This window comes from Paramacrobiotus metropolitanus, unplaced genomic scaffold (genome assembly GCF_019649055.1).
Source record: "Paramacrobiotus metropolitanus isolate TYO unplaced genomic scaffold, Prichtersi_v1.0 Parri_scaffold0000008, whole genome shotgun sequence".
Lineage (NCBI taxonomy): Eukaryota > Metazoa > Tardigrada > Eutardigrada > Parachela > Macrobiotidae > Paramacrobiotus > Paramacrobiotus metropolitanus.
Window position 1 is genome coordinate 979,880 of NW_026570228.1, and position 123,796 is coordinate 1,103,675.

Sequence of the window (123,796 nt, forward strand, 5' to 3'; positions counted from 1 at the left end):
AAAAAAATGCGATGAGGAAGCCACACGCGTTTTCATGGATGGAACAAGATTGCTTCATAAGACTAACAATTGCCCACAATGTGCGCATGCTGTTCTGCAGCAGGATTTTATAATTTGTAATCGTAAATTTTATTAACAGAAGTGGTGCTCACGAAAACTAATACATCAGTACAATAACTTAAGAGGTATCTGCGAAAATTTGTGTGTAAAACATGGCTTTGTCCCGCTTTGTTCAGCGCATGTGTTGTCTTGACGACAGACCACAGTAAATATCTCGAAGCGCAACCTCTTATGTATCAGTCGACTTAAAACTTGATTAATTAGGTTACTCTACACAAAGCATGTCCAGTATGACTTGAGAACAAAACCATAATATTATTAAAATGTACTTGTGCAAACCCAGTAATTTTCATAAAGCGGTGTAAGTTGTAACAACGAAATCCGTAACACTCGCGGTATTGGCAACATTACAGAACGCTAAATCATTTAAATAAAGTAACGGTGACACGAGCATGAGCGCAAATGGCACCAGTGCACCAGGATGCCCAAAAACTCTACTCTGTATTTCGTTCTTACTTCGTGCTATCTCAGCCTAGTGCGGACGTCTCGCCGGAGTTCCGTATTTTTAGTGACAAAATAAAGCTTTAGCCCAAACCCTGTACTACATGTACACTACCGGAGAGGAAGTAAGCTAATAACACATTTACATTGTAGGACGATTCGCTTTACCGGGAATTACAGTCTACAGATAAGCCACATAATTATTGCTGTTAAAAAATTTGATAACCTGCCTTGTTTAAGGAGGCTGTCAATGGCGGAGGCAAGCAATCCCTGTACGTCCTACCGTCACCAGACTGAGCCAACCTGGGAAACGGAATGCGAGGTCACCTGGCTTATGGGCGTTGCCTTGGTTGTAACAACCGCCGACCGACATAAATTTATTGATAAGTATTCGTTCATCAGCCAAACGCAAAGCCATGGATGTCTCTCGTGACCCATTGGGGAACAGCACTCGCAAAATTATGTGGTGCATACAATCGTAATGGTCCGCCTCCTAAGGGCCTAAAATGCGGCTATCTCTGCAATAAACCAGCCGGTCGTCTTGTTAAAGGTGCATGCTTTGATAAATGCCAAAAAATTGTTTGCTGTCTACTTTAAATCTGGTTCTGGCTTCGAGCAAGGGAACCACTACCAAACGCTAGGCGCCGCCGTCTCAAAATTACTTAAGTTGAGGGAGACATGATACGTAGCAGGATTGTGCCGACCGGCTTCCCGTTTTTCTTGGATCGGCAAGGAATTTTGTTACGTTTTGTGGAGTTTTCATTGCAACGAATCTAATGTCAGGCTTTAGTATGTGTGAACTGAAAAAGCGGATGCTGCCATCGCCGGGCAAAACGCTAAAAACTTCTACGTAATTCGGCATGTGTTCACAACACTACTGATTTCTGGAAGAATGCTTGTGTCTTGTGCATCGCTTATTTCAAGATCCCGTTTAGACGTGTGCCCATAAACAGAGCGCAAAGGCGCTTTCTCGAATGTCAGCAACCGGCGGTAACTTCTGATTTTGTAGTTACTCGTTATTCGTGAATACTTTTTTAGCAAGACAAATCAGCACCGTGCCTAAAAACAACGAGGAATCTGTGACAGCAGTTCAACTTATTCATTGAATCTGCTCACAGGACAGCAACTAACGTTTAGGGTATGGTCGTGAAGCTGTACGCCAATAAACGGAGCAATACTGCCACAAATATAGCCGCATCTTGATTTTCACTGCAATGAGCCATGCATGCAAAAACAAGTTTGAATCGTTTAATTGCGCTTACATATTAATGCCGGCTGACTGTACGATGTGCTTGATAATGCCATTAAATTCTGCACTTCGGGTGTTATTGCAGCAGAAAATGTGAGAGCATGTGCTCATTGCTAACCATCTCAACACGGGCGCCGAAGCAAGCAGTGCTATCCATTAAATTTTTAGGATTACGGAGAAACCGGTTAGTTCAACAGGACTAGTAAAAGATCCTCCAGCTAGAGAGAATAACAAGCTTTTTCTAGATAAAGATATCACACAAAAATCATCAAGGAACTGCCGAACCTACCAAGAAAAATCACATTTATTATTAATGCACAATATGAGTAGCGCTTTCATTATAGAATCAGCCAGCAGCGAAACCAGTATCAGTGATTAGTCGTGCTGCGCGTATAATGTGCATGAAGTGAGTTGAAATTAGAGGATTCAATTATTTGTTAGCTGGGAAAGTTCCAAACTACTTCCGCAATGCATCCATCCATAATTCAAACATTTTCCTTCTCACTTCTTTCGGTTTTTGCTGTCGTCAGATGTGTGTACGGACGGACGGACGTAGCGTTGGTGCAGTTTTATTTGTGGGGCGATAAGACGCCCACGAGTCTGACATTCGTCGGTCCTGTGATGACAAAGGGCGAGGAAGATCTGGCACCGTACAAGGATGTTCTCAATATAACAAGAGTCCTTCTCTACAGCCGCAATGTAACGACCTGCGACGAGATGAGCCTAAAAGCAACATTCTGGGCTACGCGCTACTATTACCGTGAGGCGAATGGAAATCCAGTGATGGGAATATTCGGCCCCGGTAATATTCAGAAATAATGATTCTACTGCTTGTGAAAATTGATATTCTTAATCAAAAAATTGTTTTTCGTATAGGATGCCCATCTGTAGCATTATCTATAGCTCCTTTGGCAAGAGGTACGCTGAAACAAGCTGATTTTGCTTTGTGACTTCGGCTGGCATAATTACGCACGAAAAGCGAAATTTATACGGTTTTGAATAACTAACAGGTTTTCCTTTTGCAGCGTGGAATAAACAGATGCTAGCTACGTGAGTACTCGTGAGAAAGATGCAGACAAATCTTTATTTCGGTTATTTATGTAAAAACCATGCTAGATTTGGCGGATAATTCGAAATTACTTTGAACTACTTCCTTCTTTTTAGCACACGGGGCACTGATTACACATTTTCCAACAAGAAGCGTTTCCCTACGCTAACTAACTTCTCTCCCTTTATTGACTGGGGCCTGGAAGTTTTCATGCACAGATTGCTAGATCACTTTAGCTACAGCACTGTGGGAATATTGTGCGATGATGCCAACGACTATTTGTCAATTTACATCCCAATGTGCTCAAATTTGTTCGATACGATGCGGCTGACGTATAATTTCAGCGCCAGTAGGTTTTACGTGAATGCCACAGACGAAAACAATGTGAAACATTATCTTGAAGAGATTAGATCTGCAGCTCGGGGTGAGGAAAATAAGCTTATGGCAGCACCTGCTTCTATGACTTCTTAACAGTTTTTAATGTTTTACAGTTGTCATCATTATTGCCCACGGCGACCGAATTCGTCCCATCATGGTAAAACCATCGCCGATTGTGACCGATCAATTATGCAAATTAAGGTATTAATTACGTGCATTTTCAGCTGGCAGCATTCGATAAGCAGATGACGGAGGGTGATTATGTGAGTATAATGGGCTGCATTTATCTGCATTACAAGAACTGTTGCAGGGAGATCATTGCAAGCTGCTTAGCCCAATTTCTCCTCACAAGTTCTTGTACGCATTGAATTGCAGGTCTATTTCACAGTTGAGCTATTTCCAAGCGCAAGGTATTTCGGTAGCATTGCCTGGGACACCGGAAACATTGATAAGCGTGATGCGGTAAGGACGCATTGGTCGAATGTCACGAACTGTTCCGTTTCCTAACATTGTTGTTGCAAAATGGTTGTGCAATAAATTCAATCTAATTTGACCTTTGGTTGTTCTTCAGGATGCCCGAATCGCCTTCCGTTCCCTCTTCAAAATATCTCTCCGCAGTCCGGATGCCACGCCCGAGTACCTTAATGTTACCGATGAAATAAAACGACGGTCAAAAATAACGTTTGACTATACATACGCCGCTGGGGAAGAAGTAAGCCGAACTAAAAGGAAGAAAAATGCGACAATCCTCACCAATTAAATAAATGCAAATCCTCACCAATTAAATACAAGCAAAAATTTAATAACGTATGTGTTTTGTTGCTTGAAAGGTCAATCCATTTGCAATGGCTTACTACTACGCCCTCGCCATATACGGGCAGGTAAAGGTCATGGTGTCGATACCAGCCAGTCAGTGTTCAATTATCCCGTCATTCCCGTGCTGTTTTATTAAAAAACTATGCTTGCTGAATCGGTAACTGCCACAGTCAAAGCAGGGGAAATGAGTCGAAGATCCTGTTCTTCAGGCTATTATACTGACTTTTTTGCTAAATTGCACACGTGCTATCTAGGTGCTAAACCAAGCCATAGCGTTTGGAATGAATCCCAATGACGGAGTTTCGATGAGCAGACTGATATGGAATCGCACATTCACAGTATTAGGTCAAGATATCACTCTTAACGCTAATGGCGATCGCGATATGGATTGGGCCCTAAACCAAATGGACATTGAAACAGGAATATTTATGGTATATTAGTGACTGTTTTGAAACCATTGTTTAAACGGGGGTTTGTCTGAATGAAACAGGTGAAACCCAATTTGTAGGAATTGCTTTGTTCTTCAGTTTTTCTCTGTTTAGCCTGTATTGGAGTTTTCTGCCAAGCGCAATGCCCTGGAAGTTTCTCGTGACCCAGAAAGCCACAGTTTCCGCAAAATTGTTTGGTACAAGAGTGATAGTCCGCCTCCTAACGAACCAAAATGCGGCTACCGTGGAATTAAACCGGAATGCGAGACAGGTAGGCGCACCGATCAATTTCGAAGTAAAATCAAAGCGGATTTCTCAGTCCCCTACAGAATTTTTGTTCTGGATTTCAGAGCAGCGTAACCAATATCAACAGCTGGTAGCCGCTGTCGTGAACTTGTTTGAAGTGATCAAAGGAATGATAGCATAATTTCACTTAGCGGCTTCTAACCTTCCTCGGACCCACAAGAAATTTCTCCAATTCATCATGATTTATATGTATCAGCTTGAATGTAGATGCTTTGCTATGAGCTGGCAAGGTACGAAATGTGATGGTACCAGCCAATTCTTTCAAAGTTTAGTTTTGTGGAATTAGGCGTATGCTAAAGAAAACTGCTATTTGCCAAGCGCAGAGGCGCTTCCTCGAGTGCCAGCAACCAACGGATGCCTACTGGCAGTTATTCGTAATTTCGTAAATACATGTTTTGGCAAAAACAAAGCACCACAATCCGGTGAGGATCTGCGCTAGCAAATCAAGTTATTTATTGAATCTGTCCACAGGCCATCAACTAACAATTAGCTGTTGTTAGCACATGATCGTAAAGCTGCAAAGTGTAAACTATGTAATAAATGGAAAATATTGCCACAAATAAAGCAGTATTTTAATTGTCACTTCAATGAGCCATGCAGAAACACGTTTATTTCCTTTATTTGCGTTTAAATGTCGGCTGAATTTGTGATGTTGTTGGATAATGCCATCAAATTTCGCACTTCCTTCTTCTCTTGTTTATTGCATCCGCAAACCAACCGGTGTTACTGTGGCAGTAAACGTGAGAACGTACGCTCACCATCTCCACACGAGCTTCGAAACGATTCGATGCTATCGATCAAAATTATTAGGATAATGCAGAAACCGGTTAATTCAACAAGACCAGCAAATGACCCTCCAGCTATAAGAGGAATAACAAGTTTCTAAACAAAGACATTATACAAAAATTATCAAAGAACTGCCGAACCTACCAGGGATTATTACATTTATTACCGAAGGGTGATATGAGTAGCGCTTTGCTTTGATGTTTCCTTTGTAAAGACAGCCAAAAGAGATCAGCAGTCAATCGTTCTTAACATACATGTTTAAATTTTGTTGAAATTAGAGAATTCAGTTTTCAGTTTGCCGCAAAACTGCTTCCGCAATGCATCCATCCCCAGTTAAATTGACTTCTTTCCTACTTCTTTCGGTTTTTGCTTTTGTCAGAGGTGCAAACGTAACGGACGTAGCGTTGGTACAATTTTATCTATGGGGCGCTAAGACACCAACCAGTCTGCAGTTCGCAGCCCCCGTTATGGCTAAGGGAGAGAACGATCTGGCACCGTACAAGGGTGTTTTAAATATAACACGAGTCCTCATCTACGACCGCAATGTGACGACGTGCTACGAGATTGACAAAAAAGCAACATTTTGGGCTACGCGCTACTATTACCGTGAGGCTGTTGGAAATCCCGTTACTGGAATATTCGGCCCCGGTAACATTCGCTGCCTGTGAACCTTAATATCCCTGTCAATGACTGTTATTTGTTACTATTATTATTGTTATTTCGTACAGGATGCCCATCTGCAGCGTTATCTGTGGCTCCTTTGGCAAGAGGTAAGCGACGCTAACAAGTACATCATTAAATGAATGTAGCGCTGGATCCCGAAAAAACCAAATGTTCGTTTGAAACCAAAATTTCAACCGCTCATGCTAAATAACTGATTTTGTTTTTGACTGCAGGACGAGTACCATAAGTCAAACTGGTGCAGTTTTGAACAATTAACAAGTGTGTGTTTTGCAGCATGGAATAGACCGATGCTAGCCACGTAAGTATCCGTAAAAAAGGATTCAGAGAAATCTTTATTTTGGACCTATATGTGTCCTATGTTTGAATTAACGGACGTTGATTCGCAATAACTCTTAACTGTTTTCTATATTTTTAGGACATGGGGAGATTACGCTTTTTCCAACAAGAGGCGTTTCCCAACACTGACCAACTTCTCTCCCTATATTGACTACAATCTGAACATGTTCATATTCAGATTGCTGAATTATTTCAGCTACAACACTGTGGGAATATTGTGTGATGATGCCAACGACAATTTGTCCCTTTATGTTCCAGTGTGCACAAATATGTTTGATACACTTCGTCTGACGTATAATTTTAGCGCGAGCCGGTTTTACGTGAATGCGACTGACGAAAACAATGTGAAACATTACCTCGAAGAGATTAGATCTATAGCTCGGGGTGAGGAAAATAGCTTGTGTCAGCACATTCTCCTATGCTTTAATAACCGTTATTAATGGTTTTGCAGTTGTCATCATCATTGCCCACGGTGACCGGATCCGTCCAATCATGGTAAAACCATCGCCGCAACACTATGTCTAATTACTGATGGGATAAAGATGTTTTACGTCTTTTTAGCTAGCAGCCTTCGATAAGCAGATGACGGGGGGCGATTATGTAAGTACAATGTGCTGGTTTTATATGCGTAATAAAAAATGTCCCAAGCATGCAGATAGGTACTCTAGCAGTCCATTCAAATTTCTGCTGTCCGGTTTAAAGCGCGTTGAATTACAGGTCTATTTCACAATTGAGCTATTTCAAAGCACAAAGTTTTTCGGTAGTATTGCGTGGAATACCGGGGATGGCGACAAGCGTGATGCGGTAAGAATGAGTTGGAAGATAGCTCATCTGCAGTTGTTGATTATTCGGTTTTTCAAAGATTGCCGCAGCAAACTGATTGCGAAATATCTCGTTTAATTGAACCCATTCTTGGCTCTTCAGGATGCCCAAACCGCCTTCCGTTCCCTCTTCAAAATATCTCTCCGTAGCCCGGAGGCCACGCCCGAATACCATAATGTTACGGATGAAATAAAACGACTGTCAAAAACAAGATTTGACTACACATACGCAACTGGAGAAGACGTAAGCATCATTGAAACAAATCAACAAAATGAAGTTATTTATGTGATCTTACCGGCAAATCAACTGCAAGCAAAACTTTAGTAACTTATGTGCTCTGTTGCTTTAAAGGTCAATCCATTCGCCATGGCGAACTATTACGCCCTTGCTGCTTACGCGCAGGTAACGGTCATTGTGCCAGCAAGCCAGTCTGTTTCCAGTATTTCGGTTTTATTTTTATTGATTAAAGACGCTTGTGGGAGTTGACGAGTGACAGTTACGGCAGGGGCACCGATCTGTAGATCTTGTTTTTCTGGCGATTATAATTATTGTCTTTTCTGCAAAATCAAACACATGCCTTCTAGGTGCTAAACGAAACCATAGCGTACGGAGGAAATCCCAATGACGGGGCTAATACGAGCAGAGTGATGTGGAATCGCACCTTCACCATATTAGGGCAAGATATCCCCATTAACGATAATGGCGATCGCGAGGCGGATTGGACACTCCACCAAATGAATGCTGAAACGGGAACGTTTATGGTAAATTTAAGCTTGTCCTGATACCATTGTTTGAACGGCATGCTGCCGGAATCTTACTGGAGCCGCAGAAATTATAAAAAAGAATACGCTGCTCGCTCAGCGGACTGTAATATTTTATCGCTAATCTTACTTCTTGTCAAGGGAAGCCAAATTCGAGTACATGCACGATAACTTTTCACTCTTGCGCACTCCCAAACACTTTTTTGCTTTGTTTTATGTTATTGTAAAGCCAGATGATTTGTATATATAGCCACGAAAACCATTTGTCCGCGCAACATCCAGTTCGGATTTATAGCTGAAAGAGAATTCCAAAAAGTTTGGATACCAAATACATGCGCTCACATGCGACTTTCACACATATGTATGCAGAATCACCTGCGTACAAAATGCCATAAAAAAACGAATCGGTGTTTGGGATTGCGCAACAGTAAATTTTCGTGCATGCATACGAATTTGGTACCATGTACCGTGTCACTTCCCTTAACTGTGCTAGCAACTGAATTTTTAGCCTGTGTTGGAGTATTCTGCCAAGCGTAAAGTTTTGGAACCTTCTCGTGAACCAGAGAATCACAGCATCCGCCAAATTGTTTGGTACAAGCGTGACAGTCCGCCTCCAAACGAACCGAAATGCGGCTATCGTGGAATCAAACGGGCGTGCGAAGCTACCAGTGCGTACACCAAAAAATTCTAGAGTAATATCAATCTGGCGGTGCGGTACTTTGAATTTTTTTTTGGCTTTCAGAGGAGCATAATCAATATCAGCAGCTGGTGGCCGCTGTCGTGAACTTGTTTGAAGTGATCAAAGGAATGTTAGCATAATTGCACTTTCCTCGGACCCACAAAAAACCAATTTTTCCATTTAAAACAATCCATTTGAAATGGACTCAGTGTGGGTCCACTGTGGGAGCTGTGCAATTAGCTGGCAAAAAAGAAGTAATTTTACCAGCCAGAAGTCTTTCAAAGGTTAATTTTGTGGACTGCTGCGCATGTTGCAGAGAACTCTGTTCCTTCTACAGACACCTGTTCATGTTTTGCACGTCATTGTAGTTTTAGTAACGACACCTCATTACGTAACATCTGTACTGCAAAACTTTTGCAGAGCAACCTATACAGGAAGACTTAATAATAATTATTATCTCTGGTCCAGGGATACCGAAATTGAAAATATTTCCCACACGGTTCGAACAAAACCTTTAGGAGTTTAGGTTTCCGTTTGTTAACTAATGTTTACGTTGAATCAATCGCTTTGTGCTGACTCCTCAGCATGACACACCACTGGGTGGAAAAATCATTTTGCTCACTAAAGTTGGACAGAATTTCGTAACAAATTAATATGCCCAACAATAAAATTATTGCGTTATAGTTAACACGGTCTGTTACCTTTCTGCTTCAATTATTGCTATTTTGTTAGGCACTTAAAGCAAGTCATCAGCGTATCTCAAAAAAAAATTGGAGTACGGCAAACGGGAGATTTTTAGCGCAGCTGCGACGGGATTTACGAATGTTTTGTCTTCGATCACGGAGTCCCATAATAGAACGCCATAGACCCATTGCAGCCATTCGAACACCGTCCGCGGGTGGGCGTGGAGGCTAGAAAACTTTAATCAGCCCGAGCCGGTTGTCCGCGAACCATCTCACGCTGCAGACCGCACTGCGTCAGCTTGCTCAAACCAGCCAACCTATATTTTCGCAGTACTTCCAGCGTCCCGTCCCCCAAAGTTATACTGTCGTCCGGATAAAAATCCCGAATATCGTGCCAACTCTGGCAGTCTTCCAGAACCTATAGACGGCAAAAAAGTTGCACATGTCTGTCATTTTGCTGATCAGGGCCGTGGCAAGGTTTAAGGGAAGATGGCGCAAGAAGTCGCGCCCGTTTGAAAAGGGCAGTTACTTTGCCGCAGTATTCGCCACAGCGTCTAAAACAAACATACCTCCTGCTATTATGCCGCAGTTATGATGGCTGAATAAATAGGTAGCCGTTAACTATTTTACCGCATTGTAAGTTTTACAAAATCCAGGAATCGCATACTGCGGCCAATTAGCCACCCTAACCGTGATAAAATAGCACAAGCTAGTTTGTCGCAGCGCGCGGCTAAACAGCAAAGGCTATTTTCCCGACCCGAGTACTTCGCATGGGGCCTCTAGTTTTCACCTCACACAGTAAGGGAAATCTTGTTTTCCCCCGCACAGCTGCCGCTTACACGCTTAAAGCTGACTACAGTTTAAAGCCGCGTGCGCTGCAGCAACAAGTTTGTCGGAGAGATTAGACTCTAATCACTCCGCTCTTTCATTCAGCTGCGTGACCGATATGCCGAGTTGGCTAGAAACCGGCTTTAAACTGCAGTCAGCTTTAAGCGTGCAAGCGGCAGCTGTGCGGGTGAAAACAAGATTTCCCTTACTGTGTGAGGTGGAAACTAGAGTCCCCATGCGAAGTACGGCAAATAGCCGAAGGGTCCGCGCTGTCGCCAACACTGCGGCAAAATAACTACCTCAAAATCTACGAGAAGCGCAGAAAAACGGTTCATCAAATCCCTATCTCAACAACGCTTGCCAACTGAATTTTTCAGTGCGTGGGCACTCAGTTCAGTATTTGCTCAGCTTTTTTAATCTAGACCCTATGACGGAGGTTTCTCGCAACGGCCCTGATAACCCTATTCTAGGTCCGCGCTTCCATCAGACCTGAAAAATGCGCTCGCGATGCCCAGGATCGGCTCCTTCGCAGTCCGCATCCGCTATCCAGTTCCACACCCGCGCGGCATCTTCCCCAAGTTCCGGCAGACTGGCCTCCACCACGCCAAACAGGCCCACGTCGCGCCCGCTCCGTGTCGCGTCACGCGTGCGGCTGACACCGTATACAATGGGCTGCCATTGGAAGTGCTCGCCGGGACCGGAGAACGTGCAGTCCCTCCAGATGACTCTCACCATAGGCACCAGACAATCCAGACCACTGTTCCGCCAATTGCGGACATTCCAGTGGAATTTGTGCACGATGAGTGTCAGCGTCGTCCCGCTAGGCGGCAGTTCCATGTGGATGTACTCGATTAGCCGCAGACAGTCAGCCAGGCCTTCATTGACATCGCTCTGGTACGTCGCATTACTAATGACAATCCGCTCCGTTCTGGCAGTTACACAGCGCCACAAACTCAGCCCCACCATGTACGCAGAGCGCTGCCACTCGGCCTCGTGGGGAGTGATGGCTTTGCCGCGCTCATCAACGCAGCGCTGATGAGAAAATCCCACGATGACTTCCTTGTTCGGATGCTCAAGTAGACCGTTCCACAGCGAACACACCCGCCGACAGCGGGCACGCTGGGCGCTGTCCAGTAGGTGAAAAATGTGGTCTACGACGGCAGCCGGCAGCACTGGCAAGGGTTCATACTGAGGCGGGGCGCAGGACGGCTGGGGTGGTGTCATCGCTGCGACTGACTGCTGAGCTACCCGCCTCTTGGCTTCGGACAGTAACTGGTCCTGATAACAAAGAATACAACGGATTAATGCCAATGGCGAATGCTACTACAGTCCTATTTAATCCCGGTGTGGGTTGCTTGTGTAAAAACTTGCATCAAAATATTTGTAAAATGAACTGACTCCACTTTATAAGAATAAATTATTGCATGCAGCCTATAGAGTACGTGCGTAGCCAGAAACTGTGACGCAAAAATAACATTAATTTCCCCTATGCTGTATCCAGTACTTCAGTCATTATTCCAAGTACCGGTGAATTTTCTATAAATATTAAGGAAAGAACTGCAATGGTTATTACAGATGAAAGCTGCAATTCTGCACTTAACTCACCAAGTCTGTGGTTTGCAACGTGAGCGGGCAGCCGATTAAACAGTGCAGGAACACCACCATGCCCCCGATGACGCACACTGGCCATACGGCATGCTGGGACGCCTCGACAGCCTCCTTCCAAGCATCCCACAGCGGCGCGGCAACGGGCTCGCCGCCCCAGTAGTCAGCGGGCAACGGCAGGCCGCACGCAACGAACATGTAGGGCTCGATGACGCATGCCTTCTCGGAGGGGATGGGGTGCACAAGGCGCCAGCGCACGGAATGCGCCCGTATCATCTGCCGCACCACGCGCCCCTCGCCCAAGCGGATTTCCACAAAAAGGTAGCGCTGCCAGAATAATCGCGGGTAGATCAATTCGACGGGGTACCACGTCCAGGGGTGGTTGGCATCTACACGGGCCAACACCTGCAGTTCCACATTCTGTGGGTCGGCTTCTTGGTAGCGCTCAACGGCAATATAGTGCTGCAGTGCGCAGGCGTTGTCATCGGTGAGGGTGATGTACACGTTGCGAAGACAACGGAATGCGGTACTGTACTCCACCAGATCGGCCCGTCGTCCGGGGCAGGCGAAATCTACGATTAGGCCGTTACTCACCACGTTGATGATTCTGCCGTGATGCATTACACCACTGCTGTCGCGCACGTCCACCGCGTTCCACGCGTAGATCTCCTCAGGACGGTTGTAGATGGTGCACATACTGGCCAACTATGGAGCAGCGCTTCTGTTCACAAAATTTTCAAATTTGAACAGAGTGCTCAAGGAGGCGTAGTCAGAGAAACTGCAAAAAATCGTAACTATTCTAGTTTTTACTTTTTAGGATCAGCTCATCTAGCTTGACAGTACACGCACGGTTAGTCAGTGCTGTAGCCACCCGGGCGGCGGTGGTGGCTAATAAAATTTTTTGAAAAGTGATTACCTACTAAGTACTAACAGAGCTATGTAAGGATGGTAATATCCAAGGGAAAGCCTCTGGATATGGGATATATCCAAAATTGATATGGATATATCCACAAATATCTTGGATATATCATTTCCTATCCAGATATATCCATTTAAACGTTTATTTCTGAAAAGTCTTGAAAAGTCTGAATATTTTATCAAAAAACTTCATAAAGCACATTAACCATCAACACCTAATTCCGAAAGTTAGGAAATAAGTTGAGCTGTGATAAAATAGTGCGTGATTAACAGATAACAAAATTAATCAAAATAATTCAAAATGCAAGATTTATAAAACAAGTCAGCCAAAGTCACAAAGTCTCCCAGGTCATCCAGAAGCTCCTCCTCTGTTGCGTTCTCAACATAACTTTGTTCAAACAGGAATTCCGCAAGTTCATCCTCGTTTTCCACTTCGTTGTCGGCTACTTCGATGGCAGTGGTTGAACTGACCACAACGATATCGGGATCATCAATTTCGGATAATGTATGCGCTTGTTTTGCAGTCGTCGCGCGCGGTCAGCTTAATTTTCACGGTCTTCTTTCTGAAACTGCATGCGCATTGACGTCAACGCAGAAGCTGTGCGCAAACCCATGCGTGAGCGGCCTTTTGTATGCACGTATCCCATCTGGCTCCAGCCTCTCTCAATGGCAGCCGCATGCACCACGCATGAAAACAAATGGACTGCTAGTGCTAGCCGTGCTAATTCCTCATGTTGATACTTCACTAGCTTCCAGTACCGAACTGTTGTGCTAACTTGTGAAAGAGTTACTTTTTATAGGCGCGAAGATTTAAAAATATTTCAACGATGATCGTTGAACGATCCTCAGTAATCAAGCATAACTGGTTTAGGCTCGATTAAAAACAACTACAGCGTCTTCACTTCTAAAACTCACAAGAAATGACAAGAGATTGTACAAACAACATAGACTTGTGCACGGTTGCCTTGCCGGTAGTGCATCCGGTTGAAGTTCGTGCTGTGCCATTGTAAATTTTGTTATTCAGTTCCTCTCCAGCCTGTTGCATGCGTTTTCTCTGTTGTTTCTACAAGTAATTTATTTGCAAACGTCCATATCCTGTTGTATCCTTGTATATCCACCAGTATCCGTCAACATCCAAAATATCCGTATCTTTCGGACAGCTCGGGATATGGATATGATATTGGATATTTGAGCTCTGATTACACTTTTGATATTGGATATTACCATCCTTAGAGCTATGTATCTGTAATCCTCTTCATAAGAAAAACTTGACAATAAAAAAATTAATAGCTTCGGAAACAGTCGCTCATTCACAAGTTACTAAATAAAACTTAGTACCTACCCGGTACGACTCAAAAGTCAGTTTTAATAATTTTGCTATACGAGTAGTTTATGCGAACCTACGACTCACGAGTATAAAAAATGCAACACTGTTGCATTCTTCGAAAACTAAAGAAAGGCCTTTCTATTTAAACTGGAAAAGTGCTGTTGCTGCAGCAGTACCTTTTCAATTTAAAAAGACTTATTGATCATTTAACCGACAAAACTCAGTGTAATTTATTCTAAGGCTCTAGATGACTGACAAATTTTAGTTCGGAGTCTAGGAAAAACTTTTTCACAGCCCGTAACTCATAAGTATTTTAGTATTCCTTTGCCGCTGTCGTATAATGAAAAGTAGGTACGGTTTCCTCGTAATTGTTGTGATACCGTTGTGAAACATCACTGAGGCCTGGGGGAGTGCAGAAACGATTGTCTGACATGGGCCAATACGCGCAGAACCTTCGCCGCGAGTATTCCAGCAAAAACTGTTGTATTAGAATACTGCATTCAGGAAAACTACAGCTTCGAAAAATCTTCTGCCGGGTAATTCGGAGTTAGGCAAATCGTCTGAGCGGAAATCCGGATACACCTCATAATACTAAAAAATGCAAGAAACCTGCCGCAGAATCTTACGGCGGACCTATTTTTAAGCAGAGGGCGGTTTTTCTGATCACATATAGAAGTATGCGTATAATGCGTATACTGTATTTCGTAACACCTGTTTTCCAATTTCATTACCTTTTTGTAGAAAGACAATAATAATCGCATTATAGAATTAGCCAACAACCTACGCTAACTGCGCAATCCTGCTACGTTTCGGTCATAATACATATGTGATAATACAATACATAAGTTCACACATTGTGATAATACATATGTGTGAACCTTTGCCAAATTAAATGCTAATGTGAATTGTTGATATTTGTTTAAAATTTAAGTGATCGCGTATTATATCGCTGCCTTTTCAGGATCCGCAAGTGCTAGACAAGGTTGTGGTTACTGAAAAATGGATATGATGAGTAGGCGATTACAATGGAAAGGTGGTTTTGTAGGTGGTAGTGCGTCAATCAGCAAGAACGATATCGTGCTTTGCAGTCGCATGTTGTCCTAACGCCGTCGTACTTTTTCCGGTTGTGTTCCAAATAGTCGTCTTATTTTAAATTTCTGCTTACCGCATAACCACTCAACTCATGGCGTTTAATAACACTTCCACTATAAGAATGGATCCATTTACAATGGACACCAGAAATCACATCATTATGGTGCACATTGCAGCGATTATAGCTCCTTTCCATCTGCTGTACACATTGTTCGTTGTATCGGTGTTTTTATCCGTGAAAACACTAATCACCCCTTTCAACATCTGTATTATCAACATTCTGCTGCTATACGTCATCAATGCAGGTCTTCATTGCGCAACACACTGGCACATGATCATAATTGGACAGTACGTTGATTCATATATAACGTGGTGCGCTATTAGCGATCTCTCCAGATGGATCGTTGCACCCGCTGCCGGCGCCGGGCACATTCTGCTGGCGATTAACCGCATCTGGGCGGTGACCTTTCCACAGTCCTACCGCCTCAAATATAACCGGATCCTGGCCATGCTGTCGTGTGTGCTGATGCACATCATCGTGGATGGTACGCGATTACCGAATTTTATCGTCAGTGTGATAAAGCCATCTCAACACGGCACCGCTTGCCGATTATTAGAAGACATCTTTCCTGTTCTGCTCCTTACAGTGCGCTACCTGTCCACGGCCATCTTGGCGGTTATATTCGGATCGCTGCCATATGTCATGATAATGCGCCGGATCCAAGTCCGTCGTATCGTCTCCGTAACATCGCGTACGTACAAATTAGAAAAATAATACAATTATAAAAAGTATGTAAATGCTCGTTTTAGCGTGTATTGCGCGGAAAAATGCATGTAAGCGAACTGAATATGCTCCTGTTGTACACTGCCTGTTGATTTTATTATAAATTTTTAAACCGCAACCGACCGACATGCTGATGTCCGATTCTGAAAATGCTTTGATAGGTAACAGCCATAAAAAAACAAGTGCGAGCGCGGGCAGTCTATTGTTCAATAGTTACTCGTGGTTAGCATATTTTAATAAATTCCAGGAACGAAATGGTAACCGCAGTAGAGTAAGTAACAAGACCGATTGCAAAATAAAACTTATTTGACTTCTAGATTCCTCATCTACGTCCAGACAACTGGCCAAAGGGACCCACCGGATTTACATTGCATCCACCGTTGCGTTGTTCCTTGGATGGTCGCCGGCAGCGATCGATACAGTGTTGTATCCAACTTGGACTGTTGCCCAGGAGGCCACTACATACACAAATTAGCAACCTGTCCAACTTTATTGACGCAACAATTTTTCTTCTGTTCGCCACTAACACGAGAAGCGTTATGTGTTTAACTGCGAAAATGCGTTCCGTCTTTTTAAGACCGAAGACCATTAATCCTGTGCGATCAATTTAAAACACAAAATAATACAATTCGGTCTCTGTGGCTGAACGTTTTTTATAGCTGCCGTAAAATTGTAATCCGCGGAACACTAGCGGTGCTTCGAAATAACGGTTGTTTTACGGTCTAATGGAAAATAACGTTTTATTTGCAAAATGAAAAATCGTGCAGATCTGTTGTTTAAGGTTGTAAGGGAAGTTGTAAGGTGCGAGTTGTATTACTTCGTTGCTGCAGAGTCCGATTTTAATTTTTCACCACCGCTATAACGATGTCGATACGTTTTCCACCTGTCCGATACGATTCCCATACCACTGCGATTATGTTTAAATTTCCGATACGTTAATCCGATGCTCCGATAAAAAGCAGAAAATTTTGTGTGGATTTTTGTGCGGTCTTTCTTTAGTGCGAGCATTCCCGGAAATTGAACTAGAATTTCAAAGCGAGCGGATGTCGGATCGGGAGAGCGAGCGGCCGGGTAGATTTCAAAACAGGTGTCGAAAGCAAAAAAGTTAACAGCCAGCGTTCATCGCTTTTTTTGTTATGTACTCTGTATTTACATAAGTGCAAAAATGCAGAACTGCAAAACTACGTCGTATAAAGAAAAGTTCAATGGCTGCTAGCCTGCTACCGCGCGTCCACGTGCGCCTCTACCTGAGCAACGGAGCTCAATGGTAACCACGTCTACCGGCGCTGCCTCGATTACTCGACCATCATAAACTCGCTGGTAATTCGTAATTAAGAAGATATAAATTTAAAAGAAACGGAACGGCAGCTGATGGCAATGAATGCAAACGCAAACCTCTCCAAATAAATTAACGCACTCAAAACAACCCGTTCCTTTTAGCATCTCGCGACATTACAAATACAACAAAACTGCATCAGTAAATCTTAAGCTGTTAACGATATACCGTTAAATGGTATGTATCCGCCCGAATACATAAAGCAGTATCATTCTTGTTATTGTCACAGCATGCACGAATACGATGGACAACTCGTATAAATTGCCGGCTGAGTTTGCGATGCTTTGTATTATAATTGTACAGAGTCATCTTCGGCTTCGCCTCAGATGCTCTTGTGGTCTACAGAAAATTCTTTGAAAAATAATTCTTGTTCATTTATTTTTGAAGCCTGGTTTGTGTGTATGTTTTTACGTTGTATGATTAAGCGCTGTTCATAGCTTCAGTTAGCTTGCTCTAATCAGGAAACAGCATTATTTAGCTTAATAGCTGATCGGTTCATTTTATGTGAAACAAAATAGTTAATAGCACGACTGATAATCGGAGAGCGGTCAGCGGTGCTAGGTTGCCAATAATTCGGCTTCGCTACTTTTTAATAACTGGTACGTGGAAACCAATTTTGATCGAGGACAATAATATCCTTTGTTCAGTAATCAGTAGGCTTAGTCAGTAGATGCAGTAGTGTGATTTTTTGATTTTTTGATAATTTTTTTATTTTTGATTCAGTCGGGAGCGGGTGTAGTGATAACGAGCAACAGAGATCACGTTGTCCTAGTCACCGAACGTTAGTAACAGCAATAACGGGTCCTGTAATTTGCGTTTACAGCAGCCCTGATTAGTGATACCTAAACACTGGTATGACCTGCGGGTTGGCTCTTTCTGAATTTCGATTGTTTCCGGATAACTGTGTGCAAAAAATTTTTTGACAGAGATTTCAAGCATCTAATGGTGTTTGCATTTACAAGGGATGTCGTTCTACCCGGTGTTAGGTAGTTAACATTTTTTGTTTATTGGCTATAGCCACCAACAAAATAAAAACTAGCCCTCGCGGTCACACTGTTTGTGGTAAGGGGTGGTAAGGCCGGTGGTAAATTGGGGATTTCGGACCATGGCGACCGTTCCCTTTATTTAGTACGGGATTGGTCGGTGGATAGACATGCCAGCTTTTGCGCAGTTCCGTTCGTTTGACAGCTGGAGCATTAGCGTTGTGCTGGACAATGATAACGGTTCTGCTGTTATCTGGTCTAAGCCACTAACACTAAAATAATATCCCTTCCCTAAAACTTGAGCTTCCGTTCACTCTACAGGCCTGATCGACGGTCAGTACAGGTCTGTATGTTTCCTGTAACTCGGTACGTCTGGTTAGTGGATAGTGTAGCCTTTGTGCGGTTCTGTTCATTCGGCAGCTCAAGAACTTTGTTAGCATCGAACAGTGGGTACTGGGCAAGGGTTCCGTTGGGCTCCGTTCTCATATGCCGGTCTGGTTAGTGAGCTTTTCATTGCATAGGAAAACTCACGGTCAGTAAACTTTCGCTTGCAAACTATGGTTAGACACTGCCTGTTTTCTCACTACCACCGAGTGGACGAAGGGCGATTTCGCCTTCTACCTAATATGTAAAGGAACTACCTCTGTATGCAGGTAAATAGGAATACGTTCGCAAACGTTCGCTTTCGCACCCTCAAACACTTTTTTCGTTTCATAGCTTTCATAATGATCACCCTATGGCCAAATGATTTTTTCTTTATACATCTGTGTGAAAATTGTTTACGAGATATAAGGAGAATAAAATTTTAAAATGTTTATTCATGTAGCAAACGCATTCACGTGGCATTCAAAAGCCTCATTATGAATCCCAAAGCCTCATTATGAATCCCATTATTCTTATCCCAAATTTGCTTGTAAACGCGCGAGTCTAGCGTAGTATGAGTATTAAGATCGTTCTACACCGAACCAGACAACGTCTTTGGTATTTAAGTTATTTTTAAAATTTCTGTTTATTGTAGATCTAAGTTTTTTGTAATGTATAAGAACAATGTTTAAGAACGCGGAAAAGCTAAAACGTTCTAGTGCAAACGCGCTTTCCGGTTCCGAAAACCAAAAGAAAATTTCTTCGCTTTAGAGCGTTTTGTTGAAACGTGACAAAGCTGAAAATTTTTTCAAAGTTTATTTGAAAAAATTACAGTTTTTTTAATTACACTACATACTCTGCATTTGAATATTAGCTGCTCCACGCAACAGTGTTTTATGCAAAAGGTTTTTCAAGGTCACCTTGAACTGATACCTGTACCGGTACCGGCGTCCGAGCGATGGTCCAGGGCAGATATTTTCGAAAACAAAATGCATGTGGGACCCTTTTGGGACATGCTGAGTTTAATGGTGAAATCGGTTTTTTAATTTACTTAGCGGTTTTTTCTAGCCAAGTTCCACGGGGCGGCCGATCATAATATAGATCTATTTCCTTGATACGTATCGTAAGTGCAACCCGCTTTAGTAAGTACGAGTACTTACTAGCGCAATTACTCTGTAAGTGCTAATCGAATAATTATAATGTTAAGAAATATGCCGAAACCGGTTACTGCGGCAATGCCAGCAGAGGTCCTCCAGCTAAAAAATTATACCCAGTTCATCGACAAAGGCAGTTAATAGAGATAACAAGGAACTGCCGAATCTACCAAGAAATATCACATCCGGTTCTTCAGCACAATTTTGAGGTGCGCATTAGGATTCCGTTGTTTCCTATAAAAACGGTCAGCAGGCAAACCAGTACGGTGCACCGGCAATCCATCTTTCTGCATTTTCCATAGCATTTAAGTTCTAACGTTGGTGAAAATTCAAAGATCAAGTTACCGGTTAATCGCGTGACTGCAGCAGCAATGTACCCATCCGAAATTCGAAAGTCAGCTTTCCTACTTGTTTCGATTGTTGCTGTCATCAGCTGTATAACGGCATCCACCGTGGATGTCGCCTTGGTACAGTTTCATCTCTGGGGCGATAAGACACCGACGAGTGTACAGTTTGTTGGACCCGTGAGGGCGAAGGCCGTGGAAGACTTGGCACCGTACAAGGATGTTTTGAATATCACCACCGTCTTCGTCTACGAACGCAACGTGACGACGTGCGACGCGATGGATGAACGAGTAACATACTGGTTTGCGAGCTATTATTATCGGTTCAGGATGGGAAATCCTATTATGGGAGTGTTTGGTCCTGGTAATACATATATTGTGGAACTTAATTCGATTGTTTTTAGTGACACCAAAAACTTCTTGTGGTAATCATAAACTGTTAATTTTTCCTAGGGTGCCCAACAGCAGCAGCATCTGTGGCTCAACTGGCCGGAAGTAAGACATAATGAATGCGGCAGTAACCCAAGTGCTGAAGGATCCAAGCCTTATATCTATATAGTATATACCGTATACATACATCATCTAGATTCCCTGAAAGTAGAAGTTGCTTTGTTTTTTCTAAAGCTGAGTTGGCTCCACCTTTGTCAGCAGTATCTGCTCAGTTACATTGTATATATGCGCACGCTGAGCCAAATTAATACCGTTCTTAATGCACGACATGTGCGTGTTTTCTAGGATGGAATTATCAGATGCTAGCTACGTAAGTACTGTACTACCATATGTATTCGTAGCAGCCAAAGGGTACTGGCTGTCAGCTAGCTGGTAAAGTGCCTTAAAGGAGTTTTGACAGGAACCAGATCTATCTGGAATTATTTTTTAAGTTTGCAGTTACTATCAGCTTCCTTATGCTTTTTTAGTTCATGGGGAGATCGAGAGAATGATCTTTCCAACAAAAGGCGCTATCCCACGTTAACCTCGTTGTCTCCCTTCAACCATTACGATCTGAGTATGATGGTGCACAAAATATTAGCTGAGTTCCGCTACAACAATGTGGCAATGCTGTGTGACGATGCCAGCGACAGTTTGGGACTGTATGCTTCGGTGTGTTCATTCGTATTCGACATTATTCTTCTGAAGTATAATGTCAGGATCAGCCGGTATTACGTAAATGCCACAGACGAGAACAATGTGAAACGTTATCTGGACGAGATGAAAACGATAGCTCGGGGTCAGTAAAGGGAATGTGTGTTAACAGCTTAATTGAAGCTTTCTATATTTGTTGACTGAATAATTTTTACACGCTTGATTTGTTCAGCGAGCACCACCCAGTAAAACCAATCATCTCATTTGTGTTCACTGAGTGGTGCTCGCTGATTTGCATAATGTAAATAAAGTATTGTACTACTATCTTACACGTATATATGTCATAGTTTCAGAATCACACTTCTATTGATTTTGTCCACTTTTACATCTAGCAAGCAAACATTGCCGTTTTTCAAGAGCGAATTTTAATTCCGCTGATTTTAGTATTTTAGATATGAAATTTTTATTGCTGCCGTAACGGCTAAGTTATAAGGTAGTTATAACGGTTTTTCAGTTGCCATCATCATTGCCCACGGTGATCGGATTCGTCCAATTATGGTAAAAGCTTGCCGGAATCGTTTGTAGCAGCCTGACTACTAGTCATATCATCATAAAGACTTTGTTTTTGTGTTTTTACACGTAGCTGGCAGCGTCTGACAAGAAGATGACGGAAGGGGATTATGTGAGTATGCCTATCTGTATTATGAAAGCTGTCAGAGACCGCTCACTCGAGGCGGTAGACACCTCTTGTGGCTTTGCTCTGTCGCCCGCCCGCACATGGCTACTCCATTCGTGCCGCGCTATTACGCTGCTTACTCAGCGTATACTTTGTCTACGCTGACCAATCAGCGCATTTCTCTGCACTCTTGGGGGTGGAGCCCTGCGCCTACGGGCGATTCCATGCTTTGCCGCATCAGCTGTTGCATACCCGCAGCACGCGGAATCATTAATCACGATTCCTCACCAGCGCACTGCAGGCACTTTTTCCAGCTTTTCCCACATTGGGTTTTCTGTTGGTTTTGTGTGTTGTTGCTTTATTGTTATCACAATAAAGGCTGTATTTGCCCCATTTCTTCCTGCTTCTGTGTCAGATCTGACATGGTAGCAGATCACGGAGACGTTCGTGTGTTGCACAGCGGGCTTGCCCCGCTCACGGGCCACCTCTGAGTTGTGGACCAGATCGCGTGATCGCGCCCTGTGCCACCCCCGGGTACGGAGCTCACCCGCTCCTCCGGATTTCCCGTCAGTCGCCGGAGCTGTGCCGTCACTCCCGCAGAACGCGGAGGAAACTGCCTCTCCCAGAAGGGGATGGAGATGTCGCCAAGCCAGAAGTGCAGCGATGGACGGACAAACCCACAGCCACACCGTACCGATGACGGATGCCGACGGTGGACGCAACCCGGACCAGCAGGAGACCTGCGGACCCTTCACCACCACCAACAGCCATGCCAACCCCGATCCCCACGGCCGGATCGACCACCATCACCACGCCGAGAAATTTCCCCCCAACAAAACCCTGCCCGTCCTACCTGGGACAACCTTTCCCGCGGCGGAGCAGCTGATTTTCCCTACCCGGAGCAGCGTATTTTTGTGTTTGCAGGGTCATGGCCGTACCTGTGCCCCAAACCCCTGCGCGATTTTCCCCAGACCGTGACCTTTTTCCAGACGGATAAAATGCGGAATCTACCGATTTCCGCATCCGACCCTGGATTCTGGCGCGACAGTGCGTTGACCCAAGCACTGGACCGCCCGTGGCCGAACCCGAGCCAAACCGACCCAGAACCATTCCTAAACCGAACCAGATCCGAGCCGACCAAACCGGGACCGAGCCGGACCAAACCTGACCGAACTGGATCCCATACCGGACCACGTGAGCCGACCGAACTGGAACCGAGCCACCCGGTAGTACAGTCTATTAGACATAGTACAGGGACCGTACCGGTCCCTGTATCCACTGTTCTTTACGGCGCATCACGCCATTTACCTGCACTTCGCAGGAGCTCAGTGTTAGACCGTACAGGGATGTCAGGGCGGGCTTATGATTCAGCCCTTCTGTCATTGGTTGGTTTTGGGTTTTTCCTGTCTGGGCATTTGCATGCTTTCTCACGGCCTGCAGCACAGCTGTGCTGGCTGCAGGATCCGTTATCTTGGCAGTTGGTTTTTTGGCTCGCGCGCAAAGCGCGGTGTGTGTTAGATTTCGGCATTAAAGCCTTCATCCGGGTTTGCTTTGTTCCGCCGTCGATGGTCGGTGCGCGCCTAGCCAGCGCCACTTGACAATTAATATTTTCTTCGGAATTGTTTGATTTATTCATAATTATCGTTTATTTATTTTTAATAAATATTTAATTTTTTTGATTTTTTATTAGTAATACTTACTAGGATTATTTATAACGTGTTTAATTTTATTCACATTTTATTCATTAAATATTTTCTTCGCTAATATTTTCATTTATTTAATATTTTTGTTTTCATTTTTCTTTTTATTTTTTTTATGAAGTACAGTATAACTACATTGCTCCTTTTGCTTTATTCATTTTTTTATTTGGTAAAATACGCGTATATATGACCCGTTTGGAATTTTTATGTGTTGAAGCATACTGTCACTTGGGTTTGTTAACGCTGATCGTATGGAGGAGGTTGCATGTAGTAATCTGATCGCACTATAAGCGAAGTACATAATACATATTATGATACTGGAATACAGTGGCTTCCGGTTGCTTTCAGGGCGGACCAGGCACCGGTAAGACCGTCACCGCGGCAACCCTGGTGTACCATCTGGTAAAAGCCACCCGTGCCAAGTTGCTAGTCTGCGCGCCCAGTAATATCGCGTTGGACCAGCTGACGGAGGAGATCTGGAAGACCGGCCTGAAAGTGGTGCGCGTCTACGCCCAGAGCCGCGAGGGGGTGGAATCGCCCATGCACTTGCTGTCGCTGCATCGGCAGATGCTGACCAATCCCCAACTGAAGACGCTACAGTTGATCAAGGACACCGGGGTGTTGTCGGATAAGGATGAGCGTCGGTATCGCTCGTTGCGTATGCGGGTCGAGCAGGAGCTGCTCAGCGGAGCGGATGTAGTATGTACGACGTGCGTGGTAAGTAGACATTGATGTATAATTGTTTATATTATTATTATTAATTATAAATAACTGTACTATACTTAAGCATACGTGTTATCGTATGAATAATAATTTAATTAATGATAATAACTTACTCGTAAATAATAAAAGTACTCAATAAATAACCATTTTGATTCATAATTAATTTATATTATTATTGTTTACAATTTGAATTCCATTGAATCTGCTTTATGTTGTTCTGTATATTTCTGTAGAGTGCTGGAGATTCGCGCCTTCACCGGATGACGTTCAAAGTGGTGCTTATCGATGGGAGCACACAGGCGATTGAGCCGGAATGCTTGATTCCCATTGCCATGGGCTGTAAACAGGTACGCATCTGCGCTTTACAAGAATACGTTCGGCGTTTTTATGATTTTTAATTCTAATTTGATTTGGGTTAAATTTTTATTATGATTATGCGATTATTAAGTTTTATAATCAATAAATTATTACTATAAACGATGCGTTCTAACAAGATTGACCATAAAACGGAAAGAAAACTTTGACTGTTAATTTTCGACTTTAAATTTTGATTTTGACTGTTAATTTTCGACTTTTGATTCGTGGAGATTTAAATTTAAATTTAAATTTTGACTGTTAATTTTCGACTTTTGATTCGTGGAGATTTAACCAAAAGTTCTCTTGTCGCGAAAACGGTTTTATGGTTTTCAACTTTTTTATTGTTGCATATACAATTTCCAGTTGATATTTTTTGTTGTGCTTGTCAGCTGGTACTGGTGGGCGATCCTTGCCAGCTGGGTCCGGTAGTGATGTCGAAGCAGGCCGCCGCCGTCGGCTTGAGTTCTTCCGTGTTCGAGCGGTTGATCGCGTTGGGTCTGCGACCGCACCGTCTGCAGGTGCAATACCGGATGAACCCCATCCTTTCGGACTTCCCCTCCAACGTTTTCTACGAAGGCTCCCTGGTGAACGGTGTGTCCACGCCTCCACGGTGGACCGACTGATATCCGACATGAACTTTCCTTGGCCAAGTGTGGAAAAACCCATGTTCTTCCTCAACATCTGCGGCGCGGAGGAGTTGGTCGGTGTGGGGATGTCGTTTTTCAATCGAGCGGAAGCCACCATGGTGGAGAAGATCACCACCCAGAATCCTTTGCGAATCGGGATTGTAACCCCGTATGAGGGACAGCGGGCGTTTGTGGTGCAGCATATGCCGTCGTCGAATGCCGGTTTGCCCATTAAATTGTACCAGGTACGGGCATCAGATCATCAACGATGCAGTAATTACAGATATTACAGTAATTTGTATTTTATCAATTTATTTGTATTTTATCAATGTTATTTCCTTTTTTGTTGAATTTGAACTGAAGTAATATCTCAGTGTGGCTCAGTGCGTGATCCTGACGGGCAGCCAAATGTACTGTGTACATTTATAACTGTTTGGTTCTGGTTCCCTTAATCTTTCGTTTTCACACTGATATAATTTTCTGGAAAGCAAAGTTGGTAGAAAGGAACTATCGAACACACCAGATTTATTTTAATTTCAAGGCTTTGGATGGCGAAACTACCCGTGTTTGCGTTCATTTTCTTAGAAATAAAATCTAAATTTGTTGTTGCGCATGTGTAGACAGCTGAAGTGGCCAGCGTGGACGCCTTCCAGGGCCGTGAGAAAGACCTGATTATCTTGTCATGCGTGCGTTCCAACGCCCACCAGGGCATCGGTTTCCTGAAAGATCCGCGGCGTCTGAACGTAGCCCTCACTCGCGCCAGATACGGCCTCATCATCGTCGGCAACGCCGGGATCCTGTCCAAGCAACCCTTGTGGAATCGTCTCCTGCACCATTTTGCCGCGTCCGGTCTGCTGGTGGACGGACCGCTCAGTCGCCTGCATCCCTCCACCGTCGAGCTGCCCCCACTTACGCTTTTGCGAAGCCCCACCCCCGTTTCCGGTCGCGATCTGGAATCCACGCTGCTGGAAGTGCGTTCCGCTCGGATGCCGGGCGTGGAGAACCGCCCGCATCTGCCGCCGAAGTATGCCCGCCGCAAGGACCCCATGGCGCTGCAGGACCCGGTGCACGCCGTCAGTCCGCAGGCCGTCCGACGTGCAGCGGCCAGTGCCAACGTGCAGATGCCTACATGTCTGTTGGTCCCCGATATGTTGAGGCAGGAGCAGTATCTGCCCTGGATGATGGTACCAGAGGCACAACGGCCGAACCGCGACTATTCGCAAGCCATGACCATGTCGCAGGGGATGTCGCCGGGCATGATCCAGGGATCCAGCTATAACCTGAGCCAGAATTCCGGGTTCATGGGCAATCTGTCGCAGAGTACTTATTCCAACACCCAGTTGAACCAAGGTAAGCGGCGGTTTTCGGGTTGAAATTAAGCGATGAATTGAAATAATGGTTAGCCTTTTTCGGGTATTAGACTGGCATTGCATTATGTTGGTTACATTAAATTTTCGATTGTTTAATTATTTGTTTTTAACTTGTGTGCAGTTGTTCGTCTTTTATCGCATTTTACGTCTTTTTAATTTTTTGCGTCTATTTAATTTTTTTGCATTATGTGCAATTTTAATTTCGCTTTCAATGGCTGTCTTAGTCTTTATTTTTTTTCTCACTAATTTTCGATTAGGTGCAGGTGACTACGTTTAAGCAGCCTGGACAAGCCGTGGCTGTGCGGTGCGCGGCTATTCGGAGGCCATGATCATGTCGCAAGGGAATGTCGCAAAACGTATCGTGGTGAGCCAAGCCAACCGGTGATTACGTATAACTTAATACAATTTTACATGTGTTTTTTCTCCTAATTTGTTGTGATCTGTTTTATTTATCTACGGGTTTTTTGCGTTAAGTTAATTTAATTTTGTTTTTAATAGGACTTCTTTTGCCTACTAAATAATCTTCTCATTTTAGATTTAATAATTTTCCGATCGTTGCGCAGTTGGTTTGTTGAAAGCGCATCATTTTGTCTTAAAAACTTACTGAAGAGCGTAATGCAATTTTGTAATAAAATTATGCGTCCTTAAAATGGAAAACGATTTGGTAACAAACTGAATGATCTGCATCAGCCGAAAAAAAATGGAAACTCAAGAAGAAATCGCTCCGTAAAATACGAAGAATAGCAAAAACAAATTGGTATTCCGACACCGGTTGTTTGTCAACCGCACACACACTGCACAATTTGGCTCATATTTAAAACGTTATTAAAGCGATCGCTTCCCGCAGACAGCTCCGTTGAAACGAAAGTGATAGTGACAATGAGAGCAAAGACCTGCAAGAAGAACGGATGTCTTTTTTTATTGATGCTCAACTTAAACGCCGAAAGGAACGCCACAACCAAAACACTTAATTGATTTTCCACGATTCATACCTTCAAGATGTGCATGTGGTTCAGATCCATCACGCCACCGGCTTGAATGCTCATCTTCAGGTGCTTCTCATTAAGCAGCAACGCGTCAAAATAAACCGAAATTTCATTACCCTGTAATGCAAACGTTTCCTATCTGATATCTTCAGAATGATATTTGCAACAAGACCACTGAAACGAACAGAAGCTAAAGCAGTTCTTTAGCATACCTCTTTCCTTTTCGAGCACGAGAGTACTTCATTGAGAAGCGTCGTAATTATCTCGCTAATTCGTTGGTTCTGCACATTCACAAGCATTTCACTTTTATTCAGTGAATGTTTTGAATATCCGGTAATTCACTGCCACCGACCTTTTCTTCGATTCCAAGCACCGGGACGCAAAATATCACCAAGAAGCAACCGTATATCAGATTCAGCACCCCACCTAAATTATAATATACTGGTTCGTGCGGCAGGATGTTGGAGGCGGCCATATATCCCAGCATCGTCCCGGTATCAGCGACAAAAGCGAATAGAAAAATCCATTGAAAGGCAGAACTCATTTGCTGAGCGAAAGTGTGCAGGCCTCGGCGTAATGGCAAAAGCTCTTTGATGTTTCTAACATTATGTGGCTGAAGCATATCGGTCGGTGTCATGGCACTAAGCTCTGCAAGTTCATACTCGTAAAGGTCAATGCTGATTTCCAAGATATATCCATATCCTAGAAAGAGAATTTGCGGCAGCATGGAAATACTTATGGGAATGATTCCACAAGTCAGCCATATCAAGTAGAATTTCCAGCGCACTATAACCAGACCGAAATTGACCAAGGTTTTGCTGGACTCCAGCAACTGGTTGACCGTGAAGTTGTCTAGTGCGTAGTTCCGCGTCCAGTTTTTCAGATCCCATGCAACGTAAACAATCACGGTGCCGAATAAACAGCCCAGCAACAAGCGAATCTTTTTGATGGTTGTCGTTGGCTGGAAATGCCGGTGATGGCTTATCTTGTAGATGAGATCTTTCGCCAATGGCCGCAAGAGTTTTATGGCCTCCTTCTGTTTGCCAAATGCTAAAAGGACCAGTACCGCTCTGGCTGGCCGCACAACGTCCAAAAAGCGGATGAGAAGGTCTGACAGCTGTTCTTGGCATTTTTGTTCTCAGCTGACCGGCATTTTTGGCTGCCTCGAGCAGCAATCGCAAGATATAGATGGCTGTCATGATAAAAGCTGCCAGTGTGAGCACAATATGCAATGTGCGGTGGAGTATCCCCGCGCATGTTAAAGGTTGTGCTTTTCTGAATGGTGAAGGGATGACAAGCAGGACATGAAAATACTCGATTAACATTAGAATGTACTGGGCAACGTGGTTCTTTGCTACAAAATTTCGTGAAGCCATGATGCAAATAACCCGGATCGACGCACTTATATGATGGTAAGGAATTGTGCGGAAGCTGCTTCCGCATCCAAGTTTGCCAAAGAATAAATAGCAAAGAAAAGCCATTACTTTTTTCTCCAGGGTCAGGCGGTGCATATACACTGCAAGTGGTAAACTTACTACTGTAAACAAAGGATGAAGAATCTCTATGGTATTACGGCAACCCATACTCCCAGTATTTTTTGTAAACATGTAAACGGTATGTAACCGATCGGAAAAGGATCGCCCGGAAGCTTTATTTACTCTGGTCTATATAACAACGTTTTCCACAAACCCATCCGGAAACAAGAACTACAGTGCAAACTCAGAAATTTTTACGAGGCGCCCACGTACGTGCAGGCACATGTAGCCGAGTTGTGCATAGTCACATAGTGCACCTGCGTATTTTCCCTCTATACACTTTCGCTCTTGTTTCTGGACGGCCTGTATTTTCTAATAGCATTAGGCTCTTGCGAACTGCACAGCAAAAGTTCTTTCTTTTAGAGATCCTCTTCGAGGGGTTTAACTTGACAGTTACCTTTGCGCCATTATAATACTAGTAAATTTGTGCAGTTAACGGTTCATACCGGCTTTGCAGCATGCCAAATAGGTGGCAACTTTGGAATTTTTTTGGGTGCTTTATTTAGTACGTTCTCAAATTGGATGGTTCATCAAAAAGCTTGTGAATCGCTTTTTAATGGTATAATTTAAAAACTCTGGTTTTTAGTGGGAAACGCAATAAAAATTGTTATGCTGTGGTAGCCCTAGAAAAAATTCTTACAGGTAACCGAATGCTTGATATGTTTTGCGATGTGTTGCTACTCGTAGAGTACATACAATGATACATGCAGTGGGTTCACTATACCGACGGCTTACCTTGCAAGTTGCAGGCAAGATATAATTGTCATCCCCTTCGAAATTAACAAATGAGGCAGTGCTATGTATTCTTCAGATTTCTGTGTGTACGGATGTTTCGGCAACCGGAAACGTAGGAATTTGAGAGAAACTCCAAAACGAAATTTGGCAGAAGCTACAGGCGATCTTTTTAACGGCGTATAACGCCACGCGGCAGATTTTCGGCTTCCGTCGCAACTCACAGTTTGTTCTTGGGGTTTTAGTCAGTTCTTTGGTCTGATTTATGGCTTTGTTTACTAGTTCGATCCAAGTCGAGATATCCGCGTACAGTAGCGGCAAATGGAGGTACTGCAATACTGTAATAAATGTGATAAAGTTTAAGATAATGACATAGCAGGACTCAATCTCTACTTCTGTCCAGAAAACAAAAAAAATACACCGTTGGGGACCACAATGCAACCCGATTTTTGGACAGGTCCCTTTTTCAGACGCTTTTGCGTTAATGAGCTGATGGCGGCAGCCACTTCCACTAAAAAACGGTATTTGTTCGGAATTACTTTTGACCCAAGGAAAAATTTCTGTTTCCGTTAAGTACAGAGTTTCTTGGTAATTGTGCCGTCTTCGTGCACAGTTATCAAGAAACCCTGTACCTGCCTTTGTACTGGAGCTATTGGCCAACAGCTTTAAGAAAGCAAATAAATTTAGATTATTAAGGCAGGATCAGCAAAAATGTCCAACATCAGTTTCTCGGATAAACTGATACTGGAGATTCGAACTGATGTTCAACTTCAACTTTATCCACATACCGGCATACGTGAAAACAGAAAACTTGTACGGAGATAATGAAGAACCATGACCTTAAAACGTTGACACGGCGGCTTGGATAACCTGCCATCAAGTAAGACAAACCAGTTAAACTTAAGAAAATGTTATAGAAAATGTTATAGACATAGGACTTGGACGCGTATTACTGCAGCTGAAATTGTAAATACACATTTTTATTTGGTACTGTTCGTTACTATCCTAGATAGAAATGACTACCACTGGACTGGCCAACAGGCTTAGATGAGGGAACGAACCACGAAAGAACAGAGAGATAAAACCATTAATGTTGGCAAGAACGCGCGATGCATTTAATCCATGAGATCACATTCTTGTACATTTACTCTTGATTGTTTAATGCAGTCAGCAAGAAAGGGTACGAGAGAAAGCTTGCGCTCTCTCGCATCGTGTTTGCACATGTCAAAATTTCAGTTACTATTGATTCAACATGGGATTTCGTCACGATGTGCCGACGACATGCAGTGACTGTGTCACTGTGTGAACGGATCAGCGTTTTCGGCTGATTGCACCGTTGCTCTCTGTCGGCATTGTTCAACGGAAAGATGGTGAAGTGTAACAATTACCCACCAAAAATCAAAGGAGTGTGTTTATCGAAGACCGCGTATTCCGCGTTGTCTGAAGTTCTGTTCGTGGTTGGTTGGGGATCACGGCTGTAGCGATTCTGCCAGCATGATGAGACATTTATGTGCTGGGGTTTAGTTGCACTGATGCAGCATGTATCAGCCAAATACAGTACATGCTTACAATTACCCCACACTGGCCCGGGGCCGACAGTGTATGTATTCAGGGTTTATGAGTCCCCAGTACGTAAACAACAACCCGATTATCCATATTTACTTTGATTAATTTGCCGAAGTAACTTAAGTACGTAAGGTACACCATGAGGTGGCAAGTTTGAAAAAGCGATGCGACCTCAAGGATCAGTCCTGAATAAGCAAAAAATTAAAATTCTTTATTAAGATATCTTAGTTTTCTGCAGGTAACGCTATCTGTACAGCCGTTGTTTGTTAATTAGTCCATGTGGGGGCACCATGAAGGCTACGGGACGGCCGCACTCACAGCCGGCAGGGCGGCCGATCCCTCCCCAAATTATTTAACCGCAAATCTCTAACTGAGAAAAAGATCACGCCATTTGGCGGCCATGCAACACCGCCCTGCAAGGGAGTGAGCAAATTTTGCCAGTCGATCGAAGGTCATGACAGATTACTTATAGCACACAAAACAAAAAATATTTCGACCACTGGACGGGATATTGAAGTAATCTCTGTTTTATGTGCCTCAAACACAAACGCATTTTCATTATTACCCCCTGGCGTTCGAAGCCAAACCCCAAAGGAGACCTGGACTGCTTTATTGTAAATTGTGGGATGATCGATCATGGCCAGAAAAAAATTCGCCGGCAAATGTGTTTAATGGGTTCATCAGCATTCTGTAGGACCTTTGTGTATAAGGCAACAAGAATACAATGATGAAGAGCTTAGGCTGTGCGGAATTGCTCTGAAATTATACTCACGCTACCATAGAGATCATTTTGCTACAATGATCTACACAGACACATTGTCTACTTTAGCGGTAATCAATTGTCTTCAATCTGTATTAGGAGTCCAGCTAGCAACTGCTACCAGCAAACGTTGTTCCTGTCGGCAGCGTCTTCACCAAGCTCTTCACATCAGCTTTATCTTAGGTGGCTTCGCTATCAGCAGCATTTACTTGTTACGATTAGTCCTTTCCACGGATTCGGACGCGGACCGCAAGCGCATGTTGTTATCCGATTTTTTTAACTACATTCAGGACATCATGAAACCGGCACGCGGTGCTTTGGTCTTTTTGGCATTTCGCCTGCGGCAGCAGGAGTTAGCGGCACTGCAACCGCTGGCCAGAGATTTACTAAATTTAGTCTCCGCCCATAGGTTTACCACCTGGGTTACATACCAACGCATTAAGTTTCTCCTGTTTAGCATCGTTATATTGATGATCCTGTATATCGGATGAGACTTTATCACGTGGTTGGTTAACCACTACTACCTATCTTTTGCGCTGGACCGTTTCACAGAAGACAGTCACACCCTAGCCCAGCTCGGTGCAGTATGGAAACGCTGGAAATTTTATCTGTTGTGGCTCGTGTTTGGAATCATACCGATCGCGTTCTCCATGTTGCCGCAGATGCTCTTTCTTGTACACGGTTGCGTGCTGAAACTGGGAATAGATTTGTACGAAGACCGGCTGCAACAAATGCTGATAACCTCGCCTTGTAAATTGGTGCAGCCAGGAAAGGGCCAAGAACTTAAGGGAAGTGGCCCGGTACATGGTACCAAATTCGTGTACCTGCACCGAAACTTTCACTTTCGCGCACTCAGAAACCATTTTTTCTCTTGTTTGATGACATTCTGTTGCCAAATGATTTGTATACACTGCCCTGAAAACCGTTTGCGCGCGCAACATCCGGTTCGGGAACTATAGCTGTTCGAAGATTCCGAAAAGTTTAAATGCATTCAGGTGTACCAAAAGTCTCATTATGGACCGATCTCCTTCAAATTTTGCACGTAAATGCGCATGGCCACGAAGAACGTTTTTACACCGATCCACTGTTCCAGCATGATTTTAAAAATTTAAAATGATTTTCAAAAATTTTAAAATTCATTTTAAAATTTGAAAAAAATCATGGAAGTATGGATCGGTGTAAAAACGATCTTCATGGCTATGTGCATTTATGTGCAAAGTTTGAAGGAGATCGGTCCATAATGAGACTTTTGGTACACCTGAATGCATTTAAACTTTTTGGAATTTTCGAACAGCCATAACTCCCGAACCGGATGTTGCGCGCGCAAACGGTTTTCGGGGCAGTGTATACAATTCCTCTGGCTACAGAATCCCATAAACCGAAACAAAAATGTGTTTGGGAGTGCGCGAAAGTGAAAGTTTCGGTGCAGGTACACGAATTTGGTACCATGTACCGGGCCACTTCCCTTAAAGAGCTTATTCAGCTGCGGCGAAGTCTGCACAAGTTTGCGATGCAGATAAGTGTGGCGTTTCAGTGGGTATCGGCACTGGCATTCGGCGTGGATGCCCTGACGATGCTTGGTTTCATGGCGGCTGCCAAGATTTTATCGCACGAGCCGGATTATTCCAGTCTGGGCGGGGTGCTTCTATGTGGATGTTTCCTGATTATATTCTGTGTACCGGTACTGGGCATTGACGAGCAGGTATCATGCTAAATCAGGGGACTGGAAAGGAAAACATATGTTATAAAGAGAAATAAAAAATTAGGCGCGTTTTCCGAGAAATATTTACCGTGCTATTCCGGCGCGGAAATACAGTTATATTTAAACATCTTATTAAACTGGCGAAAATCAAAGAAAATCAGTACATGTGAAAAAGTTAATTTTAAAATACATACTACAGATATACAGCTGTGTGGGGTGCCGTATCGCGCAATATGTTGAAGTGTTTTAATTGTTTGCCGTTATGAATGATCCGGTTTTTTGAAGCTTTTGACATTGGCAAAACTGCAAGGAGAACTGTTTACAGGGCCGTCGAATCAGTGGGATTGTAACCAGCATTCTCAACGATGTCGTTTACCACTTATCAGCAGAGCAGGTACTTATGCCGATGTGCGCAGCTTTTTATGCCACGAAAACATGTGTGCCTCGTTGTTACTACGAAGATGGAAAAAGGTTGTTTTTACATAGCGAGAAGAAGTCATGATTTATCTGAAAAGCCTCTTGCTGAGCGAAGAAAACCTGAAGCTGGAGATAAAAGCCGGTGGAACAACGTATCTGAACCGCGCTTTAATTCTTAAGGTGAACAGTTAACTCTGGACTCGTTGACACGACGAGGTTAGCGCTTGTAATGAATATAATAAATGTTCTGCTTGTTTTACAGATAACTGCATTTATCGCCACTATTACCTTGATCACAACGGAACTGTACTCGAACGATGAGCAGTTTCTTCGCTCACTCAACAACATGAGCCAAATTATTCACTGCGCTTGTTGACGTACTGACTCAGTATTCTTGTGCCAACGTATCTACCCTTGCATAAAAACCAAATTTGTGTTCCGGAAGTTGTCACTTTTCTTGTAAAGTAAGCGTACTACCGTAATTTCCATGTGGCCGCTTGAGCCGTGAAGTCAATCTTATACTAATTGTTATCGTTACGGTTACACTATAATTTTCTTATACAGGTAGCAATCGAAGGCATACGATATCAGCTACTTCATAAGATGTCTTTAGATAGTGCAAACTGCAAAGTACATATTAATTTTCTTTGAGGCGACAAAATAAAAAAACGGTTCGAAAAGGAAAAACAAATTGCATTACTGCACAAAACATGTGTAGTGTAAACTTGTAACACATCGCACATGCATAATTTTAAGGTTTAACGGCAACTGAATTTTTCAGCTAAATAGAAACCTCCGTGAACGATCGGAACCCTGAGTACTGCATAACCGCAGCGGTGCTGAATCGGTTACCCAACGTGGTTACTTAGGCAGTACTGAAGAAGCACTTATGTAACTAACGGAATGGCTTCCCACTCATGACAAATTTGCTTTTTGAAGATCTGACAATTATTGTCTCTAAATTTATGCGCTTTAATAAAGCAGCAATTATTGTGAAGAAAAATTACCGTTGTTTGACTGGGTTTCGACGAAGTGTTTATTGGAAAACCTAGAATGTGGTGCCAGTTTACCAACCACTGCAAATATTCGGTTCCGGGTTTGTCCATTATTAGGCAGTATAATTCCATTAAGGCGTGAATTATCTCGGCCGTTTTGCGCTGCCAGGCAAAATTCCTTCGCCCAACATGAGGTGCTATAAAAACCAAGTGAGCTTACGACTGCAAAAATAACAAAAGTCGCCCAATCGCTTTCCAGTACTTTGTAGTACCACGGTCTCCCTAAAAACCTTTACAATGCATAAGTTAACTGTTGTCTTGATCGTCGCCGGTTTACTGGCCGGCGCATCCGCCAATGCCGGTTTGGGTGAATGCTATAAGTTCATGCATAAAGTACAAAAATTCCGCGGCGAATCTTGCAACGCCTTCTACATGATGTGCGATGGATCTTTCTCCCGCAAAGACTGCTCCTTCGGCCTGTGCTCCACGGATTTCGAGGTGACCTGTCCACTGCCGGGCCGGGCCGATGTGCGAATCAATTCCCAAATGTCCTGCGAGGAAGTGAACGGCAATGCCACTGCGTTGCAAGAGCAGCTAAACCCATGCTCCAACCGATTTTCATGATTGTTTTAAAATGAAAGATCATTTTTTGACCAGTACTATTACTAACGTTTCAAGTCGCCGGCATACTACTAAGCTGAAATCTGCTAAAATGCTCTTTACGGTTCTGTGGGTCTACAGATTTATGTTTGACTTTGATGAGACCAAGTATACCCATTTAAGATTAGCATCCCGCAATTCCGCTAAATCTTGGGTGTGATTTGTTCAAAATAAAGATATCTGAATTCTGAAGTTTCCATTTTTTTGCTATGAGAAACTGGGATCCGAAGAGCATGTAATATATATTACAGTATTCGCTTCAGGCTCGAGTAAATCTTGTGGCAAGCAAACCTGACTACTACACTGCTACGATGCAAAGATCACCGCGTAGCGATGCGTGCAATATACTCGCCTACTGCATGCACCTGACGTGAGTGCTGCCTGTGTGTTTGCTGCATACTTGTAGTTCTATCTACCGTATTTATCGAATTAGAAGCCCAGGGTTACAAATATTACAAATGACCCACGGGGTGGGCTCCAATTACGGGCATGGGCTTGTATTTAGGGGGGGGGGCTTCAATTTTTCAAACCAGCTTTTTGGCATTTTTTAACATGGGCTTTACGCTATTTAATTAAGCCCATGGGCCTCTATTTCGGGGTGGGCTTATAACTTTCAAACGACCTTAGGGGTGGGCTCTAATTACGGGGGGGCTTCAAATTCGATAATTATGGTATATGTGATGTATAGGGTAAAAAAGTAGATGCGTTTCGCACGTTATTATTTTGTAAGTTTTGCGCAGAAATGTTCCTGTTGCACATTACTTGTTGATTTAAATAATTTTATTTAATAAGTTTTCCAACCCTAACCGGCTTGGCCGATTCCAACCTTTCTAGTCTCACACTGTAAATATACGTAATGGTGGCCGGTGGGTTTTTCAGTTTTCTGTGCTTGGGACTAATACATTTCGCTGTACCTATATCGTACCGAAATGATAAGTACCAGTGAAAAACGTTTTCTTAAAATTACGTACAGTGCATATACAGTGATATGTTTTGTCTCATTTTCGCAAAACGGAAACACCCAGTTTCGCATAAACAACTGTCATTGTTGGGAACAGGCATTCAAGTGTACTGTGCACCTGCTGTACAATGGTCTGCAATTCAAGGAAGTATGGATCATCCGTCACGCAACATTTTAGACGCGTATTCCATAAAGCTAACAATATATACCTCGATCAAAAATTTATATGGCATCGTGCAAGCGACGTCCTGCACAATAATGTGTGCGTGCATATTTCCCAAATACTGTCCTGCACAATAATGTGTGCGTGCATATTTCTTGGTTTTTCGCCTATTCTCGGCAGCGTGAACCAAACGTTTTGCTTGCCGGTACACATAGAAATAATACGTATTCGTGTGAACACACCTGACTTCAAATAAAAAGTCTAAAATCAAAGATCACACAGAGAGAATTATTTATACACGGCAAAAAAAAATCCTGTTCCGCTAGAAACATGCAAATTGAAGAGTGCCGTAGATGAAACAATGCAGCAGTGGTGATGTACAGATAGATTCGAGCAGCAGCAGCTTTTTAACACTTTCGAAATTGTTTCTGCACGAATGGTAATTATATTTTTACTGAAATTAACAAAATGCAAAGATTAATTTCTACTAGCTCCAGATACAAAACAATTAGGTGGTATCTGTTGACTAGAGTATGTTGATGCTGTTATTTTTCTGCAGGAAATTGTTTAAAGAGATTATAAACACCATTTATCTGATATTAATCGTGGCGTAAACTACCTATTCACCGGCGCAGATGCATTAATTATCACGTAGGTTTGTTCAACGTGTACTTATGTACGTGTACCTTATGTTGCAGTCAATTTTGAATGTCTGCAGGTTGACGCTGTACCATACTTTATAGTACTAGCAGTCTGTATTGTTCCAACAGCGAAGTTGAATCTAATGGGTGGGTAGTTATGTAACCGAAATGAATTTTCTCGTTCACTGAAATATTGCTTTCTAACGACCTGACATGTGCTGGCGCCAGATTAATGGGTTTATCAGATACTTCGTTGTTGTAAACAGTAGCAGTTTGGTTGCATTTAACGAAGACATTAATTTCGAAATCTGGGTGCGGTGCCAGCTTAGCAAGCCTTTTAACTTTTAAGTATTCAGTTCCGGCTTCGTCCAGCAGTCATCAGTACTTCTATAATTCCATTAAGGCGTGAACGATCTCGGCCTTGTTGTGCTGCCAGGCAAAATTCCAGCGCATACCTATCTACATGCACTCGTACTATAAATAAATTGCTTTTGCTTTCGCCGTTGCAGAATGTTCAGTCGCTTACCAGTTGGACCGTTTTCTAATTACCGGTGTGCCGCCACTTGAACAATGCACCAGTTAACTGTTGTTTTTGTCGTTGCCAGTTTACTGGCTGGCGTATCAGCTAATGCCGGCTTGGGTGAATGCTACAAGTTCATGCACAAGGTGCAGAAATTCCGCGGTGAATCCTGCAACGCCTTCTACATGATGTGCGACGGATCCTTCTCTCGCAAGGACTGCTCCTTCGGCCAGTGCTCCACCGACTTCTCGAGGACATGTAACCTGCCGGGCAAGACCGACGTGCGCATCAACTCTGAGATGAGCTGCGATGAAGTCAATCGCAAAGCTGCCACGCTGCGAGCACAGTACGACGCCACACCCGACTGCAGTTAGGACGTAGCGTTCCTTGTAATTTTTAGTGTGCATTAAACTTTCAGTGGACGTTTTCTTTCTCAACACTTTGTCGACTGGTTTAGAGCGCTTTGAATTTATTCTTCGCGATGCTGCGGCTATTATCTGTAGCCAAGTTTCTTTTTAGCAGTTCTATGACCAATTTCACAGCGAATGGTTTTTTGGGGAACCACATGTGACCCCTAGGTGCGATAATATGGTTATTAAAGAACATGGTGACCTGTCACAACAAATGAATTCTACTATAAAAACCGCAATCAGTTATTCAATTTTCGTAAAAATTTTATTCCATGTCACTGACAAGATGTCAGCAGAATACAGTCGTCGAACGTTTAACAGATCTGTGGTAACCGATGCTGAGCCGCTGGCTGCAAACATTGCTGCAAAATTCTGCTGCTGAGAAAAAACTTTATAAGCTGATAAAGGAAGATGCTTGTCAGCCGAACGAAAGATCAAAATTACTTATGCCATCTATTTTTTTAAAGTCAACGTTTCCTGTCTACAGGAAGTAAGCACTTTTCGCTATTTTCGAATACCACAAAAATGAGGAATAATTTTCTGAATAATTATTGCAGAAAGAAGCTCGGCATTTTTCGTTATTATCTTAAATACACCAAAGCCACAGACTTGCTTAAAGTTCAACACGGTTCTTTTAGTGTTCTGTTATAAAGTCAGTGTTGAATTCATACAACACCAGCAGAACGAGTGTTTTATTATTTCGTTCACTATAAATGCTGCAGACATGTTGAACAGCGTACGCCTAGTTAACCATTATTGTGATGCATAATCCGTCTCCTAGGAGGCAGCGCATACCCATAAGCAGGTATTCTCCCCGAAGACCTGCTTCTGACCTTTGGCACAGGGCTCGCTGGCTCGCGATTTCGGGATGCCTGCATGACCCCGCGGCCACTGGATCTTGTCTACATGGATATCCAGCTTAGACGGACTCCAGTCGCCTACTTTCACATTAGCGTAACTTCCACGGGCTTTCTCCAGACGCTCGTAATATAACCGCACATCATCCTCACCTGCAACAACAATGATTTATCATCTCATGGAATATGTTAAAAGAATGCAAGCAACGAACCGGCATTCTTGGGCAAAATTGGCTGCTCGCCGCCACTGGCCACCTTGTGATAACTATAGATTTCGTATTCCCCTAAAGACAAAGATAATGGGGACGCTTTATGTTGTGTAGTTTGGGTTGCACATTTACCTTGACTAATCGGCGTTTTTAAAAGAGAATTGTATAAAAGCGCTCCATCAATCTGAGTGGGAACTTGCAATCGTGCATCCTTCGCCGCGCTACCGTGCCCAAGATAGCTCTTTAACGCTTTTGCGTACACTTGAACCGCTTCGTAAAGTCTCGCTGCTTTTGAGTCGGTAGTGAAATTAGCCTTCTTCAAACTCAAATTCGGGTCGCAAGATTTCCAGTCGGACTGTCGCCATGTAGGGTCAACCGGCGAGGTCCCAGCGATCTTGCAGCTGAACTTGGTCTCCCAAAAGCGTTGGAAATACGGATTTCGGTGAGCATCTTGTCCGGGCTTCAAGCCAATTAAGTGTTGCTCAAACGCGGCCTGTGTTGGAGGTTTGAGTTTTAGCGTCAGAGAACCTTGAATTTCGTCCTCCAAAAACGCTCCCTGGAATCCCGCTAACTCGGCGGGGTCCTGAACCAAACCTACATACAGCAATCCGTTTTCTGGACGGTTCTTCGCTTGCTTGAAAAAGTCAACCATCCAGGCGATCGTCATAATATTTGGCGGAGCAAACACGATCAGAACCGGCGCTGTCGAGCTGTCTCGCGCTATTCGCTGCAGTGTGTCGGAATCGCCGTCGTAACCTTCGTCGCCACCAGTTCGCGCACGAATTGTCAGGTTGCTTTTGATGCAGATATGGTGTCTCTGGACTTCCGCTAAAAATCGCTGCAGGCGCGCGCTGGTTTCAGGGTCCTCGAACGCCGCAGAGTTAATGTACGTCCAGTTGAAAAAGGCCAAGATATCTGCCAGTGCTTTGCCTTGATCCTTGCCGGTCAAAGCTGAACAATATGGAGACAGATTACTTTGTACGAAACTCTTAAACGAGAGAGCCCAATCGGGAGCAGCACATACTAAATTAATTAACAAATTCAAGGTATAGTATAGATCGTGCTGTAAATTAACCCGTTAAACACAGTTTGGTTCCTTTACCCATTTTTAGGCATTTCGTTTAACATTGCGCCTAATAAATCAGTATAGCGGGGTCACCTACTGGTCATGTTGAAGAGGCCGAACTGCTGTTTGAACCTTGAGGTGTCATCTGGGTACGGTTTCATCGTCAGGCCCCGGTGGACAGCGACTAAGTTTAGCACTGGATCGACGTTTATGACAGTGGAACTGTCGCTTTGATTAGGACCTACTTCAAAACGTGGCTGGCTGGATACCCGGGTTACCGGTTGATAGACATCGACAGTATCGATAAAGCAGTGATCCGATATATTAGCTCCTGCAAATTACAATAAAAGAGCAACTTGGCTTAAAATTTTTCCAGCAAACTCATTTCGGCGATCAGCAACAGGAATAAAAGAAAACATGCTGCAGTGAATTTACTAGTAGTTTTAGATGTACCATGTATATTTCCCGTTAAAAACGTTTTTAGTTCATAAAATATTTTTAAGAACCCAAAGGCTACCATTCAGTATTTCCTGTTTGAGAATATTAATCTGTAATAGTTTTTTTTTTATTTTCGCTAATAATTACAAATCAGTTTTGCGGTTGGGTGGCTAAAATAAATTAACAACCGTAAAATTAATAGTCCATATAAAGGGGATGATATCGCTGTTGAATACTTTACCTAGTTTAACGCCGGGAAGAAGGGTTTTGTCGCTGTTGATGGTGTCCAGCGCAGACAGCACCGCTTCCACACGCTGCATACACTGGTTGTATTTTTCCGCTGCTGGTCGCATTTCAGCTGATGGACTTTCATCGTATCCCATGGAGCTCGTCTCCAGCACAATATCACCGGGAATCACGGTATTGGCCACGGATTCCCGAGAGCCGAATTGCGGTGCCACCGGCTGGCATAGGATCGCCAGCGTAGCAATCAATGCGACCAACATCTTGAAAAATGTATTAACTTGTACTTGAAGGCCCGAATTTGAAAAAAATGTAAGCCGTTTGTACGCTTACAAAGCGCACTGTGGAAGTGGTGTACACACCGTTCCCACAAACAGCAGCAAATGCAATTTCTGTACCCAAGCGTGAAAAAGTTTATGTACCGGCGCGATATAGATCGTTACTGTTGATTACAAGTACCGCTATAATGTCAACTGGTTAAGCAAGTTGCGGTTTTGAAGATCACTTTAGAAGATTAGAAAGGTTTTCTCTGAAAATTTGGTAGAATTTCTTTGTAATCTATAACACGCTGGGTCATTATGCCAGTGTGTTATGTGTGCATAATTACGTACAAACCTCTTAGAATATTGTCAGAAACCATGTTCTGAGTGCGCTCTCGTAGTAACCTTGAAAGATACTGTAGGTGATACTTGTTATAATATACTGTCAGCTACTATACAGCCTGCGGTTTCAAAAAGAGACAGATGTGTGAAAATATACTGATAATGAATCAAAATAAACAGTCGTCTGCTCAAAATTTTAGGGTGGGGCTACGATCTGCGGCAATTAACGGACATGATTATAATGTTGCTAGCAATGTGCGGCTGTAACCGTCCGGACAGTCCGGACTTGCGACACTCGTTGTGCTAATATGGATGAACCCACCAGAAAAATAAAATAAAAAAGAAAAATATTCTTTTAAATATAAAAAATGTATTATTTAAACAGTTATAAAACAAACTCTGCAAAGTCGAGCAAACAGCTTATTACCCTTGGTTTTCCGCTTCGCTTCGGTCTTTTAGTGCAATCCAATAGCGGTGCACTTTCCTAGTTATTTTCTTATGATGTGATTTAATTTAAGTACTGTACTTCTACCCTGCACTTGTCCATTTATTTTGCAGTGCAGACGCACGTACGTTGTATGAGCCCATTCAGCTCGCTGTTCACGATTCACATACACGGCCTGCAACTGCGTGCAGAGATCAGGCAGCTGACTGAACGTGAGCGGCTTTAGCTCTCTCTCGCCAGTCTCGCCTACAGTGCAGTAGGCTCAAACCGTACAAAAGTCTGGACAAGTGCAGGGTAGCACTGCGGCGATAACACTGAGGTGCGATCTAGTCTGATCCCTTTGGAGCCTTTCCTGGGAAGACTCACAACTTCTCTGAATATAATTATATAAATATAGACTGGCACAGCCAACTCAGACGAAGAATCTCTACGAGCAGAGATCTCGTGGTCAAACTGCCGGCGGATAAGCTGATTGGTATTCGAGCACGTACGTATGTTCTTTTATCATTGTGTTTTTTGTTTGCTTGTGCTTTTTTTAATTTTTCAACTTTTTTAAAGTTGTAGTTCTCGTTTGTTATTGTTGACTGTTTATTTGCCGAACGATGAATCATGTTTTGAAACTAGCAGTAGCAGAAGTTTGTTTGACAAGAATACATAGATACATAATACATAGAATGTCCAGCTTGTATTCGCTGAATGAATTAGTTTACCAATAACTTGGTTTTGTATCAATTTGTGATTTTCGTAAAAAAATGCATGTTCAGGACATTCCGCCGGCAGTTTGACCACGAAAATTTCCGCCGGCGTTTTGACCACACAAAATTTCCGCCGGCAAAAACTTCCGCCGTCGTTTTGACATTGGCCCTTTCCTTAACATCTGGTTGGCGAGATAACGGTGTAATAATAGTCTTTATGCCCATTTATGGGCCAAACACCCAAAAAAGAAAGCGAACATGGCCGTATAATTGTGTGCTTTCGAAGCGAAAATTTATTTGCTGTATACGTGCACCACTCTAATGCTTCCTGGGAGCACATTTCCTGTTAAAACCGCCTTAATTTAGCCTGGAAAAACAATCCAGTTCCCGGTGACCAGTGGACACAGCTAGGCCACGTGCAGCAGGTAGCACATAAGTATGCTGTATGCCTTTAAGGTGGCAGTGAATTTGCTGTTCTTGTTGATTTTTTATGGAAACATCCCAGCAGGTGCCGACTGCCGATACATCGCGAAAACCGGAATTGGAGCTGTACCGTCTGCCACGCAGTTAATGGTTTTTCATAATATCATTATTTCTATAGCTGTACGATACTCCTAGACGCTTTAACACTACTGTGTATAAAATTTTGCTAAAACTACTCTGTTACTTTAAGTCTTTCCGTATAGTAGTATACCCGTCCAATTAAGTGGTCGTATTTGCACTTAAACCGTTAAACTGCCGCCAGCAGCTCACAAGCGGCAAAAACAACAAATTTTTCACTTTTTCTCGGTAACGAACACAGCGGCACGCCTTAAGACCGATTGAATAATCTACGAAGCTAGGCGGAGTAATTTATTAATTTAAAGAGTTAACACGATAAAAAGGATAAAATAAATTAAGCGCGATGTAACGGAAGCCAATAGCTTGCACCCAGGACAATTTTCATTGCACGAGTTTGGAAGAGTCTTATCAACTACCGTACTTTATGATAAAAATAATACAGAATGCAAAACTATGAAGGCGGTACAAAAAATTTCACCATTTTGCCGAAATTGCAATAGCCAAATCAGAGCCGGAAAATACAGAATTTAAATGAGTATATCTAACTTCTGGGAACGGAATTCATGACCAACGGTTTTGTATTCTGGCTCCCGGCATGCATAAGTAAATTTATCTACAGTATATGCACGTATAAATCAGAACAATACTACATGAAAATGCCAGGTCTCGCGCGAAGATAACAAATTATTTTTCCGCAAAAGTCGCTACAAATTTCCATAAAAATTTAAATGTAGCGGTATCGTTCTGATTTAATTGAATAAAATGTAACTGCCACACGCGCTGCGGTTGTCTAGTTAAATACTCTGTTCATAATACAACACAGCGACAATGCGTGAGTATTTGTTCCACATTATCACAAATTTTCAGGCCCTGAGCCAAACAACTGAAAGAAACAATGTTTGGAATCTGTAAGGCGCTTTGCGGTGACCACTTAATTAGCTACTACTGTCTCGCTTACTGCAGAAAATTTCACATAATAACAATATGTACGAACGAACATTTTATCGTTGGCAGAGGAACAATTTCTATGTCTTGATCAACCTAAAGCAAGAAATTTTCCGGCGCCGATTGATGAAAAAACATTGTTTACCGATTTATAGCAGATTGTGGTAAAACAAAATTAGTGTAAGGTACAGTAGCTACAGTTTTTGCAGTTGACATGCACATCGATGGGTGCCGTTTACTGCTGCAATCAAATTATAGTGAAAGTGATTTATGATCACTTCTTTCGAACAAATTCTACGTCTTTGCCAACACAGCAATGTGAATTACCTTATTCATGGACAGTGTTTTGCTTATGTAACACGGTAAAAAGATGATTAATGGTTTTTTAGCAATGTGAAAGCATTAGTCTTTACATTTTCCAGGGACGTAGGTGCAGCAAAAGAAAGGCTGCCTGGCAAAAACAAGAGTGCATTATACTCCTGTAATTAAGGATGGGCCCCTTTAACCGCTTATTTATTAGCGCTCGAAGCAAGCAAATTCTCAGCTGTCAGGACAGTCAGTCTGCCATATAAAAAGGAGATATTTTAAAGTTTGCGAGGTGGACAAGTTACTAGTCATTCAAATTTCTTCCTTCCTCGAACGGTCTTCATCCGGAAACATGCAGCAGTACGCCGTTGTTTTAATTGTCGCGTGTTTGCTGGTCGGCGCCTCGGCCAATGCCGGTTTGGGCGAATGCTACAAGTTTATGCACACTGTACAGAAACTCCGTGGCCCGTCGTGCAACGCCTTCTACATGATGTGCGACGGATCCTTCTCCCGCAAGGATTGCTCATTCGGCCAATGCTCCACGGACTTCGAGGTCACCTGTCCACTGCCCGGCAAATCCGATGTGCGCATCAACTCCAAGATGAGCTGTGCCGAAGTCAATCGCAAAGCCGCCTCACTGCGAGCACAGTACGACGCCACACCCGATTGTTCATGAGTATAGAATCGTTTTCTTAGCTTAATTCTTTATGTGGCCTGGGGTGTGTTTTGGAAAAATACACAAGCACAAGATTAACACAAAAATAATTCCATGAAAAATTAAAGCGTAGATACTGTATTTGCGTCTGATTTGCGTTGCGTGGGTGCCGCGTCTGGGAGCAACAAATTAAAAAGCTACTGGTTAATTCAGCTTGTTAGCACTTGCACAGCTGGGAGTAGTATAAGTGCTATCTTCCTAATACAACCATTTACAGCAAAAATTATTTCATATGTACTCAGTATAGGATAATAACTCCATGTACTGTGTCGTGTTCGTAAGTAATGTAAGATTTTAATATCTTCACAGCAGCGCTACCAACAACAACAAAATATAAAAGTAATGAGACTGACAAATAGCGATCATATTGCTATGCAGAGTACCTGAGCATATATATGCTCAGGTACTCTGCATAGCAATGTGATCGCTGAGTGCAGGTCATATATGACCTGCACTCGGACAAGGTCAGTCATAATCGCGTGAATACGTATCCGTAAAGTTAGTAATAGGAGGACATCACATACTGCATCTGATCTGGTGCATTTTTGGTGCTCATACTATGTGGCAGATTGGTGAATTTACCGGTACATCTGTATAGGGTATCACTGCTGCTTTATTTGCGGTGTGTACAGTACTAATGCGAGTAAAGACAATTTACACGGAACCACAGGCGGAAAATAAATATTGTTTACCGTCAGCTGTGAAATTTACCGGTTCGTTAGCCGGTAATCGTGATACATGTGCAGTGGAAAGGCGCAACAATTTTCACGCATGTAAATATCTCCTATTACCTATTTAAGCATAGTACTTCCACTGTACTCTGTAGCTTACAGTTACTGAAATTACTCGCATAAAAGTAACTATGCATACTGTACACGACACCAGTGTGAACCAGCGTGGTTCAATCAGATAATGCAGTCTGTACATGTCCTGTTGTTAGTTTATGTTCTGTTGTTTTATTAGGACAACGTAATGGCGCTCATGTGCAGTGAAGGTTTGTAGCCATGCGCATTAAAGACAGCTGTTAAGGAAATGGCCCGGTACATGGTGTCAAAAATGGGATACATACACTAAAACTTTCGCTTTCGCGCACTCCGAATCGCTTTTTTGTAATACTTTATGTCCTTCTAAAGCTAAATGATTTGTATTCATGTTCTGAAAACCGTTTGCGCGCGCAACATCCGGTTGCCGAGAAATGGCGTACTAAAATGGGCGAAAAGTTTAAATGCAAGCTTTAGAAGGACATAAAGTATTACAAAAAAAAGCGATTCGGAGTGCGCGAAAGCGAAAGTTTTAATGTAAGTATCCCATTTTTGAAGCTATGTACCGGGCCATTATCCTTAAGTGTTAACTGCTGGATACCAATTAACACATATATATCTATAGTATAATAAGAAGATGCATAACATAGTATTTACGATAAATGATTATCACAGCAGTACATGCAGTAGATAATATAGTAATAACAATTAATGTTACTGTGCCAGTGTTAAACCGGTCGACCTTGTAGTTATATGAATGTAAATTAATATTCAGTATTATTACTGTAATTTCAACACAATCAATTTATATTCGAAATAAAAAAATTTATGTTCCCACGCTCCTGTTGATGGTTGCACATGGTAGACCATATTTTGTTTTTCGAAATGAGCAATAAACATACACATGCCGTATTGTTTTCATAGAACGAATAAATCGGCGCTTCAAAGGGGCGAGAAAAAAACAAACGTACACATATAATCCAGCCTTATGTATGTAAATGGTTCCAAATAACCAATGAAGTAAGCCGCGTTCCAGGACCAACGTACCATAATTATTAAACACAATATGTACGAGTACAGATGAAACCTTATGCAAGGTTTACATGCCAGTTGATGCAACCCATTGAATTACTGACATTTGCAAATGCCTGTTAATTAAATGCAAAAGTTGCGCATACAGTCGATATTACTATTAAAAAACAATTAGGACGGTTTCCTTTGTTCTTTCATGCTCTTCGTCCAGGAATCACGCCGGTCTGTTTTGTGCGAAACCATATCGTTCACAACATCCATGATGAGCTCATGATCCCGACTGGTGAGAATGCGCCAAGTCGCAGTCGACAAAATTAATCGTGTCGCGAATACTTTCCACACATCATGCAGTTTGTTATCCACGTCTTCTTCAAAATAGTCACCATTATTCTCATAGCCTTTCTCCACTATGCTGATCTCCACTTTCTCACTTTTGCTTTCTGTAAAACTTTTTCGATGGCATCCGTACGACCCTGTTTGTGCAGAATTTTCACGATTTCGCCAGCGTACTTCCATGCCTCCTCATTGCCCGGATTCGTCACCAACCGTTTGCGCAACGGTTTGCACTCTTCGTCAAGCACCTCTTCCGGCATCTCTGGATGGAGCCGTTGTAAGACATCGGCACGGTCCTCCCATGCTAAGTATGAAGTGTCATCACGCAGGATTTCTTCCGTGGTGTCTTTCATGAAATCTTCCGCCAGTGCTCTGTCTCCATAGACGGCCACGTACGCACGGTGCCAACGTGCAAACTTCTTCTGTTCATTGTCCCTTTAAAAGAGGACACACGCTGTTATGCTTCCAATTTAGATCTAAGTTTAAACTGGTCAAACCACTGCGAAGTTGCGAACGACAGCTCCTTGAGTACAGTTTTGAGCAGTTCCATACTCGAAGGCTTCATTAGTTCTTCTTTCCGAAATTTTACTTTTTCTGTAGCCATTTGTTAATTAAAAATTTATGGTTTCTTTTCAGACTATGGAACAGTACGTGGTCCTGGTTCCAGAACTCTCCCCCAGTCCAACAGCAAAGTTGCCAAAACGCTTTTTAGCTGCCCAGACTGTGGTGGGGTGGTCAGTTTTGCAGTGATGGATTCTCAACTTTTCCCATTGGCGTTCTATGTTAATGTTTTTTGAAGTTTTCATTCAAATCTTCGTTTTTCTCTAAAAACTGACTTGTGATGGCAAATCTACATCTAATCATACTTTCGGTAACCGTCTTTAAAAAATTTTTTTTGGAATCTTTTTTTTACCCATACGGCCATACCAGATGTTGCGCGCAAAACGGAGCGCAACGTCTACTCGAGTAGAGTACAAAATCATTCGTACAACTCACTGGTCAGCAGTACAGGACAAGACAATTTCAGTCTTCAGATTCCTTCAGGGATACACGGCGTGTGCCATATTTAATATATGAAACGCAAGCTTGCTTCGCTCGCTTGCTTAACTATATGATTAACGTAAGAAGAATCAATGATGAAAAATATCGCATAACGAAACATATCACAATAAGACAAACAATGAATTTTAAAACGAACAGTTTCCGTCAAAACTCAAAGGTGATGGGAAAAAATTAAAGAATTCAAGATCTGCGTATCTGACTACCGTAAATTATGTATGTATAATAAATTTACTTTAATTTAGTACAATGTCATTACAATTTCATACTTCGCGGTGACAGGAGCAACATCTCACCGCTGATTACTTTGCGGCTATCTTTCAGAATATGTTTAAAAAAATTGCTGGAGCAAAAAAACAGCGTTTTCTCTTCTTCGTCGGCGTATCATTTCTCCATAATAGGTTCAGAGTTTCCATTAGTCCGCCATGCTTTTGTTGTTGTAGTGTCATCCATGTAATCCAGCGAAAAAAAAATTTTAGTTGAGGCATCTCATCGGGGGATGCGCATCTCAATGCTACAGATGCCCCTGAAGCAAGGTTCATCTCCCATAGAAGTAAGCTACTTTGTTATAAGGTTCCCACTGAAGAATGCGGTGGTTGTCTGGTGTAAGGTCCAGGTGACCTCGAAATATAATTTCTCATGGTTTAAACATGAACTATATTAGATAATTTTAATGCGCCCAGGGATGTCTACAATCTGTCCATAGGCGGGGAATGAAATAATGCCGAGAAGGAAAGGCCGGCGAAACGAAGAAAACTAAAGTAGCGGCAGCAAAACAGTTAAAGTTGCTTTTGAAATTGTTGAAGCGAAACCTGCAGGACTTCTTCAGCGAAGGAAAGAGCTAGAATTTTCGTTCGGTGCTTATGAGCGAAATTCTATCGAATTGCTATCTCAGATGTTTCGCCGCTGTTCGGCAAGCACACAAAGGTCATCCTCCTCTTCGTCAGTGCTGGTATTACTATAATAAAGGTTACTTTCCACAGCAAGGTTGGTTGACCTTCACCCTCGCGGAATCATCGCTGGATTACAGCATTAACGAGATGTATCAAATTAGTGTTAATAAGGATGCTACGGTGGGTAGATCAACACGGATTTTTAAGTAGATCTGCTCTAATTTCGACCTGATTGTATTTCGAAACACACTTTCCGCATAGAAACCCTGAGATGCTGGACAGTGGACGCATGTAAACACTAGGTAAAAATTATATGATTATTTATTTGTTGGTGACTGACTTATGGTAAATTTTGTAAAAAGCTGCTTTAATTTGTATTAACACTTCGTGTACTGTATTCGGTTCAGAGGGCGATTCGTGAACAATGGTGCGCAATGGCTTTTAAAATGATAATGGCGCATTGTATTTTCCGCTATTCACTTTACGCGAGTGACCGGTCGATTTGCAAACCGGTGGAACATGGGCGATTCGCAAACCTTTCCCGTACAAAATTATTATTTTATGTGTTTGTTTCACTTATTACTGTAATCAACTGTCGCCGCTAAAGTTAGCTAACGTGTATACAAACAATAATATTAATTTGGCAGTTGAACACTATTCAGCTTCGAAATCGACAACGTCTGCGCTTATTATGAGGTATTCTCTACGCTATATGCGTCGTGGCACAGTGGTACAAAACAACAAATCGAATGAGAAATCTGCGAAAGATACAGTGAAACTTGGATCGGTAACACAGAGACAGACCAAAACAAAATCTTTTCAGCCACAAACAAACGGACGGTGATATGACTGATGTCAACGTGGACGATTTTTTCTCGCCTTGCGGAAGCTGACAATCCACATGATAGGATCAAACAGCAGCTGAATCATGTACATCATGTGACAGTACTGGAACACTGTGAAAATGGTCAGCGACGGCTTCCCGATCAGAAACCACTGATAGAACAGGATAACATCCAACGGCAGCCAGCAGATAATCACACTAATGGTCGTCAACGTCAGAATCAGAAACGGCCGGACGACGCTACGTTCAACAGTCTGCGGCTGTCTCCCGGCTCCGTTGATTCGCGACATATTTCCGGCGTCCAGGTTATCAAGTTTCTGGGCCAACTCAACACTTTCCGATGCGTCCGTGACTTTTCCCAGTTTTCTACTGAACCGTTTAATAACCAGATACGCATAGACACCGGCGATTATAAAAAGCGGGGCAAACCGATTTAAAATACTATCCACCCGGGTGAAATAAAAATATCCTTGTGGTACCGGTATGGAGCAAATCTGCGACGTTTCCAGCCGAACTTGATATGCATTCGGTTTGAAAATAAACAGGGATGGCAGTTTAAATAAATGCACATACAGCACAGTGAACACGCAGATCAAGCATGCCATTTTCGTGGTATGATAGTTCCGGTAACCGAGAGGATACTTCAGCGCCCATAAACGGTTTAATGCAATCAGCATGTGGCACATCACCGGCACGAGACTGACCACCCAGTGAAAATACGAAAAGGTCAAGCAGGTAGTTAATCCGTGGAAAGGAAATTCAACATTGTAGACTTCGCTCAAGAAGATGAACGGGAACGCTCCGGCTAAGTACACGGTGTTGGCGATGTAGAGAAATAGGAGGTACACGGTGAAATGGTTGATATATGCCGGGCGCATAATATGGACAATCAGGAGGCCGAAGTTTAGAATGAAGGACGTGACAGCGATGACGGTTTTTACGGCGAACTGTGGAGTAAGCGTGGCGCCGGTTGGCGTTGTGGAATTCCCGAATCCGCGCGCAGTCAAGTTTGCAATTGAACCGTTTATGATTTCCATAGTAGAAATATTCCGCGTTAGAGTGATCGAATTCGCCGATTCTTGCAACATATTACTAACTGGTAAGTCTGTTCTGCAGTAGGTACTGCCGCTGCTGCACTGGTTATCAATACAAAAGGAGTTTAAGATTTTATTATGTAACTGTAGATGTGTAAGAGAAACGGGCGCAGTTATACGAAAATCGTGGAATAATTACTGCGTGAATTTCCGCCGCGGTTGAATGACGCGTTAATCACGTACGAAAGCGTGCTAGAGGAAAATGTCTACGACTGTGAAGAATTCCGGATGTACATACACGCATCGGATTTTAACATTTACTACGTAATCAAAATTTCTCTTCCCGACAAGACGTTGAGCTCGTGAATGGGAGCGGATGTAATTATCAGGTGGTTCCGCTATAAGCGGAACATAATACACTTCAATGGCATTCAAGGACTCGTGCGGCAATTTACACAAAATGCCAGCAGATGGAGTAAACACCACCTGGAATTGAAATGAGCGAAAAAACTTGAGTAGTGCCGTAACACCGCTGTGGGATGATAATCTTATAGTCTTTCTTCACCGGGAATCCGGAAGCTGGTTTGGCTTACAATTTAAATTACCTTCTCGGGGTGAATGGAACCGCTCGGCATGAGGTGTATTATTCCCCCCAAAATTATTTTTCTGCGGATGGTGTTAATAATGGTCGCAACGTTCTCGAAGGGGATTTTCATATGCATAACAACAATCGCTAGGAATGCACATTACGCACTGTAGGATGTACCGTAAATACCTAACTTTCAGTCTGATTGATTTGTTGATAAGGTGTCCAACGATATTTTACAGAACTGTTATAGTAATTTATCGATGCGAATAAGAATATTTATTTATTAGCACGAACTATAGCTTTTACTGATGCTGTTCCAGTGTAAAATATTTCTCTATACTCTGCTTGTTCTTGGTTCAGCAGCTTTAATGTGCTACATTGATACGCTGTACATTGTATTACTGGATAAGAAGAGCTCAATGCACTACATGGACGAAAATGCACATCGCATCCCGTTATTAGAAACCAGGCACCGCTATCCCCCAAACAAAAATTGAGCACATTATTGGATTGCAAATTTACAACATTTTGTTTATTGTTAAAATGCCATTTAGGTTTAAAATGCCATTTTTGGTTAAAATGTCACCCGGCACGCTAAATCCAAAAGCAATAAATAAAGCGTATTACGTGCCATGTTTACGGGTCAAAAGCATGTTTTACTAGATTGTGCTCCCATGAACAATTACACTTAATATCGCGATAGCGGCTTTGTATCGTACAAAAAAACACACCGTGCATCAGGCGACAAAGAATGAGTGCTTTGATTTACCAACCACAGTTTGCTCTATTGTAACTGAAGAAATTCCGATTCAAATAGAATGCCGTGTGGATCGATTTATATGTTTAATTACTGTACTTATTCCCCAACTGGAGGCTGCATATTTCAAACTTTTCTATCACTGCAACAGTAGTTAATGCCCTCAAGGCGGTGTACTAGATTTGTTTCTAACTTGTATTGAGTCAGCAACGTATTTCTAGTTCACTACTCCTAAGCGGGCTCCAAATTTCACTTTGATCGTCCTTACAGTGCGAGCCTGGACAGTGCGAGACAAAGTGCGAGCCTGGATAGTATCTATTGTACAAGTACATAAAACATGGATTTCAGTATTCCCTACCGGCGTAGCACGTTTATAACAGCTGGTTTGCAATCCATAGCATGTCTCGTTTTCAGTGAATGGTGGCTCTTCTCAGAAAGTAAACCGGTAAACGTTTGCGGTGCCAACGTCGTAATCACTTTGGGAAATCAGCCGTAGTGCTACATGCCAATTTGTCATCAGTTGGAACTCGGAACTACAGTACTGTTTTAAAACCAGTTAATAAAGACTCTGGAGCAGTGGAAGTCACTTATTTAATTCTTTTAGTGGTGCGACAACCGGCAGAATCGCTGCTAGCCACAAAAGATTAAAGTATACAGACATTTGGTAAACGGATGATACAGTACCTAGACTCCATTAGGTTGTGTTCACGGGCAACATTTCCATCGAAGCTGATTTGAAAATGTTGCACCATTTTTTAACTTTATTGATCATCTACGAACTGCATGCCGCACGTGCACAGGATGAAGTGTACGCTCGTCCGTGGAAGATCCTCGGAAGCCGCGACCAGACGTTGCCGGTATTCAATGGTAATACCACCAATTTATTCATAATTTACTGGCTTTATTACTAGTAATCAAATATTGCAGGAACCAAAAGGTCTCCAAATGACGAATCACTGAGTGGCAATTCTTCTAACGGAACATATATAACAGAACTGTGTAGCTCTGATCGGCCGGTAATACCGACAGCAGATCAAGTTAGCCACCAACCAATTTTCATGCTAAAGGACGCCCGTTTTCGCGAATGGGCGACCATCATAAGGAAATTTGGGCTTCTGCATGTGATCGGCTATTACGGAATTCACCAGATGGCCATTTCCGGCGGTGATCTGGCACCAGAAAAAATCGAGCAGGCGTTAACTACCGCCTGGAAAGTGCCGATTGGTAGGTTTTAGGCATCAAGTTTTATTAAAATTTAACTATTTCGAGGATGTAGTAAAGCATTCTATCTTTTGATCACAGAAGCCGCTGAAGCTGCTCTCCGATCCCAAGAGTACTTTCTCCGTGGTGCCGAATTCAAGATACAAGCGTCAATATTAGAGTTGGACAAACACCGATGGTTCTCGCAAAACGGGTACTTATGCAGTTTATTGCTTGCCGTTTGGGTCTTTTGGCATAATTTTGGAATAGTAATAATTGATAATACTTGCAGAGATCATGTCGCTCGCGTTACATATACCATAGTTCTGATAAGCACGGAAGCAGACGTTCCCAGAACGCTGCAGCGAATTCCTCTGATTAGCGTCGATCACTTAGCGGAAGAACTACGACACGAGAATATTACACTACATGTCGGGCCTATCTTTCGCGCCTGGTTGGCGGATATGACCAATGCTTCCAGTGTCACGGATAAGCTTAAGGAACTGCAGTCGGTTTTACCCAACACGGCCAGCATGTGCTTTTATTCTATAATAAACGCTGGGGCTGCGCTGCGAGATGTCAGAACCGTGCAAATTATACCCGGACAACCGTTTAACGTAACATACTATTCCAGTGTTTCACGGCCGACGGAGGATGCGGTCCCGCACTCCGGCTTCTTATCCGGAAAACGAATGTGAGCATTCCTTTTGCTTATCAATAAATTGTGGTTGTGCACACTACGAAATGACGAATACGGAATACACCCTGCCATTTTTGCAGATTCAGACGAACGATTCTGCCGTTTCTCATCAAGATCAACGGCAGTGTTCTTCCTACTTCGTATGACCCAAATCTGCGAACCCATGCCGCACTGCAGACTCTTAGTGAAGGAAGCTATGATCTGGAAAAGAGCGAAACTCCGATGCAGTATAAACTCAACAATCCCATCCATTTCCAGGACCTTCCCGGCATAGCGGACGGAATAGCCAAGGCCGTGCAATCGCGGTTAGAGGGTTCATCAAAATTTGTTCTGCGAAGTACGTATACTACTCTAAACACTTCGATGTTTCTCGCGTTCGGGACATTGTTTTTATACACCCAAAACACATTCGTGCAGTGATTTTGAACCAATATGTAAGCAATTTCTCCAAATCTCAATCGCTTATTCAGGTGTCACCACAAAGCGGTTGTATGTAAGTAATATCTAACGCAAAATCCTTTGTAGCACGCCATAGGGTATTGATGCGAATATTCTTAAAATTCTTATAATAGATATAATACTTAATTCAGTCGAATATTCTTAAAATTCTTCTATTCTTGCGAAGTAAAAATAATAGGAATTATGTAGTAATGACCGAAATCATGAATAGTGTTCCGAATGCGCGAAACACCGAAGTCGCGCTACCGAATAAGAGTATTACTCTTAGAGTAATGCGGACTGCTCCAAGCTATAAAAATTGGTTTAGTTATACCGTAAAAAACATTGTTTCGTTCGCCACTCAGTTATCAGTGTTGCTTTTAGAGGAGCTGAACAACCCCGACCTACTGGGAGATAGATTGTTTCTCGGATGCACTACAGCCGGTCTGAGCGTGGACGGGATGACGGTGTCGGCACAGTTGTATGCCGGTAGAATGAAGCCCGGCGATGCTTTGTTCATATTGACGATGCCGGTTGATCCCACTTTACCGCTTTACAAACCGTTGTATAACGCCGTGTACGGAAAGGCGATCCAAAGCAGTCCTTACCCGGTTCGAGTAGTCGATCCAGATGAGGCAGAGGATGATGGCGGTTTGCCACCGATGATGGCACTGCCACCAATTTCGAACCATTATCCGCTCGCATTAATCATCGACGAAGTTGGCGAAGACCCTGAAATCTTGAGTTCTACGGTATGGTTTCACCTGCACGCTTACTAGTGGAATTTTGAGCTTCAGTGTGCGTCGCTTTCAGCTTTCGCCTTTCTGCAGGTTCTCGATAAAGTATTAGGATTAGTCGTGGCGGCTTTCAACGAGGCAAATCCACTGCAGTTAAACGATAACCGCTTGAATATCACTCTGACACGGTATGAAGGCGGAAAGACCATGAACCAAGATATGTAAGGCGCGCAATATCATATTCGGCCTGCCTAACCATGACCTTTTGATAGTATTATGTTTTGAGCAGGAAAATGTTTTTACCTTTCAATTTGCCATCGTAAAGTCCGGAACGGAGAGCACATGGAATCTGTGGCAGCAACCGACCTTAAGCATTTTGCGGAGTATTATTATAAAGTTTAGGCATCCATGGCGTTTGGCATCCTTTAGCGGTGCCGATGATGGATACAGCCGTGCTCGTCTGAATACAATTTCCTAACAGCTGGCAATTTGTAAAACCGGCGAGATAGTACCGACGTTCTTAATTAAATTACCGGACTTGCAGTTGTGGTTGCATCCCGGCATTCACGGGAAAATGTTTTCCGCTGATATTTATTTTACTGTTTGCTCACTTCTGAAAGAGCATCTGCGTAGCCTCAAGAAAAGCAGTAAAATAGTTTGAGTTTGGAATTCGAAGATTTGTGCAAAGCATTTAATTTCTGACGTCAAAAAACCATAGACTTCATATGGCCGACCTTGAAACTTCTCGAGATTAGAATGCTACAGACTACAGTGCTCGTATGGATAAATGTCCTGGATTTCACCGTGTCTGTGACTTTTGGTTCATATGGCCGCAAGAAAGTTTACGGTGCTTATCGCAACTCCGTTTCCGACTAGACAGCGCTAAATTTTTCGCGGTACTTTTCTTGTGGGCGGCGCCGGCGAGCCGGTTGTTGTTGTTCTATAGGGCCACGTCGGGTAAATAATCCGAGCGGACAAACAGACAAAGCGAGACGATCACGAAACAACAATTTACTTAACCGGTAATGAATGAAATCATAGTATTGTTTTTGGGCTTCACAATAGTATTAATTTTAAATTTCTTTTCCGCCATGCAGCATTGTACACTATGTATATCACACATCAAAATTTAACAAGAATACGTAAGACGTAAAGACCATAAGATGCGTCTTATTACAAAACTATTATCATATTTTAATTTTTCTTTTTGTTTAACAGTTCAACATTCTCGGAGTTTGCTCGCTGTTCGACTCTCCACAGCCAGGATTCCGCGGCTGCATACGAGCCGGCAAACTGATGGTGAGAGATGACAGCTCATAGCGACTGCCACAGGCACGCTCTCAATAATTTTGTGCCGTCTGGCCCGTCTGAGCGTCTCACATTCCCTATCATGAAACATAAACGCATGCCTGTTATGGCACAGGCCTGCATACTTGTGCGCAGAAAATAATAAGTCAGTGTTATGGTTTAGCCTGAGACACTGAAGTATTCCACACTGTCGTCCAGGTCTTCTCTTTTGGCTAATTGGCTTGAGTCCTTTAGTATTAACCGGGCTTTGTATTTTCTGAGCTAGCAAATAGCTTACATGTTTTAAAATTCGATTGAACCATTTTTAACGGGACAGGTCGCTAAATTTCGTGACAGCTGAGTTTTACTGGTCCAGATTTACGGAATTGCAGCTGTCTTCAACAAGTAAGTACTTGGTTATCATTCATCAAGCATTTTAGATGATTTTGATGAAGATTATGACCTACGTTATATCCACAGAAGTCCACCATGTACCTGTACGAAGATGGTACCCGGTCTGTGCAGGCATGGAATGCTGTGGATGTTGAAATCGATGGTCTGTTCCAGCATGGCCATATCGTTGGCCTGGAAGAGTCTGTCAGTATTCCACCACGCCTAATCATCGATTTCGGATGCTCGACACAGCAGTCGGTGCCGGTTGATAACGTGAAGGTATTTACCTTCTCCACCTTTCCCTCCTTCCAACCGCGTCAGGAAGCTGTGGAAGTGCTGTTGTTCGATCATCCTGGTCGTCCATGGAAATGGTATCCCGGCAAAGTCCTCATCAATTCTTTCGCGAACTTGCGGAACCATGCGCTGGTGGAAGTAACAGTAGGTGGGCAACATCTTCGCGAACTGCTTCCCAACGAACAGATCCGTCCGGTGTCTTCGGAGAAACGACTGCAACGCAAGCGCGTTCAGCCGGGGATTTTGTAATGCGGACATGCAGAGTGCCAAACGGCTACTGGGTTCTGACAGAGTGCTTCGCCTCGAAGCTGCTCCGCCATATTCAGCGAAGGTTTCGTGTGCGATTCACCTACGTTTTCGGCCAGGAGATGCATTACATCCAACAGCACACTAAAAGCCCTTTAGAAGATGCCACAATCGTAAGTTATCGCCTGCATTCAGATTTTTAATGGGCAGTTGGGCACTACTTTCTGGACGAGTCGGAGGGTTTCTGAAGGCGTTAGGGGGCAGGTATCTCGTACCAAAGAGGGGTGTATTATTATACTGCTTCGAATTTTCGGAGACCTCCGCCGAAAAAAGTTTTCGGAATGTGCCCTCCCTCTTGTGAATTTCGTTTTGAGAAAATAGTCTGGAAATATTTTATCTCTCCCAGTTTTTTCGCGGCCCGTTGAAAACAGCGTTCTTCTGGCCTCCCGTACTGCTGGGGAGTATAGCTAACACGTGTTTCCGGTAAGCTGCCGATCTAGAGCCCAGTGTACCCCAACGAAGGTTGGGCGCATTAACGGTTTTCGCCCGAATGTATAGAAATAATTTGGCCGCATACTATCTTAAAACTGTGCCGAAGAGCGTGTGGTCGCGCGCGAGTTCCCGTTTGCGTACTGATGGGTCGATATATTGCACTGGAACATTGTCCCTAAAGCCTGTCTGCCATGCTCTTTTCTCGTCGTATCATTTAGATGCACAAAGCGCATTCAACCGAAAAACCGGGGTAGCTGAGATGCAGAATACAAATTCACGTTTGTAACTGTCCCGTGACCGACCAAGTCGTCGCATAAAATCTCGTCGCGGGACACTTCGTCGGCCACATTTGGTCGCGAAGACATTTAGTTTCTGGAAAAGTCGTTGCTTGTCAATTTGGTCGGGAGACATTTGGTCGCGAGACATCCGGTAACACGGACACATCGGGGCCAGACATTTCGTCGGCGGGACAATTGGATACCCAATTATTTTAAAAGAAAAACTTTATTTCAGTTAAAAACTCCGTCGTTTGACTTCGAATTAATTTTACTGAGACCGGCATGTAAGATTACACATTTCCATATATTTTTAAATTTTTGAAACCGTAGTCTTACATTTTAAATGAATTATACACAAATTTAAGTTGCTGATTTGTACATAGTGCCTTTCTTGGAAAACACTGACGACCTAATAATTATGATACACTATAGTGACTATACTAATGATAACTAATCTATTTGCTACTCATTACGTGGTATTAAAATAACAAATATTACACTAGGAAGTTCACAGAGCTGGCAATAAACCAAGCGAGCGAGAACCATTAGTTCCAGTTATTTATCCCAGTTCATCTCCGGCTTCTAACAGACTCTCTATTTGGAGCTCATTCACAGAGAAATCACAGCACGGACACTCACCCTCACTTTCCTTTACCCGAACAATGATATAGTTCCAGTTCCCATCACACACTTTGATTGTGTGATATAGGGCTGGACCGAACTAGTCTCCGATTCCACACATTGACACATACAGTCTGTATAAGATACAAAAGCATTAGGATCAAGTCGTTTACTGCTGAACAGCAATAAAATTTAACAATGGTTTTTCTTTCGACTTGCAGTTGCTCTTTCTCTCTTACGATTGTAAAGCCAGGCAAGTCTGGTTTAATGTCTTTAAAGTCGACGCTAAATCGCGCCAAGATCACACTTCAAAAAACTTACGACAACGGTGCTTCCAAGATAATTACACTATTTTGCTAGTTTTTTAACTAAGGCGGTATGTCAAGTATGTTAGTATGTCAAGGCGGCTGACCGCCTTGCGAACGTCGTTTTCGACTGCCTAACACCAGTTGTCCTCGACCAAACGTCCTTTAGACGAAGTGTCCCGCGACGACTTGTCACGTAGCCAACTGTCCACCATTTGCGCGGCTAAAGCCGAAAACTTTGCGTTGGGTCAGAGACTTAAGTCGCTCTTAGTACTGTACTTGTCATGGGCCCACGGATAAGCCAACTCTGGCTTCTGAAGTTTCTTTTCTTCACCACAGGCGAAAGTTTTCGAAAGAAAAACTGGAATTCATCCGTAATGGCAAATTCCTGGTGGAGGACTCTCGCCGCCTGGAAGGACCCGACCAGGAAAAACGGTCCGATACGAAATGGCGCGGTTGGGCACTGCCAACCGAACTCTTTGAAGAGGTGTTTCAGTCGCTGGACACCATCGACCGACAACGCTGCCGACGCAGCTGTCAACTGTGGGATGCCATTCTCACTTCGACGGAGATGTGCAAAGTTGTTCGCGTATCGCTCAAGCATCCACCTTTCTCCCAGCGGCTCGCCAAAAAATGGAATGATTGTTATGCCGCGTACGGTTGCTTCTTCAAGCACATAACTTCTGCAGCACGAACCATCTGCATTCGAGACACGGAATGGGACTGCGACGATCAGGACGATTTGAAACTCGCCGATGGAGCGACAACGTTGATGCAAAAACTCTTGCACGAAGCCGGCATTCGCATCGAGCGTTTGATCGTGCACCACCGATCACTGACCATCGACCAGGGTGAACCCGGTCCATTGAAGTTGCAGGTGGTTTTTGCCGCGATAGCCGCGCTAAATTCCAAGCTGGCGACCTGCTGCGACCGCTTGATTTGGAGAAGGCATTCCTTGAAATGCGAAAACAGCACCGGTGCGATAGTGCTGGAATTCCGTGTTCCGATAACGATGTTCAACCTGGGGGGTGTGGGAGCACCACAGATTTGGGATACATTTGAGCAGCACCTGCGCTGCACGGGACCGGCGTTAGATATGGACCGCATCGCCCAGTGGATGGCGAGATGCACCCACAGGAATGCGAGAACTAAGAGATTTGAAAAGGTATTGTTTTTCATGGTATTATATGCTGTACGTGGGAATCGTCAAAAGTTTTCTACGTTAAGTCGCCTCAGATGAGCTGCGCATTTTGGTATCTCGTATATTTTTGCAGAAACTGGCTTTAAATTAAATGTTTTAGAGGAGTAGCGTTAATGATTAGGGTATCATTTTTGTGTGAAATTAACTTCAACTATCGCGCTTATGCAGTCCTAAACACTTTTTGCGTTATTTTACATCATTTTATAGTCCAAACGGTTTCTCGTTGCCCTGAAATCGCTTGATCGTGAACCATACGGGAGATATGAAGCCACTACGTCAGCTCGCAATTGCATACAATAATTTCAGATTTGGTCAATATTGGTCATTATTTGTGCAAATTCGGATGAATTCAATATTACACAAATGTTTGGAAGGATATTTTCCCACTATTGAGCCTACTTCTATGCCGTAAAACGGCGGCGGTCTGTTTGATAGCTTTGTGTCTTGTCTTCCTAATGTCATTGATTTTTGACATGCAGATTCTGAACGATTTTCAATCGTGCGACCCGCGCCCCTCTGCAAATTTTCGGGAGATCCTTGGACAGTGGGCGCTATGACCAACCTGGACGTCCACAAGCTGAACACGTTGTGTCTACATGTCTTGTGGCACTTCGTGCAGAAATGGAATCGAACGTCTTCGGATGACGCTACGGACTCCAGTGGCAGTTCTGAATCCGATCCCGAAGACAGCTCCGATTCCGAAGAGAGCTCCGAGTCGGATTCGCACGGCAGCGACGATACCGAATCTACTAATGATGGCTCTGATTCCAATGGAAGCTCCGAGTCTGATAGCAGTTCTGAAGCCGAGTCTAATGACACCACCGACTCCGATTTCTAGGACAGCCTCGGTTCCACAGCGGATCAAACATAGTCCAACTTCGATATGTATGTAGTCGGAGAACTGTCGACCATCTTCTTTAACTAAAAAACGATGTCATAGCGCTTGATTTAGTATGTTTGTAAGCAGAGTACGAAGATACAATGGACGAACAGAAATAGTTAAGGTCCAATTAAAACGCGTTTCGATGTCCTTAATATGTTGTTCACTTTTGTGTTTCATGTACATTGTACACTAGTACATTTACGTGTTCTCACGACGCTGGACGTCTCCAGACGTCAGCCATCCTCACGATTCTGTTCATTTCTGTTCTACCAAAATAATAAGAATTACGCAAAAAAGTTCCCTGTTAATGCCAAATCCAACAAACTTGCTACACGGTGTTCTGTTTGCTTAGGGGCAAAAATGGGGATTTAGGTGCAGACTCAACGGAACAGAAAGCCAACAAGCACGCACACATCGAGTGAGCAACCGGAGTGCCTTCGTAGAATGAAACCGGAAAACGTTCCGTTCCGAATGCGGAGTCATGATAATACTACGCAGAGTTAAAAAAAACACCGAAACACCCGGTTTTCTATGCATCTCTTATGCGAAGCCGATCGGCCATCGGTCACAGGAGAATTTTATCCCGACAAATTGAAATACGACTTTTTATGCAAAATGCTGCAGTGATTTCCTCTAACAGGAGTGGATCAGTTGGCGAAAGAATTACCGCACGAAAAATCACACTACATGTCCGGCCTGTCTTTCGTGCCTGGTAGGGAGATATGACCAATGCTTCCAAAGTCACGGAGAAACCGGAGGAACTGCCTTCAGTTTTACCGATCGAAAACCATGTGTTATCGTTCTATAATAAACGCCGGGTCTGTGCTGCGGGATGCCACAACCGTGTAGGTTATACCCGGAAAGACGTTTAACGTACCATACTATTCCAAGGTGTCGCGGGCGACTAAGGATGCAGTGCCGCATTTCGGCTACTTATCTGGAAAACGAAAACGAGCTATCGTAGGTTGTTGGATGTACCGATACGCACTACGCAGTACGAATACTCCGCCATTATACTCGCTGCCATTTTATAGCAGATCGACACGACAGATTCTGCCGCTTTTTATCAAGATTAACAGCAGTGATCTTGCTGCTTCCTACAAATCGAGTCTCCGATATCACATGCTGGTGCAGCGTCTCAGTGAAGGAAGCTATGATTAGGAAACGAGCGCAACTGCGCTTTCGACTACACTGGACTGTCTGGACATAATTGTTCGCGTATTGTGGGCGGCGCCGGCGAGCCGGTTACTGTTGTGCTATACAGTGGACTGCGAAAACCTGTTATATTCGGTCACACAAGAAGTTGAACACTTGCACGTTGCGCATTTCCCAACGAAAACTATCAACCGATATCTCAAACGAAGAGCAAAAAATTTCAAGAATTTTGGTACCAAACAGGTGATCCTTTATGAGACGTAAAAGAAAATTTTTTAAAGAGCCATTTTAGTTTGTCGTAGACAAAGCATACGATTTCTGTGTGAAAACTGAATCCAAACAGGACCAAACCGTGGATTCAAATCCTATGCTATGTCTACGAGAAACTTTAGGTGCGTCGATTCTCCCTTAGATCCCATAAAAAACAAATTGCTTGGTATTAAAATTCTTGAAATTTGTTTCTCTTTCGTTTGAGATATCGGTCGATGGCTTTCGTTGGGAAATGCGCAAGGTGCAAGTGTTAATACCAGCAGGCAGATGGCCAATCATGAATTTGGCTGTTTCAGTACAGAAAAGTGCCTCGTTGCGCGCGTTGTAACACCTTTTCGCAGTCTACTGTTGGACCACGTTGGCAGACGTTGCATGAATAATCGATAGTGGACAATCGACAAAGGGACGATTACAAAACACTAAATTTGACCGGCACAAAAGGATCTCATATTTGTTTTTGGACTTTACAGTAGTATTAATTTCTGATCCACTATGCAACATTGTTCACTAGAAGTATGTATTTCACACTTTTCTTTAACACAAATACGTAAGGTGGGTTTTAGTCTTATCGTATATTTTTTGCTTGTTTAGCACTTCAATATGCGCTACTCGACCGGCTACAGACACGATTCGACGGCTGCATACGAGCCGGTAAATTCCAGCCGCTCTCGTTCAATATTAAAATTGTGATGCAAAATATCAGCGTATGCCTGCTATTGCAGAGCACACTAGTGCGGAGAAAATAATAGCACTATCGATTTTTCTGAAGTATTCCGCACAGTCGCACAGGTCTTCTCTTTTGGCATAAGTCACTATTTACCTGGCTCAGTATTTTCAGTTGGACGCTTTTTGGAGCTACCAAATAGCTCATGCGGAGCAAATAGCAAATAAATTTTCAGTTGGAGTCAATTATTCTGTAACGGGTCAGCTGGTTAAACTTCTTAACAACAACTACAATTACTTCTTAACAAGTTTTCCTTTTACGGATTATGCTTCATTAAGTATTACAGTTGTTGATTCAGCGTATGTACTTGATTGTCAAGCAGTTCGATGATTCTGCTAAAGATTGTGGCCTGCTTCGTAGCCAAAGAAGTCCACTATGTATCTCTACGAAGACGGTACGCGGTCTGTACAGGCATGGAATGCGGTGGATGTTGAAATCGACGGTCTGTTCCAGCATGGCCATATCGTTGGCCTGGAAGAGTCTGCTAATATTTCGCCACGCCTGATCATCGATTTCGGATGCCCGTCACAGCGGTCGGTGCTGGTTGACTATGCGAAGGTATTTACCTTCTCCACCTCTTCATCCTTCCAACCGCATCAGGAAGCTGTGGAGGTGCTGCTGTTCGATCACCCGGGTCGTCCATGGACCTGGTATCCCGGCAACATCCTCATCCATTCTTTCGCCAACTTATACGACCAAGCACTGGTGGAGATACTGCTATGCGGGCAACTTCTTCGCGAACTGCTTCCCGACGAACAGATTCGCCGGTGGCCCTCGGACAAAATAATGCAGCGTAAGCGCCTTCAAGCAGGGGATTTCGTGAAGCGGACGTGCAGAGTGCCAAACTAGATTCTGAAGGAGCGCTTCACGTCGGAGCTGCTCCGCCGAGTTGAGCGGAAGTTTCGTGTGCGATTTACCGGCGTACTCGGCCGAGAGATGCACTATATACAGCAGCACGCCAAAGTCCTTTGGACGATGCCACGATCGTAAGTTTTGTCACGACACTCAGTTTTGAATGGGAATTGCCTTATGGGGTGGCTGGTTTTCTGACAGGGAAGAGGGGCAGAAATTTCGTGTCTAAAGAGAAGTAGTATTGCGGAAAACTTTTGCGACCTGCACCGAAAACAAATTTGCAATGAATCTTGTAAAGCGTCACAAATGCGAAGTGCCGTAAGAGTGACCCGTTGTTAACAAATGCCGAAGTACGAAAAAGGTGCGTGAATGCGAGGAAGCGAAAGTTCCCGTTCGTCACTGACGTACAATTCGGTACTTTGTATCGGGACATCTTCCTTAAGTCCCGTCTGCCGTGCTTCCTTTTCTTGTCCGATTATTTAGATGCTCAGGCACAATATGATCCAAAAAATGAGAAAATGGATTTGACATGTGTAAACACCCAATTTTTTATGGTCAAAGCCGGTGGTTTGGAATAGGCAAAAACAATTGAGCGTTATTTGTGATTGGGAGCGGATAAAATAACTCAGGTTTCCTATGTTTACGTTTCCTCACCACAGGCGAACGTTTTGGAAAGGAAAAGGCGAGAATTCGTACGCAGTGGCAAATGCTTGTCGGCTGATTCTCGTTGCCTTGGAGGGCCGGACAGGAAAATGCAGTTCGGTACTGACTGGCGCGGTTGGGCATTGCCCACGGAACTCTTCAAAGAGGTATTCCAGTCACTGGACACCATCGATCAACAGCGCTGTCGACGCAGCTGTCAACTGTGGGACGCCATTCAAATTTCGGCGGAGGTGTGCAAAGTTGTACGTGTATCGCACAAGCGTCCACCTTCCTCACCGCGGCTCGCGAAGAAATGGAACGGTTGTTATGCCGCATACGGTTGCATTTTTAAGCACATTTCACCAGCAACGCGAACCATCTGCCTTCAAGATGCTAAAAAAGACTGCGACGATCAGAATTTGAGAGACGCCGATGAAGCGATGGCGTGCATTCAGAAAGTTTTGAACGAAGCCGGCTTTCGCATCGAGCGTTTGATCACCACCACCGATCACTGACCATCGACCAGGGTGAACCCAGTCCACTGAAGTTGAGCATGGTTTTGCCGCCATAGCTGCGTTACATTCCAAGCTAGCGACCTTCTGTGACCGCTTGATTTGGAAAAAATATTCCCTGAAATGCGAAAACAGCAGCGGTGCGAAAGTGCTGGAATTCCGCGTTCCGGTTTCAGTGTTCGTTCTAGAAAATGTGGGAGAAGCACAGATTTGGGATATATTTGAGCAACACCTGCGCTGCGGGGACCCGGCGTTAGATATGGACCGCATCGCCCAGTGGACAGCCAGGTGCACCGACAGGAGTGCGAAAACCAGGAGAATCCAAAAGGTACTGTATTTACAAGGTTTTATGTGCTGCACATGGCAATTCGCCAAAAGTTTTTCTTATGTTTAATCTTCATATCTGAGCTTCGCATTTTGGTATCTCATAGATTTTTGCAAAAACTGGTTTTAAAATAAAATATATTTCAAGAGAAGTAGCTGTGGCCTCATAGGGTATCATTTTCGCGCGAGTCCACTTCAACTGTCGCGTTCGTGAACCCCAACCCTTTTTTGTTTTTAATTACTACGTCCTTTTATCGTTATTGGTACTTTATATTGGTATATTTTGTTTTTAATAGTATTTATTATTATTTTCAGTTTTTATTAGTACGTCATTTTAGAGCCTAAACAATATTTACATGGTCCTGAAATTGCTTGAACGTGAACGATACGGGAGATATGAAGCACACAACAACAATTTGCTCCCGATGACATATTTTCAAATTCGGTCCAAAATGGTCTATATTTGTACAAATTTTGATGAATTTATCACTACATGCACCAAAGCTCGGAAGACGGAAGGGGCAGTGAGGCACTAATAAAATGATGTTTTTCCACTGTTGATCCGACTTCTATATCGTAAAACGGCTGCGGTCTGTTCGGACAGCTTTGTGTCTTCTCTTCCTAATGTTATTGACTTTTTGACATCAGATTCTGAACGATCTTCAATCGTGCGATCCGCGTCCCTCTGCAAATTTACGGGAAGATCCGTGGACAGTGGGCGCTGTTGCCAGCGTGGACGTCCGCAAGCTGAACACGTTGTGCTTACATGTCTTGTTGCACTATGTGCAGAAATGGGATCGAGCACCTTTATATGACGCTACGGACTCCAGCGAGGGTCCCGATTCCGAAGACAGCTCCGGTTCCGAATCTAACCATGGCTCCGAATCTAACGGCAGTTCCGCTTCCGAAGACAACGGGCAGTCCGATTCCGACGGCAGCTTCCTCTCTAACTCTGATTCTACCGAAAGCCCCGATTCCGAAGACAGCCAGATTAATTCCAACGAAAGCTCCCGCTCCGAGTCTGATGACAGCACCGACTCCGATTTCTAGGATAGCTTGGATTTCAAAGTGGATCAGTAGACAACCGAACGATGTGAACTGTCGACACACGTACTCGAGTAACTGCATCAACTTATTATTCTTGCACTGTCTTGTTGCCATACCGCTTGAGCTTATGAAGTAAGCTTACTATATAAGTACAGCTAGTGTGCAGTGGGCAAACAGAAATAGTTAATGACTTAATGTCAACTTAAACCGGGTTTTCGCTGTTATTAATCTGTTGCTCATTTCACTGTTTCATATATGTACCCCTACGTGGTCCCATGACCTTTGACGTTTTTAGAGTTCAGTAGTGGCGAGTTTTGTAGCACGTTTGTTTTATTTTTTAAAGACAGCGCGCGCTCGTCTGGTCAATCTGTCAATATTGACATATTGACGAAGATTAAATGGGAGCTCGCCTATCACCTCGACTCTATTCCCTTTTTGCGCCGGTCGATATGTCAATATTGACGTATTGACAGAAAATAACAGCAGTTGTTTCCATAAACGTTTACCATGTAACGATTAACGACGGTCAGTTTGTTATTATTGACGAATGGACTACTTATAGACTGACGTCAGCATGCCTTGATGGACAATTTGACCGAGTAACACGAGAAATTCAAGCAAATCAACAAATTGAAATACCGACTTGAGAAATAGTAAACATGCATTACCCGATTACCGAACGAACTACAATTAGCACATTAAAGCGAGGAAAACGTTAACACACAAGATGTTAAAGCCCTTCCAAAAGTAACTAAAGTTTCAAGCCGGCTTCGATTAAACTGTAGCGTTAACTTCGTCGACACAAGATCCGTCATCCCAGGCATAACTTCCGGTGGTCAAGGACTGATTTCGTCGATAAATCAGTCTGTTGACGTAGAACAACTGACGATTTCTTGGAATGTGATTTAGAACAGCCTCGAACCGACGAAACCAAGAAAGCCCTTGCTCGGCGGCCCTGGTGTTACATTTTTGCAAAGTTGGAAGTTTCTCTTTGATTCGCCGTGGGTGAGAGAGATGGCACGAGTTAGGGCTTCTCAACTTATCCGTACCGACACTGTATCCTCTGTACCAACACTGTATCCTATTCGTACCCACTGTACCGACACTGTACCCAATCTCTATCCACTGTATCTGCCTTGTTCCCGGTGTACCGACACTGTACAATCTGTGTCTGCACTGTATCCGCTGTACCGACACTGTACAAGCTTGTCCGGTAATTTCTGACGAATCAATACAGCGATCTACACAAATTTGCGTGTTACGCCAAACTTCACACTACGGCGCGCCACGCCACACTGTTTAAACACGTAACTTGCATTTGACTGGCTGGTGGCTTGGTACACGCCATACAATTGTATGAGGATAATAGTAACTGCCTGGCGGAAGGTGGCTAGAAAATGGTCGGTGCAGTAAGCGACAATCTGCCTACGGAGCGCATTTAGGAAATTTGATAAACGTAGTGCAGTGGCCCTCGTTATAAGCGCAAATTTCGCGCTAGCTGTACCTTTACGTAGGAAATTACCGGACAAGCTTGTACCCAATCTGTATCCACTGTGTACGCCTCTAACCCGTGTAACGACATTGTGTCCTATTCGTACCTACTGTACCGACGCTGTATCCTAAACCATCCACTGTACCGTCCTCGTACCCTTCTTGTTCCACCATTATTCTGCTTTATAGCCAGTGCCAGTGTCACTGCACGGACGCTGGCTGTTAATGTACTGCTTGTATCCCTTGTGTCTTAAAATAATCAAGTTGTCGTCTTCGAGTCGCTAAAGGTGCATTCGTATCCAAAAATAAAACGGCATCCTCTGCACGTTTTCTGTATCACAACGACATTTCGTGAGGTGCCATCTGATTCAAACACCGTGGCCTTTGTGGGCGGTTTATGAGTTGGCAACAAAAGTCGAGGAGCTCCTCGGGAACCGTTTCGATATTTGCACTTCAAAGGGCAATATTTCATGGCAGGCGGGAGGAGACCAAGTGATTCACGCTCGTCATACTCAGTGTCGCACAAGGGAAAATATTCCTCGAGATGACGTTCTGTGTCTGTAGCCGGCTGATCGGAGGAAAGCATATCAATAGCCTGGAAAAGAATGAAAATGTTTTGGCGAACTAAAACTGAATAATCTGCTTCAGTAAATTATTTCCATTACTTATTAGTTTTTTACCTGGATCAGTTCAGTGCGACAGGAAGGTCGCTCTACAAACGGGAATTTCTTGTAACAGTCGCGGACAAATAAAAAAGCATCAATGCCAAATTTCGTTTCAAAGGTCAATCGATTGTCTTCCATGTTTTTTTTTTCCGGAAATTAGTTAAACGAAGAATTTTTTAATAAATAGCTGTTTTGGCGCGTTTGTAAGACAGCCAAATCAAAGTGATAAGCCAAGCGTGATATGACAAAACTGCACACACCTCACGTAGCGAATACACTTCCTATACCCGGCATTTTGCTAACATGGCATCAAAACGTGACCGCTAGCAAATTGCGTAAGTAATTCCTTGTGTTATTTCTGAATCCGTCTTGTGGTAAGAATTGTGAACAAACATCGATCGCAATGATAAATTATAGCACTGATTAAGTTTAAAACAGCATTCTAATAATTTGCCATTACACGTTTTGTCATCATGTTCTTAAGCACAAACGCGCCTCATAATAACGCAACGATGCAAATAAAACAGTGGTAAGCGGCGTCTTGGCTAAGTCGATTTATTTTGGTCTTGAAGCTAACAACTAAAAAGGAATAAGCAAAACCAACTGACGGATTCCAGTGCGGCAAACAATTGCTTCATCCAGTAGTGCTGGAACCGCTCTTCTTTGTCTGCTGTGAAATGTGAATATGCAAAACTGATATTGTGTTAGTCACGATAAAAACCCAAACCTTACCGGTGATCATTCGTCGGAATCAACATCCACTAAATCGAACGAACGCTCAACAGAACCTAAAAATAAAATATAAAATTAAGTAACAAATATCGCACTAGTTTCCATATAATTTTTGTACCTTTCTTTCGTTAATCAGTCTGGCTTTTCCACAAACTTGGCTCGATGCTTCGAATCCACTCCTCTGGACAACTGAAGGGCTGCTGGAATTTTGCTTTACCAAGCGCATCATACCACGTTTCGAATGCCGCTGCATTAGTGAGCAGCCAACGCTTTTCAGCCAAGGTTTGAAGTTTTTTTGCATGAAAAAAAGGAAACGCCTTAGCTTTCTACCTGCAACACTGTAATAATGCCAGTCATGCCACTTACTTTACTGAAATTTGTCGAATAACTGCAGTTTTTCAATTAAAAATGGACATAGTGATTCAGAATTTTGTTTTCCGGAAACCATCTTGTCTCATAACTTTTTTAAAAAATAATTTTAATAAAATGTCACACTTTTGTACGATATTGTTTAAATTTCCCTTTTTCTGTTATAAGTATTGATCATTCGGATGAAACTGACATGATACCAAGTGAGCCTGGGACTGACCCGGCGTGCTTTAATAACCAAACCGAAACTTTGTTCAACCAGGCGGTAAGTAATTAATAAGAATACGCAAGATGTGTTTTATCATTAATTTTAGTTTCTACCGGCACAACACGCTCGCTGCTGTGTACCAGTGTACTCACACTCTCACAGCAGACACGACTCAACCACAGCGACGTAGTAGTATTATTGCGTACGACTGTTATGCTGAGAGGTGACTCATCGGAAGTCGATCTCGAAAGCGCATGCATGTTGCGGGCCTTGCGGCATACTGCCATAGTGCCATAGCGTGGCATAGGCATAGCAGTAGATACGTACTATAGTAGATAGCACACTTGTGCGCAGAAAAGAATTCTGAAAAACGTATTTCGTCCACGTCCTCTCTCTGTTTACTATATTGCCAACTGCCACTAATTTCTCGAGTAAATAGTAGTGAAAATGATTCTGTTAATCTATTCAACCTCTTTAACGGGACATTTCGTTAAATTTCTTTACAACTGAGTTTTACAGGTAAAGTACTAGTGCCAGACACTGCAAATGTCTTAATCTAGACTAACTGTTACGTATAACGTATGTGCTTGCAAGTTGCAGTTTAACACTTTTGCAGTTTTGCTGAAACCTTTATCCTGCGTTGCAGCCAGAGAAAGTCTCTCATGTATATCTACGAAGACGGTACGCGGTCTGTGTATGCATGGGATGCTGTGGATGTTGAAGTCGACGGTCTGTTGCAGCATGGCCATATCGTTGGCCTGGAAGAATCCGCAAGCATTCCCCGCGTTTGATCATCGACTTTGATGCCCCGCACAGCAGTCAGTGGCAGTTGACTACGGGAAGGTAATTAGTTGCTCCACACCTCCCCTGGGGACGGCGCCGAGGAGCTACTGTGGAGGTGCTATTATTCGATCATCCGGGTGGCACATGGAAATGGTATCTCGGCAGAATTCTCGTCAATCCTTTCGAGAACTTATGGGACCATACGCTGGTGGAGGTATTAATGAATGGACAGCGGTTTCGCGAATTGCTTCCCGATAAACAGATTCGCCGGACGCTTTCGGAAAAACGACTGCCGCATAAGCGTTTTCTGCCGGGTGATTTCGTCATGGGGACATGTAGTGTGCCGGACGGATACTGGATTCTGCAACACTGCTTAGCCGTGGAATTACTCCGCCAAATTGAGCGAAAGTTTCGTGTGCGATTTACGTACGTTCGCAGCCAGAAGATGCACTACATGCAGCCTGGGTGCCGGAAATCCTTTAGGGGATGCTACGATTGTAAGTCGTTGTCGTAACTTGAGTTTTCACTTTAGGCGGATTTTAGGGGTGAGCGAAAAACATCAATGTGCGAGTATTGCATCTGCGGCCGTGGAAGGTTTTCAGTGGCACTCTTGCACATTTTCGCGTTATCTCCCTGGCCTCTCCAGCCCCCTTCTTCCAATGTCATCAAGGTGGTTCCGTCGTAAATGGAGTTGTTATATTCCTACTGGGGTAAGCCACCGACCTGGAGTGCAGGCTGTTCGCCCAGAACTTCGCAACTCATTTCGGTAGCGCAACCGGTTTTCGTGCCAGTGTGTAATTATTGGGGGTACATTAGTACAAACTCATAATACAATCCTGAAAGAGTTCGGGAGCGCGGGCAAGCGAAAATTTCCGTGAATTCACACGCGTCTATATATTTTTGTTGGTGGACACTTTCCCTGCATTGTTGAACCCGTCATGGCTGTGCTCCTTTCCTCCTCTTGCCTTCAGCTTCACAAGCCGACAGGGGCTATTCGAGACCCCTTCGACCATCTACTATTTTTTTTAAGCCAAATCTGACCACGTTTTAATAATCAGCAAATTTTTCTGATCTAGAAAACATTTTTTTAAATTTTTTCGGAATAACAAAATTCTGACTGCCAGCCCTTGGCCCCACAATACCCTGGCGGTAGCAATAGCAATGAGATCAGGGCAAAATTTGATTTTCGTCTTTTCTACACAGTTTTTAGTTAAATTAATAACGCTGAATTCGAATTTAATGTTAAAAATATGGTATGAGCTGAGTATAAAAAAATTAACGTAAAACAACCAGGTACTTACACAATTGATGTGTAAGAACGATTACTGACATCCTTCTCAGCAAAAGGTTGCTCCACACTGCTCATATCAGTTTTTTTACATCAAATTCAATTCAGCGTTATTACATATTTATTAAGTTACCTAGAAACTGTGTAAAAAATAAAATTTTGCTTGATTCCATTGCTACCGCCCACGGTACTGTGGGGCCTAGGGTTGGTCAGTCAGAATTTTTTGTTCGAAAAAAATTTTGAAAAAGTTTTTCTGCATTCAGAAAAAGATTTACTGCGTGAATTTTTCAAAGAAAAGATGTAAACTCGTGGCAAATTCTTCATGGATGACTGTTGCCGCCTCCGAAAAGTAGCGAGTGAATCACATTGAATGCGCATGGTACGGCCCTGCCCATAGAACTCTTAAAGGCTTTCGTAACCAGAACATGGAACGGTAATTATGCCACGTACAGTTGCATCTTTTGCATTACTCCCGCAGCGCGAATCATTTGCATTCGAGCTGCTGAATGGGAATGCGACAATCGTGACGATGTGAAAACGCCGATGAAGCTGTGAAGTTGATTAAGAAGGTCTTGAATGAGGCGGCATTCGCATCGACTGTTTGATCGTGCACAACCGATCCCTGCTCATCGATCAGGGGAGCCCGGGCCGTTGAGGTTGAAGGTGGTTTTGCCACGATAGCTGCGTTTTACTCCAAATTGGCGACCTGTTGTGGCCGGTTGATTTGGAAAAACTATTCCTTGAGATGCGAAAGAAATAACGGTGCGGTTTTATTGAAATTCTATTTTCCGCTTGCGGTTTTCATTCTGGGAAATGTGGAAGGAGCACACTTTTGGGATATATTTGAGCAGCACCTGTGCTGCGGGGGACTGCCGTTAGATATGAATCGCATTGCCCAGTGGATAACCAGTTGTACAGACAAGAATGCAAAAGCCAGGAAAATCCAAAAGGTATTTGCGGGTCCTTATTACGGTACAGGCATATGTCACCGAGAGTGCGTCGTCTAAGGAATTCAGTGAGTTATAATTACAATTCCACACCGGCTTAAGAGACATGACCCGGCACATGGTGCCAAAGTTGTGATTAATGGGGTGTTAATACGAATTATGCACATGACTGCAGTGTTTTCTAATGGTTTTGTTTCATTGTATCTATTTTCCTAACGTGATGATTTTTTTAATAAGCAGGTACTGAAAGATCATCAATCGTGCGATCCACGTCCCTCTGCACACTACCGTGGCAACACCTGGACACAGGACGCTTTAGCCAGTATGGACGTTCGCAGGCTGAACACACTGTGTTTTCATGCCTTGTGGCGCTACGTGCAGAAATGGAGTCGAACACCTTTGGATGCCGCTAGGGAGTATTCCGACGGCAGCTCCGATTCGAAGACAGTTCCGACTCCGATGGCAGCACCGAATCAATTCCGACGATAGCCAGGAGTCCGATTCCAGCAGCTCCTCCGACTTGGATCATGATTACCGTTCCGACGCTGAGCCAAATGACAGCACCGACTCCGACTGCCAATGAGGATCAGATTGACTGCCGGTTGATGTGAACCACTAACGCGTAGTACAGTGGACACCATAAATGTGGTTACACTCAATTAGCGCGCAACCGAGCGCTTGTCTGTTCAGGCACAGCCACTTCCGGCTGGCCATCGGCCGCCGGCTAAAAAATAAGAATTCTTGTCGGCCTTCTGCTGTTCGTGTTTCAGCTCCTTTATTTCGTTTTGTAATCTTTAATTTTTCATTTCTTCCGGTTTTGGATATTGTTTATTCAGAATGCCGTGAAATGGCACCTGGAAAGTATATTGACGCAGATTTGGTGAAAGCGGTTTTCAGATTGTATGCAAAAGAAAAGAGCGTGAGAAAAGTCGCATCAGTGTTTGACAAGTCGCACCAGTGGGTAGCCAAGATTCTGCGCAACTACGACCAACTAACTGGCGAGATCAAGCAAAAGAATTCAAGAGGACGACCGAAGAAAACGACGAAAGAGCAAGATGAAATTGTTGTCCAGTTTCTTAAAGAAAATCGCACCATGAGCGGCGTAAAAGCAGCAGCCCTTATGCAGTTGTCCTACAGCACTCTGCTCCGAAGACTGCACGAAGCTGGCGCGCGACGAAGTAAAGCCGTGGCAGACGAGCTGACGCCGAAGCATAAGATTAAGGACGAGTCTGGACGACAGAGTGTACTGGTGTCTCTGGAAGAGAGCAGCTGCTGAGTGATCCGCGTTTTCAACTCTGTCATCTTCTCAGATGAATGCACCTTTAAACTGTCAGGAGGCCGAGTTGAGGTACGTATGCACAATACGGAATTCAGAAAAATCCAAATAATTTAACTTTTTTAAACGCGTCAATTTTTAACGGAAAACAATTGCAAACAAAACAAAATTCTGCAATTTATCAACTTAAAAATTTTAATTTTGCTCACAGATCTGGTTATTTCGCGGAGAAGACAGATTTGCAAATAATCTTCAAGTGAAAAAGTCGCTGCAAAATAAAGGGGGAATCGCTGTCTGGGGCGCTATCTGCGCAGCTGGTCCCGTGTCGTTGGTCCGCTTTCAAGGCACGATGAACTCTCAAAAATATGAAGACGTACTCTTCGACGAGCTCCTGCCTTCCCTGGACGAGAATGGCCGCGACATGATCTATCAGCAGGACAACGCGCCCTGTCACAAATCAAACGTCATGAACAAATTCTTCGGCACTGAAGGAGTGAATGTGATGCCGTGGCCTGCAAGATCTCCTGACTTAAACCCCATCGAAAACCTGTGGGGCAGAATGAAGAACCACATCGCTCAGAGGTTGCCCAAAAATGTGGCAGAAATGGATATCTTTATTAGAGATGCTTGGGATGACATCTGTACAGCCGAATACTGTAAAAGTTTGATTGATTCAATGGGAGATCGAATTAATCAGTGTATCTATAACGGTGGAGCGCGAACAAAGTATTAGCAGTACAGTGATTTCACGATCGGTGACTAAAGATTTACTATTTGAGTCTATGCGGCTAAATTATTGTTGCAGTGGTTGTGTTTCTGTTTCTGTTTTTTGTTGGTCTTGGCTATTAAATTGTCGGTCAGCGGACCGATTGACCAGTGTAACCACATTTATGGTGTCCATTGTAGGAGGCCTGTTTAATGTTTTCTATTCAAAAAGGTAATGCCTTACCAGATCAGAATCCGTAAATGTGCAGTTAAAACGGGTTCCAGTTAGGGTTGTCATCCCACCAAGGTTTTGGAGGTGGGATGTGATGGGAATGTGAACAGGAAGTGATGTGATTGGTGGGATAGATTATTAATTTATTGAATAATTTCGGACACATTTTTCATAACAAAAAATTCAAAATTTTATGCTAACTGTTTTCAAGAAAGATACCTTTCAAAAACGTGGAAAAAAACCGACGCAACTAATTAAACTACAACAAGTTGACAACCGTCCAAAGTCAAAAGCTGCAAGCAACGAAGTCTTATGGTTCTCGCAGTTTTGCAGCGGTTCGCAAAAAGTAAGAAGCCGCTGGTGTATTACGTCAAGTATCTTATGAACATCTTCCTCAACGGTCGCTTCAGCATCGCAATTTCCGGCCACTTTGCCAGATAATTCACAAAATCAAATACCGCTAAATCACAAAGACGGTATTAAATTGCTACAAGTTTTTGCAAATACGTGTATTTTAAAATTAAATCAAACCAAACCAGAGGCGAACCAAGTCATTCAAAGTATGCTTTTGCATCTTTTCGCATTTCTCGTTTCTAAACTCTAAATTTCTAACACAGAATTTGTTAAAAATGTTGCTAAAAATGTATGCACTGTCGAAGAGCTATAGTTTAGGTAACGGATTTTGACCTTTCATTTTTAACAATAAAAATTCATCCCATCACATCACCGTCCCATCACTCATCACATTTTTTTATCACGCCCGCAATTGTTTGGCATGATGGGATTGTGAGCAGGAAAACGCCGTGATTGTGAAACTGTGTGACGACGTGATGACAACCCTAGTTCCAGTGATGTACAGTATTTAATGCGTCATTCCAGTATTGTCCGCTTTGCTTTTTCCTGCAGAAAAACTTTCAAAAAGCGGCAGTTGTTGATTTTTTATGAATTAATGTACAAAAAACAATTTTTGTATGAATCAACCCGGGCAGTTCTATCTGAGCGGTGTTCCGAATATGCGGTCATATATGTAACCAAAGTGTTCGGTATATTAGAAATGTGCAAGCATATATTCACTTGACCTTCACTAAAACTTCTAAGCTGTACGCTTAAAATTAATCGTCAATCCATCGTAAAGCCTACAACGAGGAGCACACGGGATTTCTGACAGCATGTGTTTTTGCTCATTTTGCGCAGTATTACCAAGAAGTTGAACTACCTGTGGCATTTGGCATCGTTCGACGATGCCGACGATTAACGGAGCCAGCCATGTTCACTGAATAAAATTTCCGTCAGGTTTCCGATGGAGTGTTGATTGCATTACTTTTCCTGGCCACTGCAAATTGAACTACAAATATAGCATTTTTGTTTTCGTGTGTTTTGTTTCTTGACTTTCTTTTTGATGAAAGCATTTTTGCAACCTCAAAAGCGGAATGCTAAATATTTTAAGCAGTACATCTGAACGGTTGAACAACGACAGCGATTTGTCCAGTAGTGTTTCTGTATTGCCCAAATTCCGGTGCAAAAAGGGGAAATGGTTGTTTGAGATACCGCTTGCAGGGACCAAATGGCAGACTTTCGTCAACCAAAATTATCGTGGAAAGCAAACAGTGAGCCAAACATCGCGACGCGCTCCCCACTCACCACCGCAAATGCACTTCAACAGAAGTACAGATACGTGAGTCTGGCTGAACAGGATCGGTGGCAAGCAAATTTTATCTAGAACTCTAGTTCGTTCCGATGAAATCTGTCAACGGGATCGCATGCCTGAATCTTAGGTGCTGTGTACAAATTTGCCGGTTACATGTAGCGTAGGTAACCTTGTTTTCATAGGCGAACTCTTCGCAGTCGCGTTAAACTGATTTCCTACCTTAACTGGTGGTTGCATACTAGGTGTAACTATACAGTATATACTGCACTAGTAACAGTAACAACGTACATTTTAACAAGATTCCGTATAAGGAAGAAAGAGTCATTTTCGCCGCCGATCTGTTTGTAGCTTATTGTAATCATCCTGGGAAATCATGGGCGAGCGGCAGTAGTTAGTGGGACTATTGGGCGATGCTGACGAGCACTACCCGGCGTTCCGCTGTATGTGCCGCGCCAGCGGCACGGTACCGTTACCACTTCAACGGCCTATCGCTAGATGTGACGCAGGATGTGCGGCGCCCAAAGCGCATTTGGTGGCCCACAAAAGCGCATTTTGTGTACCACCAAAAGCGCATTTCGGCCGTACAATGAAAGCGCGCGGTTTTATTTGCGACGCACATTTCAGCACTACTTAATTGAATTTTATTCAATAATCAGCACAACATTTGAGTGCTACATCAACAATCAGCAAGTCCAAGAAAAACCACGGAAACTAAAACACCACTTCCTAATAAACCGATACATTCAGTCGCGTATAAACGAAAAAAATCCGTCCACCCGAAAACAGCCTAACATTAGTCGCAGGTGAAAAGGTCGGTAAAAGCAAAATACCCGACTGCATAAAACTGGAAACCGTATCTTTACTGCAGTAGAAAAAGTAAAAAATATTACTGCGTCACTAAAACAAAACATTCCAACCGCAAATCTTTCAGTCCGTCCACACACCATCTCTTCACGCGATAACTCCCGCCTTACTGCTTGGCTTTTTTACGTCCGGTCTGATTTTCTTTATCCGAATCGCTATTTTCCACAATGTTCTCGCCATAACCAGACGTCGTTGCGTCGTTACCACGCGCCCGCTTTCCCTACAGAAACAAGCAAAAGTTACTTTGGTAAATTCTTTATAAAAATTCGATAACCAAATATTTTAATAAATATGCGAGACAATTTGATCTTAATAAATAATTTAATAAACGCTGAATAAGGTCTTAATAATGCTGTCACCTTGGGCTGCTTAACGCTCTTCAGGAAGCATTCCGTTGGGTCGATCATACCGTGCAGGTCCACATCAGCTTGAATGGGATACACACGGCGGGCATGGAGCGCCGCATCCTGAATATTCTCCCATTTCTTTGTCACATACTCAAAAATTTGAGGCTGAAAGCACAACCAATGATCAGACGTCGACAACCAGAAATATCAGCCGAACAATAAATTTTACCATCATCTTGTAAATATCGCGGGCGTATCGCCGCTGATTGGACGAATCAAACGCCCAGTGCATACTCTCTACCGTCTCATTGAAGATATCCAGGATGTGAAATTTCTGCAACATCCACGCGAGAAATTAAATTAATTTGAAACAGAGCAGCTTTCATGCTTTCATTTTTTATAAACTGAAAAATTGATTTGACAATGGAAAAAGTTGAAATTAACTAAGGCAGAAAAATTCTTAAATAATTTTGTAATACGGCTTTTGCAAAAAACCCTTCTGAATGAGAGTGTTCGGTTAACTTTAAAAAACCGTACAAGCAGATATTACTACCAAGGAGGAACCGCACTCGCCTGCTGTAGCAAATATAAAAAATTTAAAATAAATTAAGATAATAAATATGAAATATAAGTACATATGATAAAATCAGTAACATAACGTCGAATAACAAAACTGTCCGTTAACTACTGATAAATTTAATAGTGTTTACATCAGGCAAACTTTACTGTAACCGAAAATTAAATTAATTTAAAATAAAATACTAATAATAAACCACAGTAAAAAATAAAGTTTTAATAAACCCACTCGCTCTCCGTTGCGTCCACGTAACAGCGGCAAATCGCGGATAATCGGCAGCAACTGTCCGGTGTTTGTCGCGGTGCTGCACCCAGCGTTGCTGCTACCGGCTTCCGAAACCGGTGCGGTATTGGCGACAATCACTCCGCCAGACGGTCCTTCTTCGTCCTCCGGGTTGCAGCGGCCGCCGGCTTCGACAGCGCATGCTTCAGCGCTCATACTGGCTTCGATATCGGCACCGTTACCGCCGCGGAGTCCTCCGCGCTCTGCCTGGTTCCCCGAGCTCGCTGGCCCCGCATGAGCTCCATCGTTCGGCTGATTAATCACACCACCATTACCCATGAGTCCACCGGCCGCTCCCAGCGCACCACCGGCCGCAGCTGGCAAACCGTTGCCCGCTCCTAACATGCCGTCCTGCACCACCACGGCCACCCCCTCTTCCTCATCCACGACCACCTCATCCACGACCACCTCGTCGATCTCCACGAAAGCGTCGTTCTCGTCCTTCTCCACGACCGCCCCGTGCACCGCAGCATTGACCGCCTCATCCACGGCGGCAATGATTGCTTCGTCCACCGCAGCCACGAACGCCTCTTCATCCATGGCTTCCGCGTCCACGGCAAATACCCGTCCTCCGCGACCGGCGCCACATCCGGCGCGACCGGCGCCATCTCATCCATAGCGACTGCGGCCACACCGGCTGGCTCTCTATAACCGCAACCTGACCGGTGGCTTGAAAGAAAATCGCCACCGGTCCGCCGGCAACACCAACGTCTCCATCATTTCGTATCTGCAATGCGCAAAATACGTGCTACAGGCGCACCGATCAGTCTTGGTTCTCCTATCACCCACTGTCAGTGCTATGATAACAGGTTTTATGTGCAGCGCAGGTTTTAAATTGCGCGCTATGCAAGACATTTGCCATTAATTGCTGCGCTGCACAATAAAACCTGTTCGGATAGCACTGACAGTGTGTAACAGATGAACAGGGTGCTGCCGAAAATAACTTATTAAAGTAAGTTCAGTGGTTGCTTGATTAATTTCAAAGCCATACAAAACAGCTACCTTTACATTTGTAAGTCACCAGCAAAATAATTAGAATATTCAACAAATAGGAAAAGATTCTCACTAAGTTTAAAACAGCAGACAAAGGTTGAACGTAATAGGACTTACAACACAAATTCCTTTAAAATAGTGATTCTCTTTTTCTAGTCTTACGTTGTACGCTTGAAAAACTGATTTAAAAACGATGAAATCGTGAAATTTTGTACAGCTGCATAAAATAATAAAAGATCACGCAAAGAGCGCAAATTACAGACGTACGGTCACAAGAGGCACGTTTTCCGGAATGTTAGCCAGAAGGGCATCCATGACGCAGATTTAACAAAAAATTAACAAACAACAGAAAGAACACCAGAAAAACGATAAAACTTAAAAAGAAGATGAAAAAGTTCAGAGCAGGTAACTGGAGCGCGCACAAACCAGTTGGCGTTGACGGATTGAAAAAAACTCGCCGTCTGGCTGCTGCCACAGAAAATGAGAGCAAGTGTGCTTCTCAAGCGCGCTCATAATGAGAGCAGGACTGCTATTGCGCGCGCTTAACCCTTATTGGATGACGGAAGTATGCGAAAGCCGGTAAGCCAGCCTTCTCCTTTATTTCGACGAAATCCAGGCAGGCAGCTCGGCCGTCACATGCTAGCAGGTAAGCGCTGCTGCTTGGCCGACACGGCGTTCCGACATCTACAGTCCAGGTCACACGTGCTAGCCGTAGCATACACTGCTATACCTCGTGAGTCTCCAGACAATACTCCTTTCCGCCACATATTATTTAGATAATTCGATACTTTTAATACCATAAAAAAGCCATGTAGAACTGCATATGGTTTCTTAGGTTTGCAGAACTATGTACGCACTCACTACGCAGTACCAACGTATATTCTGCAAATTTACATATGTATTTTACATATTAACATATGTATTACATTCTACAAATTTACACTATCACAGCGTAACACGTACTACAATTCCTCGTATTAGTGTGTAAACGCATTGGTGGTTTCACTGGAAGTTTAATGCTGCACTGTATTTATACACGGTAATTTGGAAAACGTACACCGGTACACGTGTACGTTAATTTTGACCGTTTGTTAAGGTATATTAAGTATGTACGTATTATGTACCTACGTGAATGTGCGTAAATACAGCAGAACACTCAACTTCCAGCATTGCGTTTACACCAGCGGTACGTAGGAACAGTAAATACTGATATCATAAGAATTTGTTCATCGGAAATTCGAAAAATATACATACATATATATACATATTCGAACAGTTTAGTGTAGAATTAATTCGTCATTTTATAATTAAACTAAGCGACTTCCTTTCATACAACATCATTGCGGTTGCTATGTACTCCATGAAGTTATAGTCACACGGTAATTTATAAACTGCCGTTGATTTTTATACGAGTCTGACCCGTAATTTCTAGCGCAGTAACACAGCGACAATACAGATAAATACCGGATTAACTCCGTACAATTACTTATGCTGTACATACAGTTGGCATCGCTGATACATACCGTATTTCGAGCTCTCATATAAATTCGATATGAATTTATAAAATTAACCCTTTCGTCAATATTAATAATTGCTTTTAATGTTGAGACCAAGTACATACAGTGGGGTGAACACGTATTGTCTGTATTTGTACGTCTGGAATTACACAATAGGATTGTTTAAGATAGCGTCCGCGGTACGGTTTGCTGTGCGACCGGATTTCTTCATCATACTATTGTAAACGCGTCAAGTCGGGCTTATAAGGGTCTGTGCGAGCCGGTTCGGATGACAGGCACAAATGAAAACTGCTAAGTATCCAAATATACGTGATACCGCTGATACACTAATCTCCTTACTACGGTGCGTCACGCCATACTGTTTAAACACCTAGCATGCATTGGGCTACTTATTGCACCCTGAATAGCTTGATAGGTGTAATCGAAACTGCGGAGCGCATTTAGGCGTTGCTTTAGATGCAGCGTTTTTGTCACAGCGCTTGGTACGTTAAATTGCCAGACAGATTCGTACAGCTTCTTATGAGGGCATTTTTGTTGTAAACCAGTGTGAAACTACGTTTATTACGGCCAGTATATTTTATTCAACGGTCTGGGCTCGGACCTCACAAAATAGCCTCACTAACGTTACGAACGGATTCTGCGCACGTAATGCATCGTCACAACTTTGTTGGTTTGTTTTTGCACACGGTGTGACATCATCAGGTATGACATCATCGCTGATATCATCACTGACATCATCGCTAAGTAAATAACAATCTAGCAAATAGACTAAGTAAGTTATAGGTAAGTAAGTTTGCGACTGAATAACTAACTAACTAACTAACTAACTAACTAACTAACTAACTAACTAACTAACTAACTAACTAACTAACTAACTACTAACTAACCAACTAACTAACCTATCTAACCAACTAACTAACCAACTAACCAACTTACAACTAACTAACTAACTAACTAACTAACTAACTAACTAACAACAACTAACTAACGCAACTAACTAACCAACTAACTAACTAACTAACTAACTAACTAACTAACTAACCTACATTATGTCATCTTCGAATTAGTTTTCGCACAGTTGCTAACTCTTTGTATCGACGACATCATGTTTTGATATTCTGTACACGTTACTTCGAAGCTCTTCTTGAAAGCGGACTTACTATCTTGTTTACACGTTACTATATTGTTACATCATCGATGATATCATAGGTACTGATCTGCACACGACCCGTGTCTACGTCATGACTACTCGCCAATTTTAATTTTTTGCACACGGTTCTAACAATGACATCATCATAAACCAAAGCACTGACTGAAAGAGTAATACTAATTATAATAATAATAATAATAATAATTCAAAATTACACAAAGAACATTGTGTTACTGCACTATCTGCATACTTTCCAGCATAGCTTCAACAGAACGAACACTAGTGAAATCGTACTCACTGTATGTTGACAAAATTCGAAACAGTTCGCCTCGCAAGTCCGTCATGACGACTTTGTCATGTCGCAGCGAGCGAACGGTGGCACGGAGCGTGTTCTTGGTGTAATCATTGAGGACGCTAAGGATTCGGCTCATCATCTGACCCTCCAAATCCTGTGGCATAGGCAACTTTGGCGAGCTGAACACCGCAAACCTCCGAAGCAACCCGCCAACATCCAGTTCCTGCAGGTCGCGGATAGTTGTCATGTTGAAACGTGAACGGTGCGTGGGCAGTCCGTCAACATCATGGGACTTGTACCGGTCGACTTGGACGTAATCTCGGCTTCCAAGGTCCACCCATTTGGCACGGAGGTCCCCGCTAAAACTGTGAACGTAGGACGATCTTGGATGGGAACCTTTTCCGCGTTGCCGTTCGTTTCGGATTCTGAAGGCGAGATCCATCCGACACTTCGTGGAGGACAGGTAAGAGAACACCTCAAACATCTCTTTTACCGTCCAAACAGCAACCCGTGCATTACGTGCCGAGAAAACCACGACATAGGCTTCTGACTTGACGACAAAGCGCGCAAGGCCTAAATGGAACTCGATCTGCCCAGGATCGGGTAAAGACAACGCTGGTGAGATTGTAGGATTAGGGATGCTGATAACTGGCGCAAAGGAGTCAGTCTGTCCAGGAATCAGTAGCGCTGGGGAAACCGTGGGGTTAGGAATACTGATGACCGGCGCACTGAGGTTGTCGTACACTCTGTCTGCCTCTAGTGACTTAAACAGTTTATCAATATCGTCAAAAAGCTCTTCGTTAGAGGCCATCTTAGAAGTGAATTGGAACTCAGATTTGGATCAACTAATTTCGCCTTCGGTCGTTCTCTTCCTCGAAGCCTTAATGATTTCGTCGGAGAAGACGCAAGGCGGAGCTCTAGTTGTGCTGCAGGCTTGTGACTTACGCCATTCCATTGGTTACGGAGAGTTGGGGGGCGGGCCACAAATGTGTTGCCAGTGATTCAATTGGTCGAAAAAAACTGATCTGATCGATGACGTGGGTTTGCACACGGTCTCATAGTATGACATCATTTGACTTAGACTGACAGCCCAGTTAAGAAACCGGATCGGAACCGAATACTTGGATCAAGCAAAATAGTTGTCATTCAGTTGCGGTTCGGTTACGGCCAACACGAACCGATCAACTGACAAAATAAAATAAAAAAACTGGCAACCAGTAGTTTGGAACCTGTGTATAGAAATTGCATACTTACCTGCACTACCACTGCGCTACGTTACCAATTTTAAAATCTACCGCTCAGCTTTCATACTGGGAGTCCCTTTGGCGCCTGGGTGCCTCGAGTATGTCACATTTTATCGATTGTGCTTTTCAGAAAGCTCAATTGCAGTTTGTGCTTTTTGTACCTCACAAAACGCCAGGATTGGCGCTTTACCAAGGGCGACAGACCCTCAGTTCTAGTTTTAGCATTTACTGTCAACATCGATTTTTCGAAAAAATGGTTGAGTACGAGTTTTCTCAAGGCATGCTTGATGCTATGGCTCAAGTTGCGGCCATGGACGATATAGTGTTTGATGATTCTGATAACGCTAGTTATCCTGACTTGGATAATCCGGACTGGAACATGCAGCTGGGTGGAGGCTTGCCGGATAATATTGGTGATCTGGTGTCAGTCGTTCCAGAATCCCGCCGTTATTCTGCCAAGTATGGCCTGACTTTCGAGAATTATCGCGTGACCGTTCAGGACCTTCAGCATCTTGACCATTCATTTATTCCGGTGGCTATATCGGCTATCCTGCAGGATGTCCTGGATAATGTGCTCCGTGATGTGCCGGATCAGTCCATTGTTCGACTGCGGATCGAGCAAGATTCTCTGCGATATCCTATTTGGACTCCTCCAATGAACAAATCTGAGCTTTCTGTTCAACGCTGGATGGCGGAAGTCAAACGCGTACTACAGTCGAACGAAACCTTCTCTTTGAATGAATCCTTCTTCATCCTGGTCCAGTACACCAAGATTCCTTCGGGTCAGTGCCTTAGGAATGTTCCGCAGTTGCTAAAAACAAGCTGATCAAGATGCAGTGCGTCGTTCAAGTCAAGAATACTATGGACAACACCTGTCTAGCTCGCGCTATGGTCATTGCTAAAGCTTATGCTGATGAAGATCCCTGCCTTCTGCAAAGAAATTACGCCAACAGAAGGCTGCTCAAACGGATGCTGCGTACGCCCTTATTCGTCGTGCAGATCTTCCCATTCGAGAATTCAGTATTCAGGATATCCCAGCATTCGAAAGGGTAAGTCACTGCTTGAAACCGTCCCGATTTTTTTTAAAACTGATAAAATTACAGGCTCTGCAAGATTACCAAATCATTGTGGTTAGCGTTGAGCATTTGAACAGTATAATTTATAAAAGCAACGATAAAAATAAAAAAATTTTATTATTGAACCACAACCGCCATTTTGACGTTATTACTTCGTTTCCGGCATGGTTTAATCGCGGTTATTGGTGTTTTAATTGCGATAAAGTCATAATAACCGTGCTGCTCATTTTTGCAAAGTGACCTGTGGTCTTTGTTTTCGTAATGATTGCGATATGGACACAAACAATAAGATCGTTTGTGTTGACTGTAAGCGAACGTTTTGGGTCAAGCATGTTTTGATACTCATAAGCTGGGTGCCGGCAAGACCAAAGGCAGCCATAAGCGCCAGTCTTTGTGCGGCTCAATTTTCTTTTGTACGTCTTGCAAACATACTGTATCATTGCTCAAACGTGACCACCGGAATACGCATACCTGTGGCGAAGTGCGCTGCAAGTTTTGCCACCTGTTTGCATTACCGGGAACCCATAAATGCTATATGAAGACCCATAAGATGGTTGATGCGGAGCGGGCGCGTTGTGATGCCGCAAGATTTCTGTACTTCGACTTCGAGACCTACGTATCGAGAACCAAAGAGCTCGTGCCAAATCTGGCGGTATGTATACTGTGCTGTAGAGTCGTAGCTGCTTGATACCAGTCAGGTTCTTTTAGATTCTTCAATACGACGACGGTACGGAACGGAGGTTTCCTTCTGATTCTGAAACGTTTGGTGGGGACGTGACGGATTCCTGTGCAAGTTCATATTTCAACAGGAACATAAAGGCTTTTACGTCATTGCTCACAACATGAGGGTAATACTACGCTCGCTTTGTCATTACCGGTATTGAATTTTGGTTTTGGGTGTACAGGGATTTGATGGGTATTTTATTATTCGGTGGCTCCTGAACAACGGTATTAACCCACGCGTCATCATGAACGGCGGTAAGATCATGTCCATGGAGGTCGAAGAGTACCAGATACACTTTCGGGACAGCTACAACTACAACCCACAAAGCCTGGCAAAGTGGCCGGAAACCTTTGGTTTCGAAGGATTGAACAAAGGTACCTTCCCACACCGTTTCAACCGACCGAGAACTGGAACCGAACCACTGAATTTCCTCCGCTTGCTGACTACGGCTTCGATTCTATGTTGGAGAAAGATAGACCAGCTTTTCAGTTGTGGTACGATACCGAACGGGCGGCTAAGGGCAACCGGTTTGTCTTCCGGAATGAAATCACCGAGTACTGTAGTATGGACGTAACCGTATTGCGGAAGTGTTGCCAACAGTTCCGGTCAATCTTTATGGACATTAGTGGTGGAATGTGCCCATTTGTCTGCGCGACAACTATTGCCGGACTTTGTAACCTGTACTGGCGGACGAAATTCTTGATGCCGAACCGGATCGCTCTGATTCCACGGTCAGGCTTTTACCGTAACCGACCTCAGTCTGCCAAAGCGCTTAAATGGCTGCAGTGGATGGCTCAAGAAATCCAGGATTCGGACATTCAGTACCGGACACCGGACGGGAACGAGCACAAGATCGGCCCGTACTACGTTGATGGATACTGTCATCGAACCGGGACCGTGTTTGAGTTCTACGGATGCTGGTAGGCATATATTTTAAATTGTTAGTCTATTATAAAATTTCAATCTTTGTCTCAGGTTTCACGGTTGTCCCAAGTGCACTAACCCAGACACCGTTCATCCATTTCGCGACCTACCCATGAAAGAGATCTTCGCTGAAACCATGCACCGAGAGGAGTTCCTCAAAAATGACGGGCACCCAGTGACATCAATTTGGGAACACGACTACGACGATCGCTGCAAAAGTGATGCTGACTTCCGAGCTTTTGTTAACGGTGTTTCAGTCCACGAACCCATCAACCCGAGAGATGCCTTCTACGGAGGCCGAACTAATGCCGCTCGACTGCACCACACAGTGGCGAACGGAGAGCAGATTCGGTACTATGACGTATGCAGCGAATATCCTTCGTCAACAAGAACAAACGCTACCCCGTTGGTCATCCCAAGATTATAACCAAAGACTTCAAAGATGCCAGAGAATACTTCGGCCTTATCAGTTGTGAAATCCTTCCCCGCCGGACTTGTATTTACCGGTGTTGCCGTACCGAAGCCACGGAAAACTAACGTTTCCCTGTGCCGCACATGTGTCGAGCTTCAGCGAAACTCAAAATGCTGTCACACTCCCGAAGAACGGAAACTTTGTGGTACGTGGTGCACTCCAGAGGTCATGGCTGCCCTGGACCGAGGGTATACGATTGTGAACATCTTAGAAGTTTGGCACTTCAGCGATTACGAAGACCACCTGTTTGCCAATTACGTGAACACGTTCCTCAAGATGAAGACGGAGGCAAGTGGTTGGCCTGGTGATGTGACGACGGAGGCTGACAAAGCACTCTACATTGAAGAATACAAGGCCAAAGAAGGCATTACTCTGGACCCCACCAAGATTGCCCTTAATCCCGGACTTAGAGCTCTTGCAAAACTGTGTCTTAACAGCTTTTGGGGTCGTCTCGGTATGCAAGACAACAAGCCGACTACGAAGCACGTCACAAAGCCGGAGGAGTTCTACGACATGCTACTATCGGGAAAACACCACGTTTCTTCTTTTGACCTTATGAACGACGACGTCATTCAGGTGACGTATCGGATGGAGGAAGGTTTCGTGGAGCCTAATCCACATACGAGTGTCGTACTGGCCGCGTAAGTACACGTCCAAGTTGAAAGTACTCGTATCTTATTATTGCTACTTTCAGTTTTACAACATGCTGGGCTCGCCTTCATTTGTATGGATATATGGAGCAAGTAGGACGAGATCTGCTCTATTTTGACACGGACTCCATTATCTTCGTCCATCGTCCTGGCGGAAATGCACCAGTTACAGGGAAGTTTTTGGGCGACCTTACAGATGAGTTGAAACCCGGCCAATATATTCGGGAATTCGTCTCACTAGGTAACTAGGACTTCACCTGCGGAAATTGTCATGACCTTTAATGTTTTGCTTGCAGGGCCAAAATCTTATGCCTATCAAACGAATGACTTGAAAACGGTCGTCAAAGTTAAAGGTTTTACCATCAATGGACAGACGCAGAAGATCCTTAATTTTGAAAATATGTTAAACATGCTCGGTAGCTCAGACGCTGTAACTGTAAGTTATCCTAACGCCATTCAACGCAGCAAACGTAAATTCTCGTTGATTGAAGCGGATCTCTAAAAATTTCGAATGACTTACGATAAGCGCCGAATTATGGGCAACTGGAACACGTTGCCTTTTGGTTACTGCAGTGAGTAAATTTCGGCATTGTTCTTATCCGATTCCTTTCTGCATTGTATCGTTACTAAATTTGTGCAATAAAACAATTACTTCCGTCACATTGTTTGTTTGGTTTCCGTCCCACAAGAACAATTGTTCGCGGATCTGACGAATACATAATAACGTCACGATAGATAGGAATATAAACATTCCTTGAACAGCCATACAGACTCTAGTGAACCTGTTCTCGATTCTCAATATTCTTAGTTGCCGATCCATTTCTGAAATTATGAAGAACACTAATGAGAACTCTCTGAGTTTTAGTTAAACGTATCTCGATGCTCACTTAAATAGCTTGCATCTTCAAAAAATAATTCTGTTAAAATTGATAGAGCAAAAAATTACTAAAACAATAGAATTAGTTGCTGTACTTATGTTTTCTACAAGAAAAATGCTAAAAGAAAGTTGAAATTTTGTGGAATTTACTCGATCAAATTTAGCACTTAATGGTTTCTAGGAATTTTTAAACATTGATATCATGGCCTTAGGCTATTTAAGTTAAGTAGTTGCTGTTATGTTTAGCAACATGTGTAGTATTCAAGATTTTGACTGCCGTTTCCGGTTACCCGCTGGCATTGTGGTTGCCGGACCAACAATGAGCGGTAAGACACAGTTTGTTTTTCAGTTGTTACTAAAGAAGGAAGTTATGTTTGACAATGTTCCACAAAAAATAGTTTATTGTTACGGGGAATGGCAGGACGCATTTGATGGACTGGGCGAACAGATTGAATTTATCAAAGGGTGGAGCCAGTGTTGGACAACGAAGAATTCTTTGACAGACGGATACCCACGCTGCTTATCATCGACGACTTAGCCATGGCGGTGAGTACAGACCCACGAAGCAGTAAACTGTTTACTCAGGGCATTCATCATCGCAATCTATCGGTAGTATTGATTCTGCAAAATTTGTATCGTCAAGGTAAGTCTATGCGTGACATCGCGTTGAACGCACAATATCTGGTACTGTTCAAAACGTGCGAGATACAGGGCAAATAAATGTTTTGGCGCGACAAATGGGACTGCCACATTTACCAGAAGCATACAGGAAGGTAACATCGGAACCGTATCAACCGTTAATCGTGGATATGCGTCCCAGCAGCAAAGACTATTTAAGGGTGAGATCACACATTTTTCCGGACGATCTTACAAGAATATATGTGAAACGAAACACAGCAGTACCATGTCGGAACGGGTAAAAAAAGCGGCACCATTTGTGCTGACGCTAAAATCACTGAAGCCGAAACAACGAAAAGTGCTGCTCAGTTACGCTACGAAAGACCAAATACGCGCCATTGAGGAAATTGCCTTGAATATCGTAAAGAACACCACACCAATTTCCTCAGAGTACTTGGAAATATGCAAACGCCATCGAAAACCATTGAAGCTATTGGCATTAAAGCGATACCCCATTAAAGCTAAGCGTGAAATTTTGCAGCAAGGAGGATTTATTGGAGCCATATTACCTGTCATAGCAAGTTTAGTGGGATCGCTTATCGCAAATGGATGAATATTTTATTGTTCCAAAACATAAAATGTCGGAGCGTGCTGCGGAAATTCAGATAAACAAGGAACCGCCAGAAGCCGTAGAAGTGCTGTCGCTCGATAATCTTACTGCAAAAATTCTTAAAAGAGGCGATATAAGTGACTGGGAAAAAGCGGAACTATTAAGATCTACCTTAGAACGGTTTTAGCACTTAAACCTCAAGCATTTGAAGAGCCCGTTGTCAAGCCACCGCCACCGGTTCTTTCCATACAAAAGCGGTACCGGCACCCCGAAACCGAGAAAATCAAAAGGCTAGCGCTCCCGCACCCCCGGAAACACCAACAGAGTTGTCGCCTGAAATTCCTATACGAACACCGTCAACAGTAAAGAAAAGATCCAACAATCGCTACACGCCGTTTACACCATATGTTAGCACGCGGACTAAACGTCAACCAAACCGCTACGCTGACCAGTTTGGTGGTTGGATTTGCATTTAAGGATGGAGGGCTGTTTACCTTCAGCCATTCGGCTGTGCCGCATGTTTAAAGTAACGTGCGTGTCTAACTGTTGTAACGATGGAGACGACTCTGATGAAGAAGTACCTCGACCCGAGGAACCCCGGAAGCCTGGGCGGAGTAAAGAGGTTTTACCAAGAAGTAAAACCACACGTACAGAACAGGGAAGAAGCCCAAGAAATATTGGAAAAGCTAGACGAATACACAGTGACCAAACAATCGAAGAAGAAGTTTCCACGGAATCGGATAATAGTTACCAATCTGCAGCAACAGTACCAAGTGGATCTAGCTGATGTCAGCAAGTTTAAGCGCGAAAACAAAGGCGTCCGGTACCTACTAGTAGCTATTGACTGTTTCTCAAGAAAAGTCAGTGTTCAACCGCTGAAAGCAAAAACGGCACTGCTGTGAAGACGGCATTAGGCAAAGTATTCCAGGAACTAGGAGAGCCCATGAAAGTGCAGTCGGATAAAGGGCGCGAGATGTTTAACAGTACTGTTCAGAACTTCATGAAAGAAAGGAAAGTTTTATTGTTTTCATCGGAAAATAATGATATTAAATGCGCCCTTGCCGAACGCGTAATTCGCACTCTGAAGGAGCGGATTTTTAAATTATTTCGGCACCGATTAAACACAAAATATTTGGACAAACTAGATGATATTGTGTACTCGTACAACCATAGTATTCACTCGTCCCATGGAATGCGCCCGTGGATGTATCGCAAAACAACTCGCTGCATGTTTTCAATAAATTAAATAAAACTGCCAAGCAACAAAACTTCCGCGGTTCGATGTGGGCGATACAGTGAGGATGTCAAAAATAAAACGGACTTTTGAAAAAGGATATGAAAATCGATTTACCGAAGAAATTTTTCGCATCAACAAAGTTATTCCTCATGAGGAACCGGTATACCAACTGGAGGCTTTGGATGGAGAACCCATTAAAGGACAATTCTATGAACCAGAAATAACAATGGTTCGCAAAAGCCTACACAAAAATGCATGAAAATCGGGCGTTTTACATGACTTTACCTAGCGATGCCAGTATGTCAGATTATCCTGACAACACCGCTTCTGATTGGCAGACCAGACTGAAGCAAGCAATACAGTTGAAAGGAGCATGGGAAGTGGCGCTAGTGGAGTTGCAGTATCTGAATTCTTTGTTTACTATACAGTATCCTCAGACTATCAACATTACAAGTATTGATGATATAGCTGTTGTTCCTAAAGATGACGGCTCTACTCTGTATCTTCTAGAAGAGTTTACAGAGCAAATTGTGGTGCCACCAGGAAACTACAAGAGGGACGAGTTATTGCTCGACGTAATCAACAAGCAAGCTCCAAAAATAAAAGGGTTTACGCAACATCCTGGAGGGCCCATGGAGGATACCAACGGAGGTTGTCCTGATGAGCGAGCAGTGAACTTTCGCTTTCTGGCACCAACAAACCATCGCGTAGTCGTCTCAGTGTACAGTCCGCGTATTTCTGTTTCATTTCCTAAAGAATCAGCCTTACTCCAGCGTATCCTTGGGTTTGACGAGTCAGGCCTATCAAACGCATCAAAGGAAATTCGTATCAAGCGCTTCTTGGCAGCGCGAAAAGAAAATAAAAAACAAGGGATGAGTATTTGGCAACAAGAACGGTGAATACTTTGCTGCAGAATCAAAGTCTGTACCTGTACTGCGACATTGTTGATTTCAGCTACCTTGGAGACACTTCCGCGCAGATTTTGCGTGTCGTGCCTATTAAGGGCAAGTGAATGAGATGGTAGATAATGTATTCGATAGTCCCCATTACGTTCCGGTTTTACCATCATATTTTGAGACTATCCATCTGACTATAGCTAACGATAGTGGTGAAAACGCCAGGTTTGAAACAGGCAAATCACTAGTTAAGCTTCATTTTCGGCCAGCTCGATTATATTAAAATGCCTCTTGTCGCGTACGAACCCAATCCACAGCGGTATGACGAAGTGTTTACCGTTCAAGTTGGACATGGAACCCTTACCCGATACCGAGGCTCGTACCAACAAAACGGAGCGGCTTCTTTCCCCAAATCTTGAAAAACCTGTTCGCCAAAATTGCCAGTATTGCCAAGCCGATTATTCGAAGTGCTGCCCCGCATGCCAAAGCCGCACTAGAAGCTGCAACTCCCCACCTGCAAGAAGCAGCCGTTGAGGCCATTAAAGACACCAAGAAACGGGTAACGGACGCAATAGCAAAGCGATTTGAGCCACAAGAAGGACAAGGAGTCCGTAAGAAACGTGCACGACCACGAAAGATTACGAAAATTCGAAGAATACCACCACGCCACATTCCTGATTTCTTATAAAATGGCGTTTATTTTAGAAGGATCCGCGCCGGCTATGCAGCTGGAAAATCAGTTATTTGCCGTTCCGCTTCCTATACCGACCGCTGGCGAACTGAACACGAAAGGATATACCCCAGCTCAGCGTTAACCGAAGACGGAACCGCCGGCGATATTTCTTTTATTCCGGCCAGCACCAGCGGATTTTAGCTTTACCGGATTTGTGCTTGGAACTGGAAGTGGCGATCAAAACGAAAAAGGGACAGACCCATGGAGATTCATTACGGATGCCGACGGAGTCGCACCAGTCAATAATTTACTGCATTCATTATTTCAAACTGTACACGTGACGTTGGCCAACCGATTGATTTCGGACGCGTCACAATATTATCCCTACCGAGCCTATTTAGAAAGCCTGTTACGCTACTCGACCGATTCCATCAAGAGCCAGTTACGGTCTAGTGGCTTTTACTTGGACACACCCGGAGAATTCAACGATAACACAAAAAATGATGGCGAGGAAGCGCGGCGAAAGCTGTTCCTTAACAAAAATTATGTACAGCTGTCCGGTAAGCTGTTTTCCGATCTCTTCAACCAGACCAAACCTCTTATTACCGGAGTACCCCTGAATATTCGTATGGTGTTATCTCGACAAAGCTTCATGCTGCGTATTTGGGATGCTGATACCGACAAGAAATTCAAGATTTTTGTTAGGAACCCCCGATTGATGATTCGACGCTATATTCCAGCTCCAGACTTTATGATAGCCGTGGCCAATCAACTGCAGACAAAAACGGTCAAATATCATATCGAACGTACGGTTATTCGAGTTTCGGACATCCCAGCCAACACACAAAGCACAGTAGTCAGCAATGTACAGATAGGACAGCTCCTAAAGTGGTTCTTATCGGGTTCGTTAATAGCGAGGATTTCCATGGAGCAGATAACACATCACCATTTCAGTTTCAACACTGTAACGTTCAGCAAATAAGCGTCGAGATTGATGGAGTCAGTATACCTACTAAACCCTACATGGCAGAATTTGATAAGCATCTGACTTTGGAGTGCTATGATGGACTGTTGGACACCCTTGGTCGGAAGTGTAACCCTACGGGAGAATGGTGTATTTCGAGGGAGGATTATGCGAAAGGCTATAGCGTGTTTGGTTTTGACTGCACCCTGGGAGCACCGGCCTGGGACCATTGACCTTAATTCGACAAGGCAATTTAAGCATATCGGTTTCCTTTAGTAAACCACTACCAAAGCCCGTGATGATGGTGTGCTACATGGTCTACGACTCTATTTTAGAAATTAATCAACATCGGCAACTTATTGCGGACTTCACGACATGAACACGGCCGAAATAGAAACGGCACTAGCCAACAATGCCTTAACGAAATCGACATTTCGGGGTGTGTTTGCTGCCGATCAAGTGCCGTCAGACCTTGGTCAATTGCCAGCAGCAGTAGTCGTCAATTCCGACCCAGCCGCCGAACCGGGAAGTCATTGGATTGCGTTCTACCAGGACACTCCGGACCAAATCGAGTATTTTGACTCGTATGGCCAGCAGATATCGGTATATGGGGATTTTTCTTTTGTTAAAGGTCACAAAATAATAATGCAGAATCAACAACTGCAGTCTAATTTTTCTTCGGTTTGTGGTCAATACTGTATGTTTTTCTTTTACGGCGAGCAAGTGGAGAATCCTTTCCACAGATTGTTCATTTATTCACTGATAGTCAACGTAGCAACGATATTATGGTTTGTCAGTATGTGAATTACAAGTTCGATATTAGCACTTCATTATTTGACAACAAATTTTTAAACAGACTGCAAAAAATAAACTACTTGAATGAAAAAACAATGTTGTCGTTGGATATACCTTAGTTGTAGAAAAATAGAATTAGACAGTCATACTACGAAGCTCAACACGATTACTCTCAAAAAATCCGTTAATATCCAATGAGCACACCTGCTTGTTGCTGACGCGATTATTCTCCAATAAAAATGCTTCCAAATACTTTCCGGTCTTTAGGGCGTCTTCCGCTTTCTTCCATTCCTCATCCGTCGGTTGCACCATCACTTTAGCGAATTTGCAGATGTGTGGTTCGTCGGAGTCCGGCAGATGACACGGACCACAGGTCGATGACCGATGCTTCGCAATCTGGGCCAGGAGCATCTGGCTGACCGCAGGCTTCAACCCAACGTAATCCAAACCATCCATTGGTGGGCTGTCTTTCAACTTTGCCGCTTCCTGGAACAAGGTCATTTCTTTCAGGATTTTTTTCAGTCCGTCAAACGCTTTCTGCCCAAAGCTGATGCCACGCTTGGTCGGAATCATATCGCCGGCCTCGTTCTTGGTATAGTTACGGATGGTGGCCAGATTGAGCGGTTGAATCGGCTCCAAGTGAAGTACAATCCGTTGCCCAAGTTGTACTTAGCAGCAGTCAGCTGGCAGTCGTCCGTGGGCAATTTGGCCAGGTCATCCAGGTCGCCCTTTCCCGACATAATGATCCCCGCTAGCCGATGGAACTGGCGCTCATTTAGCGTAATATGCTTGGCCGTTTTCTCCCAGGTATCGGGACCCACCTCCTTCCATTCTCCAATGGTGACAGCCAACCAAGTAAAGTTACCGTACGCCGAGGTGCGAACGCTAATGAATTTGTCGTAGCCAATTTTGTAAACCGCAAACTGGCCGTCTAGAAATGCGGGCTTTTCCTTGTACATCCGTAGTTTAACTTGGGGACGATTTCGAATTCCGGAACAGCTGCAGCTTTCGGCTTAGTCTTCAGCTTCTTGCTGGGAGCTTTCAAAGGTCATCTTTTCCAGGTTTGCTGCCAGCGACTTCAGGCTGTTTGGCGGGTACAACGTCCGGACTCTTTCGTTTCGGATGAATGGCATCCTGGCGCACAACAGGAGCCGGAACATCCGCAGTAGTGCCCTTGGCATCGGTACCGAGAAAGGAGGAAAATATGACATCCATGGTTTAAAAAATTAGAACTGAACAGTAAAACGAAAATGTTGCAACTGACGGTTGACAACAAAACTGACAGCGGACTTTTCACAAAATGCAACCATTAGCTGCGGTTGTGAGGTTCAAAAAGCGCACTTTTCAGAATGAGCTTTTTTTGCGTCACATTGGGGTACATGTGCGGCCCGTCTCTGGGACTGTGCTTTTGCTGCGGCACAATTGTGGAAATGAGTGCTTGCAAAGTCACAAAATGAAAATGTGCTGCGGAAAGTAACAATTGCCGTCTTTTAACGAATCGAACTGCGGCAAACGTGGAACGAAATCAGTTTCACCGTTTCGGAGTTGCAGCCATGGCTGTAAAAGTTGTTCTTGATGCTGACTGGTTTATTATTAATAAACAGAAGTACGTCAAAAAATTAGCTTTTTTTGTTCCGTCTCGTGGAGTCTCTGGCGAATTCTCTTTCACTCTACCAACGTTCGCAGCATTGCACAGTAAACTTTGCAACAACAAGCCCGACATTCCCACGGTCTGGTGTGGAATACAGCCGGTGACCTTTTGTGGAACCAAGTGGCTGACGCCATCGAAGAGATTTTTGACCGTATAAATCTACGGCCCGTGGACTGTGCGTTTTATTCCAAAGGACTGGAAAAGTGCCGGCTTTTTGAGAAGTACGTACCTACCGTCAAGAACCTTGACGACCTCGGCTGCCCGACCTTCAAAACACTGTGCACCTTGAGCCAGACTACGCGGAATAAAGCTATTGTGTTTGGACTATGGTGAACCGTGAACACGGCGGATTTGAACTTGATGCCAAATCTCGACCAAATCTAACCCAAAGTTATTATGGGCTAAACCGAGCACTGTAAATATAGTTTAGCAATTCTATACTGTAACGAAAAAACAGTGCCAACGCATAGTAACGGTAAAATTACAGTTTATGGTGCTCGCAATTGTTAATAGTGGAATTTGACTAACGCATATTGTTAATATTAGCGTACGTGTACACGCCTAACTATTCATAGACTTGCGTAAATAACGCGACATTGAGACTTGTCAGTTTTGTTTTTTAGAAAACTTCAAACAGCGGTTGTGTTTTATCCGCTAATTCTCATACTTGATATCACCCGGCTGTTCAGCTCAGCGGAACAAAACGGATAGAACAAAGTCAGCGGCTGCCGTATGTATGGACTGCGGAGGCAAATGCGACCGGGTCCGTGGCGCCATGGTCTTGCGGATACCGACCGCCATGCGCTAGTCGTCAAGGATTCGTTGACCCGACCCACTGCTGCTCGCGGTGCGGCTACGTATGTTTCAACTACCCTCGAAAACTACCATGACAATCAACTACTGGCGAAGACGTTTGCGGACCGTACAGTACCTTTCAATGCTGACCCGCTCCAGCCCAAGAAACCAAGTATGGCCAACTACAACGTCCGGCTGGTCAGCTTCACTGCATGGCCCCGCCCCAAGAACCAAGTATGGACTGGCGGCGGCGGCTTTATTTTTGGACCTAATGACCGCGTCGAATGCTTTTCGTGTGGTCAAGGGTGGAGGCGTGGCACCCTGATGATGATGTTTGGGAAGAACATGCTAGAATTGCACCTTATTGCCAGTTTGTATTGCAAACGAAGGGTGATCAGTTCATTGATATTGTCTTGAGAAATTCAAAAGCGTGTTCTGTTTTATTACTGAATTTACGGTTTTATTTTATTACTTTTACGGCCTTGAAGTGCGTGTTACTTTTGTTAAATAGCTGATTAATGAAACATTAGCTGCTAAAGATGGTAGCTTAATTGGCTTTACGCTTCATCACGAATCTTTACTGCTTCACGCCGCTATGGCTTCAACATGTAAGGAATGATGCAACTTAGCACATAGCGTAACACCCAGCCGCACACTAGCCGAAATGCGCTTTTGGTGGGCCACCGAAATGCGCTTTGGGCGCCGCACATCCTGCGTCACATCTAGCGATAGGCCGTTGAAGTGGTATCGGTACTGTATGCTGGCGCGGCACATACAGCGGAACGCCGGGTAGTGCTCGTCAGCATCGCCCAATAGTCCCACTAACTACTAGCGGCGTTTGTAAGTGGAAAAATGGTTTAGATTGGATTTGTTTGAAAGTCGACTGAATCGATGGTAATCGTACGAGTACATCTACAAGCAGCGGAATCACATCTTAACGTTAAGTAGACATGCAGCTAAGTTGAGCCAACTACAGAACACTTCGCAGAGCAACTGCGGACAACATAGCATGAAATAATATTATTCTTGTAATACTTGTAGTTAGAATACCGGTACGTGCACTAGCAGTTGCTAAAGTGGAAGGATAGTATACATTGTATATTGTTAACTACTAATAAAATATATTGCAGTTTTTGAGTCAGTGTGATCTCTTGAGTCTTTCCACAACTGCAGAAACAACTAAAGTTCGAACTGGAGAATGAAGCGCAGTTTTTCCATTTTTCTGGTTATCAGCGCAATACGTTTTAGTCGAGCTCAAGATGAGTTCATACTAGGCCCTCGAAAAATAGTTGCCCAAAAAGACCCGGCATTGCCGGTAGAAAACGGCAAGTAATTTCGAAGTTTTTGTTGAAGTGCGTTTCGTTTTGCTGCACTGAAAATGAGCGGAAACATCTGCAGGAACACAATCCACGAATAACGGACAGCCAAGCCGCCTGAGTAAAAGCCACATCCCAAAGTTCTGCGGCTCCGAGATAGTTGGCGACGTTCGTTATCAACCTGCATTCATGATGAAAGATTCCAGTGCGCGCGAATGGATTAAGATAAGCAGCAAACTGAGCGTTTTAAAGACTGTCATTCCCTACGCCATTCATGAAATGGCTGTGTACGGCGACGATCTGGCACGGAGCCGAGTTGAACAAGCACTGGAGACAGCGTGGGAAGAGCCGATTCGTGAGCATGTACAGTACCGACATTCTTGTAAACCTATTTTTTTCCGATATTCACATTTGAGCAACGCCTGTAGCACGTTTACAGATGGTGACAAAAAATACAAACTGCAGTGGCAACGTGCGTCTCAAGAGTGTTTTTGTAAACTGTAATTGCTGCATATGCAGAATATTTTTTCCGGGTTGCATGTACTCGATTCGATAGCCCATGCCAAAATAGAATTCATGTAGGATTTGATCATTAAAGGTCAGTGTAGGAGACATAACATGATCAATGACACTGCGCAGATGGCAACGCATAAAACCCTGAAGACGGAAGAAATGCATTACTATACTACTTTAACATTTTTAACTGTTTTTACAGGGGCCGCTAAAGCTTCCCTTCATTCACAAGAATCTGAAGTCAAAGCATCCATACTGAACGTCGAGAAAAACCGATGGCTTTCTTCAGACGGGTAAAATTCCAGCTTGCTAAAATCGATCACAAGAACGTTCGACTGTGTGATATATCGGTAGTCTCATATGTTGTATTATCAATCATGATTGCAGGAGTCGAATTACACTAGTGACTTATACCGTGGCGTTACTAACCACTGAAGAATCTCTTCCTCCCATGCTGCAGCGAATGTCTCCCATTAGCGTCGACCATCTCGCGCAGACGCTGCAGCGCGTTAATATCTCGCTGTACGTCGGACCCATCTATCGCGCTTGGTTGGTGAATATGGGCAATGCGTCGAGTATTGCCGAAAAGATACAAGAACTTCAGACACTGGCGAAAGCGGGGTTGGACCGAATTACCTGTACAAGTTCTGAACCATCTTCTGATACCGCTTCGCGCACTATTCAGATCTTACCTGGACGGCAGTTTAATATAACCTCTAGTGTGCGGGTGTTGAGACCAACGGAAGACTGGGTCCCGTATTCTGCTCACTTGTCCGGAACGTGGATGTAAGTGTAAAAGCTGTGCGCCATGCCCCGAATTCAGCTTTTCTTCGACTGTCCTGTAGGACTCTTTTTATTTGGACCGCCGCATAGCTGCTGCCATTATAATGACGATTACCGCTTACTGAACCGGCGGGTTGTATTAAATTCTGTCTACCATGTTCTGTTCAGGATTCAGTTGTGAAACCGGGTATGGCCGCAAACCGGCTTAGGAGTAAATTAACTGTCGCTATACCCAGCAGCTGTGCGACGGTCGACGAGGAAAGCTGCAATTTGATCAAATACGAAGCCGTATGCTCTGTACGTCGAGTCGAGGCCGGTATTGCGTACTTTAAAAAAACATTTTGGTTGCAGATCGACGCGAGCGATTTTACCGTTTCTAATCAAAGTGAACGAGAGCGTACTTCCTTCTTCAATTGCCTGGAGGCTACAAATAGAAGGGGTTGGGGAATGGGTTCGACTAACACAATTCGAGGACAGCGATGCACCGTATCAGTTCCAGCTGGACTCTCCAATCCACTTTCAAAATCTTACCCGAATAACTGACGCAATAGCCAAGACTGCTCGATCTTTCCTAGAGGCGTCTTCGGATTCCATCGTGCAGAGTAGTACGTAAACACTTACTATGCGGTTTAACATGGAGTCTCAGAAAAAAGCAACCACAAAAGGAAGGCAGAGCTTCCTTGATTATTCTTGGAACGTAACAACGGTAAACGTGTTGTACTCGTCGTAATTACCCGAAATGGCGCTTTTTTAGGAGATTTATTGGGGCAACCGGGTCGTAGCACCGGCACAACAGTAAATTATCTGGTTTTGGGATGCAGTCCATTCGGTTTGAGTGAAGACGGAATGACGGTATTGGCACAGTTGTATGCCGTTTATGAGGATAATCTGGCGGTTCCCGGGAAAATAACGCCAATATTATTTGATCCCACTTTGCCATTGTATGCGCCGCTCTACAAAGCTTTCCATGGGAAAGTGATCCAAACCACACCTCGTCAGATTCGTGTACGTGAGCCGGACCATTCACAGTACAGTACACTGCCACCACAACAAACGCGATCTCCCAGTTCCAGCTGGTACTCACTGAACTTGGCAAGCGGCGAAGCCGGTGATGATACTCAGCTCCTGAATTCTACGGTATGTGTAATTAGTAATATACAATTACCTCGTACATCAAACTTACTCGGCGATGACGAAAATTATGCACCGAATGGTTTGCACCAAGGATTATACAATTTGACTTGACTGCAGATTCTTGATGACGTGTTGGGAAAGATTATGCCAATAATCTGCATATTATTGGACCTGGTGATGGTGGGTGGAGCGCTGTGGTCTGTCCTGTCTGTTCAGTGGTTTGATGGTCAATGGTCAGCGTGTACTATATATAGCTGTTCGCAGTGTATGCGCACACACTTGGCACTGCGTCCGGCAATGATGAAGTTTAGATTTTTTTTTTAGACGAATCCGATATCTGTTTACGCCATGGTAGTGCCAGCGTCAAAGTCCGCTTTGCGTAAGCTTAGCGTTCAGAAGTTGAGGGAACTGTGTGTTGAGTTAGATATTTCTCATGTGGATACCGACGGCAAGAACGCACTTTTGCAACTTCTAGAGCCTCGGATGTTCCCTGTGGATGACACCGATTCCATTGCCAAAGTGGTTGTAGAACTGAAGTTGGACAGGAAATGCCAGAGTGAACTGGAAGCCGAAGGGATATCCAGCAAGTCTGCCCTGTTGTGCCTTGGAGAATCTTCCAAGTTCCCAAGTAACCTGGATATTGTGAGCCGTGAAGGAGTTCGTTGCATCCTGGAGCGATTCATCCGGGCCGAGAACAGCGGCCGCGGTCGGGAAAAGCCACCCAAGCCAAATCCCCCTTTCCGCGAAGCCAGCCCACCGCACGGCAGTCCTGGCCAGCGTGCAGTCAAAGGTCCCGCCGACCGCAAGGAGGTCAATCTTCCCCGCAGCAGTGGTACCGCGGGTGAGTATGATAATCTGAAGCCGGCATGCTTGCACCGCTCTGTTTCAGTCATTTCAATTGAGAGTGATACTTCTGAGTTTATCGCCAAAAGTTTTAACTGCTTCCCAACGGAAGCACGTAAACTGCAGAGGCCGCATGAGCTGGCTTGCCCTAAACCAGGGTCGAAAAGCAAGCATGTTTCTCCTCTTGATCTTTCACTGGATGAGTTTTCCGTTCACAGCTGGCGAACAGCGGTTAAATTGTGCAAAACTCTGTCTGGACAGTATGCAGAGACGCTCCTGGAGCATCTCGAATATAACGAATACTTGGCTTCTATGCGTTGTAATTTTACGAATGAGGCTGTTCTTGAATTTGACACCGACTTTCGACATTCTGCTGAGAACGAAGGGTTTTCGTTAAATGATTACCAAACACGAAATACTGTCAGTTCTAAGCATTTTCATGCGATTAATCGCCGAACAGAGCATGGCGTCGATCAAAGCGACAAAGGTCAGCCTTTTCGCAGTCGCAGTGGCGCCAAAATATCCAGCTATAAGTTTGCATGCTGCTTTGCCTTTCAAGAAGGCAACTGCTCTCGGTCATCTGCTTCCTGCTCTTATTCGCACGTGTGTGGTGAATGCGGGAAACGCGGGCATGGCTATCATGGCCACCGAGACTCAGGAGCTACGAGCTCTACCGACACTGATAACTAATTTACTATTTAGCTTGTCTTAATCGCTTTGGCAGTGCAGACTCAACGGGTCTGCGTCGCCCTTTTTATTTGGCTCTGTATTGTGGTCTGACTAGGAATTTTGATTACTGGGTCATCCTGTTATTGCGCGCTAGTAGCGCATATTGTAATTTGCAGTGTGTCCGCATTTGATTATCTGGTGTTCTTGGCAGTTTAATTATTGCATTGCTTCGGCGACGCATTATTGCATTGCTTCGGCGACGCATTGTGTCTTATCGTTTATTCTGAATGTGGGTTAGAAGCATTTTTGCTTTTGTTGTGCGATTTGACATGTGAGGCGAACCCTGTTAGCTCCTGCTAACCTTTGCGGAGAAAGACCTCTTTATATGTGCAGGATCATAACCCGCCAGATTTATCAAACAAGTGATATCAGTATCTTTTGCATTATTCATTTACTGGAGTCATTATTTCTCAAGCCGACTAAAAGCAGTGGTCTACATTGCCGCAGGTTGGCTTAATGCTTTATTTACCACCGGCTTCGGAAAATACGCATAAACTATATTAGCTGCCGCGCATATCCTTAATTAAAATTTCGCTGTAATACATTTTCTGCTTGGCGCTACTTTAATTATTTTTTTATGAAAGCCTTATGTCTCATAAGGCTTTCATTAAGTTTATTGGCGATAAAGTGCTCCACACTTTTAAGTCTTATATGAAATGTAAGTGTGACCTTTCGGTGTCTGTCTATTTGTAATCCGCCTTGACACAGTTTTCACTGTGTGGCGCTACGTCAGTGTCTTGTGGATTTCCGCCGTAACCACGCGCAAGGTTCCTGATTTTTGGTTGCTCCAACTTGCCTCCCCATCGGAATATCCGGATCATAATCAACTTACCCACCTGTTTGTGTTGTGTTTTTCTGCTCTTGGGGGTTTGGAGGTTGTTCCCGCTTCGCGGGCGTGTTGTCAGTAATCAATAAATCACCCCCCACTTTTCGATATGGCATTATTTGTGTGTACGGTAACAGAACCAGGGAACAATAATAGGAGTAATTGTCGTTGCATTCACCGAGGCGAATCCACTGCAGCTAAACCACAACTTGTTGAATATTACGCTAAAAGGATACGAAAGCGGCCAGTACACGGACCACAATATGTATGATGCATATGATGCACGCCGTCTTTTACAAGTGCTTTTTCCGTCGTACGCATAGCGTGATAATGAGAAACAACATATTGTGACATTGATTTTTTGATAAGGACAACGTGTTCACGTTCCACTTTTTGTTATCGAAGTCAGGCACGGAGAGCCACTTCCATCTGTGGAGGTATGATGTATACATCGTACGGCTTAATTCGCAGTGTCTTAGAAAAGTTCCATCTTACATGGCGCTTTGTTTCTGCCAGCAACGCCGATGAAACTGTTGATCATTTTACTCTGAAAACATTTTGGTCTGGTTGAAAGTTGCCAAAGAATATATGCTGTCATCAAAAGCTGTTAACTTTTGACAAAAAGCCTGGCAACATGTTAAACAGCAATTTATCGCAGCTTTTTCTGGAAACGATTTGCGCGGTAATTTGAATGATTATCGATACTTTCAAGTTTCAACGTACAAGTATTTTGCCGTTAAAGCAGCACTGACAAAATAATGTAAAATTAGGGTGCACTTGCAGTTCTACGGTACTTTGTTGCAAAGATTTGCACTCATTTTGTGCATGGTGCAGTGTTTCGCTTCCACGAACAAAGCGTAATCAAAATTCATTCATCGCTCTGGCAAGTTCAACAGAGAAAATCCATAAATAATATAACAAAACACAACTTTGGCTCCCCTTGTGAACCATAATCCTCCTCCTGTTACATGAATTGTAAAAAACCGCGGCGCCAGGCAGCAACAAGAACGTATATATGATTCCCAGCAGCTTGTAAATTGTGGAATACCTTTGCTCCGAACTAAGATTATAATCTGCTACTTTAGTTCATTCTAACGGTATTTATCACTTGGAAGACTGCTGCATGCCTGGATTGCGACAATTATATCTGTACCTACCTAAATATCTTATTCCCCATCATCAAGGCAAGATGTACGATATGACCGTTCTCCATCTGTGAGAACTGATTGTTTTCTTTCGCTACGTTTGTCGCGCAGCATTGCAAGACAAATAAGACACAGGTGAGACCCTGCACATTCAGTGCTATAATTACTTCGAAAAGGTGCTCCAAGTTGAAACTAATGGTTATTGACACAATACAGACCGCAAGCAACTGTTGAAAATAGGACCGGTAACAGTTGCAGTGAAGCATGATTTGCCATTTTTGTAACAATAGCGTACTATAGATTTATAGTTATTTTAACGAATTAGCAGTGATCATAATTGTTGCTCATTGGTTCTAACAATTCCATATCCAGCGCAACCGGACCTCAGAACTATGAACAATTACGGGATTTTCCTTGTCATTGTCTCGTTATGTGTTTTTCATAACATTCATGCACAGAATGCAGTGCATGAACGGCCGTTGAAGATTGTCGCTGGTACAGATCCGGTGTTGCTCATACACAACGGTACGCATTAACCACCTTCTTTAGAATAATTATTTTATGATTATTATTTTGTTTTCTTATTATTATCATTGTAACATTGTTATTATTGTAGCTATAGGCAGGTAACCCATCACAAGCTATAGGATGAAATTTAGCATTTGAAATGAGAACCGGGCTAAAAATACTCGTATAACAGGAAGGTTGGCATGCGGCAGCGAAAGCAATTAAAGGGTGGTAACATTTTTCGACTCGCTGCGAAAAAATTGTCAGCGTGTTAAAATTTTTGGAGCAGACGTTGGTTACCCAAATTCAATTTTTAGCAACAAAGTCCAGGAACAGCGAGTCAGCAAGTGATCTTTCGTTGAATGGAAACTACGTTACAAAATTGTGCGATCGCGAGTGGGGAATGCCAGCGAGACCCAGCGATGCCAGTTACCAGCCGGTGTTCATGCTAAAGGACGCTGCCTATCGGGAATGGATCAGCATAATCCACAAGCTGGGTGTTGTAGCGGCGGTTGGCTCCTTTGGAATTCATCAAATGGCTGTGTACGGCAAAGATCTCACACCGGAAAGAATCGAACGAGCACTGAATGCGGCTTGGAAAGTACCCATGCGTAAGTCTTTAAGGAAAGCGTTCGTTATGCCGATAGAAACCGCCCGGGTACAAATCAACAATCCGGCAAAACCACATAGAACAATAGTAACCGAGTACATATTTCACAACACAATGCTGAAAAGGTGCGCGAGTAAGATTTACGGTGGATGGTTCATTCGTCCGGATGGTTTTGCCGGTTATATAAGTACGTATCGTACGCATGTATTCTTCTACTGGATTTGTTGGTATAATAAAACTGCAGAAGCATTAAAATCAGCATTGAATCTGTGAATAAATACCTTTGCTGTGCCGTCTATTTTTCCTTTGTCGTTTATTTGCAGAAGCTGCCGAAGAAACACTTTTGGATTATTTTCTTCGCTCGCAACACTTTAAAGTTCAAGCGTTCGTTATAGAAATCGACAATAACCGGTGGTTTACACAAAATGGGTAAATTTGTAGCCTTGTGAGGTTGTAAACACGCTGGAGCTATATAATATTTTCTGAACAGTAAAAGAGAGACAGGTTTTTTCGTGTGTTCAGGTTTCGCGTTGCACGTGTGACGTATACGATAGCATTGACATCTACTGAGGAAGAGCTTCCATCCATGCTGTCGCGAATGTCACCCATTGCAACTGACCAGCTGGCGGAAGCGCTTCATCAAGAGAATATCTCGCTGCACGTCGGATACATCTATCACTCCTGGCTTGTAGTAATGAACACCACGTCTACCGTCGCTGAGAAACTGCAAGAACTGCAGGATATCCTGCCCAATACAACTTTCTTGTGCGGCTCCCATTATGGCGATTCTGAAGTGCAAAATGCCCATCCTGTGGAGATTGTAGCCGGACCGTCGTTTAACGTGACCTACTATGCAGGCTTGGCCAGATGGATGGGGAATGAAGTGCCGCATGCAGGTTCCCTGTACGGACACCGCATGTAAGCTACCAAAATACAAGCTCACTTCCATAACGGTGAACTCTTTTAATACACAGTACCCAGGCCGCGTGCAAAATGGACACGTATTGTACGTTTAAAGTAAATCGTAGCGCAACGGCCACAGGAGTGGGTTATGGTACAGTAGATGCAGTCGATGAAAACACGCTTTGCCACGTAAACGTGTCTGGAACCCTTCAACAAATCACAACTGGGTGGCGTGCCGTAATGATACAAGTGGCTCAAGTCACAGGTTCTTCAAATTTTGCTTTTATTATGCTCATCGGTTTTTGCATGAAGCTCGGCTCCACTCTGTTAGAGGCAAGAATCTCAAATCAGTTGTTTAAACAGCGTTTCGAGGGATCTTCTGGGTGTGCTGGCTAGAGAATGTTGGAAGGTCACCCAATATTTATGAGTGTGTCTACCGGAATCCGAAAAATACTCTGACTACATCCGCTTTAAAATGCAAGCAGTATATATACAGTGCCATTTCTTTTCAGCATGACCCGAACGGTTCTACCGTTTCTGATCAAGGTCAATGGAAGCGTGATACCTACTTCACACGAGGGAACCCTGCGATATCGCACTCAGCTGCCAATCCTCGCGGAATACGGTTACGAGCTGGAGAAATGTGACTCACCGTTCCAGTTTAAATTGGACAATCCCATCCACTTTCAGGATCTGCTCGGCTTTGCAAACGGCATAGCGAACAGCCTTCGACAACTCCTAAAGAAGTCCTCAGGCTTCTACATTAGAAGTGCGTGAGCGCCGCGCAATAACAAAAACGATCTCGCGGCGTTAGGTCTCACGAGCGGCACCGCTGCGTTTGCTCGGTTGATATCTTGGAGAAGGCTTAGAAATGTGGTACCATTACTCCTGCGAATTACTCCTGTAAAATAATATGTTATTTGTAGGTGAGCTGACGACTAATGTCATGTTAGCATACAAACGATTTGTGGGTTGCACTCCGGTCGGTCTTAGTCCGGACGGAATGACCATATCGGTGCAGTTTTACGTCGGTCGAGAGAATGAGCGATTGAACGTAAATAAATTTCCGTTGGATCCTAATTTGCCACTCTACAAGCCTCTTTACAAAGCTTTGTATGGACAACGAATCCAGACCATTGCATTTCGGAACCGAATCGATGATCCGGAGCATTTAATGGAGAACCCTCTGCCCCCACTGATGGCCTTACCTCCAATTTCCGACCGGTATAATTTAGACCTGATCATTGACGACAGCAGGGACGAGGCCGTAGTGCTTGGTTCAACGGTAAACCGAGATGAAACAAACCTTTCAACAAAAGCAAACAAATTCCAAAGTTATTGTTAGGCTTAACGCTTGGTTTTTCTTGCAGTTTCTCGGGCAAGTCGTAGGGTTGTTTGTCGCGGGCTTCAACGAGGCAAACCCTCTCCAGCTGAACGACAACCAGTTGAATATCACCCTGACCGGATACGCCAGCAACTTTACTAGCCGCGATCTGTATGACTACGGCCAACAATGTAATTTCCAGCTGATATACGACCCTTAAACAATGTTTGTTGAACAGGGAGAATGTGCTCAGCTTCCGGTTTGCCGTACGGAAGGTAGGAACGGATAGCCAGCTCAATCTGTGGAAGTCCCCAAGATATGACGTACTCCGGAGTATCATTAAAAAGTTCAAGTACTCGTGGCGTTTGGCGTCCGCTAGTGACTCCGACGATGGAGATAGCGTTGTGCTGGCTACGGTATTTAATAACTAAGGATCTCCCTTATTACGGGCTATGTCCTTGTTTGTTTGACTATTTCGGGTCTTTAGTTACTCAACTGATAAAAATCGTACGCCTCGGCAGTCGTAAAAATTCCAAAAAAATGCTCTGTCAGGCTGTCTGCCTATCGTCTGATTGTACGGAAGGTCAGAAATTCACTTCCGCCAGTTTTGGTAAAAACATTGCAAATACAATATACGGTACAGCAAGACATAAACATATGGCAAGACAAAAATAAGAGAACATTTTGCGTTTGACATTTACACATAAATGTGCCCATCACAAGTATGGATCAAAGATTCATACAAGAAATCAAAAACCTACGTAATAAAATTTGTAAGCCACTAGTCGCAAAATTAACGTAATCTGAACTGCTAAAAGCAGTTCATCTTGTAAGAGACCGCCGGTTTAGCATAATTTTGTAATCTGCACATTCAACCCGTACGTGTAAAAGTCAAATGCAAAGTAATGCCTAACTAAAACAACTCGTCTCGAAAAGTGTGAACTCAGACAAATTTGGATGCGTCGATAATAAGTTGTGCAGAATTTACACACAAATACTGAATTACACAGTACCTGTGTCAGTTGTGTCGTGCAATAGAAATAAATATGTTGTTTGTTGTTTGCACTTCCCAGACCACGACACAATCGGGAATAGAGCTACTCTTATCTCAACTTCTAATGTATTTCATGGAACGAAAGTTAAAGATGATGTACAAGTCTTTGATGATGTGCGAAGATGAAGAAGACTGGAACCCGGAACCCTGCTGCAAGCACGAAAGGAAAACACAAGAGATGCGAGGAAGTTATACGTTACCTGTCCGACGCTAGATGGTAGCCGAAGCGTATCAGAAATACATCAACCTGGCGCTACAGGGTATGAAGATCGAAGGGACCGAAAGGTCAAAGGATGCAAGTGGGATCTAGTGGGAAACCTATTATGTCACGAGACTATCCGAAGATGATAATGCACGTCGACGAGATAGAGGGATGAGCCCTGACACCAGGTGGAAGGTCACCCAGAGGTCAGTTAGAACAGCCTCACTTGGAAAGAGAAGACGAGAGCAAAAGCCTGAAGTAAATCAGATCGAGTACAAGCCTCTACTTTTGTTGGGATTACAACTCTTGACATTTCTGTGGGCGACACTCGCAGGCGCTGGCTCTACGTACGCGCAGGTACGGATCTGAGAACAATAGAGATCTAAACGTTAACCAATGAGCTACGACTACGTACATGTGAACTAATCTAAAGAGAGCATCTAGAAAGCATTCACACACGTGGACCAATAAGAACAAAGGGTCAGCTAGTACATTAGAACAATAGGGTGAGCTACGTCACTGAGTCGCGGTCACGTCGAAATGTCAAGTCGCGGTCAAAGTTCTCTGCCGGAGATTTCTCTCGGACTCGGGGTCATGACTCGAGAAGGAGCTGTAGTAAGGAGTAAGCCTAAGCCTTGGGGTAGAAGTAGTAAAGTAGTACCGATGTGTACTAAGGGACGCCAGTACAGTACATGTCAGTTCACCGACTCAGTTGTGTCATTATTTGTGTGTAAATTTCAATTGCAATTACATTACATTACGATTTCAATTTCAATTACATTTCTGTGTTTTTATTTCGACAAAAGCCAGTTTACATAACAAAATGCCTGCGCCGATCTACACTAATAAAAATGGTCGAATTTAAACATTAAAAAAACATCCAAAATCGTTAGAGCCACTCGTGGCCTTCGGACGTGCAGGCAATGTACCAAAAACAGCTGCTGCGTTTCCACGGACTACAGCTAGACTTAATCGTTGTCTCAAAAAAGCGGTAGACCGAGGTTCTCCGGTAATTCCACGGATCTTTCTGCCGACGAAACGGACCAGCTCAACAAAAGGCGCTCCGAAAGTTCCGAAAGTCTCGACTGCCAGTGGATAAAACAGATATCCCTAATCTTGTGTGGATTTCAATTACTCGTACGTTACTTGTGTGGATTTCAATTTGGTGTTAAGACCCAGAGCCGGGTGGTGGTATCAACACCATTTGGCCCAGTTCGTTGCAGTCTATTTGCGCGTCGGAATTAACAGCAATTAGGAAAGCCAGCAACAATTAGCGATAAGATATGCCTATCATTTCAAAGTACTCAGATTTGGAAGACCGATAACAATGTACAATACTATCTCCAAAGCATTTCTACAAGCTCACTCACTGTACATGTTTATACATCGTTTAAAATTGTATGAGCTATCGAATATGCCTAGTTTATACCGTTTCTAGTGCCAAGCTGGATGCAGCACTGTCGACAAACTGGCGCATGCCTAAGCCATCTAACTGATAGATATCAAACAACATAACCGAACTAACAAGTTCCCTTCCTGCACCATATCTACTTAGTCGTCAATGTTTTTAATTTTCACGGAAATATAGGTAGCTTAACTTTGAACAACACGACGGAACTTATTGTTGTTTTGCTCTCAGTTTATCTCATAATGTCACAGCATGGAACCTCTGCAATCTGGGGATGGCAAGGAGCCTTAACCGGGATAAACAACCGCCTAATGCATGCCTTGACTTCGGGTGTACTGAGTGACGTTGAATTTGCAGTCGGTCACGATCATGGTCAACCGAAGACCTTTCGAGCGCACAAGTTAGTCCGATTTTCCAAACCGCCTAGCGCGATGAATCTACTAAGACTCAGAGCAGCTAAGTGTTCAGTTTTACGAAATTTTGCAGGCTACTGCTAAGCCTCAGCAGTGAGGTATTCGATACCATGTTTAACGGAAGTATACCGGAAACTGATAATGGCGTGGTTAAAATCCCTGAAATAGCATCCGAGGCTTTCGGTAACATGCTCAAGTGATTTCGCCTTATGTTTGTACAATATCTGTGTTTCGATAATCGCATTATATTATTGGACTGCAATAATATAATGCGATTAATGAATTGCTAAGTAGGTATACGAAGCCGTTCACTACAGCAAACCTTTTCAAATAACGAAGCAATTATACGAAATCGCAAAACACTCTGAGCAGTTTAAGATACAATAATGTACTTCCAGAAAAACTGATGAGCTGATGGTGCTCAAAATTTTCGCATTCTGGATAGTACGCGTATGCAATGCATTTCTTACAGTTATCTGTATACTGACCAAATGGCTGATCTCCGATGGGATAATGCCTTTCAAACGCTCTACTGCGCAAAGAAATACGGCATTCCATCGTTGCTGGATCTTTGTTCGGACTGCATCATTAACAGTCTCACGGTCGACAATTGTCTCGCAAATTTCGAAGACGTTAGTTCTGGCGAACGCGTTTTGCAATCAGCGGAACAATTTATACATTTCTATCATTTTGTGAGCGTTTAACTTACACTCTACACAGGCGCTGCATCTTGGTGCCGAAAAAGTTCAATCCAAATGCCTCGAGTTGGTAGACTCATCTAGTCAAGCAGTTTTCCGTTCGGAAGCGTTCTCCACCATCGAGAAAGATACTCTGGAACAGCTGCTGACGAGAGATACACTTGCGATTGAAGAAAATACAGTCTACAATGCCGTGGAGAAGTATGCATTACTTGCCGTGTTAACTTGATGAATTAATTACTTCCTTTGACCACAATCCCCCAATAATATTTATTTGCTGCTGTCCTTGTTGTCAGTTTGTGCTTCTACACAGCGGTCACGTTTCCTCTAGATGGGCGGAGAATGTTTGCATCCGGAACAACTTGGAGTCGACGGCCTCGAATCGACGAGAGGTACTGGGAGGTGCTTTATTCCTTATTCGTTTTCCGTTGATTACTGACAAAGAAATTGTCGACGGACCAGGAAAGGCACGTATTGTTATGGTTTCAGCTGTTGAGTATGTAATGAGTCTATGACGCTTTCCATTAGAATTTACTATCTGGCTGCTTATCTAGACGGGTCTGTTGCTGAAGGAAGAACTGGGCGACATTTACCAATGCAAACATGCAACAGTGAAGTCGCAGCTGATGTTCTCCTCGTTCCCGCGACGTCCGCTTCCGCTCGTTGGAGCTGTGCGGGTCGGCAACTACGTTAGCGGTCAATGGGCGAATCACTCACGAGCTTTCGTGCCAAATATGCAATTACATAATCGGACTCGGTATCCACGTGGTCGTTTATTTTGATACAAGGCTTTTAATGTTCAAGCACCCTGTACAGTGATGAGTGAGTGGGAAGTGGAAATCACATAATTATGCAAATGTATCATGCATGCAGTGCTTAAACAGATTCCGCTTTAATTTTATTAGTGCGTTCTACTGGTTTTTAATTTTCCAGAACTCTCCTCAGCAGTAGCGATGCTTCTTGAACCATCTTCCCAAGGGAGGAAAATGCATTCTTTCACCTTTTTTGCTTTTCGCTATTTTATGAGCGCAATAGTGACTACTGTTGGATATTTACTTTCGCGGATGATCATTTATGTCACATATTTTTTGCACTGTTTTAACTGATTCATCTACTGCTGACTCGTTAAATTTGACCACTACTGCTCCTGAACTGTCAGATTGTTTTCGCTCAAGCAACAGATATTATCTGGTATTCTCGATTCAAAGTCCTTTTCGGTAATTGTTTACCGAATGCAGCGACCGGTCACAAGTTGCGGCTTTTCCATGGGTGATGCGCATCCGTCGCGGAAATCGGGTTATTTCCATATGCGTATACAACTCATGCAAGTGTGCTAAAGCAACCCGCTGTAATTATTTCTGCAGAGCATGTGTTCTTAAAGGTAGTCACGTCACAATCAACAGAAAGACTTTGCGAGTATGTTCACAAGGATCCTTTGAAGGTGTTGCAAACATTTTTTGCTCGTAACTTAGTACAAATCGTGGTTCCTACCATAAAGAGCCACTAAAATCGCTCCAGAAAGGATGTTTTAGTCTGACATTCCACTGTAGCAGATACAGTATGTCGTCGGACTACAAAGTGATGCTCAGCTTTTCCGTTGCTTTCGTCCTGAGTCTAGTACGCATTACTCACGCACAGGATTCGCCGTACGTTAAGCCGTGGAAGGTGACTATCAACAAAGACCCGGCGCTGCCGGTATCTGATAGTACAGGTAAATTGTAATGCTGTTGCATATAGCTGTTAACTGTTATAAATTTTACTCTGTAGAACCTTATCACATTCACTCGCTTTAAGGAAATTGACGTTGCAGGGTCACAACCCAAAAACGTTGAATCGATGAGTCCCATGAAGGGGAGCGACAATGTCATTACAAACCTGTGTGACTCCGATGAACCAAGAACCGCCACACTCGACGATGTCCGTCATGAACCGGTGTTCATGGTGCCAAGTTACAGATTTAGGGAAACCATGAACTTAATTGAAAAGCTGGGCGTTTTGAACGTGGTTGCCTACTACGGCGTTCACGAAATGGCGGTGTACGACGAAGATCTGGCACCGGAAAAACTTGAACGGGCATTGAATGCCGCGTGGGAGAAACCGATTCGTAAGGCTTTACAAACAAGTTTACAAACATGCTCTCTCAGCCTTTATTTGCAGATACGAGTACATACATGTACATCTGTATATCAGTGCATTTCCGAAGAAAATGACTTTAGGTTAAGGAGTACCTGTTAGAGGTGTGGTAGGTGATTTCCTTATACACTAAGGAATTCGAAAGCAGCTCTGCACTTTGTAAATTAAAGGAGCTCTTGGAAAGAATGGTAGCCTTCGAAAATGCGCATTTATGCCAAAAAAATTTTCCGCGCATTTTTTACCTAAGTTTACCGGTCATCCTGTGCGACAGTCGTGTATTTATTAAAGTTCCTATAATCTAGCGAAATCTTTTGTTTCGCTTTTATCACAAAAGTTCACTTTCAGTTTTTTAATCTAACAATACATTTGACCATAACTATTGTTGTGATTTTGCTTATCAGACTGCTGTCATCCGCCATGAAGCAACATGATCTTACACTGGCTTTTGCAAAATGACATTATACACCAACCATTTGCATACACGTACAGTATAAAACGACCATTTGCTTGAATGAGACGAAGTGCACATTTGTATCTCTAATTGTAAAGTAGTTTGGCTGTAGCCGTAAGAATTATGAAGGGAAATAAAAGATCACCATGAATTCGATCTCTTTCAGTTTACAGAGGCTGCTCAAATGGCGCTTCAAGATTTTTTATTTCCTTCGAAGCATTTCAAGATCCATGCATCGATAATAGATGCAAAGGAAAATGAATGGTTTTCCATAAAGGGGTACAATTTTAACTCATCAACTCTTCAGTCTGCTCATTTATTTGTAAAAGCAGTAGCCTATAGGCCCTATACCGCGTGATTCATGTCCGCAGGGATCAGGTTGGTTTGTATGTGTACGCCATAGTGCTATCAACATCTAAGGAATCAGTTCCTACCAGGCTGCAGCGAATGGTCCCGATCAGCGCCGACCGTCTGGCAGCTGCCCTCCGCCACGAGAATATCACGCTGCATGTCGGGCCAATCTATCACGCTTGGCTGATTGATATGGGCAATACGTCCAGTGCAATGGAAAAACTGGAGGAGATAAAGAACCTGACGGACAACGACCTGGATTTCTCGTGCTACAATTCTCAACAAGCCTCACTTATTACTTTGTCCGCTATGCAGAAATCTCAAGTTTTAAAGATTTTACCCGGCCGGCCCTTCAACAGGGCTTACTATACGTATGTAGAGAGGCCATGGTCACGAAACGAAGAACCGGGTTTCATTACCTTGTATGGCGAACGGATGTGAGTCAGCTGCGCGCACGATACTTCGACGGGCTTCGCGTTCGGAAGATTTGGCTGTACTGGTCTGCGAACCGGATACACAGCTGTACATGAGCGATATCTCAATCAGCCGTGCAGTCGGGCATTTGACAGATCGCTGAATGAGATGGCCACTCACTCGCTGCACCTGTGTACAGCCGAGTGCCCGGTTACCAAACCAGATTGTCTGAACGCAAAGCCTGTCGAAGCGTACCTTTCCTTGCATTTCTAATGCGGCTTTTTGCAGCTCGATGCGAAGGATCCTTCCGGTTCTCTTTAAAGTAAACGGGAGCGTACTCCCTTCCTGGTACCACCACATCATGGCCCTGCCGCTCGTCCGGGAGCCGCAGCGGTATTTAGCGTATAAGATGGGGAGCAGTGACGCGTCGTTTCAGATTAGACTGGAGTCTGGACACTCCAGTCCACTTTCAGGATCTTGTCCGCACAACTGATGCTATAGCCACGATTGCTCGGTCGCTCCTGAAGAAATCCTCGGGCTTCCTTTTGGGGGGTAAGTTGATTAGGAAACAGCCAACGGCGCAATGACGTTAATTTAAGCTACGGTATGAAACATTTGACCAGTTAGCTGAAACGCAGCAGGATTGCTATGCATGAAGATTGTTATCAATTTTACGAGCTATGTATCATACGGTAAGGCTTGGTGCCGCTTTTGTGCCAGGACAACTTCAGCCTCTTACTCCACGTACTTCATACCGTAACCTCGTTTTCAGATGAGCTGGCGAAGCTGCCATATCCTTTACATGAAGGGAAGAGAACAGGAAAAGGATATCATCCGTTCATTGGATGTTTGCCGGTTAGCTTAAGTGAGGATGGAATGACTATATCGATGCAGCTGTTCACCGACAGCGAAGACAACCAGCTAGTATTTGAACAAAAGCTATCAACGTGGTCATTAAATCCCAATTTACCACTTTACAAGCCACTGTACAAAGCGTTGTACGGGAAACTGATCCAAGAAACACCCACACCGTATCCGATCCGAATACGCGATCTAGACCATAAAGATGCAAATCCACTTCCCGCACAGCACACACTGCCTACATTTTCGAAGCGTTACACACTGGATATTATCATCAACAAAGGTGGCGACGACGAGGAGACTGATTCGTCAATTCTACGGTATCGAGATTGTGCACCTTGCCATAGCCACGCTTGGCATGACTGTGTCATCCGCTTAATTTTAAGCTGTTGTTGCTTTGATTGCAGATTCTAGCTGAAGTTCTGGAGGTGGTTCTTGCGGCATTTAACGAGGCGAATCCGTTGCAGTTCAACAACAACTGGCTGAATATCACTCTGACGGGATATGACGGTGGCACATTCACTACTCGCCATTTGTACGGCACACTAATTCACTTACCGGCGCCTATAATAGAGCAATTCTTCGCTAACGACAAGTTTACGCTACCTATGTTTTGCAGACTAAGGATATTCAGTTTCCGGTTTTCCATTGTCGCGTTGGGCATGGAGAGCCCCTGGAATTTGTGGAAATCCCCGTCCGACAACGTAATCAGAGCTATTATTAAAAAATTCCAGTATTCCTGGCGCCTAGCATCGACCAGCGATACCGGCAACCGTGAAAGCTCTGTTCCCCTCTATACGATCGGCTAGCCGGTATTTTCTAACCGTTTTACTGCTTAGACAATTGTGGTGTGCTCGGCTTTAGTTACATACTTTATACCTTGACAAAGCGACTTCCCGATTCGTGTGAATCCAAATTCCTGGAAATGTCTTATCAGCGCGCAATCAATTTTTTTAGGCCTGTTATTACCTACTGCGCTTTAACAATTCCACAGAAAATAGTTTGTTTTTTTTATCCAACTTGCATTTATGAGGTTCTCATTGCAGATAACCTTCACAGTATCATCACTTTAAGGTTAAGAGATGTTTGGTAACTTTGTGAACGGGATGGCTCTGTCAGTTTCCCATTGTCCAAAACCATGTTTTTTGATACAAGATTTCGAGGTTATTTCGAGTGAGTTGCCGTCCGTCATACTGTAAAAAAGATTTCATGCTCTTTATGTGGTTGTCTCGCAACCAATGGATTTCACTAACGACAGTGCGAGGTCAAGTTCCAAGGACGACTATTTAAAAACAACCCACTATTTGTTCCGGGCTTCTTAAGCGAAGTGAAGCGCTGTCTTTAACAGAGACGAGTAACAAGAACAAATGATGCTGGTTTTCGGCACGTATCTGTAGTTTGGCTATATCGTGGTTAAATCAGGGAGTGGTTCCTTTTTCCCACGATTTCTGTTGAAAATCTTTTTGAAAACTTAAAAACCTAACTACACGTGGGTTTTAGTTTTATGCATCGACCCCAGCACGATCGTCTCCCTCCATTTTGTTTTCCCGTTTTCCAGTTTCCACCATAGCGTCAACTTATCGCAACCAAGATAAAAATGTCTACTCCTTTCGCTTGTACTCTGTATGCATCCTAATGGTACTGTTGCTGACTGTTCTGGCTAATGTTGTCGATTGTGATTACACGTTTCAGTTTTTTCTATTATTTCGTTATTGGGCTTCTGTGTCTGTAGCCTAGAGGGACAACTGCTCCGTGCAAAGGACAATAAACATTAGGTCGATGCTGCGTGCACGGGGAAACACGGGTATTGGCTGCGAGCACGGAGTTCGGACACGGGTGTTGGCTAGGTGCACGGCTTTTTAATTTTTTATGATTTTCGAATTTTGGTCGTAACATTTACAGTTCTCCAGGTCTTATTCAACCGCAACAGTTTTTTCGACCGGTTTCTGACGTATTTTTTCATGTGCCATACATAGTCTAGAAATAGTTACAGATACTTTGTTTTACGGCTCAGATTTTTTCTATGCGGCTTGATGCAAGTAGAAATGGTGTCAACTGCATGGTTCATAAGCGGCCACCAAGTGTGTTCGCATCAGACCCTGCTCAAAAAGGCCGTTCCATGATCCATCCCGAAAACAAACGCGGTAGCCATGGCTGTAGCCTGTATTACAGAAATTCTCATGTTTTCGGCTCTTGTTTCTGTGACTTTCAAGAACTTCATGGTACTGCACTAACAAGCATTAGGTGGTAACATATACTGTACTTGCTATGCACAGTAAGTTTCGCAATACATTTTTCTACTTGCTGTAGGTACTTAACTGTTTTGTCGTTAAAAATTATGGGTTAAGGAAGTAAGTTTCCATAAGTAGTAATTATGTAAAAAAATTATAATCAAAATTATATATTAAAATTTAAATTAAAAAACCTGAATGAGTTACCCGTGCACGCAGCCAACGCCCGTTCCCAAACTCCGTGCACCCAGCCAACACCCGTGCGGACCCAAAAATATCACCCGTGCACGCAGCCAACACCCGTGTTTACCCGTGCACGCAGCCATAATGTAAACATTATTATGATTATTATGAGTTCAGAAAATTGCTTAAAAGTCGGGCACGGTTTCAAATTCAGAGTCCAAATACAATCGGTTTTTACGCTTCTTGCGGTATAGATGGCTGGATTTAGCGCATAGACATCGCTCAAAATGTTATTGCCAACAAATTAATCTTTTAAGTGAGCAAGACCTAGTTTTCACTGTAATACAAGAAAGCAAACATGATTTGCTTTATCTTATCGATCAGCTTGATGATTTCAAAACTCGATACGCACGCACGAGAAATGATTCATGCGCTATGTACACTCACCGATCATGTGTAAACTGCGCGTAAAACATACAAGTAGCACTGAGCCGCCGACTGCTCGCTTGTACTTTATCATGCCGATTCAACGCCAAAATAAATCGTCTTATTTTAATCATGCCCAGTACTCCGCCGGAAGACACTGCAATCTGGGGATGGCAGGGAACCGTTCTGGGGATCGCCCAGCGTATACGCCATGTTCTGACTACCGGTGAACAGAGCGATGTGCAGTTTGCCGTAGGACATCAATATGGCGAGGCCAAGACGTTTCACGCTCACAAGTAAGTCCCATAAATTACGGCTTAGTTTCGGAAAACTAACAGATATCCACAAGTGTTTCTTCGTAGATTTGTGTTAAGTATTAGCAGTGAAGTCTTCAATGCCATGTTCAACGGAAGTCTGCCAGAGAAATGCGAAGCGGTAATAGAACTTCCGGAAATCCCACCGGAAGCGTTTGACAACATGCTAAAGTACGATTATATTAGCATTATGTGCTCTTCTCGGAGTTACTTTTGCTTGATACGTTTGTTTCTTAGATATTTGTATACCGATGCTGTGGAGGATCTCAATTGGGAAACCGTCTTCTCCACGTTATACTGTGCAAAAAAGTACGGCATCCCTTCGCTGGTCGATCTATGTACGGCATTTATCACCGCAAAAGTGGATAAAGATAACTGTCTGGATGTACTTGAAAATGTATGCGAATAAAGCCGATTCTGGTATTGAACAGCAAATTTAAATGTTCTTGTGCCGTAGGTACAATTGTTGGATGTGGATAATGTGGTCAACAAGTGCTTAGAACTTGTGGACATATACGCCAGAGAAATACTGCAATCGGAACGGTTTATCCGAGTCGAGCAGGAAATGCTACAAATGATCCTTAAACGTGATTCGTTACCGGTGAATGAGAATGTCGTTTATGCGGCCGTTGAAAAGTACGCTTTGAGACGTTGGTATTGTCTACAATCTGAGTGTAAGACATTAAATTTGCTATAGCGCTTGGCAAGTTACTGTACTATATTCGCAAACTATGCATGTACATAAAGTGAAGCTGTAGCAAATTGTTTGTGAATACTTCGTCTAGTTCCCGCGGAAAGCGCGTACCTTGAAATCAGCTGAATTGTAGTAAAGACGGTTTTATGGAATTTCGATTTTTGGCTTACAGATGGGCGCGGAATGCCTGCTGGCGAAGTGATCTAGATCCAACCGACGCCAACCGACGTCAAATGCTGGGACCGACATTGTTCCTTGTACGCTTTCCTTTAATGGATGACGCGCAAATAGCTAACGGCCCCGGAACGGTCAGTACAATTAAAGTCATAAAAACGAACTTAAGTTAATCGAGTCGTTGCACAACAGTCGGGACTGCTGACGAAAGAGGAGCTGTGCAATATCTATCAGTACAAGCACGCCACCATCAAACCCGACATTCCCTTTTCGGCCGCGCCGCGTTGCCCTTACAATATTCACGTGGCGGAGGATGGAAGTGTACTTGTGGACAGGAGCACCTCCAGTCTGTCGCCGCGGATATATATGGGCGATATGGAGTACATTCTGAACCGGAATAACCCCTTTGATGCTCACATGGCTAATGTACTGTCAGTGGCCAGAGATTCTCGTGACCGGTACCGACGACGTGGGCAAGAAGTACCGGAATGTCGGCAGCAATAGACGTGTGCAGACCGGAAATTGATTTTGGCTACGGAATGTAAATTAACATAGTGATATGTAAGCGCCCAGTTTATCGAAACCGTACTTTCCTCTTCTCGTTCAGGCCATCAAAACCTATTTTAAACTGTGTATTGTTAACGTTTTCGACGTTCTCCATCGTGCCTTCTATTGTGCAAATTTGTGCAGTACCACTGCTATCATGGGTAAAATTCAATCGCACGAAGACAATAAATATCTTATTCTATTATTTGAGACGTAAAAACTTTAGAACGGAGAGAAACGAAATGGGTCCGTGGTCGGTATATCTTCTACTGTGACTTCAATGATTATTACGGGATATATTATTGCATTTGCAATACATGAACACAATGTTTCATTTTGTGCTACTCATATGCAATACAGTACTGGGTGCCCGAACAAAATTTCTTTTGGCGTACCGTAAGCTGATTATCGTACCGGTTAGACGGATTCGATAAACAATTTCTATAGCTATCTGTACTAGAAACATCAAAGATTTTCTTGAAAGATTAAGACGGGGCCATTGAAAACAAAACCGGTTAAAATTGTGCAAAATTTTTTTATACCCCAATCAGAAAAACTCAGAAAGTCGTGGCATTTTCCCCCGTATGAAATATCCTCCTTTTTTAGTTACTAGTAAAAAATACCAACTGGCTGAATCCCGCTGAATAAGAGCAAAACATGGATTGTTAAGATGGATAAAGAGAGAGCATGGATTCCTAATTAAGATGGTACTGCCCAGTAATCAAAGCATCTGTGTGATTGGATCAATACTAGTTGGTGAGGCTGGACCTGGCTGGGTACTGGTTGCTCAAAATGTATACTTCTAGTGGTAGGCTGGTAGTGAAAATGACCGGTTGTTCAGGAATATCGAAGTGCAGCTGCCTTAAATGCTATCGATCCTTTAATTGCCCGATAGCTTTTCACTTTGCGCACAATCAGCAACAATTACTGTAGTACTTACTTGCTTGTTGCTGGTAGTTTCCGCATTGGCTCAGAACGAGCTGAATTCTTATTTTCTGTGTCGACTGGTAGCTTTACCAAATATTAGAATTAATATTAAATTTTTATTCTTTGCTTGTGCCTGTGAACACGTGCACAATTCCCACTGCCTGGGACGCCGCGCATTCCTCACATGGGTTGAGTGGTTTCCTTCAGACTACCGTGTATTCCTTGGGCAATCAGTTCTTATTTAACTTAAACGTTCTAAACTTTTAATAAACAAATTGCAAAGATTTTCAGTGCACGACGCAGATGGAAACCGCCTGTTGTGGCAGCGTGATTTGGCTTAAACTTTAAAAAAGTTTTGAAAACTTCCATTATCTATTTTCGTTTCGGTTTTTTTTTTGACCCAAAACGTGAATTCTTCTTCTAAGCATGGATCCTAAAATAAGTGACTGAATATTACAGACAAGAATGCACCTGTACCAAAATGCTGAACGAATGGTGTACGCGTGGAACGCAGTGGATGTGGAGATTAACGGTCAACTACAGCACGGACACGTCGTCAACCTGACTGATAATGAGAACGACAGCGCTCCGTCGCGCCTGATCGTGAATTTTGGATGCCCGTCACAGCAAGCGGTGGAGGTGCCATACGGGAAGATCTGGGGCTGCAGCATCGATCGATCCAGCAGCTCTAGCAGCCTCTGCGTGGGAGCCACAGTGGAGGTGCTGCTACATGACAGATCGGCTGGCACGTGGAAATGGTATTTCGCGAAAGTGCTGATTAGCCGCTTTCGGCATTTGCAGGACATGGCGCTGGTGGAGGTGATGACGGGCGGACAGTCTCGTCGTGAGCTACTTCCCCACCGACAGATTCGCAATTTGCCGGAAGAAACCGTCAAACCAAAACTCTTGACAGCGGGCGGTTTTGTCATACGGGCTTGCAGAGTGCCAAACGGTTACTGGGTTTTGCAGCCATCGATCGCGGCTTTGCTGCTCCGAAAAGTTGAGAAGCGCTTTGAAGTGCGATTTGTTCAGGTGCTCAGTAAAAGGATGCTTTTTTTTGGCGCGGTTCAACTGGTCTTACTTGGACGGTAAAACTAGACTAAGTGTAAGTTGTGACTGATGATTGCTGTTCGGTTATCTTCTTACTCGTATCTTGAAAAGTGTTGATGGTTTCGCCTTTCTTTTACTACAGGGAGCTGTGTTCGAAACAGCAAGACGTGCATTTGACCATAAATCACTCGATAGGACGAAGAGTCAGAATAGTAACGT

At 43.6% G+C, this 123,796-nt stretch overlaps 12 protein-coding genes across 15 annotated transcripts; 9 read left to right on the top strand and 3 right to left on the bottom strand.

Annotated features, from left to right (window-relative positions):
- The first annotated feature begins 2,121 nt into the window (after positions 1-2,121).
- LOC129582567 (atrial natriuretic peptide receptor 1-like) lies at positions 2,122-5,318 on the top strand. The gene is made up of 12 exons (XM_055474094.1): positions 2,122-2,612; positions 2,687-2,728; positions 2,836-2,860; positions 2,975-3,282; positions 3,350-3,393; positions 3,461-3,499; positions 3,612-3,698; positions 3,808-3,948; positions 4,067-4,117; positions 4,307-4,483; positions 4,595-4,751; positions 4,831-5,318. Exons 1-12 carry the CDS (start codon positions 2,279-2,281, stop codon positions 4,905-4,907), a joined length of 1,482 nt encoding a protein of 493 aa, XP_055330069.1. The 5' UTR covers positions 2,122-2,278; the 3' UTR covers positions 4,908-5,318.
- A 405-nt stretch (positions 5,319-5,723) lies between these two features.
- On the top strand, positions 5,724-9,316 carry LOC129582568 (atrial natriuretic peptide receptor 1-like). Its single transcript, XM_055474095.1, has 12 exons — positions 5,724-6,220; positions 6,301-6,342; positions 6,530-6,554; positions 6,672-6,976; positions 7,044-7,087; positions 7,154-7,192; positions 7,310-7,396; positions 7,517-7,657; positions 7,766-7,816; positions 7,999-8,175; positions 8,684-8,843; positions 8,918-9,316. Exons 1-12 carry the CDS (start codon positions 5,890-5,892, stop codon positions 8,992-8,994), a joined length of 1,479 nt encoding a protein of 492 aa, XP_055330070.1. The 5' UTR covers positions 5,724-5,889; the 3' UTR covers positions 8,995-9,316.
- A 295-nt stretch (positions 9,317-9,611) lies between these two features.
- Positions 9,612-12,755, bottom strand: LOC129582757 (uncharacterized). The gene is made up of 3 exons (XM_055474366.1): positions 11,971-12,755; positions 10,855-11,643; positions 9,612-9,955 (listed from the first exon to the last, which is right to left on the bottom strand). Exons 1-3 carry the CDS (start codon positions 12,664-12,666, stop codon positions 9,776-9,778), a joined length of 1,665 nt encoding a protein of 554 aa, XP_055330341.1. The 5' UTR covers positions 12,667-12,755; the 3' UTR covers positions 9,612-9,775.
- Positions 12,756-15,638: 2,883 nt separating this feature from the next.
- Positions 15,639-16,566, top strand: LOC129582847 (uncharacterized). The gene is made up of 3 exons (XM_055474464.1): positions 15,639-15,852; positions 15,955-16,059; positions 16,409-16,566. The coding sequence occupies exons 1-3, from the start codon at positions 15,639-15,641 to the stop codon at positions 16,564-16,566; spliced, it is 477 nt and encodes a 158-aa protein (XP_055330439.1).
- Positions 16,567-20,092: 3,526 nt separating this feature from the next.
- LOC129582592 (regulator of nonsense transcripts 1-like) lies at positions 20,093-27,144 on the top strand. The gene is given in 12 exon segments (XM_055474130.1): positions 20,093-20,635; positions 20,725-20,766; positions 21,007-21,031; positions 21,189-21,499; positions 21,869-21,912; positions 21,998-22,036; positions 24,079-24,447; positions 24,687-24,800; positions 25,200-25,406; positions 25,409-25,681; positions 26,057-26,786; positions 27,064-27,144. Coding segments are annotated over 12 exon segments (2,511 nt in total). The 5' UTR covers positions 20,093-20,298; the 3' UTR covers positions 27,084-27,144.
- Positions 27,145-39,246: 12,102 nt separating this feature from the next.
- Positions 39,247-42,066, bottom strand: LOC129582648 (metabotropic glutamate receptor 3-like). The gene is made up of 5 exons (XM_055474215.1): positions 41,666-42,066; positions 41,084-41,317; positions 40,053-40,871; positions 39,924-39,995; positions 39,247-39,864 (listed from the first exon to the last, which is right to left on the bottom strand). Exons 1-5 carry the CDS (start codon positions 41,928-41,930, stop codon positions 39,632-39,634), a joined length of 1,623 nt encoding a protein of 540 aa, XP_055330190.1. The 5' UTR covers positions 41,931-42,066; the 3' UTR covers positions 39,247-39,631.
- An 8,803-nt stretch (positions 42,067-50,869) lies between these two features.
- LOC129582848 (uncharacterized) lies at positions 50,870-51,895 on the bottom strand. Its single transcript, XM_055474465.1, has one exon. The coding sequence runs from the start codon at positions 51,893-51,895 to the stop codon at positions 50,870-50,872; it is 1,026 nt and encodes a 341-aa protein (XP_055330440.1).
- Positions 51,896-53,696: 1,801 nt separating this feature from the next.
- On the top strand, positions 53,697-56,538 carry LOC129582849 (uncharacterized). The gene is made up of 7 exons (XM_055474466.1): positions 53,697-54,105; positions 54,166-54,462; positions 54,541-54,652; positions 54,731-55,132; positions 55,219-55,475; positions 55,961-56,328; positions 56,407-56,538. Exons 1-7 carry the CDS (start codon positions 53,979-53,981, stop codon positions 56,536-56,538), a joined length of 1,695 nt encoding a protein of 564 aa, XP_055330441.1. The 5' UTR covers positions 53,697-53,978.
- A 2,038-nt stretch (positions 56,539-58,576) lies between these two features.
- On the top strand, positions 58,577-62,331 carry LOC129582785 (uncharacterized). Its single transcript, XM_055474399.1, has 3 exons — positions 58,577-58,706; positions 60,569-61,394; positions 61,910-62,331. Exons 1-3 carry the CDS (start codon positions 58,696-58,698, stop codon positions 61,985-61,987), a joined length of 915 nt encoding a protein of 304 aa, XP_055330374.1. The 5' UTR covers positions 58,577-58,695; the 3' UTR covers positions 61,988-62,331.
- A 36,257-nt stretch (positions 62,332-98,588) lies between these two features.
- LOC129582850 (uncharacterized) lies at positions 98,589-109,532 on the top strand. Its single transcript, XM_055474467.1, has 12 exons — positions 98,589-98,784; positions 99,813-100,085; positions 100,446-100,536; positions 100,631-100,881; positions 102,585-103,001; positions 106,528-106,821; positions 107,144-107,249; positions 107,343-107,738; positions 108,236-108,492; positions 108,650-109,008; positions 109,094-109,218; positions 109,286-109,532. The coding sequence occupies exons 1-12, from the start codon at positions 98,589-98,591 to the stop codon at positions 109,476-109,478; spliced, it is 2,958 nt and encodes a 985-aa protein (XP_055330442.1). The 3' UTR covers positions 109,479-109,532.
- A 2,195-nt stretch (positions 109,533-111,727) lies between these two features.
- Positions 111,728-114,016, top strand: LOC129582606 (BTB/POZ domain-containing protein 1-like). Of its 4 annotated transcripts, XM_055474154.1 has the most exons (8): positions 111,728-111,891; positions 111,963-112,111; positions 112,198-112,320; positions 112,597-112,756; positions 112,845-113,023; positions 113,154-113,289; positions 113,377-113,644; positions 113,756-114,016. In XM_055474154.1, exons 2-7 carry the CDS (start codon positions 112,023-112,025, stop codon positions 113,602-113,604), a joined length of 915 nt encoding a protein of 304 aa, XP_055330129.1. In that variant the 5' UTR covers positions 111,728-111,891; positions 111,963-112,022; the 3' UTR covers positions 113,605-113,644; positions 113,756-114,016. The 4 variants fall into 4 exon arrangements, 2 of the variants coding, with proteins under 2 accessions (XP_055330129.1, XP_055330128.1); XR_008689655.1 differs by having other exon boundaries at positions 111,728-112,111; positions 113,119-113,289; XM_055474153.1 differs by having other exon boundaries at positions 111,728-112,111.
- A 5,739-nt stretch (positions 114,017-119,755) lies between these two features.
- On the top strand, positions 119,756-121,799 carry LOC129582605 (BTB/POZ domain-containing protein 1-like). The gene is made up of 6 exons (XM_055474152.1): positions 119,756-120,168; positions 120,235-120,357; positions 120,424-120,583; positions 120,644-120,822; positions 121,053-121,188; positions 121,247-121,799. Exons 1-6 carry the CDS (start codon positions 120,005-120,007, stop codon positions 121,556-121,558), a joined length of 1,074 nt encoding a protein of 357 aa, XP_055330127.1. The 5' UTR covers positions 119,756-120,004; the 3' UTR covers positions 121,559-121,799.
- The last annotated feature ends 1,997 nt before the right edge of the window (positions 121,800-123,796 follow it).

Coding starts and splice junctions, on each gene's coding strand:
- LOC129582567 (XM_055474094.1), top strand. CDS start 2,279: ATGCATCCATCCATAATTCAAACATTTTCCTTCTCACTTCTTTCGGTT. Junction 3,283..3,349: donor GATTAGATCTGCAGCTCGGG/GTGAGGAAAATA, acceptor AATGTTTTACAG/TTGTCATCATTATTGCCCAC. Junction 4,484..4,594: donor TTGAAACAGGAATATTTATG/GTATATTAGTGA, acceptor TTCTCTGTTTAG/CCTGTATTGGAGTTTTCTGC.
- LOC129582568 (XM_055474095.1), top strand. CDS start 5,890: ATGCATCCATCCCCAGTTAAATTGACTTCTTTCCTACTTCTTTCGGTT. Junction 6,343..6,529: donor TGTGGCTCCTTTGGCAAGAG/GTAAGCGACGCT, acceptor TGTGTTTTGCAG/CATGGAATAGACCGATGCTA. Junction 8,844..8,917: donor ACGGGCGTGCGAAGCTACCA/GTGCGTACACCA, acceptor TTTGGCTTTCAG/AGGAGCATAATCAATATCAG.
- LOC129582757 (XM_055474366.1), bottom strand. CDS start 12,666: ATGTGCACCATCTACAACCGTCCTGAGGAGATCTACGCGTGGAACGCG. Junction 11,644..11,970: donor CGTTGCAAACCACAGACTTG/GTGAGTTAAGTG, acceptor CTTTGTTATCAG/GACCAGTTACTGTCCGAAGC. Junction 9,956..10,854: donor ATCGCGAGCGCATTTTTCAG/GTCTGATGGAAG, acceptor TGCCGTCTATAG/GTTCTGGAAGACTGCCAGAG.
- LOC129582847 (XM_055474464.1), top strand. CDS start 15,639: ATGATCATAATTGGACAGTACGTTGATTCATATATAACGTGGTGCGCT. Junction 15,853..15,954: donor GATGCACATCATCGTGGATG/GTACGCGATTAC, acceptor TGCTCCTTACAG/TGCGCTACCTGTCCACGGCC. Junction 16,060..16,408: donor TATCGTCTCCGTAACATCGC/GTACGTACAAAT, acceptor TTTGACTTCTAG/ATTCCTCATCTACGTCCAGA.
- LOC129582648 (XM_055474215.1), bottom strand. CDS start 41,930: ATGTTGGTCGCATTGATTGCTACGCTGGCGATCCTATGCCAGCCGGTG. Junction 41,318..41,665: donor TCTTCCCGGCGTTAAACTAG/GTAAAGTATTCA, acceptor TGTAATTTGCAG/GAGCTAATATATCGGATCAC. Junction 39,865..39,923: donor AATTTTGCCCAAGAATGCCG/GTTCGTTGCTTG, acceptor TTGTTGTTGCAG/GTGAGGATGATGTGCGGTTA.
- LOC129582848 (XM_055474465.1), bottom strand. CDS start 51,895: ATGGAAATCATAAACGGTTCAATTGCAAACTTGACTGCGCGCGGATTC.
- LOC129582849 (XM_055474466.1), top strand. CDS start 53,979: ATGTTGCACCATTTTTTAACTTTATTGATCATCTACGAACTGCATGCC. Junction 54,463..54,540: donor CGCCTGGAAAGTGCCGATTG/GTAGGTTTTAGG, acceptor TTTTGATCACAG/AAGCCGCTGAAGCTGCTCTC. Junction 55,476..55,960: donor ATCAAAATTTGTTCTGCGAA/GTACGTATACTA, acceptor TGTTGCTTTTAG/AGGAGCTGAACAACCCCGAC.
- LOC129582785 (XM_055474399.1), top strand. Junction 61,395..61,909: donor GAACTAAGAGATTTGAAAAG/GTATTGTTTTTC, acceptor TTTGACATGCAG/ATTCTGAACGATTTTCAATC.
- LOC129582850 (XM_055474467.1), top strand. CDS start 98,589: ATGGCCAACTACAACGTCCGGCTGGTCAGCTTCACTGCATGGCCCCGC. Junction 100,086..100,445: donor AGCGTGGGAAGAGCCGATTC/GTGAGCATGTAC, acceptor CTGTTTTTACAG/GGGCCGCTAAAGCTTCCCTT. Junction 106,822..107,143: donor GGCTTGGAAAGTACCCATGC/GTAAGTCTTTAA, acceptor GTTTATTTGCAG/AAGCTGCCGAAGAAACACTT.
- LOC129582606 (XM_055474153.1), top strand. CDS start 111,954: ATGTCACAGCATGGAACCTCTGCAATCTGGGGATGGCAAGGAGCCTTA. Junction 112,112..112,197: donor AAGACCTTTCGAGCGCACAA/GTTAGTCCGATT, acceptor GAAATTTTGCAG/GCTACTGCTAAGCCTCAGCA. Junction 113,024..113,153: donor GTCTACAATGCCGTGGAGAA/GTATGCATTACT, acceptor CGTTTCCTCTAG/ATGGGCGGAGAATGTTTGCA.
- LOC129582605 (XM_055474152.1), top strand. CDS start 120,005: ATGCCCAGTACTCCGCCGGAAGACACTGCAATCTGGGGATGGCAGGGA. Junction 120,358..120,423: donor GCGTTTGACAACATGCTAAA/GTACGATTATAT, acceptor TTTGTTTCTTAG/ATATTTGTATACCGATGCTG. Junction 120,584..120,643: donor GTCTGGATGTACTTGAAAAT/GTATGCGAATAA, acceptor CTTGTGCCGTAG/GTACAATTGTTGGATGTGGA.